We start from the raw sequence: 121,896 nt of genomic DNA on the forward strand, positions 1-121,896 counted from the left end.
ATCAGACATTGATTTGAAATTTTTAAAAATGATTTCATCTGCTATGAACAACACTTGCAAACATTTTTATAAAAATTGCAAGTAAATTCCTGAAAAATTCAAGGAAATATGAGCATTTTTATTAATAGATTTTAACTGTGAGTGCGCGAAATATAGCCTACTTTTCTTTTCATAATTTTAAAGTCAGATATGTTTATTAAAAAATCTATTTGAATACCTTTTACATTCAGAAAGGTAACTGCTTTGCAGTGAGCTGAATTTCAATTGCTAACTAATAGAAACTAAAGAATAGGGGTTCAGTTGAGTTTAGTTATATTAACGTCCCGTTTTAAAGCAACACTAGGGCTATTTTGGGACGGATCTCTTAATTTTGAACCGCGGGCAGATGATGAAGACAACACCTGAGCTGGTGCCCCCTTTCCAAACTTCTACACTAACCCAGCGGGAGGATGCTAAAGCACGGGGAAATCTCCTCAAATTGGAATTCTTTAGACTTGAATCTTCTAATATACTGAATCCTATAAAAGGATAGAAATATAATAATTACCACTTCATATTTATAAATAAAATATATATCATAAATTAGAGTAAATTAGGTACATGTGAATAGAAAAAATTTAATTACATGTTTCATTTCTATTTCTACAAACTTTACACTTAAACTATGATTGTGTGACTTGATTTCTAATATAATTAAAAACATCCGGACACCTTTATGCTTTGCTTATCCTGCAAATGTTAATTTAATATTATGCTCATTAATATGAAGTCAATTATTTAAATAAAGAGATGTCGTCTTTTGATGTAACGACGGCTGCTACTCCATGAGAAAGACTATCCGCTGGTTTTTGAAATGATTTTGTAGTAATTGCATGCCCTTTTTGTAAAATAAAGCTATAAGCATTGTCCTGATGATGTCATTGCTGTCTAGCTGGAAGTTTATGATTCTGTTCATCTCATAAATGTTCTCGGAGATTTGAATCGGAACTCTGAGCTAGCCATTTTAATTTATCAACATTCATCTTAGCAAACTGTCCGAGTTGGTTTAATTAGAATGGAAATAGAGTTGTTAGAAGCGCACTGTTGGCACATATAACATGTTTCTTCTATTTATGATGTCTAATTTATGGAAATTCATATCATGTACTTAATTTATATGTAAGAAATGGAATTTAGTATATTTTGAACCTTTCATAGAATCCCTTATAACTATTCGAAGACACAGGTTTAAGGAAGAGCAATTTGTGGAAAATCTCTTCTCTTTTAGCTTGTCTTAGAGAGCAACTGAAAGGCAGTTCATTGCAATGTCGATATCTTTTTGACGCTATTCAATGAGAATTTTAATATAAATTATTTTACATATCTGATTTTGAAATTAAGAAAAGAAAAGTATTCATTTTTTGCGCATGCACAGTTTAAGTGGGGTTAATGGAATACTTCCATTTCCTTGAATATTTAAAGAATTTACTTTAAATTTTAATAAAATGCCTTAATAATACTTAGCCACGTATTCTGTACGTGTGATTTAGTAATATTTCGGATTTTTTTTTAAACTCTTTATATCTTCGAGAATATACATGTCAATTTGATGAAAATGTATGCAAATAATCGCCACAACAAATAATATCTTTGTTGGAAATTTCTAATCATCATCTGCTTTCTGTAAATTGGAAGAAACCTAAGTCAATTTATTCTTCATCCATTTCTGATTGGTCTCCTAAATGACCCTGTAAGACAATCCAGCCTTTTTGAAGAAATTCTGAAGAATGTGTAATTCCGAAAGTATCCGGATGCTTTCCGAACATAGTGTACGTGAATAATGCAAAACTAGCGGAAAAGTTATAGTTCTGATTGTTATTGACTAACCTTATTCCAAGTAAATTTTCAAAATTAAATGAGCAATAAAATTCTAAAATATTTCTGAAAAGGACAGTTTTTTTTTATTTCTTAGCTTGATTAATCTAAAATTCCTTTTAACAAGTGTAAATGGGTATTGATTACAGTAGTAATATAACGAAATGTATTTCTTTTGAACAAATTATTAGGAAAATGCTCTTGAATTTACAATTAATCCAACTAATACTACAATTTTTTCATATTTTTTTTAATGCTTTTCGCATAATGTAATCTTACATTTTTCTTTTTAATTTCCGAAAAAAAAAAAGATATTTCATATTTTTCCGCAACGGCTCTACCAGCAATTAAAGAAAAAGCATTCGTATCGTCACTTATAAATTTGTTAAGAATGCATTCTTCTTATATTTTTGAATATTAGCAGAAAATAAATCCTTTCTAAAATAGAATGATAAAAAGCGGTCATTGCAATTTACTTTTGAATTATGATTTAAAATAAAATCGAACTATCAAATAATATTTAAATTGGAAATGTTTTGGTTATTGAATTTTAGTTTTAAAATAAGAACGGAAACAGTAAGCGATGATATTTTTTTAAAAAAGTATTTATTGACAAAATTATATTTTGCGTGAGAAAGAGTAAAAATGTTTGAGCCCGCATACCAGAATTACTCTGGTTAAGGAATTTAATGACAAGTTAACAAGAAACAAGTTACGACCCAACCCTACCTCTAGGAGGTACGTCTGGTCATTAGAGTGGGGATAACCCACAACGCAGAAGCAAGTCTGCTTACTTATCCACATGTCTCTGGTAGAAAGCATATTTAAGGTAATGAATACAGATGAATACAGATACTCCGATGTCAGAATCAAATATTTGTTAGTGGATATCAAGAGGAATAAAAATTGTATCGGAAAATGATGTCACAAACGAAGTTATCACCTATAAAAATTGGGAAAATGTAAATTCAAATTTAGAGGAGAAAAAAAAAGATTTACTGACTGGACTTCAAAAACTGACTTACAGATTATTCACGAAGCATTTAAATCGAGTTCCAGCAAACTTGGACAATTAAAGCAAAAGCGTAGGTGAAAACGGCATACCGTCAAAACATGCACTTTTGTTGAGCCAAGGCTTATTCTGCCTAAAAATGCTTGCCAATAGCAAAATAATGTAAGTCGCATCCAGTACTTAAATATAACAAATTAATGAATTGACTGAACAAAATTCTAAAAGTTATTTTTATATTCGGAAATTTAAGACTTAAGACAATAATCCATAATAAGCGGATAGTTTTCTATCTTTTACTTGTGTGGCATGTACTAATTTATTTCTACAATTCTCTATTTTATCACAGATATGCTGCTAGCTACGCGTTGGAAAATCAAAAATCTGCTGTTTTCCAAGAAAACTACGCAGCCTCCCGAAGAGGAAGAAGTGGAGATGACTGCAAATCTGTTTACCAAGTGTGCAATGAAGTCGAGTAAGCTGTCAAGTCTCGATTGGGACAATGAACCATCATACTTGAAATCCGTTAGCTGGTCTAACAACATTGACCTTCATTGCACAATACTTTTCTGATATATGACGTACCTCTTTGGTGTATGAGAAACTCCTTTGACATCGAATTTTTTTATTTATTTATTGCACTTCGTTTTATCATATTTTAAGTTTCACTATGCATTGTAATTCATGTAATGTGTCCTCAGATGATATCAATTTTTTTAAATAAACTATTCTGAAAACCAATCTTGTCCAATATATTCATTTCTCTTATTTTCTCAAATTCATAATCATTTCAAACGTATAGTCAATTTTAGCATTCTCCGCAAGCGCATATTTTGGTTCTTTTACTTTATAGACAAAGGTGAAAATCTGTTACGCATAGTGCAAAGCAACCGAACGTTTGGTAAAGGAATGTAACAGTAAAATTAAACTTGATTTTTAGACTGACGCAATACCCAAACTTTGTAATTTTTAGCTTCTATAAAAAAAGTAAAATTTTTACGCTATTGCAATTAGATTAAATATTTCTAATTCTTGAGGATGGTATATGTAAAAGTAAATCTTAGCAATTAAAAAGATGATTTTACAACTCCAAAAAATGACGGCTGAACCAACTAAAGCAGAGCCTTAGGTCAATTTAAAAAGTGAGCAAGGTTTATGCATTAACAAATACAAAAAGAATGTATGAAAGCACAAAACCAAATACTATATGTAAAAATGAATTTTTGTTTTTTCGTATTTTATGCGCTGCCGTACCGTTCATCCGATCGGGATAAAAATTTGCCAACTTATTGTTTGCACTTGCGCGAAAGTTATAGACAAAGTACAATTATTAGCTTTTATTTTGAACACAATAAAATTCACAAACAAATCGTTTCATATATTTCTGTTATTCAGAATTATTTTTAAATTGACGACAATCGACAAAAGAAAAGCAGTAAACGGTGCATGTCATTCGTAGTTAATTGCACATATTTTAAACAAAATAAAATTATTATCATCGATGCCGGTTAATATGAGTGAAATGAAACTGAAAATATTTAGTGCAAGCAGTAATTTTTTTTTCTTTTCGTTAATGAATAGTCGTCTACACAAGATATTGTCATTCAACGGGTACAATATTTTGGCTTATCATTCTTTTTATCATTTCTAATTAAACAAGACAGCTGTTTCAAATTTCAAACGATATTTCCAAATTATTTCTTCTGTGGCAGCAAGGCGTCAGATACTAGTTAATACTATATAAAAAGGGATATAGACACATTAAATATTGGCTAGATAGTGCAGAGAAATGATCATTAGAAAAAGGCTGCAAAATTCGAAGGAAGTCCAGTTAAGAGAAAATATTCGTAGGACAGTCCAGAAATTAAAAAAAAAGCATTTTTTTTTAAATCTATAAGCATATCTACAAAAGCATTTTTTTTAATCTAAAAGCATATCTACAAAAGCATTTTTTTAAATCTAAAAGCATATCTACAAAAGCATTTTTTTTATAAAAAGCTATTATGATGTGAATATTGTTTTATTAACTTTTAAATTATGAAGGTGTAAGAAACCAAAAAGTTTTTTCAGGAAAGTAAAAAGAATGGCCTGACACAAATATACAATTATGCTTGAACGTAAGAAAACAGGAAAAAATGCTTCATCCAGATTTTAGCTCGTTAATAATGTTATGGTACTCCTGCTACAAACAAGTTTGCCCAGATGAACGCATACAGCACAGCAGATGTAGCAACTTCTGTAAATGGGTTTCATTCAGATCTAGTTCTCTTGTGAAGATTATGAGCTTTTTGCCATCGATTCTGACTACATTCTGAATTGCGACTGTTTTGTTTAAAGTATCGCAATAAAACAGTAAAGAGGACGTTTTGCATAACAATTAAAATATCTTTGCAGATGAAAGTATTTCAGTTGCAAGTTTTTCCATATAAATCTCTAAATCTCAATTCACATTGAGACTAAGTCTCTTTTTTTTTTCAGTTATCTAAAAAAAAATTTTCCAGACTATTCGAAATATGAAGAGCTGCATAACTAATTTTCAATACATTACCTTTCTACCAATTATTTTAATCTAAGCCAAATAAACATATTTAAGATCTGAATTGAGATAATGTTTGTAGTTGCTTTAACTCTATATCCAAATTGTCTTCAAGAAACGATGATATTCTAGAATTCAAATTGGATAATTAGGCTAATGTGGTAAATCAGTACTGAATAAGAAGACACTAATGAAAATATGAAATGAAGCTGGAATATGATATGAAATTGAACTGAAATTAACATATGGTATTGAATTAAAATTCAACTTTTTGTAATTACCTTTTAAAAATATCCAACAATTTTTTTAAAAAAAATAATGAGCGTATGATATGAAATTAGCATTGTTGTTTGAAAGACAAAAGTGTCTAAATCTTAGTGCACAGATTTCTGCTGCTTCTTTCAGGTAAACAGTTTGAGGAAAATGTGGAATATGTGTTTTTCGTGGGCAGAGAGTAAGATGTGCACATCTTGCAAAAGAAAAAATTCTTTTGAAGTAGTGAACTGAAATTTTTGTTTACCTATTTTCACTTTGCTTTTGCTGCATTAAAACTATCTGCCTTTGGCCATCAGCTGATTCATATATTTCATTATTTGAATAAATTTAATGATATCAATCAATTTTAAGTTCTTCAACTTAATTTTTCTTATTATTACAATAGACCACGAAATGAATTAGTTATACATGCATGCAAAGTAAAAACAGATAACAATGGTGTTTGAACTAAATTTATTATACAGAATAAAATGTGCTAAAGGGCATAATATGCCAGGACGATTATTTTTCTTTTGGTCACGTATGAAAGGAATTGCGTCGTTTGTCAGGCGCAAAGTGTGTAAGTGCTTTTTACGGGTCGGAGTGAAGGCGGATCTGATTTGCCCTCAGGTGTCTGAGTCCGCTCGCACTCTGTGTTAGAGATTGTTCTTTAATCTTTTTTCCCGGAGATGACTGTTCGGTAGGTTGACGGCTTTATACTTGATTTGGGTAAGCCGGGAAGTCGTCGGAATTCAGTCTTTGGGTGTGTAGGGTCCTAACTTTTATATGGTTGAAAGTCGCTAATACTGTTTATATTTTAGAAACTCGCTGTTATACGCAAGATAGTGGTTTCTAGTACATAAAGCGAAATATTGTATTTAATTATTCCAAATATTTCCTTAAAATTTTCTTGGGAGAACAAGCCAATCGAAAACAATCAGTGTATCTAATTCAAAATGGGAATAAAACAGCATCCATAAATAATTCTTTTCTACCATTATGAAGCAAAATTTTATACAAAACTAAACTCTGATGACAAGAACTCATTACAAATATCATTTATCTAAAACGTTATATGTTTCATATATTAATTTCATATATTAATATTTTATATATTTCGTTTAAAATAATATATAAAAATATATTTTTTATATATTATTTTTTTCATTTATCATAAATATTAAGAAACGCTCTTTCAATACGAAAGAAACTAAAATTCCTTTAAAAAAATTATCCTGTAATTCTTGGAAAAAGTAAAGATAAAAGTAAAGTTTTCTAAAAACCTGTCTTTTTATAATAGACTAGGTAATACGGCGTTGTACGTGACATTATGTATTTCAATAAAAAGAATTTTTAAAGCCCAAAATAACATAAAATAAAATTAGAATTGAATACAAAATTAGAACAAAAAATATATTTATTTTTTCCTTCTATTTTTCTTCAAGACAATGACATAAACTGAACATATGTTTAAAAAAAAACATCAGTGAAATAAAGTTTGGCTGCAATGCTTCTCTAGATTTGAGTATATAAGATTGAATGAACAAAATTAAAAATTGGGTGTCAATTGTTGTATTTAGTTAAAATTAGATATTTACTTACTTACTTACCGTTGTATTTATCTTTAAGTTCATCACAGTACTCTAGGTGCTTCATTCTTGAATTTTTATGAGGTGTCATTTGCTAATCATTCCTTTTGGCATAGAAACAAAACCTCTTGATTTTTCTACTGAGGCGTGCAACGTATAATTGCCCGTGAGAGAAACTGAGAGATTTTCTAAATTCAATCCACATAGTTGCAATGATTGACCTTGTGATTTATTTAGGATTATTGCAAAAGTCGAATCGAAATTGTAATTGTTTAAATTGGAATGGCCTATCTATTGGCATTTTTGGTATTAGCACATTCTTCCCTTTGAATTCACCAATTAAAATCGCTGTTTCGATGATGACAAGTTTAATGATCGTTTGACTGGTACCATTGCAAGGATGGGGTGGGTAAATGTTTCGAAGAATGATAGGGAAACCGTAGACTATGAATCGTATTTTTTGTTACTATTTCAAATAATTTAGGATCAGAAGGTGAACCAGCACTTTCTTCTGAAAACATGTTATCAATTTTGTCAGGTGTAGTTTGCTTGACCAGCCAAATAAATATGGAATTTCACAACGTTTATTTACTTGATCATTTGAATATACAATAAAATATATTTGCAAAAATTTGTGATCCGCATCCATAAGTGGAGGCAAACAGCCTGCTGTATAATATATTTGTCCTTGAATTTCGTCATACAGTTCTCATTTATATATTCGTTGCACTAACGAAATCATTTGGAAGTTTGTGTTATAATTGTATATGTTATTCAAAAAAAATGCTTCGACTGTGAGGGTACCAGCGACTAATGAAAACAGTAGCCCAGGTGGTGTCATCAATGGTGACAATTTAAATTTACTATTCAAATAATACATCCTAGGTGCTTCATTCTTGAATTTTAATGATTTATAATGTGTACAAACTTTATTCAATACTTTTAACACCTACAATGGGATAGAAGCTATATTGAAATTCCGAATTATATTCAAATGCAATGCTATCAAATTTTAACATTTGATTTATTTGATTCACTTCTCCTGTTCTGATGATTTATTAGCAGGTGATTGTGACAATAATCTGTTTATTTCATTTCGTTGAGCTACTTCTTCTGTTTCATTTTATTTTTCTTCTTGTATTCTCAGTTCTTTTGTGCGACAAACATTTTGTTGTTTTCGCGATATTCTTTAACATTAGCAAAATGCTATTCTAGCAGTAATATAACAACAGCAGAGTCAAATGTAAAATCAGAATAAAAATACTTTACATCATAATGCAGTACAATTTTCAGAATTAATATTGAAAAAGTCATATTTCAACGAACTTATCAAACAAACACGAATTTACTACTAAGCACGGGATTTGGTGAGAAAAACTATTTCAAGGCGCCATCTTTATTTAAATTATAGTACTACTGCAATTGATATTTACTGACCTATCTATTGACATTACTTTGACTCTACTAGTCACATCAAGGATTTCAATAGCTTTAAATGACGTCTGGATATCGAGGATCATTTTTAAAAAATCCCGTAAATCTGTTCGATAGTTTTTTAGTTTTTAACTTACACACAAGGACTATCATTGTATTTTAAATATAGAGATGTCATTCATCATGTATTATAAAAGTTTATATATTTACATGCTTTCATTTTTCTTTTTTGAAATTTATTTTTAATACATTTTCCCGTTATACATGATAGATGTATGGATTAAGTATTTTTTTTCCTTATTTCTTCAATGTTTGTTTGAATTAATAATATTGTTTTTGAAAATAATAATTCCGGTTCAACTTTCATCCGGTATAATAAATGTATAAAAATTACAGATTCAACATATGCATATATCAAAATTGGCTTGAATTGCTTTTATCAATTATATAACTCCAAATAATATCTTGGAAGTATTGAAAGTGACATCTTTTGTTTCCTTTGGTGCGAATATGTTTGCCGATCGGGAGTTTCTTTGTTCATTTAAGACATACAGACCAATGATTCATCCATATCTCATAAATAATCCAGTCGGAGGAAATTCATCAACACTGATTCTGATCCAAAGTCCTGTGAGTCTAAGTGACCATCTACCTCTTCAGTTATATCCCCAGAAAATGTGAGACCCTTACCTAAAGCTTGCAAAGAAAAGAAGGCCGAAAAGTAAATTGAAGTATGTCACAATAAACTCTGGAAAACCAGCCTTGCAAGCCTTGATATCAAACGTTGCCGTTAAATGAAAAAGGCATAGAAACGGGGTCGAAAGAAATCTTGCTATTTTAACAAAAATGTCTAAGCAAAAAACATTCTGAAAAAGATGAATTATGAAAATGATGACTTTTTAAAATATAAGTTGAATAAAGGTTTTTTTCATTTTTTAAATAGAAACTAAAAATATAGTTTTAAAATTATAGATTCTTATAAAAAAACTTGTATCATATGATTAAAAGTCAGTTTCTCTTTTATGTTTGTTTCCATAATAGACCTATGTCAAAGATATAAAGATAGAGCTGTACCTCTGATCATTTCCTGATCAGAGGTACAACTCTATGTTATAACCTTGTCTATCATGTAAGATTCTTCTAAAAAGTAATTAAAAATATTGAAACTGAAAATTTAGGTCATTTAAAATGAATCAAAGTTAAATGAGAAAAAATGTGAGTTAAGATCAGCATTCGTAACAAAATAAGGAAATGAAAAAATAAAGAAATGAAGCCAAAATGAATAAATGAACAAATGAAGCCAATAAAGATTAATATGAAAAACCGAATAAAGGTGCAACACTCACCTCTGATATCTAAATACAAATTAACCTACATATTTCTAAAAATGTAATTGGGATTATTTTTTTCTATAATTTCAAGCTAAAAATCTTATACTTATTGCTTACTGTTTTTATTTATTTATATTTGATAATGCTTTAGAAGATTGTACAACCAAAAGACACATCCAGCAATGTTTATTTTCCCCGAATGTTCTCTTTTTTGCGTCTCTACTGGAATCATAGGCTTTCGTCAACATAGTTTCAATAAAAAAAAGTGTTATTTTCAGCCAACAACAACAAACAAATAAATAAAATAAAATAAACATTTTATTTTGTGATAAGATAGAGAGATTTTATAAACTTCTATAAATATGTTGTGGCGAAAAACAGTCATTGCTATCCGATATTGATTATATCCAGTCCATTTGGTTGTTTACGGAAAGATCAGTCAAGTTAAATAAGATAAACAATTTTCTTCTGATACTTCGTAAGATATCTAAAATATACAATAGAAAAAAAGTTTCGAGTGAATTACGTTGGCTATAAATATTGCAATAAAATGAAAATTATTCAAGCATACGCTAATTAAAAAAAAAAAAAAAAAAAAAAAAAAAACGGTTTTAAAGTAAAGCTACGCATAGTGGGAAAACCTTCAAAAGTTTTTCAATTTAATCGAAGTTAATAGAGTTTCCTAAATTTGTTTCTTGCCTGTTACGACAGGACATTTTTTATGGATTCTAGGACTGCTTAAATAAATAGTTGTTAATATCCTTTTCTGTTCAAAAACTGACTCATGCTGTTATTAGAAATAGTTAAGTAATGAATAACGAGGGATGCAAAATGTTTGAAGCTTTTTTTAGATTTCTTTAAAATAAATCATAGTAAAAAGGGAACATGAAAATATTTGTTGCTCAACCCATTGCACGCATTTGCATTTTCATGTCGCTTCTCTAAATTCCATTCGAACTATTGATTTGGAAATAAAAAGTCACTACTGTGGCTACTCTACGAAACAGTCCATGTTCGAATAAAAACAAATCAGTGGGTGTGGTCTGCTCGAAACTTTCCCACATATTCTCCAATCATTTTTTTATTCCTTCTACATAAAATTGGGGATCTGGAATAAGGCCTCAAATATTTTACATGCCATTGGTGAACGATAGTTATAGATCTTTGGCGCAAGTCTAGTAGTTTTATTGAATTGATCGTGAAAATACGTATTTTGGAAGGATTTGACACCAAAATTTGCTACAAAACTACCTTTGTAGATAACATATCGAATTTCATTGATTCGAATGATTGCGTGAATAGGAATTATGGCGTTTACATGCATGCGAAAGTACAGACCGATAAACGCCCAGACGTTTGACAATTTTTGTTTTCAAAATTTGAAATGAATCAATATTTTAGCTGATAAACCTATATACCAAATTTTAACTACCTAGCTCTTTGCATTTGTATTTTACAATTATCGAGTTCACTTTTACTCGAACAAAGAAACAGACAGATGCCTTTTGAACGGACTTCGTTCAAAATGGAACAGAAATCCACAAATGGGATTGTAAATCCATACACTAAATTTCTTCAGTTTAGCATAGAATATTTCTGAGTTATCGTGTTCATTGACAGGCAGACAGACTGCCATAATGCCAAAATTGTGCTTTGTGACTGAGGGAGATCTAAAACAATTAAATTCATCAAATTCTATATAAGGTCTCAGTTTCGGGATTGGAGGAGGGTCATTCGAGACATCATCCGCTATCTATGTCATCTTAGTGTAAGTGGAATCCGTCATCGTGGGTTAACCCTTTCCGGATCATTAAAAGTTTTGAAAAATGAAAATCAATTAATGTGATTAATAGGTTGTGTAGATATAGATTTCGCAATCGAAAAATTATTTAATATCTCTCCTTCCACAGCGGGGAGTGTCCTCGTTTGAGGACACCGTCTATCTAGAGCAATCTCTATGTAAGAAAATCTTTTGAAATAATTGCCCAAATTTCTTATGATAGTAGCAGTCATTATGAATATTTTAGGTTAATAAACATTTTTTTTTTATGTTTTAGGTAATTAGAAATATTTAAAATATTAAAAATACAAAGCAACAATTTATTATGAAATTTCTAAATTATATCTTATATATATAAATAATAAAAAATATAAACCATTGTAATTTAATACAAAATATCAATTAAGAATAAGAACTATTTAACTAAAATGCTAAAAATATATTTTCGCAATTAAATTAAAATTGATAAATATCAAATAGAAAGCAAAAAAAAAAAAAAAAAAAATAGGAATAACTCATTATTTGGCATGAAATCTTTCGAAACATGTAGGAGTGTCTTTTTGTCTAACACAGAATGGTCCATTGCATGTTTTGTACATTGTTCGTGTTTAATATACATTTTTTTCGAACTGCACACAGCCCATCTTCGAGGGGAACTCTTGATGGCCAGATAAAACTGTGATGGACATTTTTGGATCTAGTTTTTTCTTGTACAAATGGTTTGTTTCTTTTTATTGTTATTGAGAGCCAAGAGGTGCTGCCCCGTTTAGAAACTGACGTTTCCTCCTCCAGCAGCATCTGAAATGAATAGCATTCTAAATCCCTTCAGGTTTTCACTTCTGGGTTTTTACAGGAATTTGGCAGCTGCATAAGTAAAATAAACACATTGATCACACATACATCTAAAAAAGGGGGGGGGAGCCTGTGCCACCACTTCCGACTTTTACGGTCTATTTCGTACAGGCTTTTAAGATGATCAAGATGATCTACAAACCCCACGTTTTTATTATAGTCTACAACAGACTGCTAGCAAGAAACTTCTTTTCTTGATCCCTCTTTTTCTTTTCTTTGAATTTTACATTCATTTATTGAATTTTCCATTGTGGAAAGAATGTGGGCGCACTTCCGATCTTCCCATCTGGAACAAAAGGCAAATCTGAAATGTGAAATGTTTTCTGGTTCTCCGAAGACAATGAACACCCCCCCCCCCTCCCGAACACAAAATCTGCATCGCACCCTTCTCTGAAAATTATCAAGTTATAGCTTTCCCGCGGATACGAGAGGCGGCAAAACAAAAGATAAACGAAAGAAGAAACAGATATCCTAGACGGGCGGTGTCCCCAAATGAGACCACCCAAAAATCAACAACTTTGATTCTTTCTTAAATTAATTAGAAGCTTCGAAAGAATTATGATTTAAAACTTCATGGATATTGTAAGAAAGCGGGTGGCTGATTTTGAAAGAATTTCAATTCTTAAAAACTCAAAAAAATCCCCACATTTCAGGCAAAAAAAAAAAAAAAAAAAAAAAAAAAAATCGAGGCGTCTAAAAAATTAATACCAATATATATATATATATATATATATATATATATATATATATATATATATATATATATATATATAAAGTTGACCGGGTTGGCATCTTTTCATTAGAAAAGAAACCAATTGCACCTTCCCAACATTTTTTTGAGTTTTAAAACCAATATTTTTTTACAGAAATTTTTTAAATTGGTGTCCTCTTTTGCGGCCACTACCTCTGAAAGTATTAAGAAACCTCATGTTGATAACCTAATCCAGTAGCAGTAGAAAATTACAAAATCATCCCATAATAGCCATTGTAAGAATTGTTAAGCAAAGTTAGCAAGTCAATAAGTTAAGCAAAATTTAGCAAATCCATGGTGCTAGATTTCTAGATTTTTAATTTCATTTCATTCAATTTTGATATCAATTCGTGTAATTATATGAATTTATATTTTTAAAAAATATTTTTTCATATCAAAATGTTATATGTCATAAACAAAACACTGTTTATATAAGAAATAGTGCATGTTGCCACCCTTTGTAAATCTTACACCCGATATTTATTTTGTAATGATCAATAATGGTTTTTGTGAGGACAGTCCTAGCAGCAAACTCCTTCTATTGCTTTCAAGCGCGCTTCGACTTTCATTCGATTGGAAACAGGGCCCTTATAAAGTGGGTGGTTTGAATTTTTCTTGCATAAAAAGCAAGAAAAATAATCGTTTTGCTTCTCCGTTAAATTATAAACTACGTTTTTTTTTTTTGGTCGGCATTCCTTCGACTAAACAGATCTTCCTTTTCAATCTCTCAGCATTTTCAGTCACCTGGAAATGTTTTCTTTTCAGAGATTAGATTAACTGTGAGTAATTTATGTTAGGCTGAGTTATGCTTGTTTAAAGCCCTTTCGGGACGGGAGGCCTCTATCGTAGACGAAAGCACGGGACGGAGCGTACGTGAAAGAAATCATCCCACAGGACGGGAGTTTTGCGTCGCTAAGCCTAGATTTGTAAAAAAAAAAAAAAATAATAATAATAAAATCACAAAAAATAAAATTTAAGCCCTAACAACGTCATTTTTTACATTTTTTTAGATTATTAGTTTCATCTAATACGAGCACGAATACCTAGCAAATAATATCATTCATAATACGAGCACATTCTTCCTCTGACAAATCGCGTTTTTTTTGTTATAATAAACCGAAACCAAGGCGTTCCGTAATAAAAAGATAAGTGCCCGAAATGTATTCGAAACCTACGCAAAATACAACAGAACTGAAGGTAAAACTCAAAAAGATTAGTTATGGTTACACAATAATAGCAACAAAAGAAATGAAGAAGAAAGGAATTCAGAGGAAGATCAGAAACGCGAATGATTCCATCAAGTGGAAAATTACAAAACCCAGCTCTGTTTATTTATATTACTATGACCTCCCTCCCCCACAAAAGCTGATGAGAAAAATTCCAAAGGATGAATATGAGCAAACTGAAGAAGAAGGGCAACATACTAAAACTATGTTTATTTCAAAAGTAATGGACACAGGGAGCCATCTTGTGGCGTTTAAAAATTGTTCTAGTTTAAAATGGACATATGCATCTCTGTCCCATGAGTTCGATTTCCAGAAATGCACGGGTGGTACGTCCGGCTGTGAGAGATGTTCTTTGGTGATGCATATATGACACGCCCGTCGCGAAAGGGTTCAAGATTTCTCTTCGCTCTCGATGAAGACTTGAAAGAAATTTAGAGTCGGAAACGTATCAGGGTTCATGGTCAAATCCCAGAGGGGAATCATTTTCTCGTACTATTTTGACAAGCAAAGATTTATTATAAAAAGTTCAGTTATTTCATTTTTTCCAAACCTAAAGCATTCAAAATTCATTACAATTATTTTGAATCTCGAATAATAGCTTAGAGGAATTTGTGTTACGTATTTTTATATAAACAACTTATTAATTTGGCAATTAGCTACTAATTTTTGCTTTCAAATCTTTCGCATGGTAATTACTAGCAATTTCTTCTCGAACTGCAAATTCATGAATTAATTTTGAAGCCTTATTTTTAGTAGATGCGAATAAATATTGTCATTTCTTTATGTTTCATAACTCTGACTTATCAATGACAGTTGCCTGAAAGAATTCCTTGAATGTTATCCATATCCCCATACAAACGCGGCAATTCAAATTTAGGCAATTTTTTAGACACCTGACTTTTAAGATTTGAGCTATTAGCTAGACTTTCTGAATTTTAGTTTTAGCCATCACACCACAATCAAATAACACATCCTGAATTTTCAAATATTTTTCAAGTTTCTCTTTATTATCATTAACATTTTAATTTAAAATTGAATTTTCCAATTTTTGCTCATAAATACTCACTTCCGTTTTAAACATATTGAATAATGCTTCTGAGCTGTCTGTTTTTTTCAATAGTATTTTTAACTCTTTCCTCAATGCTTTACAGACATTGGTGAAATTCTGAATTGCTTTTAAGATTTGCGCTTCGGAATTCATTGTCTATAAGGTTCTGCAGCTAACGACGGATCAATATTATGATTAAGTATATATACGAATTAGATGCAAAATCATGAATAGAGCTACAGATATGAATATTATAAAAAAATAAATGATTCATAACTTCATTCAAATCTCGATATTTATTTAGAGCTGCTATTCATTGTCTTGGACATATGGAATATAAATTGCTTAAAGATTTAAAATTCAAAGTGCAGATTTTGAGCATACGACCCTGAAGTCACATATTAGTAAGCATGTCCACAGTATGTGAATGCTTACATCAAAACACCCAGAATAATAATGTCTCTAAAGGGAGAGGAGAATTCAACTCTAAATCTTTTCAGTGCGCCATCTGTTGATGTTCAGACGAATCATCCCTAACGACATCGATAAGTCTTAATCCAAATGCGGCGAAGTTCATTTATCTAATAAGTTGTAATATATTTTCTCGTGCAACGGTGAGTGGTATTGAGGTAAGACAATAGAAAACCTCAATTCTTTCGACTGAGAGTATTTTTGTTCGAGACTGTTTTGAAAATTTAATAGCAGCCAGGGCTTTATCAGACTCTTCATTTATGATCACTGAGTTCACCGATTTTATTCCGCATTAAAAAGGGGGAAAAATCTCTGTTGCGGTTTGTAGTTTGAATAGTTATAAAATAAATGTGAGTTCAAGAATATGCCTTATAGTTTCAAATAAAAATGATTTTGAGATGCGATTAGAATTTTTATATGTTACTAAAATCTCAAGTATGATTCCTATCAATACCTTGCAAATTCCAAAAGATCTTTACCCTTTGAATGTTAAACTTGTTGATCCGGAAAAATGGATGTGTTATTGGGAACTAAAATGTTTTACAGACACTCAGTCAAGCTGAAATGCCCAGTTCTAAATTAAAGTTGTTTCTCTATGTTTGGCTTTATATCCCACTGATAACAATTCAAATTCATAATATTAAACAATGCAAATTACTCTTTACGGGTTTATTTATGATTGTAGTTATATAGGAATTGACTTAAAATATTTCGAATCAATAGGGATAAAAAAAAAAACAGATTCTGGCTGCAATAAGGTTAATTAATCTTTAGAGGCATTTTTTTAAAAAAAAAGTTCGCTATAAAAATAGAAGTCGAAATATCATGGAAAAAAGATTAGAATGAATTTATGATAATTATAGTGATGCAAAAGATTAGATTCACTTGTTCGGAGATTTCATAAAAACCCTGATCGAAACTTGCAATGTCGACAAACCTTACATGAATATGAGAAGAATGACATAATAGAAAATATATCTTCAACAAGTTCTTAGGGATGAGAATATAACAATAAAAATGCATCCAGGATGAGTTGTCACTCAATACTGGTACATGTATTCTCCTAGAGCTGAAATTTATCACTAGAATGCAGGCATCATGCAATGGAACTGATTACAGGTTCATTGCTTAAAGTGTGAATGAAAATCGCATTTTCTACCGAAGTCCAATTATTCAAACGCTTCAATAAATTTATTTAATAACATTGACCAGTACGAAATTGGAATTTCAGTTGGCATAGTTACTGAACTTATAAAGGATATAAAAAGAGATATAATTGACTACGCAAGCAGTACCTTAAATAGTCTCGCAAGCTAAACAAACCAACTTTAAGCAAATGAAGATTAACCTTCGATCGATCGTTTTAGAAAAACAACTTGGAGAATTCTGTGACAACCAAAACCATGTCACTGTGATAAATTTTTAACAACACAGTTGATCCAGCATTGCTGGAGGTGTCTGTGATGCTTTGAGCTTCCATATGGCTGAATTCGGTATATGGAATGACGACCCAATTTGCAGATTTCTATCAAATTGTGATCCATTCACAGGAAGTCTGTTTGTTCGAGTGCAAGTGATCTCGTTAAATATAAAACTCAAAGTAAATAACATTTGATACACAAAAAACAGTTACTTATCAAATTTTGTACCAAATCCGACAAACGATTGACCATCTGTCTTTTGCATGCATGTAAGCGCAATACTCATAAATGTTGTGACTTAATAAAATTCTGTATGTTATTTTATGATTACAATTGCAATTTTGTGTCAAATTTGGATATCAATCGACCAGCAAAAAGGCTTCCAAAATATATACTCTCGGGGTAGATTTAGTAAAAATGCTAGATGCATGCCGAATATCTATATTTCGTGACTATCGTTCACCATTGCCTTACAGGATATCCACGGCCTTACTCAAGCACCAACATTTTATGCGAAGAAAGGGGGTTCAGACCTTTTATGCGAGAAAATGTCGAGGCGAACACAGACACGGCTTTTTTTTTATATAAAAATTTTCTTTTTCGGTTATTTGTTTAGATTTTTATTTGTACATGATATCATTGCCGCAAAGAAAAACAAACGTGCGAAATCAATACTACTTTTTTTGTTGTCACTTCGTTCTTACTACCATTTCGTAATTTCTGCGAATCTACCTACGTTATTTCTACTATTTTCTGATATTTTGGAAACGATTTCACAAATATTCATCATGTTATGAATAACGCTGTTCGGGTTCTGTAGTATAAAAGTATGATTTAAAAAATTATTTTTAAATAACTTTATTAAATATTATTATTCTATGAAAGTGAAAAAAGGATTCAATATTTGAGAACAATGCCACAAAAATTCTCCAAAAATTACGTGAAACATTTTTAAATAGAAAACTTAAATTTGTTTCGTTGGAAATTAGAAAATTCTACAAAATCCTATTCATCTTTATCATCACTGCTGGAATAAAATGAACCAATATTTTTTTTTCTCTTTTCTGAAATAGTAATAGAAATTTATTATTATAAATCGTGTTGCATTCGTCGTACTCTTGCCTCGGCTGTTTATAGATGTCTCGTCTAAATATAAAATCTAAAAAATGAACCCCAATGGCAGGATTTCAAAATACGGCAAACATTTAGCAATGAATTGCTTTCCCAACAGCAAAAAATGTTAACTCATTTTTTAATCACAAAATTTGAAATAATTTATAATATATTTATCTTGTTCGCTCATTTTCTGTTCTATTTACTTGCCTTGATTTTTTCTTAGCTAATTATTTTATTAACTTCATTTGTTTGATTAAATCTTATTATCTACATTTCTAATATTCAATATATCTATTAATTCTTAGCTAAAAAATCTGGATTTCAAACTTTATTAGCTTTTAAATATTTTTTTTGCTGAATTTTTATTTTCATATATTATCTATGATAATAAAAAATGTAATACATTTATATATATAAGCCAATTGTCTCTCTACAGGACTACCTGTTCGACTTAAAACTACTCAATTGAGCTTAGCTATGTTTCGGATGATCGTAATAACCATTTCGAGTGATTTCTTTCAACTTTTGATTAGGATTATAATTAATTGAAAATTAGAGAAATGATGGCGTTTTTCGGAGATATTTAGTAAATATTATTTTATAAAAGAGATTTTTATCTCACTATTTAAAAAATTCAGAAAATATTCTTTTCAGCAATTTAGATTCTGCGGAATTTCCCCCCCCTAATTCCAAAACTATTTTTAAATGCAACCTGCAATGTATTTGTCTTCAATGAAATAAAACAGTTTTCATTGTATTGACAAATATTTAACTATGCAGCTTCTTTATAATTTAAAAAAACTAAGGAAGGAACATTTTCATAATGTGTTGGTTGCAATGTAAAATATGCTTTCGTTGGGATTTTGTATATTTTTTTCAGTTTTGAAATAAATAAGGTTTGACCACAGAGCTGAGTAATGATTAAGATTTTTATAGCGTGTCCATTTCTAAACACATTTTCCCTTTCTGTCGATATAAATATATTCATAAATTTTATAATGTATACAGATTTAAATTCGTCTATATATATATATATATATATATATATATATATATATATATATATATATATATATATATATATATATATATATATATACATACTATGGTGCATTTCCATTTTATTGTATCTGTAAGTAAATTCCATTTAAAATATTAACTAATTTATGAAACATATTCGACAGTGAACACCTAACTCTAATGTTGAATGATTGTACTTACCTTTCTTAAATTTTTTATTAATATTTTTCATTTCATTTACTTCTGCTTTTATATTAAAGCACCAATTTTAGATCAAATTAAGAAGTGAATCGCTTCATTATGAAATTCATATTAAATGATTATCACATAACGTGCCGGCGTCCTTGCATAGGAGTAGCGCATCTTCTCTGGGCGTCCCGGGTTCGAATCCCGGTTCGGGCATGTTTGTTCTTCATCTGTGTTCTATCTGTGTGAATGTGCCCACTCCCTGTAAAAAAGGGTTGTGCAAGCGAATGTGTGAGTTTCATCTTCAGATGAGCTAGAAGTCAGACTTCTGCCATCGGGTGCTCAGGGGTCTTTAACTTCAGAAACTACTGCACTCCCTTTCCGTGGTAACGCGGACACGACATCATCATCACATAATGTATCAACATGCTAACTGCGTTTCTCCTGTGACTGATATGTCACATAAATTGATTCTATTAAAAATTTTAATAGTTGCAGTTCGTTGAGGAAATCAAACACAATTGATTATAAAATGAAAATAAGCCATCTAAGAATATCAATCCAATTACACTTAAAACGATAGGTAGCTCAAAAGAAGTTTCTTAATAGAAATTAGAAAAAGATTCAAACATTTTTTTGCAGAATCAGAAAAATGTATTTCCCATCTGTATCGAATTTACTCTCTAAGAAGTAATGTTCGAACCCTTTGGACACATTTCAGATAAATCAGGCGAAAGTTCAATGAGATTTCTTATCAAAATGAGTTTCTCGCTTACGATGCTTGTTGCGAATTGGAAAAATATTTTTTCCTTGCACTTAGATAATTTCAAGAAGAAATTCTGCTACTGAAACATTAAAGCAGTAGTATGTGAGTATTTATGGATAAAAAATTCTAATAATATATTTATGAAAAGCAGTAAAAGGAACCACAATTTTCACACCTAGAAATTTTCTATAGTGTCATTAGATAATTTTTGCACTGAATAGCGATACTAAGAATGTTATTACAAAAATTATGAATTTTTAATTAATTTATTATATAAAAATTCTAAAATTTAAAGTCATATGAAATAAGGGAATTTTTTTACTATTTTCATAACTGGAGTTTAAAATATAAGACGCGAGATTTTTCCAGAAGACAAACTTAAATTTTGCCTTTAAAACAAATATTTTTTAAAGAATTGAACCATTAAAAATTATTTAAGAAATATAACAGAATTATTAAGATTTATCATTCAAACTGTAATAGAAGTAAAACCTTTTTATGATAAAAATTTCAAGACATAATTATAAACAATTTTATTTTCTAAAGATCACAAGATACTGACAGGTGGATATATCTTTAAGCTTTAGGTAATTTAAACGGTATTTTACAAGTTTTGGTTTCATTCATTCATTCAACACATGTAAGAAGTTCAACTCTTTGGTTTCAGACCCGACTATACTAGGGTACAGATCGACTTTCTGGAAGGAGAACATTTCAGCCTGAAAGGGGCCAACTGATGCACAGAAATGGAGACCAGTCGAACAAAAGTTGCAGGTGTATTAATTCTCCTTTATTAAAAGTTTCAAAAAGTATTGCAAGGATTACAGCATATTTGTGATAGGATAGGAATGACTTTATAACTTTTAAATTATTGATATTTAAACGTTATTAATTAAAACAATACAAGGCTAGTTATATTACCGTTACGTTTTAAAGCAACACCAGGCGATTTTGAGACGGTTCTCATAATTTTGAACCGTGATCACATGACGAGGACGATGCCTGAGCTGGCACCCCATCTTCAAGCTTGCACGCTATACCAGAGGGAGAAGCGTTTGGCCCCGACATATTTAGCGTGCACCAGACCCACTTACACGGCGGTTCTTCGGTGGAATTGCATCTCGAACCAAAGCTCTTCGGTTCCGAAGCCAAGATCTTACCACCAGGCCACCGCGACTCTGACCATACAAGAGATTGAATTAAAAGAATGATAGCTTCAAGAAAGAAAGAAAGAAAAAACAGAGACGAAACATCAAAAATAAATAAATGAGCTCGATTCATTTTTTCATAACGTCTTCACCATTCTTCACTTCTTTATCCACACCACTAATAGCTACAGGATGTATTTTTCTTTATGATAATGTTGAATTATTTTATTTAAAACGAGTCTAAAGGTCATTTTGTCCATCATTGCATTTAATGAATTTATAGTTTTTAATGGCCTTATTTTTAAAATTAATATTACTTAATCTAATTCTTTATTCATCCTAAAAAATTTGGTTGTTTGCTTCTATAGTTTAAATAGTGTCGATAAAAGTTCGATTTATTATAAAGTTATGAATATTTCTCCATTATCCATGATATTACATGTATCTATTCAATTTTAGTTCATAATCACTTTTCTTCCATATTTATTCTCTACAAGAAAGAGAGATGTACTGTAAAGACAGAATAGCTCTCCTATTTGATAGACAAATATGAAAGCACTCTTCTGTTTATCGGGTCTCTCATATTTACTATATAGGAAGTTAGAATATTAATGCTTGGTATTCAGTCAATGTAAGACACAGTGAGGGGGGTGAAGATGAAAATTTATCAATTGTAACTTGGTAATAGGCATCCTCGGCAAACGGGAAACGTCCCAATGGAATTCAGCCCAATGGTCTGAATTAAGATAAAACCTAATTAGGATTAAATTAAAATACTATAAATTGTTGTATATACCGTAGATTAATAAAGAGAATACAGCATTTTGAAAGTAATAACTCTCAGTAGTTGCACTCAAAGTTTGATATAGATCTACAATTTTAATGTCTAAATCAAACTTCATTTATCTAGCTACTTACGTTAAAAAATTTTCTGTTTTCATATTCACGAAAAGACAAACAAACAGATGGTTTAGTCTTTGACGAGTTTCATTCAAAATTAAACAAAGAGTTACACTTTTGGTAGAAAGTTTAAATATTAAAATTCCCCCAGTAAGTTTGTTACATTTTTTAACTATTGCATTCACACATGTCCAAATAGACAAATTGTCCAAAAGCTGATAGAGATCTACAATTCTAAGAAAAAAATCATATGCCAATTTCATCGATCTAATGGGTTGCCTTTTTGAGTTGTCGAAATAATATCTGCAGGGACAGAAAGATGGATTTCACGTTGACGAATGTGAGACAAATTTAGCATTTTAGTGCAAATTTATTAATCCTTTGGCTCATTGACGTTTTTGAGGTTCAGACCAACACATTTCCAAAAATGAATTTAATGAATGAAGTCTAATTCCTCAAATCACAAATTTAGACAATTACAATATTTTCTTTCTATATTGTTGCAAAAACGAAAGTCTGTATATAGTTAACGTGGCTGAGAGGTAAAGCACGAGTTTGCAAAGCGTGAGGTTCGCAATTCAAATCTCAGCCACGCGACTTTTCATTTAAGGTTAGACTTTAATTTAAATTTATTGTTATTCATTGGTTAATGTAATAGAAGCTTCTATATAATTCCTGATTATTCTGTGAAGATATAAATTTGGCGTTCCACAAGCGGTGGAATCGTTTTTTGTTTTTGTTTTTTTTTCCTTAACCTGCTTGTTAGGAGTAGCTTAAAGCGAATAAACTTGATATTGTGTTACTTTGTGACTTGTTATTTTTTGTATCTTTGTGACAATATACTTAATAGCGCAATGCCTTACATTGTTCTGTATGATATCACGCCATTCTTCTTCTTCCAAGATGTGAAAAGAATTTTGAATTTCATTTTTATGGTGAATTCAACGTGTCAAGAACTGATTTTACTGACAACAAAATAGAAGGATAATCTCCAAGATAGACCGATGTCCATACCTGCAAAAGTCAGCAAACACCATGAAAGAAGAAAGTGTGGAGATCAAAACTTCACCATTCTTTGTAAAGTCTGATGCTTATATATTACACTTCTCCGAGCTGTGTCTTATGTGAGTTTCCAAAATTATAAAACATAATGTACTCTAGCTCTTGATATCTAGCAGATCAAGTATGGAATCTGCGATCCTCCGAAAATAAACTTGAGACTTCTACTGACAAACTTTTTCATAACAGATACTAGGTTATTTTTTAAGGCAGTTTCAACATTTATCGGCACAGCTTTCAAACTATGAAAAAATGATTTCAGAAATCAACTTTAAGCAAAATAAAATTTCGGCTCATTGGACTCTTGAAGAATGCTGTAAATAGTAATTATTTATCCAAAGCAACATTTGTTTAATAAGTATTAAATCAAAATCGTCGAGAAAATTTCACTATGATATAGAAGTATTAAAACTACATTTTGTAGTACTTACTCTCTTCGTAATAACTATCGGAGAATCTTTTTTATTTATTACAAGAAGTTGAAAATATTTTAAATGTAGTGTGAATATTTAATCAATAAATTTTTTACATAAAATAGTTCAGAAGTTTTCTTTCTTAAAACACGGAGGTTATTAAACACTTTTATTTAAATTAATATTTCTAATTTGTAAAGATGGAATTTTCCATTGAATTTTCTTTCCTTTCTTGGTGTTCTATAAAATGGAAATTTTATACACTTATGCGTTCTTGATGATAATACACTATTTTAATATTTTGAGAATTTCATTATAAGTTGATTCTTAATTCAATTAAATTTAGATTCAGTACCAGAGGCGTCACCTGGTAATGAGTGTGGGAAACGTCTGCTTGCCTGCATTGCTCAAGAATATAGACGACGTTTTCATCTTTGACCCGTTCTATCCAAAGCCTAAAGAAAGTGTTGTGTGCCTGTCCTGCAATAAATAGAACTTTCATGTTACTCCATGGGGATCCTCTACAAGAAATGCTGCTGCAGAAACATAGCCAACCATTAAAATCGTCATCACCTCCAACGTCTTCAGGTTGCCATCATAAAGTGCATCCTTCACTTTTGCAACCTGGATGATATTTAAAATCTAAGCTTCGTTTTGCCCAACCATGTTTATTTTTTTATGAATTATATATGCTTCGGTGTTAAGGGATGATTTGGTTCATTTGAGCATTTTTTCTAATACCTTGATAATATTTATTACATTGAGATGTAGTTTACCAAGTTACTAGCATTTAGTTACTTTTTTTAAATACTGCAAAATAGTAGCTAACGTGTAGTTTTGTCTTCGTTATTTAAATTCTGTAATTAATTCAATTCAATTGTGCAACTTTACTAAAATATTCACTAAGCTATGTCGGATGATATTATGTGCCTATTAATAAAATGTTTAGAAAAGGTTATCAGTTACCTAAATTAATTACAGAAATGTTTAGGTATCATAAGGATTCAAGTATAAATTTACATATGAAGGTTTAGCATAGTGACATGTGCTTAGGAATTCCTTTTTTCTCTTTTTTTTCAGTCGTAGAAGTTTAACTTTTGTAGTAACTTAAATGGAAATTTCTAGGGCTGAAAATTGATTAAACGATTAAAATAAAATGAAGTAAAGGATTGATGCTTAGGCATAGTATTATCATGGCACTCGAGATTTTTTTTAAATTTCTAGAATTGAGCTAACTTCAAATTAAAAGGCAAATTCAGTTTGACTTATAGAATTCATGAGAGCCCTTTAATTTGACTAACTGCATGCTGAAAGTTTAGGTATGTAATGCTGTGTTTTGTATGAGTAATGTACTGTAATTTACTCGGTATATGCTTCCTTTTGACATAAATTTTATGTAAACTTGTTTGAATAACTAAAAATAAGAAATTCAAAGAATTTAATTTTTATAATTTACACAAATGTATTTTTCTTAATATAGGGGTAAAGGAGTTAATGTTAAAATTCTGACGGGATGAATTTTTATTTCATAAGGGGTAAATACTTTTTTATATATTAAATTTTATTTGAGATTGTCAAATATAATGTATTTGTTATAGGATCGACCCTAATGGTTTATTTGAAATTTTGCTATTATTTCTGACTTAGTTTATTGAGCCTTTGAGTATCTCGAATATATTGAAAGAATTATGAACTAAATGAGCATATGTCAAATGTGAAAGCAAACTCATTCAGATTGTTATCATTGACATTTCTTATATACATCTTAATAAATATGTTTTATTTGTTTAAAGTTTGATTCTGTCATTTTTCCATAAACTGAGCACGAGTATAAAATATTCAAAAAGAAAATTGATATTCTTTTTACTTGAACACAAAGCAATGTGCTATATCATTTAATTAGTCCTTTTGTATTTATTTTCTGGATGATTCTTTTGTTTGTTTACAACACCACATAGAACAGATTAACGACCGATTTCTAGTCAAATTCTCTCTTTTTTGTAATATTATCTTCTTTCTTGTTATTCACCTTCCACAGAAGTCGTTTCAAATGCAAAATACGTTGAACTTGAATATCCTTATTTTTCTTTGATGCCAGGACACTCTTTTTCTTTTTCCCCTTCTTCTTAAATATAACAAATTTAAGCTTAGACAATAGTATCTCAAAAGGGGTTTAAGATTACTGAAATTATATTCAGAAACTGGATTTGAGAATTGTACTTCAATATTAGATTTGAAACTTTTGATTATCTACTTATTTTACAGCAAGGAATCGGGCCACAGAGGCCTGGTGGTAAGGTCTCAGCTAAAAAACCGGCGGGTTTCAGATTCAAGACCAGACTCCACCGAAGAAAAGAACCGTAGTGAAAGAGGGTCTGGTGCACGCCAAATCCATTGGGGCCGAACGTCCACCTGCTGGTGTGGTGTGGAAGTTTGGAGAGGGGTGCCTGCTGAGGTGTCATCCTCGTCATCTGACCGTGGTTCAAACTAACGAGGACCGTCCTAAATTAGCCCTGTGTTGCTTTAAAAAGGGACGTTTATACAATATAACTAACTAACTACAACAAGAAATCAGTTTGACTCCTATATCAAAATATTTTATGAAAAAAATGTTAATATATTTTAATAAATAATTTATTATGAAAAAAAATTTATCGAAAGCGTTTTTTATTTATAATCCGTCTCTGAAATGTATTTAACTTAGGCATTTTTATTTTATTTAGCATAAATGCTCTTGCATTTTGCAGTATTCTAGCTAGATTCAGTTAATTATCGAGGTAATAAATTTTATGCGCAGCTAATTAAATAACTTCACAAAACTGAGCATGGAGCTTACACCTTGATAGTGTTTAATATTTTTATATGAAAATTTTTATTACACGTCACAAATTTTTTTATGTTTAACAAACATTAAATGAGTTCATTTGACTCATAATAGTAACCAGATTCTAAAACGTGGATTTAAAGAGCCCGAGGCGGGATGAATTTCTAATTTATATCATTTAATACATTTAAAAAACAGTATGTTATAAAAAAATTTTTTAAATTTTTAGGAATATAACAAAGCCATGAATGAATGAAAATCACTCGCTCCGTAAATCAAGTATCGAATAAAAGAAAATCGATTATATCTTCATAGAAATTTATTATAAAATATGTCCTAAACATTGACTGACTTCTTATTTCAGTTCAAACTGAAAATTTCTCGTTGATTAACCCCTTCACTGATTTATTTTCTTTATTATGAAATTAGATGAAGTATTTAATTTTGGGAATGTTTTGTTGTTTTGATTCAATTGAGAATTCATATAGAATTCTTGAGATTTTATTTATTCTATGTCATTTTTGTGTAGCATTATAATAATTATGAACGGCTTAATTGTTGTTTAAAAGAGGCAAAATAAGATAAATCGATGCATGCATGGCGTACGGACAAGCCGGTTAATCTTTTCATTTGTTCTTGAATTCTTTCAACGTGTCAAATCTCTGCAGTTATCTTAACCCGTGCATGCATCAAAAGCAAATAAGTTGGTCGATGCAGAATGATGTGCTGCGCGCAACAGTCCAAAAGCCAGCAAAAGCTAACAACAAATGACAAAAAAAATGCGATAAATAAAAAAGCAGAAAAGTTACATTGATATGCTGTTTATACGTAATGAAATATTAAATTATCCTTCATTTTATGATGTTGAAATATTTTACTATCATTTTGGCCAGAAATTGTGAGTTAGTTTTTATTTTCTCAAAGTGTGGATACAAAATTTTCTTATGGCTTATTATTATGACGAGAGGTCGACAAATGTCTTATGATCAGGATCTGTTATTTTTAAAGTTTATGTCTTGCCACTTATCACTTGATAAACAACGTAAAGTCCAACGTAAGGTCCATTGAAGCAAGGATCATTATCAAGTAAATCCATTAACCATGTACCTCACGCATTAAATATTAATCCAAGAATGGATCATTCTGATTTTCTGTGAAATTTTTCGTCCTACTTCCATCACTGAGGCAGAAAGTAAAACATTTGAAAATACATAGCACAATATTAATGTGATGCCACTTCCCACCACTGAGCGGAGGAAACGATAGTTGCTATCAGTTGACGCTAAGATGTGGAGACGAACTTTTATGTTAGCTCTGCACCTGATTACCGTACTCTCATCCTGTCAATTTGTCATCTTCAACTTGAGCATCTTCATTAACGTAACTATATTGTCATTCATTGAATTCTCAAATATCAACTAATATAAACTGTTGCTTGGCCAACACCCCCACATTAATATTAGAACACTTTATATTAAGTACCTTAAAAGTAACACATTAAAAAATTGTTGGTAATTTTATTCATAATTTGGCACTTTGTAAACAGAAAATGGCACATAAAACCATTAGAGAAATATATTATTACATATATTTTTTTTTCATTTTTTGAAAAATTTTTATAACTAGACATCTACAATTAAATCCACTTTTTCTCTTTAGAAAAATTGTCTAAAATCTTCCCGAGAATTTACGCTTTGATTTATTAATTTTGATGAGAAAATTTATTAAATTGAATATTTTTAGAAGTAAGATAAAAATTTAATAAGAGAAATGAATGTAATAATGTCATAAATTTATTAAAATGATGTAAATTTAAAAAAAAACTTTATACGCATATTCGATTCTCTTCTATGTGTTCTTGGGTTATTCATGTTTTAAAAATTTCCAAATTTACAAAATGTAACTTAAGTCGAATGCCTCATTCGGCGGTATTTAAAAGAAAATGGAAAAAACTATACGTTTATTGATATATAAAGTCTCCTGAAATAAAATAAAAAATTAAAAACTACATTCTTATAGCTGATAGAAAAATGGAATTCTAATTCTTTACCTAGTAGACTGCAGAAATAATGAAATTTCAATCAACCTTCAAATTTAATCGATATCCTACAAAAGAATCTTGCGCAGATTAATACCCACATCATCATCAAATTTAATCAATCATTCAGCAATTTCTGAATCAATTGAGAGATATTAATCAGAATTCATATCGCAAATAATCTAAATCTGTTTTTTTAAAAAATTGTTTACATCTGATTTTATTGGGGCAAATTTTCTTCGGAAGAAAAATCATTAAATTCGGCTGCTAAACGAAATCATACATGTGGGTTGTTGAAGACGGTCTTTTAAAGGGTGATCAGACAATAAATGTGACTTCTAATTCATATTATTCATAAATAGATATTCATCACTTATGTTTCGATGAATAAAACACTTGCTTTTTGTGGCTGAAACTACGCTTGAACCTTGAAATATTTTCTGTTTGTAGGTTAAAGATATTTTAAAATATGTAAAGGAGAAAATGCGTATTTTCAATTAATATTTAAGATATTAAATAATGAAATTTGTTATTTAATATTATGAAGTGATATGTGAATAAGCAACCATATTTATGGCCTTTTAAAAAAGATATATCATTAACAGAAATTAATTTTTGCTATGCCCTGTGATAGAAAAATTCTGCAATCTACATATCGGGGAAACCATACAAAAATGAAATATTTGACTGGTTAATAAAGACCCATGGCCCATTGACTTAGTCTGGGGCCCATTTCTAAGTCTAAATGAACTGGGACCGAATCTCTAACAAATCACAAGGAATACCTCGATTATTTTTTACTTCTGAAAAAGCTGAAAGGTTTCTAAGAAGCTAAACATAATGAAAGAGTCAAACGTAGTGCAAAAATGCATTATTCGGTGACAACGGGCTTACTGTCAATGGCACGAATTCGATTGTAAGATTGCAACAGTCAAAGATTTCCCTTAAGTACTTTCATATTTCATTAAAACGTCAGTACATGAAATGCAGATTTTGTTTTTTGCATTCTCTTTTGCAAAATGATTGATTAATTCGTTTGTTGATTTCGCCTCTCTTTTTGCAGCTAATTAGCAATTAAAATCCCAATTAGCAATCGAGTGTAATAAAATGTATATCTTTGGTCAAGGACAATTATGAAGCATTCAAATAAAACAAAAAATTTTTAAACTATGTTGAATTTATTTACTTTTTAAATTTCCTCATTTTTTCTAAATATAAAATCTAAAAATTTTAATTAGGATTATGTTATTTAAGTTATTATTAGCTTTTCAAAGGCACAAACATACATGCAAGATTTTCTTTAAGTATATTGATGCATTTAAAAAAATTTAACATATTTCTCAATGAAATTACAAGAATTTCTGTCGCAAATATACTTTTATAAATGATAAAAAATGGCATTTCAACTTCCGTATCTTTTCATCGTAATGATCGAACTGTAACTCATTTTCATTTTTACCCCGTCCCCTTATTGAATCTGATATAAGCGCGATTGAAGTTGTCTGAGCACAGTAGCAGTTCTGCTTCCCAAGATGTGGATTCTGAGTATCTTATCCTGTCTTCTGATTCTGTTTATAGGTGAGATCTGTTTGATTTCCTTCATTTTAAGCAAACACTTTCAGATATAATCGATAAAATAACTTCCCAAAAATATCGGTATTACTTTAAAAAGTAAAAATTTATATGAAAGGAAAGGATTTCCGATGAAAAATACCCATTATTTCAAATGAAAATTACTTATTGTGCGTAATTTCTAATCATTCACATCATGTTATAAAATACATAAGGTTCGGCGTCCTGGCATAGGGATAGCGCGTCTTTCCCGTGATCTGGACGTCCTGGGTTTGAGTCCCGGTGCGGGATTGGTTGTTTTTCTTCAGTGTTCTAGCTGTGAGGTGTGTAAATGTGCCGTCCTATAAAAAGGGGTTCTACAAGAGAATGTGACGTATCAAGTAGCTAAGTCGTACTCTTGGCTCTAGTTGGCGCTACTGAAAATAAAGAGACGCTCACTCGGCTTAAATCGCTGACAGGTAACTGTCAACGGACTTAAAAAGTGCAATAAGCCACAACAGCAATTGCATAGGTAAAGAAAAATACGATATTTACCGATTAATTACTATTTATGTTTAAAAAAATTAAGAAACTGTATATTAGCATTCGTTGTAAATAAAAGTCATTCAAACGTAGCAAAAGTTATATAAAAAAAATTCCGCAACAAAGAGTATCTACTAAAAATTATGTAGTTAAATGAACAATTTTGAGCAAATGTTATGCGATTTTAAAATTAAAAAGTTCTGTCCTGAGAGATACCTGAGCGCTAAAATGATTCGCATATGTAAGTATGTTTTTTTGTTTAACTACTTTTAACGGTAATTTTTATGCAACAGTCAAATACTTTTATTTAAAATTTCACTTATACTGGTGGTGAAATTCTTTCTTTTTCATGATTTTTTTTCTATTTAGTAATCTATGCCATACTGTCTTTAAATGATAAGTTAATAAATAAATTTCTGATGTAATTGTTTCAAATTTTTTTTTCTACAATTCGTCTAGGAATTGATAAATATTTGTAGTTAAAAATTTATAAGGACGATTAATTATATTAGATATTTCACCAGATATGCATTTTGCCATCTTGCGTATATTTATATATTAATTAATATTGCTACATTTTATAGCTGTTTCCATTGGATATTGTTTCCTGAAGTAAAAAAATACTTATGACCTTTAGAAAATGTTGAAATATATGAATTTAGAGCATGGCATTATTTTTTTAAACTTTGAATCAAATTATGCTACTTAAATCTATTTAATAATCAAATTTCGTTATTTAAAATGCAAAATTTATTTAAATTCGTTTATTTAAACTACAAAAAGTGACATTATTTTCTTACTCTAGGTAGCCACAAATCTGAAGTATGCCCTCCAACAGATGCAGGTAAGTTTCCACACCATTAGCCTTAACACAAAACTCAAAAGAATATGATCAACTAATGTATAAAATTTTTAACAGAAAAACTTTGTTTTTTAAATATATTCTCAGTTTCGGAATGGATCAAAGCATAGAAGTGACATCTTCTAAGAATCTCGCCAGTATATTACGTAGATACTAGCGAGTATAGTATAATTCGTTAATTACCTTAAAATATATGATTTTTTATTACTGATGTTGAAAGATGGAATATTGACTATTTTGCCAAATTAATTAATTAATTTATAAATATAATGGATATATTTAATTAACTTTTTAACTCCACTTATTAATTCATTAATGCTTCAGTTGTGTACTCACCCTCACTTCCCGAATTCTCCGAGTTATTTCTAATTATTAGAGCGTTGAAATAATGAAATATTTTTATTGAGTAATTATTGTTTAAATGCAAACAAATATAAGAAATAATGCAAAGGAAATATTTTTCAAGAAAATTAGTCTTAAAATGTACAAGGAAAAATTATAATTTAAATTTAATTTAATTTATATTCTAAGTTTATAAATGAATACAAATGTTAGAGAGGAAAATTCATTTTACTGTATTTACTATAAAGAAAATAAACTAAATATGGATTTATTTTATATATTTACGTATCATTACAATGGTATATAAAATTTAACTATAAATTTACTTAAATGATGGATTTTATTTATTATATTTTTTACTATATTGTTGACGTATAGGAAGTAAATTTCTTACAAATTCGAGTGGTAAACTTTGTTCGTATTTTTGATCAAGAAAATTGTTTGAAATATGATCTAAAAAGATTTACTCGTTTGTTCCATTTTGAGAACACATTTTAAATAAAAATGAAGTAACTCTGAAGAATAAATATGTGGTCAGTGAAAGTAATGTGGGACAGTAACCACAATATGCAACAGTGAAATTTTCGCAAACTTTAATATGTGTCTTTTTTAAGGCACTTTAGAAGAAGACAAACAAAACTTTTCTCGCTTTTTTTTCAGTATTATTTTCTAACGTTTGTTCACTTTAGTTGTAACAGTGTTAAAAAAAAGTGAAGCCAAATCTTTAATAAGAATCATTATTCAATCCCTCAATCGATTATTCGCAAGTTCAATTGCAGTTATGTATTTCTTGGATCTGTAGGATAATTATAAGATTCAGTGTTCATTTTTGGAGTTTCTCCTGAGAAACAGGACAGCGTTCTCAATTACTTCTGACAATTTTTATCGTGTGATAGTTAGGAATAAGCCTTTATAGTAATGAAAACCTGCAATTTTCATATATTTATATTAATTTAAAATATGAAAGGAAGTCCTATTAACTGTAGGTACATGGTAAAATCCTGACCTGTAAATAAAGTTCATGTCAAATTAATTGATATTTAAAAAAAATCTACCATGTGATCTACACATACTACACGCATCATTATTAATTATGGTTTGATGCTGATCGACGCTGCATATGGAAGAAAATAGCCTCAAGGAAGGAAAAACGCGATGCCGAAAGAAAAATCTGAAGACGACGATTTTCAGTAAGAAACGAAGATTGTAAAGTTGGAAATTTAGAATGATCCATGGTTGGGTTTTCAAGAAACACGTATATTTTAATAGATTATGCTGAAGGTGCAAAATGGATGACGTTCGTCTAAGGGATTGGTGGAGGTCAGGTGCATGTGATAAATTTGAAAATAAGCAATTTGACGAAATCAGAATTTGTTTTAGTAATGACGACTGCCGAAAGTTAGATAGAAGTTTTACTACTAGATCCAGTCGTTGAGTAGATTTTTTCAAACAGCATAAATGCCAGAGAAAAATGAGTTGAATGAGAGATTGAGCGTTCTACTTGAAATGGGGCCATTTTTTTTTTCTACTGCTAAAATGACCTAGTAGTACTCATTCATTTTAAAGTAAGTTTCTAAATATTATATATTTCTTTCTCATAATGTTCCATCATTTCTGTTTTTATAAAGGTCCCCTTTCCAACAAAAAGATCGCGGTGACCTTGTGGTACGATCTCGGCTTCGGAACTGTAAAGTTTCAAGTTCGAGACCCAAATCCGCCGTGTAAGCGGGTCTGGTGCACGCTGAATCCGTCGGGGCCAAACGTACTCCAGCTGGTGTAGTGTAGAAGTTTGGGGAGGGAGAGTGCCAGCTCAGGTGTTGTCCTCGTCCGCTGACCGCGGCTCAAAATGACGAGTTCCGTTCCAAGAATAGTCCTTGTATTGCTTTAAAATGGGACGTTTAATATAACTAAACTTCCGACAAAATTGGACATAGTGATTACAAATTACTCCAAATTAAAGATATTAAATAGTTATGACATTTTATAAGTGATATTCCATGAAATAAAATATATTTTTATTGTAAAACTGTATGAAAAGAGAATTTTTTGGGTACTTGGAAGCGATTAGTAAAGAAATTCAGAGACAATAAGCAGTAACTTCGTAACATTACATATAAACTCTCTTCAAATCAGTTCGCTACTGCGACCATAAGTGTTCTCATTTCCCTCGTGTTTTCAGGGGTAATTATAAACATTTTTATAACTAAGACTGGTTAAGTCAATTTGAGAAAAAAAGCCTTCCAGACTTACTTTCCTTCTCTTAAGAATATTTTAAATTGAAGAACAGGGTAACTTCTGCAAAATCCCTACTAATTATCCCAAGTAACCAAGTTACAAACATAATATTAAATGGAGTAAATTTTTCACTACATGATTTAGTTAAAGTGAGCTGTAACAATTTAAGTTTGCAATCTCCTGTGACAGAAAAAAAAAAAAAATCAAGTGAGGTGGGTGGGCATTTTTCAGCGCAAGGTATAAGATTACATATTCAGAAATTTTTGTCATATGATAGGTAGGTCCAGTGTTTAGTTTAGTTTAGTTATATTAACGCCCCGTTTGAAGCAACACTAGGGCTATTTTGGGCCTGACCTCGTAATTTTAAACCCTGGTCAGATCACGAGGACGACACCTGAGCTGGCACCCCCCCTCTCCACACCACACAACACCAACGGGAGGACGTTTAGTCATGACGGATTTAACGTGCAACACACCTCCTTACACGACGGTTCTTCGGTGGAATCGGGTCTCGAACCTGAAACCCTCCGGTTCCTAAGCCGAGACCTTACCACCAGGCCACCGCGGCTGGGAGGCCCAGTGAATTGGCTCCATGTGCATATACAGTATAAATTTATTTTCCATTCTCAGACAAACTAGGTAATGGAAAAATAATACTTTTATTAATATCGACTTTAGTAAAAAAAAAAAAAAAATCCTTTCATCGAATCGTCAATTCAAGTGTATTCAAGCAAAATAATAATTCTGTTAGATTTCAATGCAACATTTGAGTTGATATTTTGCTCTTTGCTTTAATTTTATTCAAATACATATAATCGTACCAGCCATTTTGAAAAAAGGACCATGTCCACTTTTACAAATTTTACAACAAAAGCAAAAAAAAAAAAAAAAAAAAAAAAAATCCTTTCCTGATATTTTGAGAAAATTTTAAATACGTAATTTTCTATCATTAAAGGAGACCAGCCATGATGCAAAAATGCCTACAATATGCTCCTACAGGATGCCCAGGTAAAAATAAATTCCCTGTGCCGAAAATTGTTCAAATGAATCTAGGCTTGGGAAACTCACTCCGTCTTTAACTTACAAAGACATGAACGTTTTAAGAAATATACAATGAACAAAATATATCACTACAAAACCTTACTGAATTTACTTATTATAAGCTAAACAGTCAGTATTAGTATTCCACTCAGTTATTATTCCATTACTGAAATCCTTGTTAGCTCGCACTGGTAGAATTTCTTGATATCATGTATTTTCCAAATATTCCTAGAATGTTTTTTAAGCGGAATTATTTTCTGGATTGGGTATGAGTTGCGGAGAGCCATCTTAATATTGTTTCTTTAGTAACAGAAACCTTTCCTCAAGACGGAGGATATAAAGCTTAACGATCATGTCTTCTGATTCTTATTGAAAAAATTGGGGGCCGCGGTGGGCTGGTGGTAAGGTCTCGGCTTCGGAACTGGAGGGCTTCAAGTTCGGGATCCGATTCCATCGAAGAACCGCCATGTAAGCGGCTCTCATGCACGCCAAATCCGTCGGGGTCAAACACCCTCCAGCTGATGCGGTGCGGAAGCTTGGAGAGGGGGAGCCAGCTCAGGTAACGTCCTCGCCATCTGAACGCAGTCCAAAATTACATGGTCCGTTCCAAAATAGCCCTAGTGTTGCTTTTAAGCAGGACGTTAACCTAACTAAACCAAACTTAATTATAAAAATGGAATTCTCAATAATCGTTTATTGCCAGCAACATTTTTGCTCTTAAGAAACAGATCTTCCATAACTTTGAATGGAGAGAATTTCTTTCTTTTTTTTTTCAAGAAGGCTAACCACCAAGTTTTAAAATCAGTATATTTTAATGAGCGACATTTTTTACTCTGAATTTCTTTTTTAGAAGATTTGATCAAATTAGTCAGTGCATCAGTGATGCAATAGATGAGGGCCGCTCTCAAGACGACGCCTGTTCAAATGAACTGCAATGAGATCTATCTTAGTGTTTTAACAAATGAAATATCTTCTGTTTTCATATGAAATACAGGGGTCGAGCTAAAGGATTGTGAAAACATCTAAGGATAGAATTGGAAAAATAGGAAAAAACTCCTTATCAAACCGGCAAATTCTCTTTATTTTCTAATTTATGACAATTTGAGAATTCCATTTTTGCCAGTATACAACCACAGAGCCAAGAAATTTTGTTCAAAATGTTTCTATCCAAACTTTTGCAAACAAAATGGAAATTTTTCCCCTGATGTAAGCTGGCTTCGAAATAGAAACTGCGTCATTAGATTCATTTTAATCTTAACAGATAAACAGTAAATTAAACAATGCAGTAACAGTAAATTAAACATGTAACTAAATTAGTACAATGCAGTGAAATAGCTGTTATGTGCTAAAATATGTTGATAAAAACAGCCAAACTTTATTATACAAAAGAAGGCATTCAAAGGAAATTTCGTGCAATTCTAGAAAATTCAATGTAATGGAAACCTAAAATCGCCACGAATGTTTCCAGTCCATATTCCCAACTGGCGACAAAACAATTCTTCAAGCCAGGACGAAAATAAACTCAATTTTCTATCGAAAGTAGAAAAGTGAAATGAAAGTGCATTCTGTAGTGATGCACTTTCAGTTACTGCAGATCTCTTCTTTCCTGAGAGTAACGGCTAGAAGATTGAGTAAAGTACGGAATAGGAAAAAAATCAAATAGAAATAAAAAATCAAGTAGATAAATACTGTTCAATATTATATCACATTCTACAGTATTCGCAATATCATGTAATATTGAACACTATTATACATCATGTTATCCTACTTAAAAAATCAAACTTCTCGATATGCTAATAGATATTCAAATTGTAAGTGGCAAACTAATTGCTGGTAACTCCAGGGTTGTCATATTTTATGTTTCATATTATTATTACAATTTTATTTATGCGAGTATAGACTATGCATTTTAAAATGAAATGTATCACGAACTCACAAGGTGCTTTTCATAATCATTTTGATGTTTTTCAGAGAGTGTACTGCATTCAGGATACGAATATAACTACAAATTTTCAAGTGAGGCGATAGCAGAGGCTCCTGGTACTACAAATGATAAAAGCAAGATTTTAATTCATTGTGCCGTTTTTTTGTCACATACAACAGATTGTTACTACACCTTAAATCTTAATGACTGCAAATTGAATGCCATTGGAGGCCCAACTGGTATTGAGGTTGCTTGGATTGCAGATCAGTCTCTTCACGAACTTTCCAAGTAATCAAAGTTACAAATGCTGCTATGTTTTATTTTAGCGTCTAACATATTTATTTCACAAAACACATCAATGAATATGACAAAATATTTATAAATTAGAGAGCTGCGAAATAATATATATATATATATATATATATATATATATATATATATATATATATATATGTATAATATGAAAATGTACAATTCAAAGGCAGACTATGTGGTGCTGTTACACCACTGAGGTGACAAGGTGACAAAAGTCATGGAATACCTCCTAATAACGTGTCGGTCCCCTATTTGCCCGCCGAAGGCAATATCTCTTCATGATATGGACTCAACCAAACGTTGAGCCGTTCTGCCTCTATTGACGTCCATAATTGCGAAAGTGTTGCTGGTACAAGATATTGTGCACGAAATGATCTCTCAAATACATCCTGTAAATGTTCGAGCGATATAGGTGGCCAAATCATTCGTTGGAATTTCTCAGAATATTCAAACCAAGGCCAAACAGTTGTAGCCCGGTGATGACATTGTGAATTGCCATCCATAAAAAAGCTTAAAGTGGCCCCGGATAGCTAAATATAACCATGTCCAGTCAGTGATGGGTTCAGTTGGACCAGAGGATCCACTACATTCCATGTAAAAACAACGCACACCATTATGGAGCCACCATAATTTTTCACGGGTCCATGACTTTGTGGGGTCTGTGGCACATTCGAATCTTCCCATCAGCTCTTACCAACTGAAATTGTGTTTCATCTGACCAAGCCAATGTTTTTCAAACGTCTAGGTTTCAACCGATGTACTCATGAGTCCAGGAGAAGAGCTGCAGGGAAAGTCGTGTAGTTAGTACAAGCATTCAAATCAGTCTTTTGCTGCCGTAGCCATTAAAGCCAAATTTCTCAGCACTGACCTAACAGATACGTTCGTCGCAGTGTTGCTTGTATGTTAACATTGATAATTCTAAGCATACAGCGCTGATCTCGGTCATTAAGAACAGGCTGTTGGCCACTGCGTTGTCAACGAATGGAGGCAATACATGAAATTTAATATTATCGGCATACTTTTGAGACTGTGGATCTCAGAATGTTGAATTCCCTAACGATTTCCGAAATTAAATGTTCCATGCGTCTAGCTGTAACTACCATTCCACGTTCAAAGTCTATTAATTCATGTTATGCTTCTGTACGTTCAAAGTCTATTAATTCATGTTATGCTTCTGTACGTTCAAAGTCTATTAATTCATGTTATGCTTCTGTAATCATATCAGAAACCTTTTCCCGCGAATCGAATACAAATGAAGGATCTGCCAATGCACTGCCCATTTATACATTTTGTATGCGATACTACGGCTATCTGTATATTTGCATATTGCTATCCCATGATTTTTGTCACCTCAGTGTATAAACATTTTTCAGTAAATCGAAATGATAATCGTAATAATTCGTAACATATTTTAATTTCAATTATTATTTTAGAATTTTTCTTTCGATATTAATTACAGTTTTATTTTCTTATAGTATTGTATTTAGTTCCTTAAATTTTTCGAATTTTTCCCTTCATTTTCAGATTTTGCAATATTTTAGTACGCTACTAAAAATGTACTTCTGAAGAACAATTCTTCACGTTTTATTATTTTCTATTTCGTAGTTTTAAATAATTTTCATAATTTATTATATGAATAATATTGATTTTAAGAAGATGTTATGAAATTTTGTAATCAGTTTCTCTCTTAAATTTTAACTCATTACTCGTCGATAGCATCTCTCGCAGTGAATTAATACTAAATAAAAACAACCAATTTAAGAAATTTGAAAGTATTATTAAAATATTTTATTGTCCTCGGACATACAAATCCTTAAAGAATTTAAAAGTGCTAGACCATCAGTGAGAGTAAAAAATAGATTCCTAATTCTATCTCAACGAACATGAAATAAATCAAATTAAATAAAATATGTAATAAAAATGTATAAACTTTTTCTTTCTGTGTATTAAAGAGTAAAAATTTTTTTTTTCCATAAAAAGTCATTTAATGCACACAGAAATACTTGATGCACATTTGAATTGTAATCACTTTCAATTTCTTTTTTTTTTTTTAATTTCTAATTATGAATGTTTGGAATTTTTTTATTTTCACATCAAAATTTTTGACAAAACCTTATTTTTCTTTAAGGTTCCTTTTCTACTTAAAATTCTTTTTCTTTTTCAATTCTTTTTCTTTTTAAATAAAAAAGGTCTTATGTCCATTATTTTCAATTTTTAGTTTTTATTTCTTACGAAATTCGTAATGACCTACACCTTCTCAGAAAACAGACACGGTGTCGCTGGAGTCTAAGTAAATCTTTATATAGACTCTGGTCCGTTTTCTTTAAATTTACATCCATTTTCTAAAAAGTCATATAAAATGTCACCGAGAAGAAAATTACTTTTCAGTGTTCTAAATTTCTGAGAGTAAATATTCAATTTTGTACATCATCTATTTATTTAATATTCGATATATATAGCGAATATTCTATTTTGCACTTCTGGTACTTAATTTTTGATAAAATGTAATATTTCCGATAATGTGATATTATACTGCACTAATGAAACGATATTTAAAGATTGTTTTATTTTTTATTCTTTTCTACTTCTTAGTCTAATTTATTTTAAAGCTCATGATTACCAATGTTATGGAAATCTAAAAATTAATATTATTTAAATTTGTGATAGTTTCACATCTGTAAAATCCTTTTTTTAGCTAAATTAATATATTAATTAAAAATTTAGAGCTCTAAAATGATTAAAATATTTCATGTTCAACTAGAATAAAGAACTTTACAAAATTTCAGAGCTTTAAAATGACAGGAAATTGACCACAAAACGCCATCCTTAAAACATCGGTAAAAAAAGGCATCCATCAAATATGCTAAAATGTATGAATGAAACGTATATAATTGCATGAATTTTTTAGTGTCACATTTTTAGGTCAAAGGGGTCATTTGTAAGGGCACAAGGTAATTTGTGCATTACTTAATTCCCTTCAGAATTCACTCATATTAATTCAACTCAATTTTTCTACTACATATTAATAAATTGTTTGATTGTTTGAATTTGATTTTTGATTTTATTTAATTTCGAGCTGTTGGATTTTAAATTCTTATTTCTAAATTTTTCTGCCGAATTTTTTATATTGCAAAATTGTGCAGAGTTCTGGTATTTTTTAACAATAAATCATGATTATTTATTTGAAGAAACAAATGTTTTTAGGTATCCGGTGTTATTCTCTCTTGTTAATGGCGAAGTCTCTGAAATGTATACAGACGAAAATGACCCCATACACTTAGTGAATATTAAAAGGGGAGCTTTATCAGCATTCGTGTTTAAGCTGTCTTATACTACAAGCGCTAAAGAAGAGGTATTGTGTTTGCATTTTCTTTACTATATGGAATGACACAAATAAAAAAAAATGAATGATTCAAACTCATATTCATACTCATACTCATGTGTGTGAGAAAACACTTTCACACTCACAAATTCATTAACTCAACTTTTTAGAAGTGCACCTAGAAAGCCTTCAAAAAATCCTAAATGTTTTTTTTTTATTATTATACTATAATCATATATTTGATGGAGCTCAAAAAGAAGTTGAAGAAATCTCAAAAAAGCTCCTTTCATTAAATAAACAAAACCAATATATGATGTAAAGATGAAGGAGATTTTGAAGAAAATATTCTAATTTAAAACTTAAAGCACATAGTCAAAGTCGGCAAAATAAATACTCCAATAGATTATAAAAACTAGACAGAGAAGGATTTTGAAAATATGGCAATAAGCATCAGAATTTTATTCCCACTCTCTGTTTTTATGGAGAGTTCGAAAAGCTGTTTCTCCAAATAAAAATGAAGAGCTATATAGATCGATCATGTTCTAACAATAGCTTCCAATTATTTCATCTGAGCAAAAAATTCTGAATTCAATTGGTCACAAAATCTTTAACTGATTACAAAAAAATTATTTCTATAGAATCAATGAATATAATACAGTAAAGTATTCAAGGATTCTTTAGGAATAATTTTTTATAAAGCATTTTTAGTATTGAATAATTATGTTCTTAATTTTTTTTTATCCAAGAATTAGCGCAACTAAAGCAAAAAAAAAAAGGATTTTATATGCGATTGTTATAGAATGATGTCAACAAAATCATCACGAAATAGTGTCAAAGGTGACCATGCTCAGTTATGGTATATTACCTCACCTGATATTACACCATTACATTTTTTCTGTTGCGGTTATGTAAAGGACAAAGAGCTTACAGTATCAAATGAAGATAGTGATACACTCAGTTAGTATAACAGATGCTGTTTCAGTGTGGCAGACGAACTATTGGGCAACAAGTGGCGAGAAATGGAACATTCTTCGAGCTACTAGCGGTGTTCACATTGAAATTAAATGACACAAATGATTCATTAAAATACTTCATAATCTTCTTTACAACATATCGGAAAAACCATATTAAACCCATAACCAGATTAGAATAGTTTTTTCCAATACTTTTTGAATACAATTTCTTTTACAATTGATTTTTTATAATAACTTTGTAACCAACCATGACTGATACGTTTTCCTCACTAGAAGACAGATGGATTGCAAATACACATTTAATATTAATTTTTGTTCAGAACATTTTTTTAAATGTTGTATTATTTTTTGTATCATCTTTATTATTTTATTATTACATTTATTGACAATACATATTTTGTATAAAACTATTTTCTTGGTAAACGTTTTCTTGATATTTTCCATAAATATTGTTGGTATTAAAAATCTAAGTTACCAGTTTGCATCATAAATATGTTTTATTGTTCTTTATCAGAAGATTTAATATTGCTTTACTGTTCTCTGCAACATTTTTTTATTTCAAATTTTTCATTTGTGTATTTTTATAGTAACCTATATCTTCCAATATAAAAGGAGGTCAAAACATTTTGTTTAATTGCAATCTCTTTAACGCACTGTCTTTTTGAGGAGCGAGAACTTTTGCTATTCAGAGGAAACAGAAGTTTTCTAAAAGTATCAAAATTTCTTGAGCCAGATTTGTAACTCACCTCAATAGGAAGAATAATCTGTAATTATATGACACACTAGACATACCTCCTACAATCTTGACACAATAGCCTTTAATATTGTAAATTTCCCATTATCATTTACATTGCAGACATTGTTTATTGCATCACGGAAATATATGTATTCCTTAGAACGTAGTTTTTTGTACATTCAGGCCAGTATATAGCAAATATTCAGATTCAGTCTTTTTCATATATGTCAACAATGTATTAATGAACGGCAATTGAAAATGTAATTTTGTTCATTCTCCCAAATCATCAGTCTATATGAATAGTAATTCATAGGAGTGCATTTTTTGTTTCTTTCTTCACCATTTGCCGGCTTGATCAATTTAATGTTAAAATGATGCCTATCTTCTCTTTGCTTGAACAATATGTTTGCGGTAATGCGTCGTAAGAGCGGTGAATTTCTGCAACATGTTGAACACGACACTTTCGACGATGAAGTAAGCTGTAACGTGATTCAAATTGTTCTGCAACAATGACGATTGTCACTTCATCGATAGTTGAGGAATTAAATCTTCCTGCGTGTTCTCCAACCGGTGTTTTGTCAACTCGGTACACAACTTTATGGTCATCAGATGGTATTAATTCGTTGATCGTTCTGAACGATTTAGCCAATTGGTTGTGCTCCTGAAATAATTGTCGCAAAGATGTAACAACTTTCTCTTTATTAGTTTTGTTAATTTCACAAAGTTTATTTACTAGATCACTTGAATTTCCAATGAAATGTATTTGCAAAAATTTATTTCCATCATCTATGAATGGAAATACAGAGCATGCTGTATGATCTATATGTTTTTGAATCTTGAGCGTTGGCTAATAATTCTCATTCATTATATTCGTTTCACCATACGAATTCATTTGAAAGCATGCGTTATAATTTCTCTTATTATTCAAAAAATTCCTCCGTTGTGTTGCAGTACCAGCGACTAATGAGAGAAATGGCGCAGGTGGTGCCATTAGTGTCGTCAGTTTAACTTTACCATCCAAACAACACATCCTAGATGCTTCATTCTTAAATTTGAATGTTTTGCAATGTGTGCAAACTTTATTCATTCTTCCAATAACCATAGCTGTATGCAAACTATGTTGAATTTCAGAATTATAGTGAAATGCAATGCGACCAAGTTTTAGCACTTCATTTAATCGATTCGTTTCTTTCTGCTTTTGTGATGATTCATCAGCGTATAATTGAGACGAATGTATTCTGTTTCTTTCACTTCTTTGTGCTGTTACGTTTTCTGTTTCATTTTTTTCTTTTACTCGCTTTATCTTGGCTGTATTTGTGCGACGACCAATATTTGATCATTCTCGTGGCATTTTTAAAGCCAGCAAAATGCAATTCCAACAGCAATTCAACAACAGCAGAGTTGAAGAGCCAGAATGTAAAATCAAAATCAAAATACTTGCAAAAGTTTGTAATAATGCTGAAAAATCCTCACCATTAATATTGAACAATGAGCGTATCAAACAACCACACGCGAACTTGCATCTATGCATTGGCGACAAGATTTTGTGAGAGGTACTGTCTATTTGTGTCATCTACATTTGAATAACAAGATTACTGCTACTGATATTAATTGAAGTAACTAATGCCACAAGTTTGATTTTATTGGTGAGATTACTTTTCAATAGCGTGTAATAATCTCGAGACATCACGGATCATTCTGCAAAAAGCCACGCTTAAATCAGTCCAGTATTTTTTTTTTTTTCAATTTTTAACCGACACACACATTGATTAACATTGCCTTTTACAGGGATAATCTATCTTAAAATTTTCCTCAGGGTGAAAAAAATGAATTATTTTCTAATACAGATGCATACGGATATTCATGGCACATGTCCTTTGGTATCTACACCCCTCGAGGCTTCTAATGGATCAGTGAGAACAACAAAAAACATGCAGCTATGTGCTTTCCCAAGGCGAAAAGATTGGAATTTCAGCCCCTACTCTCTTTTTTGGAATATGGTAAACTTTCGAAATATCTGTGCTCAGAAATTTGAATGCATGTATACAAAAGTAGAGATACAAAGGAATCATTTTTGAACACTTTTCCTGTTTCTAATCATTATGCCTTTTAGTAAGATTGAAATTTTAAATGTATTTTATAAAACCATTTTGTAAAAGGTAAAAGAAGAAGGGACCACAGTTCTGCAAAATTTGGAAATCGAATTTCTGCCTGAAAAATCTTTTTAAATGCAACACAATTAATACAAAAAAATCCTAGTTTTTTTTTTATTAATGATTTTTCAACTATTTCAGTTATGTTTTATCAAATGCATTTAATTCCTTTTCGTAGTTATGACTTTAATATAATGACATTTTAATTTATGTACAGTCTAAAATATTCTAGATGAAAAAGTAATATAATAGAGATATAAAGTAATTACTTAAATCTAAACTGGTGATAGTTTACCTTTCTTTTCATTTTGAGAGTTTATTTCATAAGAAACTAGCTGGTACTCGGCGCGTTGCTGCTGCAGAAGAAATAGTTTTGAAAATATCGTTTGAAATTAGAAATAGCTATCTTGTTTAATTAGGAATGATAGAAAGAATGATATTTATTTTCTTATCGTCAATGAATACATTCACTGAAATTGAATGACATATAAAGGAGAAGTGTAAATAATATTGATTCTATTTCATTTTCTTTATTATTTAAGGGTTTATGGTGGACAATATTATTTTGTTTTTTAATGCCATTTATTCTAAAATAATTTTGTATAAAGCATTAAACAATTTTTTATAAAAAAAATTATGTATCGTCACGTAGACGATGTATTGTGAAGTGAATTCTCAAACGTAATACAGATTTTTTTCCAAAACTCATGTAACAAATAATTGGTATTCTTATCCGTTAAATTTAAACATATTTGGCATTTGTAGAGTTACTTTACGATCCAGAATGGGGCAGAATCTTTTCTTAAGAAAAATTTATGTTTCGACAAACTTTAATTACGTATTTTACTATAAATGCTCTCAGCATTACTATATTTAATCTTTCTTAATATCTAATGTTTTAAAAGAATACATAAAGATATCACGTACTTTATAATCATTTTCGAAACAAAATAAATTAGTAAATTTTATTATAAAAATATTTCAACATGAATCAGTACATCAATGAAGTTTTAACTGTTAAATAGAAATGAAAATGAAAAGGATATTGGAATATATGTTAAAAAATTAAAATCCAAGAATTTCAACTGCGGAATTTTCGAAGAAGGAGTTTGCTATAAGTAGATTGTTTTACAGCTTCCAAAATGCAAATTTATCTCAAATGAATTTCTCTGAAGAATAAGCTAATAATCATTTGTCTTCTCTATTTTGAAAATGAGCTTCATATATTTATTGTTTCCAGAGTTTCATTCAGCACTTCATTAACTCCACTGCTGATTGTAATTATGATATTGACATCAATGAAAAGAGATTGAACAAAGTTTATTGTAAAGAACGACATGCTATAATGTTGGAATCTGAAGTCTTTGTTCAGTCAAATATTCAGTAAGTTTCTTCGACAAATATTTCCACATAGAATTTAAAAATCTGAATCTAATTCATAATAATTTACAAAAGAATAAGAGGACATGGAAATGCAAATTAATAGCATTTTAACATTTTATATTATTGTTTCCAACAGACAATTATGGCTGCCATATATCCATCCAAAATTTCAAATAAGCTGATTTCTTTATTTATAAGCTTTTCTCGTGCATTTTCTTATAGCTTATACGATAATTTAGAAAATATGGTTAAATGTTAAAGTCATACTATCTCGCATTCTTAATTTTTTCCTTAGTACATCTGGTGATTTCCCGAACGATCGAGTCCATTAAGTCTTTTCAGTGCTAAAATGTCTTAATCCTAAAAATTAATTTAATGCATTGAAGCAAATTTTATTTAGAATGATGTAAACAATTTTAGTCTCAGCTGATTCGGGAATCAAATCAGTGTACATTGATGTATTTAGTTCAGTATCTTCATTATCTTGATAGGACAAGAAGAAGATTATCTTTACAACTATTTACTGAACAGTTAATAATTATAAATTCACAGTAAATAGTTGCCTATAATTTTGGTTGGGCTTTATGGGGAAGGTGGATTTAGTTTCAACTGTCTTATTTTCAATTGATTTAACTTTACTTATACAAATCCTCATTTAAATACAAGCTGTACCTTTATCGTGAGGATTACTAACTTCATCAAAAGATTTTAAAACTTAAGTCAATCTATTTGCATTTGTCCAACAAATTGATATTTCTCAGAATAAAATCATATGATTAAAAGGGGAACAACATGTCATAATACTCACCAATTTGGTTTAGGAGAAAAACAGAATATTCCGAAAAATCAATTTATTCATTTGTTTTGTTGTTTATTGTAACTGTCTTTGTCTTTTCTCTACAATACGGTAGTAATAATATTTAGAAAAGTGACTTGCTTGAATTGGTGAAAGTGAATTTCGCTCTTTGAGCACAGTTTTTAACTAGTTGGCTTAAGCATATTCAAGATTACTGAAGAGTATATTTTAAAATACAATAAGAAAAAAAACTTATTCTTTTCTCTTACAGTTACACCATGGAATATCTGAATGCAAGTCCTGTGACTGGAAGGAAAGATTTATCATCTCTCACCCGCAAAATAGATATTTTGTACGAATACGAACGTACTCCGGATCCAACATCAAATCCAGAAAATTTCTTGCCTGTTGCCAAAAAAATGTTTGCGGAACTTGTCGAACATTCCTTAGATGAAATAAGACTTTTTACCATCTCTCAATTCACAGACTTTGTCGCCTGGATAAGATTAGCGAAGAGTTTAATTCCTTTATTAGATACTGTGAAATCGTGCTCATATTTGCAAGAAAGAGAATGCACGCCTCTTGTCAAAGTTTGTACCCAAAGTATATTGTATTGTAGCTTTTGTATTATAACGCAGGCTTTCAAATGACTTCGTTTGGTGCAACTAATATTTCCCAGCTCCCAGGTATAGACGGTTGAGTAATAAGCATCATAGGATAACAAAGTCTACTTTAATAAGTTAGGAGAATGATTACCACTTTTATTTCTCAACGACTTACTCACCGTTTGTTACCCCCTGCCCCCTTAACAAATTCTCTAGTCTGTCTGAAGCCGCGTTCCAACGCCTGTGCGCACCTTGAATCCCTGTTCCGACGACCTGTGCGCGCTTTGAAGCCCTGTTCTGGCGACCCGTGCCGTACTTGAATCTGGCACACTTTTCCTTCTTACTTGTGTTTTTTTGGGCGGTTCTTTGATGTCTGTTCAATTTACCGAAAATTTGTGGGAAGCTCCGGACCTATGCCCACAGGCGGGGGTGGTCTAATAATGGGTCAGTTGATGGATTTACGACCAAATCCGTAAAGGCCACAAGCCGTCGGAACGCGGCTTGAGGTTGAAGGTCAGGCGCCATCTCCAGAGAGTCGGGAAATAATTCATATAAGTATATTTTGAACATTTATTGGTTCCTCGTGAAATTTTACTTAACATAAAAATGTATTGATTTATATGGTTTTCAACTTATGTTTTGAGATTACCTTAATGGTCGTATCCATAAACATTTGTGCGATTTCTTAAAATTTGTTTGATATTTTGTAATATTTATTCCTGTAAAATGTGATGTATATTTAAGTGTGTGGTGCTACTAAATGTTGACTTATAATTCAGAAAGTCATCTGGAGTTCTTGCAGAAAAAAATAGCAACGTTAAAATCTTTCAAATATATGGGATACAAAAAGACCTCCAGTATCTCAGCATATAAAAAGCCTTCCATGTAATTAAAACATGTGCCGCGTATAAGGTAACGTTATTCACTTTCATTTCTTACTTTTAAATTTGTTCTCATAATGATATCTATTTTGTAAAAGCATTAATTGTCTCATTTATTTCTTATTCCCACAATATTATTTAAAACGCAATGCCAAATGGCAACCAGTACAATAAAAGATAATATATTGAAAAAACAATTTCGGCAATCTTGTTTATAACCGATTTTATTTTGTTCGACGGCAAATTGTTTGACTCATATGTAAGCTGTTTTCATGATCACCACCAACAAGATTTTCCAAAACTAATTATATATATATATAAAAAAAATATATCTAAGCAATCAGTTTATTTTCAAGTTGTTCGGATATATTAAATATTGTAAAAATATTAAAAGTTTCTATATAACTAAAATTCTATAAACTAAAAAATAAACTTCAAACCATACTTAGCCTCCCTGTTTATAAAAGTCATCCTTGAAATGTAATTTAAGTTAAAACTTCTGTCCTTTCAATTCTTTTCAATAGAATAAATTAGATGAATATTCTTCTGATTTCTTAATATTGTTTGTTGCTCAGCTGATTGTATTTGTCAATATTTGTATTACTGAAAGATTATTTGTCTCTTTCCATACTGATTTCTAAAGTGTAAATTGTTTTTCAGGGTCTTGGTATGTCATATCTTAAGGATGCTTTGATTCAGTGCAACAGCATTGCTTGTTTTGAAGCCTTATCGCATCTAGTAAAAACTAAAGACATTTCAGGAGAATACCTCAATTACTATGCTTGGGGAAACATGCATTTTTCTAAACCAACAATAATAAAATATATCATGGTATGTAAATCACGATACGGTTATCGTATTACGGGTTTGTATGTGCATATATACATTGTACCCACTCTAATTAGTTGATAATTTCTAAACCGCTAAAGATAGTACACATTCCCGGGTGGAAAAAAAAAACGCTTTAAACGAGGGGAATAATTATATTTTATGTTCCTTGAGGCCTTAAATTTGTTGCTGAAATAATTACGAAGTGAAATTTTTTATAAAGCTCTCTGGCCCTATCAGCCATGTTTAGTAAATAACAATTTAAACAAAAGATGCCTCATTTTTCTGCGAATAGTTTAGTTTAGTTATATTAACATCCCGTTTTAAAGCTACATTAGGGCTATTTTGGAACGAGTCTCACAATTTTGAACCGTGGTCAGATGGCGAGGATGACACCTGAGCTGGTACCCCCCTTTCCGAGCTTCCGCACTACGCTAGAGAGGGGGCGTTTGACCCCGATGGATTTAAGGTGCACCAATCTCGCTTACACGACGGTTTTTCGGTTGAATCGGATCTCGAACCTAGAAGACTCCGGTTTAGGGTTTGACGGTTTTCAAACCCTAAACGGTTTTAAGAATTCATATTATTATGGTTTTTAAGAATTCATATTATTATGTAAAAATTAATTTTGAACTTATTTGATTTGCTATTCATTCTATGCAACGGGCAGCAAACACATTTTTTCAATGTTGCAAGTTGCGTTGGCCAGTGCTTGTGCACTGCACAGTTGTGCCTCGAATTCGTCAATTTATGTTTTTTTATGAACATCCCTTTTCACTTTTTTTCCTAGGTGAAACAAAAGTTTGATAAAGTTTATCTCTTGCTTCTCGTCGGATGTTTTGTCTATCGGTATGAAGTCGGTGCTAATAGAAACGTCAGCAATTTGACTGGCTCGTTTCGAAGAACGTGTGAAAGGAATAAATAATTCCCCGTTTCCTGCTTCCTGATCACAGTATTTAATGATATCATATAAAATTTTCTTCGTACCACTCCTGAAAGCTTTTTTACACCACTTGAACTAGCCATATCAATACGAAATATTCAGTTAAAATAAAATGCTGTCAGAAATCACATAACACTCGCATACACGTGAAAAAAAATAGAACTAAAAAAGTATCTAATGCGAGAAATCCAAGGTCAAATGTGCTCATCGTTCCGCGTCTCACCCCCTAATGAAATGGAATTGTCGAAATGTGGTCTCAGAATCCGATCCGTTTTGAGTCACGACAGGTTTGCTTAATATTGTGAAGGTGAAAACTGGAAACACAAATATAAAGTTGTTATATTTGGTAAAAATAACGTAAGTATTAAGTACGTTTAGTTTTTATGTTTATATTTTCTATTTTACATTTTAAAATTTAAATTTTATTATATAAATTTCTTCTATCAAAAAGTAGCGTAAAATAAGAAGTTCTGGCCTCTGTTTAATGGAATTTTAAATAAAACACAGGGTGTTAAAATATTCCATATTTTCTTTCGCAACGTTTTAACAAATTATGTCTTTAGCAAGCATCGGAATTAGATTAAGAAGTGTTTTTTTTTTTTTTCAAAATTCTTAGAAAATGTGTAGATTAGATTATTTTAAATTCCATTAATATGACTAGGTAAAATAATAAAATTGTAAAATAAACGTCAAAAATATTTATTCAATAACTTTAATTTCATTTTTAGATAAAAATGAGTAAGTCGGAAGTTTGGGATAGTTTCAAAAAGTTCGGGATAGACAAGGCAATCTGAAATCATTGTAATAAAATGTTGAGCTGCAAAGGATCATCTACGAGCAATCTACATAATCATTTGAAAGCAGTTCATAAATTAATTGTCGGAAAAAAATATAATCATTTAGTTTTTTGAAGACCCTGATAAAAAAACTTACAAATCCAAAGACACTGAAAGCTGAATTTTCATTATTTGAACAAACGAATAAAAGAACAAAAAACTTAGATTTGTAATTTGATGCCAAACTCAGTAATTAGTGAACAAGTATTTTCAATTTCAGGCAATATTGTGTCCAAAATAAGAACGAGACTTGGCCACCGTTCAGCAGATATTTTATGTTTTTTAAAATCCTATTTTCTAAGGAGAAATTAAAATTAGTAAAAATAATATAAATATTATTTGAAATTTTTGTTTGAGTTTTCGTTATTTTGTGTAAGTAATATGTATATGTAATCTTTAATTTTGTTTTTTATATTTTGACTTTGATATTGATTTCGTTTTTTGTTATTTTGTGTAAGTAATATGTATATGTAATCTTTAATTTTGTTTTTTATATTTTGACTTTGATATTGATTTCGTTTTTTGTTATTTTATATAAATTAAAATAAAATAAAAAAATAAAATAGGGAAAAATTGAATAGGGAAAAATATTTTATTTTTCCCTATTCAATTTTTTTGACCAAAATTCGAAAACCGGCTAAAACCGGTTTTTTTGGAAATATTAAATTCGAAAACCGGTTTTTCAAAAAGTCGGTTTTTGTATAAACCCTACTCCGGTTCCAAAGCCGAGATCTTTCCACCAGACCACCGCGGCCCCCTGCAAATAGTGAACCTAACTGATTAATAAAACTTTGAATATAACTAATGTAGACAATTTCATTGACTTTCACAAGGAAGATGCGCCAATTTGTGAATAACATTCCTCCATCCATTTTCCTATAATAACGAAATTCGAACTTCGTAATTCGATCAGAGTGAATGATAAAATTAATATATTGTTAAAAATATTATTAAATCATGAAAATTTTATCTAAAATTTTAGCTTTTATAACTTTTTAGCAATCAATTTATTGTTTCAAACAATATGAATTATACTATTTTTTTTATAACTTAGATAATTTTTTTCCAAATGGAATTTTATGCCTACCTCAAATGGTTTTGAAGTTAAAATGTACATTGTGTATGCAATGTCTTAAAAATGCAATTGGGCTTGCTTTTTCATATTTGAAATAAGATAAATTTTCTGCCTTTTTTACAGAGTATTTGTCATGACACTGATTCTGATTTGTGCTGGACATCAATGGGAAACATAATCAGAAGAATCTATTTGACTCATCCAGATCTGACAGATATGGTACTTTATTTAATATTTATAAAAACATTTGTCAATCACTTTCATTTAGAAATCTTATTACTCTGTAAAAAGTGTTGCGTGTTTTCATTCTGCAAAATGGTTAATTTTATATTGTAGATGAGTTTTAAACTAACTCCTTCTTATTTTTGAAGTGTATATACTCAAAACTACAATTTGCGCTCTTCATGCTGTTTCAACGTACAGTCAACAGATGGAGATTTTTTATCATATTCATTTTAAGTTGCTTCTGTGACGTTTCTCCCTTTTCCTCACATGGTAATTGGCATTCCAACCAGCTATAGTGTCATTCGTTTCCCCACACATAGTTAAGTGCATACGGACCGTCAGATGTGTATCCTTTTCATTAGTAGAGCCATTGTGTCTGGTCATTTGTTATATTCAGGAGAGGGACACAGATGAGTGTCTCGACGTTTCAAATAGATCTATCATGTCTTCAGGGGAAAAGAACGTCAAGACATCCAGATGCTAAACTTTTTTCATTTAGGAAGAGACTCCTCAAATCATCAAGAAACGATCAATCGCCAGCAACAATTGCCATTAAGTGTCAAATTCAGGTGCCAGTGTTAGCTGTGAACTGTAATCAACATGTGTTTGATAGGGGTCAGCTATAAAGATGGATCTTTAACAAACACTCCCGATCGAATGGAGGCCATTCAGGAAGCCTTACTGAGCAACTATTGGGTGACAGGGAACTCAAAGTTCACCAATGTGAAAAGCGAAGGCTGATATCTGACGGAAATAAAATGCGGTACTTTTTTTGTTTTGAGAGAAAGAAAAAAGAGGGAGCAGTGAGAGGCTTCGAATTGGAATTTGGAGAGACGTCGTTGTCCGAAGAATTTCTCGCTGGATTTCTGGAGCGGCCCCTGAAAGGCCGTTTAGAACTAACAGCCTGTTAGCGGTTTTTTTTTTGGTGACTTATTCTCCGATTTGATCAAGGAACTATTTCGTGATTGAATTGTTATTTGATATTTGTAAATAATATTAACTTATAGGAGAATAAGTTGTTTTTTGTACATATATAAGGCTGTAAATAAAAGAATTATTTTGTTACGCTGCTCACTTATTTGATTGTTTGGAGCAAGGTATCATACTTCATAGAAATTATTTAATAATTTAATCTAATTATCTAATTTAATCTAGACTTCATGTAAGTTTCGAAATTTTAAATTTGCAGGCTGTTAACACGCTTCTATCAAATTAAGTAGTCCCTTATCTACTATTTCGTGAATCTAATTAGATAGAAATCTAATTAGGTAGAAAGTGTAAATCACGGGCGAGAGTCAAATGGCCCCCAACATGTTAATTATCAGTGAAGAAGTGTGGCTCAGATATTACAGCATGAATTACCTTCTATTAAAAAAAATAGAGAAATTCAAATATCCATAAATAAAATTTTGAAATTATTTGCCTTTTTTAAAATTAGAATATTTGCTGTACCACACATTATTTTCATTATAAAGATATTTATGTCTTTGCATTTAAATCCCAAATATCCTTCTTGTAATAAATGCTGTAATCCACATATAACTGTCAAAAGGCAATATCTGTCATCAAGCTCCATACCTTTCTATTTTTATGTGGTTTATCAGTTTATTTTTCAAAATCAGAATGTGTTTAAATTAAGATTTTTATTTCAAATCTACGTAAACCATCCATTGGTTTCAATCAGGAACTAATTTTTTTTAAATTTATATTTAGGATTATAAGCTCTTGAAAGACGTTGTACAGAATTTCCATGATAACATTGGACGCTTCTGTGCATCAACTGACCCAAATCCGAAGACATATTCTTTACTACTGAGGAATCTGAAAGTAAGCTTGCGAAATCATATTGATCGAATTTTCGCATTCTTAACAGGTTTTTCTAAATTGACTGAGTGTTTTTTTTGGAGGGGGGGGGGAGGATTATGGCAATATGTAAAGAATGTGGTTTTATATTGTTGTCTCGTGAATGCTTAAAGATATTAAATATGTATTTAACATTTTATTGCAAGCAAAATCTCAAATAAATAAAATAAAGGCGTACGCTTCAGAATGTGAAAATTATAAAAAATTGAATGTATGATGACGTATTTTTTAAACTTTAAAACTATCTTATTTTTCAACAGAAATTTCGATTTCAAACAACTATTTCGGCATTTAGCATTTTTAATATAGAAAAAAGAGACATGACACTTCATGATACTTTTTAAACAGGGTATATTTCCTTCTATTACGTTTTAAAATTTGAAATGGCACAAAAATTCCAATAGAATCTAAAAAGGACCCGTAATTTTGATTTGTTATTGTTCATAAGGAAACATTTAAGTAAGTAATGATTAAAGTTTATATTTATGCCATCAGAAGCTTTAAAATATAGAAATAAAATAATAAAAAGAAAATTAAAAAGCAACACTCGAGAAATTTTAAGGAAATTTAAATCCAGAAAAATAAATAGCTTTTTATTTTACGGTGCCATTACATTATGGGATGTAACTAGATCCTTATCAAACGAATCTTTTGTTAACCAAGCTAGTATCAGGAAATCGAACTGTTTTGTCATATTTTTTTATTAAAGTCAATGAATTTTTCAAAAAGTGTCAAAGTTATTTAGAGTTCAATTTCACGATGCGAAAGCTTTTAAAATGTTTCCCTCGGATGGGATCTCTTATAATTCAAGAAATTATTTTTTAAAAAAGAATGAAAAATTCAGTTCTATTCTTAAACACTTCATTTATGACATCAGTAAATTCCATACAATTTTTTCAAGGAAAAAAAATGGCATCGAAAATGCGTCAGAAGGTTTCACGTTATTGATCTTGAGAAAATATTCTTATAAAAAGATATTTAAAAATTCTTGGGGCAAATTCATAGAAAACAATAAAAATCAATAAAATTCGAGCATCTTCTTGGAACGTTTGATAGCCAATAAGAGTTTATTAAAATATAAAAACATTGTAGTACTAGTTGTATTATTTCAATAATTTTAATTTTGGAAAACTGAAAGAAAAATGCTTTCAATGTAGGCTCTTTAAGCTATGTTCTCGATTATTAGAGGTATTAACTGAAATAATAGAGGTTTTATGCTTGCGATGACTCATGAGGGTAACACATGACACTTGACAAATACAGAGATTAAAGAAGAAACCGTGACAAAGTGTGCCACTTTTTTTAATATTTCATCAACCTCGAATACCTCAGGTTAGGACATGCTCAAGAATATGATTTATCTCAGAAGAAATAAATCATTGAAAACTGAAAAGTTTTTATGAATTTCTCAATAGAACAATACAAAATGAATTTTAAATATCGATATTTTTTGGTTAAACAAGATATCACACTGCTTTATATAGATAGTTTATTCCAAATATTCTGAATGATTTTTCGCTTAATTTATTATTCTTTTAAAGGAATAAAGATGACAAAAGGTATGAACTTGTACTTTCCAGAGGACATGTTTTCGGATTTCAGTGAAATTGGATTTTAAATATTGAATCCATGCAAATCTCCAATAGAAATATTTAATTAACTCCAACTTACAGAATAGACAGTTTGACATAGTTGTATTTTTAAAATGCATATAAAGATATATACCTGTTCTATATGGGACAGAATTATTGAAAATATGAAGAACTCAAGGTAAACGATTGAATTAACAAACAGTAAAAATCAGACAAATGGCAATTCTTTAAGAAAAATTTCCTGAAATATTTCATAGAAGAAAGAAAGTTGATCAATATAAAATTAATGAAAACGCTTCATTGAAGAAAATTCAAGGTTGTGTATTCAGTTATTATTTATAACACATATAAATAAGTATAGCAAGAAAGTGTTTATTTTTAACGATATTTATAAAGGTGGTAAACTGAGTTTTTGGTCATCCATCATATATTTGAGAAAAGGCTTTCTTATATATTAGATCCATTATATATTTGAGAAAAAGCTTCTTTATTTTCTAGACTGTAAGAAATATGGGTGAAACTTACCTATTTCTTATCCCCGATGGCGATCAGCAATTAACTAAATGTGTTTTTAAATCCCATGTTCCTGATTACGTCAGAACATTTGCTCTAGAGGTAGTAGTTTTTGAAATATTTTTCTTACCATATACATTCAGTTATGGTTATAAAAATTATAATCAGTTTAATTTTAGAAATTTTAATTTTTTCAGACTCTTCAGACCGTCAATACCTGCCGTGATGATGAATCTTGTGACAAAATATATCATACACTTTTGTCTATTTTACTAAGCACAGCTGAATCCACTTCTTTGAGAGCTTTGTCTTATGAGCATCTCGTACAACTTCCTCAAAAATATGGCTTTGAAGAAGAGGTTTTTGCAATTTTGAAAAGAGACGGAAATTTACAACTGAAATCTTATATTGCAAGCAATTTAAAATCTTTGTTCAAAGATCCGCATTATTTGAAAAAAGCAGATAAGTAAGAAAGTCATTTAATTATTATACAATCTCCAAATTTTATAAGGTTTTGAACGCAAAGAAAATTGAAATATGAGAGAAATCTTTTACAAATAAAGAGTTTTACCCCAGATTTTAATCGTTAACAACAATTCGATATCATATTCAGCTGGTTACAATTTAACATTTTTACTTCCTATGTTTTGCTTAAAGTTCAGTATGATTTTCATGTTAGTTTGAAATTGAAACTTTAATGATATTGGGAATGATGAAAATTCTTTATTCCAAGATTCGTTCATTTTTAAGAAAGAAGGTTTTATTTTTATCTTTAATATCAACAAATTAACACAATTCGATATTTAATTCAAATTTTCTTCCATAAACTGTATGTGATTCACAGTAGTCTTTCTCACTTTTCAGGTTCGTCAAATCGATGAATCAATTGTTAGACGATAATGACCTGTCTTTAAATTCCCTTATACATCACCCAGACGTGAAGTCGATCTCAAAAATGAACTCCATGTCAGTTAACATCCCTTTCGTTCCGGAACAAATGAAAACGTTTGGTTTAAGAACGATCAGTTCTCAAATTTACGAATCTTCTGATGTGATTCCACGCTACTTCAACTACGAAATGATTTTTGAAGCGTTTGGTAAGCTTATCCACGCTTTCCAATTAGAGGGATATTCTGAAGGTAAGCCGATAAAGAGTAATAATAAAATATATTTATTACGTGAGATGAAAAAATATGATTCCTTAACATTTAGAAAAGGTCTTTAAGTGGATACTGCAAATTTTATTAAATTGAGATGTGAAAATATATTGTTACTAACATATTATTAATACACTAACAAAAGCTACAGAAATGTAAGACTTAAGAATTATTGACATTACCACATAGATGATACAAGAGGAAAGTTCTCCTCGAAGAAATTATTTTATTATGTCATCTGATTTGATTTATTTCGTATTTGTAGCTATATAATTACTAAATTCTTCATGTAAGAATATTCTGAAATTTTCTAAGCAGATTGGGAAGAGTCAATTCTTGAATCAACGCTATTGTGCTTCTATTCGCAAACTAAGAGTCATTCTCGATTTGTACAGAAGTGGATTTCTGACATGGATTTTTAGTGATTGCACTGGCCTTATCATATCTCAATCCCACACCTGTGGAAAGAATTGGAACATAAAATTCGAACCAGACCACAATTCTCCACATTAGTGACAAAGCTTATCATTTCTTTTTATTATTATTATTTGTAAGAGTGACGTGCAATTTCTGCAGAAACATTACAAACACTATCGGATAGACTCCAGAGTAGACGAATAACAGCCGTCACTGTACCAAAAAATGGTCATTTCATATTAGCAATCGACCCATTTGAGGATAAGTAAAACATAAAAAAAGTCCGGATGTTTTTAGTTATTTAGAGCATATCGTTAAGTAATATTACAGTTCTAAAATTTGTGCAAATTATGCGAATAATGTAATAGAATTTATTGCTATTCATTTACTGAAATTTAAATTATGTGCTTAATTTATAAATATTCAGTGTTATTTAATATGTTTCTAACTTTTAAACAATTCAATATAAGTACTCGAAGATTCAAGATTTAAAAAAAAATCTATTTATGAAAAACCCTCAACAGTAAATTTTTCTTTGAGACCAAATGGTAAATAGACTTCATATTATAAAAAAGAAAAAAATGTGTTCTGTTTCTTTCATGCTTCGATAAAATTTATTTATTACAAATGCTCATATTTTCTTGAATAATCAAACGATTTATTTTGAGTTTTTAACTAATGTTCGCTGGCATATTATCATGTATTCTTTTGGTTGTGCGTCATTTGTTGGAAAACTATGTATATTGTAGGCAAAGGGCATACAAAAAAAAAAGGAATTATAACGAAGCAACCTTTATATCACCATGGATATGTTATTTTTACTTAAATACATGGAAGTATCACGAACAATTATTAAAAATATGGATGAATGTTTCAGATCATTGTTTCATTTCTGTAAAAAGCGGCAATTTTCTCCGTCAGTTCCTAATTAGTTCCCCAATTGTTCTGGTGATGATACTTTCGAAGTAAAATTGGAGCTCAAGCAAATTTTTTAACTGCTGGAAATTCAAGGGTTGTATGTCAAGCCTTTTTCGAGAAATTTGAAAGAAAAAAACATTGTAAATTCCAAATTCTGATACTATCGATCCTATAAAATGAATAGTTGATTGAAATAGAATGAATAGTCATTGCAAACATCTTGTTCACTACTAGTTGTCTTGTATTACATAATTTTTTTTCTGATTTTCTGCTAAGCTATCATATTTATTTTAATTTTCAGGTTTTGAAAAAGTAGCTATTGTGTTTCAAAGACTTGTGAAAGATTTTAACTCAGAAATGCCTTCGTATGAGAAATTTTTTTCGGCTTTATTAGAATCTGTGAAGGAATTTAAATTAGAAGGCATGGATTCACCCGAAGAATACAATTTTAATGAAACAGTCTTGAAAAATATATGGAAATTAGAGCAAATGTACAGGACATTCAAGCCAAAATCAAAACCATTTCTTTCTTTCTTTTCTGACGTCTTTGGTAAGTACTACAAAATTTATCCCACTATTAATCGCATTTATATTATAACACATTAGAATGAGTCAAGTGTATTAAACGAAAGAGCGTACACAGACAGTGTACAAAGTTAAAATGTACTGGATGTTATTTGTTATTTGTCATCAAAATGTAATATAATTTTTATGTGTATCAAATTGTATTGTTTTTAAAATTTTCGATTGACTCTTTATTAGCAGAATAATGTAAGAAATGACTAATAAATGGATTTCGAGTTGTATTTTATTAATATTTTATTCAATGCTAATATTTCTTTGAAACCCGAAATAATTTATTTGTGAAACCTTGGAATAAAAAATAGGATTTCCGATTCTATCTCGGGTCGTTCATTAAGATGTAGTGGATTGAGTCAAACCCCTTACTTTTTGGTTGTATTATTATTTGTTTATTAGGAGCTCTGCCACTCAAGATGAAATGATTGTAGCCAAACCTGTCTGTTCAATATGAGTTATTTCTCCGTACTGTAACAAGAGCTCTTCCAAAATATATTATATCAAAATCCTTTTGTCAGGGCATTGAAGGAAGAGGGGAAGGTGAAATGGACTTTTCAGCTCATTTCTATTAACCAAAACGGTTTGGTACAAAGAGAATATTGTGTCAAATCTTTCTTTTATAGAACATCTGACTGCATAAAAATGTCACCGATAAGGGATGGCAAAAACTGTCTGATTTCTCGAATTGTTTCACAACAGTAATCCTATTTTGATGTACTCAAAATTTGTCAGAAGTATCATAAGCACAAGAGATAACAATAGCGTCAACAGTAGAAGTAAAGAATGTATCCAACATGTTAACAAAGTGCAGAACAGTACTATATCCTGTCACCTTAAAATCACCCATGAAAACAAGAACATATTGAGAGCAAAAGTAAGCTGCGTTGAAAAATGACAGCAGAAATAGAATATTTGTCAAATGAAGCTAGAGACTAATAAAATGAATGAATGAAAACTAAAGCTGCCAGTTTCTGCAACCAAAGGATCGTCAAAGTTTGTTTCCAGAATGAAAGATTGTTCTTTTGATAAATAAACGAGCATTGGATAGATAAGTACCGTTCAGCCCAAAAAAGGATACTTTTCAAAAGATAGCTATTTAGAGACATTCATTTAAAATATTGGTTTACAAATAGGTATCTGATTTCATTTTAAGGGGAATTGATATAAGATCTGCAAAAAACTAACGAGAGCAGAGATATTAAACTATTAATAAAATTAACTATTATTAAAACGAGAACAGAATGTTAAACAGGTTAAAGCTTACGCAATGTCGAGTCACAAACATGTAACAAACCATTGCCAATACGAGATGTGATAACTCTTTGATATACTCGGAGTAAAGAAATTTGATTCATTTCCCAAGAAGTGTTGGATTGAGATATTTAAATGTTTCATACGATTCTTCCGAGAGAGGTAAAGGAAAATTATTTAAAATATCTTCTAATCTTATATCTCACAGACTACAGGGATCGACATAAAGGAGTTGGGTCAGGAATGGAAGCCTCGCTTTCTATAGGGTGCAAAGCAGCTACTTTTATTAGCTGAGATAGTTAAATCATTCTATTCATTCCAAAGAACAAGATCGTTTGTTACAGATTGGACCTATTATTCAATCAAATATATCTGAAAACGGGCATGATACCATCAAATTATTGATCTAAAGAGTACGATTCATTGTTAAAGTAGTATAAAACAGACGGTTGCAATAGGAGGGCAATTATTACACTTCCTGAAGAATTTTCTTTAGAATGAATAAAAGGATTAAAAAGGAAGATCTTCCGATAACCTGAAAACTGCAATAAAATAGAACTACTGCATAAAAACTAGCCATTATACATCGCATATTGCATTATCAGTTTGAACAGTTGCTTAACCTTATCGAAAATTTATACTTAAATATAATATCTTCGTAATAAAAAGCTTTAAAAAGCTGGAGAGTTCAAAGAAAGATTTATAGCTTTGGTTGCAAAGATTAAAATGAATTTTTCTGCTTGATATTGCTCATTACAAATATATATCTATAAAGCAATGCTTTGAATATCAAATCTCAGTTAAAATGAAGACTTCCATTGAAAAAGAAACCTAGATTCTAATACTTAATTTGGTCTTGATTCACGGTTGTAAAGTTTCAAGCTTTCACCTCGTCACCAATCTAATAAGGCTTCAAAGGTTCCATTGAACTGAAAATCATTTGACATAAAAGAAAATCCAGCAAAAGGAAAGAAAATTTTACGCAGTTTTATTCATATCTGATATTTCTACATTATCTGTAAATGAAAGTTATAATAAAGTAGTAAGACTGACTGAATTCGAAATAGCAATTGAAATATCTAAACGCCTTGAACGATTCTTATGCTATTATTTCGAAATAAAAAAAAATATCCATGAGCATATTATTTAAAAAAACCAAAATTATTTTAAATATATTAACTGATTTGAGCAAAATTCTTATTGATTTTTTACGACAGTTGATTTATTCCTTGATCTTTTTGTATTCGTTTTTTAATTTTAAAATAACCTTCTTTTAGCATCTTTCAGAGTTTATTATGTCAAAAAGGTTCATTCTCTCTACAGGCAATACAATAAGTTATTTTTCTTCTGGAAATCCAGCATCATTTTCCAAAATGCTAGAAATTCACACTCTACTGGATGATGTGGAACGGGGTTTAGTGTACAATTCAACAAGAATAGTACGGATAATCGAGGCTTCTCATCAAGTGCCTACTATGATGGGGTTGCCTTTGAACTGGACAACTAATGCAACTCTAGGGTTTTCTTGGAGAAATGGATTTAAGCTGAATTTACATCCAAAAGATTTTGAAATTCATAGTGAAGCATTTACACAACCAAGGTTCGTAGAAATATCATTTACTGAAATGTATCAGATTTTTAATCTCATATTTGTGTACACTTTTACATGTAAAATATTTATAAAATGGGTTTATGCATGTGTATTATCTTAACAGTGTCGCTTTGACGTTCTTGAATCGGATGGTAATTGATTTTCCAACAGTTACACAGATTGGCGTTCAAGCAAATAGTTCTGGGTATTCATCAACGCAATGGAAAGCGAAGTTAGATTATTCAAAGAGCAAAAAGATTTTCAGTTTTATAAAACCTACAAAATTGCAAAAGGTTTTAGAGATTTTGTAAGTATTCTTATTTTGTACAAAATGCTCTACTCCAAAATCCTTTATTACTATTTTTCAAAAGTTTTATTATCTTTATTAATACATTCTTTTTGAAGGAAATGTCCACTTTACAATAAAAGAAGAATTGAAAACTTTCATTAGTTTGCTAATGTTAATTGCAAATAAATGACTTATTACTTTTTAATAAAATTTAGCTTAATTAAGATTTCTTTATTTATTCCATTTATTGTTAACTCCATTCATTTATTACGTAAATGAATCTTCTGAATTGGATCCCAGATTATTCACAGAAATTAGGATTCTGTTCATTAACATAAATACAGGCCTTCATACATATTTTACTGAAATCCAAATGACTTCGATTGTGCAAATATGTTTAGGCATCATTATTTTATAAAGCCTATTACACTTATTATGTAACAATTTTTTGAAAAAACATTAAAGTTGGAAGCTTGCTGTAACATATATCTCTACGAAACTGTAAATTAAAAAAAAATATATGTACGAAATACTTGTTAAGAAATATTAAATGTTGTTTCTTGAACTTTTTATAATTTTATTTGTTATTTTTAGATAAATCCTTTTAAACTTCTGGCAATCCGAAATTTACTTGCATAAAGATTATTCGCTCTATACACTTTACAGATTTGTAAATTTTAAAACTTTATACCGATTAAATATCCTACAGTTAATAAACGAAAGTCTATGCTTTTACTTTACGTAATTTTATCTAATTCTACTAATCTAATTATCTAATCCTACTAATTTTAAAACCTTACAATAGGAGAAAAACAATTAAAAGAATTTTTTTCTTATTACATTTTATTTAAATTACGCATCAAATGAATTGCAGTGCTTAAAATGTCTTACCTTGCAGCCGAACGAATCAATTAATAAAACATGATGTCTATGAAGAAATAGAAGACAGGGGAGTAGAAAGAACATCTTCATCATCTTGTACAGATGACCATGTGAGTTCACTGTTGGGATTTCAAACATGTTTATCGAAATCTTATCCTGTGGTAACTGCACGTATTAAGCCTTGGACTTTGATAGCTGGAGGGTGCAAGTGGCAACTTCTTATAAATCCTTTTGATGAGTATGATTCTCTCTTTTATAACTGAAAAACCCTACAATGTATGAAATGACACATTTCATCATTCTAACCGAAATGTGCATCCCGATGAATGAAAAATTCTTGTACTAAAAACAGGATGTATGCATACATGAGTGTGTGGAATAAATTTTTAGTTTCTCTTCGCTAGTAAAATTTCCCCGCTTAAATTCAAAGATATAACACTTCTCATGTTTCTTGAAATCCATTTACGGTCATTTTAACTATTTGGCATTAAACTGCTGTCTCAAAATACTGCTAAATCAGGTCTTTTTCAGAGAAAAACCTGTTTTGAATGTATAAAACCTTGACCACGTTGCGAATGGCTCCTTTTTAATTTCTTCACCGGCGAAATTCGCTCCTTAATAATCGATGATGGAATGAGTAACTTAAATTAACATCTCATAAATTAAAATGAATTTTGTGGCTGTTTCATGAAATATGTTTGATCTTCCGATAAACCAAATTTTGTATTTTGCTGCAGTTTCCACAGTTTCTTCAAAATGTTTCTTAGTTCCATCATCGCTCGCTTCATTTCATATATGTCTTTTATTCTTATTATTTTTTAGATGAGTGTTTCAATGAAAATATAAATTTATAACAAAAATAACTCGTTCAGAAATTTTATTCTAAAATAGTTATTAATCATGTAATGTCAATCAGAAGAAAATATTGAAAACTGATTTACTATTTAATCCTTAGATTATCAATGGAGTACATGTCTGTCATAAATGCCATGAAAGATAACAACAAAACAAACAGTTTTCCAAACGAAGTCCCCATTCCTCATGAAATGTGATCACAAATGGGGAACCTCTTTTGAGATGATTTTACCAGTGCACAAGGCTGAAGTCACAATTAAAATATTTGATTGAGGATTAAAATCATATTCATTTTACATACAGAATGTAGAAGCAAAAAGAACAAATTCGGAAACTTCTTGTTCTTCACATTTTAACTTTGCTTAAAGTGTTTCTTTTTTTTAATTTAACTAAGACTGTATGCTTATTTTACAACTTCCTCAAATAAATTGTTTATTTTGATTCCAACAGGAAACTGGAGGCATACAGCGTAGAAATGGTAGAATCATCTAATAAAAAGTCTAAGGAGGTCATTTTAAAATTCAGCACAAGTGGTAAGTTTCTCTCTATTTTTTCGTATATTATAAAATCCACTCACTTTGAAAGTTTTTGAGAAACAAAATTATTTATTTTAAAAATCCTCTTTTATCCAATTACGCTGAGATGAAAAATAATTACAGATAAATGGATGCGGAAATGCTAATAATGAGAAACATGCATGAATCCGCAACTGGAGATTTCAGAGTAAGGTACACAGCAAAATTTACTTCAGCTTCAATAACAATTAAGTAACTGGTTATGATTTCATAGACTAAGTCGGACCTCTGATAATATAATAATCTGGAAAAATATGCTTAATAAGAACATTAAAATGTTTTATAAAATGAAATAGGAAGCAAACATTTAAACATATCCACTGAAATTTCAGAGAAAATGAATGAAGGCGTAGCATTTTAAGTTAAAAATGGATGACTCATAAACTTCTATCTTTAACAACATGATGTTGAAAAGAATTTTTAAATTTAAATCTTTTTTCATTTAATAATGAAGAAGCTTGAAAATCTGAGCTTCGTATTTTGTTATGAAATCAAAAGTTTCTTTCATTTCACTACTTCATTTTCATGCCAATGCTTATTTTCATGGACGTCATTCGGCTCAAAATGACGAGGTGTGCCCCAAAATACCCCTTTTATAAATTAAACTTCATTAATCTACATGAAATAAACTTGAACATCATTCATCTTTAGTGAGTGTAGATCATTTAAATCTGGTAGAAAATAAAGTTCATTACCTGTTTTAGAAAACTTATAATCCATACTCATAAAAATATTTCAGGAAATATTTAGAATTTAGTACATATTTAGCTGAGGGTTCCCTATAACTGATGAGAAGGTGATTGAGAAACTAAGCATTTATATGACATCAGAATTGTCTATTTTGATACGTTAAGAAACGTCAAGACAATCAGATTAATTATAACCATGTTATTTTGCTGCGACTTGTTCTTGTATTTATCTCCCTCTCAACAAATGCACTCGTCAGTATGAAATGGAAGGTCAGCCACTAACTCGTCAAAGCTAGCGGAATACATGATTTGGCTAGATGAAAATGTATGTGGTTCTGAAGATATTCGAAACTTGTATTTCTTCCGGAAAGAGCAGGAATTAAAATACACGTTCTTGGGAAGAGCAATGTTTTCCTCCCTAGGCAGTAAATAAATAATAGAGACTTCCAAAAAGAACTTTCTTCCCACTAAACAAAATTTTTCAAGAAAATCCTTTGCAAGATAAAATACGCAATTTTAAATATTATCAGTATTTTAATTATTCATTTATGCCTTCACAATAATTTCTCTTGACAGGTAGCGAAAATAAACGAGAAATTTTTCTAAAAACTGATGTGGATGAATCTGGAGATAAAACAAAGTTATTAGTAGAAATTCCAGCATTACCAGACTTTGGCATTTCCTATACACAAAACTCCCCTGAAGAAGATAATGAAAACAGACACAGCACAATAATGATCTTGCAATTACACAAAGGGCACGAATATCGCTTCATTTATAATGTAAGTATCATTCACTCTCAAAAGCATTTGAAAATGAGTCGGTATTATTAATCAACGTTACGAACACGCTGGTGTCCATAAATGAAGAGACAATATACTAATATTTGTACACAAAAATCAATTGTGATGGATTGAAAAAAAGCTGTCCTAGGTGTCAAGTATGGGAAAAGGGTGCTAATGATTGGTGAATGAATATGCCAATATTTTGAACTATGAGAAAGGTACACAAATCAAATAAAAGAATAAGGCGAATGAAAAAAAAACTTATAAAAAAAGATATCTGCGTCATTCAGCTTATATTATTTGATTTGAGACATTAAGTCAGATGTCGTTTCTTCAGTTTATAATATGCTCTGCTTTAGACACTATAAGGTGGCTGGTGAATAAGATATCGCATTTTGCAGACAATTATTGATCGGTAGACTAAGAAATCAGTATGATGAATGTCGACGACGTTAAGTCCGCGTATTTTCAGACATGTCATTCAAATGTCGTTCATTCAGACTATCATTTCCACTATATTTAGCATAATAATCAACTAACTTGTAAGTGATTGATTGTCTTTCGGCCAAGAAGGTACCATGGTTTATGAAAAAAAAAATGTTTTCAATCACTATTTCGATCACTTGTCGGTGGAATTACTAGGGAAATTGAAGCTTTTATGCTATACATAAATAGGGTAATGAATAGTTCGGAAAAGAATCGTCATTTTATTCATCTGGTTGTTACTTCCTCAGAAATGAATTTGGAGCTCATTTCACTATTCTATTATGAGAATTCCCCGACTAAAATCTGATAAAAGGTTAAACTACATTTAATAAAACACTCTTTTCTCTCGACACTTTAATGCAATATGCTTGTTAAGAAGTTTTACTTTGATGTATCTAAATTATGTGAATTCACAATAAATCAGTGAAACAAATAAACTGTATAATTGTCAAGTTTATTTAACAGTAAAATATCTGGGTTTTTTTTGCAATTTAATTTCTTAGGCTATAATTATTTCACTAATAAAATACTACCGATTGCAATTGACGACAAAAATTAAATATATATGATATGGCAGCTTTTTAGCTGCACTAAAAGAGCTTATGAAATGTGCACTAAAATTGCTAAATAAATGAATACCTAAAAGTACTTAACAATAAGAGTGCATGCCAAAAAGTCAAGATAAGAGAGTTCAAATTCATAATTTAATTGTTTTTGACATTGATTTTTAAATTTAAATATACATATATATGTATATATTTAGATTTAACATGGAGAATTTAATGTTTAATTTGTATGTTTTTCATAATTTAATAAGCATTACATAAAAAAAAGTGTGTGCATATATTTACGAAATATTTTCTCTAGCCTTCTTAAGAAACTATAATATCATCGTATCATTTCCGCATTCTATATTGTTCGTGTTCAAATTATAGTAAATTTTCGTTTCTGCACACAAACTTATTCACCTCAGACTCGGAAACACTCCTCAATTCCTGCTCGTTATAACAATCTTTATTTAAAAAAAAAAATTTCAGTTTGTGACTACGCTAAAAAAATCAATATTTTTTTACTAGAATAACGAATATTTTCTTATTGATTATTATGTATTTCTAAAATGCTTTAGTTCTAAAACCGTCTGAATTTAGCTTCCACGTTCATTTATATAGCGTTCTTTATAAGAGCATGCATTCGTTTATTTAGCATTACACATCATCCAAGCATAATCCATGCAAAGTTGAATGCGTTTTTTTTCAAAAATTCTTTGAAATGACTGCATATGACAATCGAGTGTGTAGCATCCCGAATGAGTACAACAAAATGAGGTAGCTCCGTTCACAGAAGTGGGAATGAAGAAAAGGAAGAATACTTGAGAAATTATTTCAATTATTTAAAAGTTTCAGCTTGAAATGAAGAGAACTCTAAAATTCTCCAAGTTATCGTTGTCAAAAATGAATGAGTTTCCCCCTTTTTCTCTGAATTGGAAGGTGTTTAAAAAATAAACATTGGATTTATTATGTTTTAGAATTTTTTCATGCGTCGGTAGTGTCTTATACATTCATTCTTTTCATATAATTATATATTATAGAATAATTTTTCTTTTTCAAGACAATTAACTAATCAAGAAAACGCTTAATGAGTTTTTAGATTTTGTTATTTCATTTTATAAAGTATTATTTTGTTTGCGTTATCACTATCCAATAGAAGGCATTTAAAAATGATTGTAGTCCAATTTTATTGATTCATTTTTGTTGTTACTGAAATATTTTATAAGTTTTCAAAAAGATCCAGAATACTAAAATCTGTATTGAATTCCGACCCAATTCAAAGTAGTTAAAAACGTATTCCTCGTTAAACTTTGATTAAATAGTTCATGATATGACAAATTTGATCGTTTAGTATTTCCACCTGTGTTTTTATCTATGTATTACAAACAGGAGTTAAATATTACCGTATTCTTTTAGAATTAAATCTAAATGCAATGAAATCTCAAAAGTCTCATAAAAATGGGCTCAAACATTAAAAAAAACTCAGAACAGTTTTGTTTTGTTTTTCAAATATCTTAGCAAATTTTTTAACAATGGGAGAAATGTCAGTATTTGAATAGAAAAAAGCTGAATAGTTTTATTTAATTAAATATAAAATTAATTATTATGAGTTATTTTGAAACTAAATCAGAGAAATTTTGCTTGACCGTCGAAGAACCCCTGTCGCCGCTTCCTTCCGCAGCGTTTCCTTAGAAAATTTGCTAAAAAATAAACTACACATTTTCCACCACCCATCTATGTATTTAACAACTTTTCTCTTTTAGAAATGTGGTTTCAAACAGTTCAGTATATTTAGAAAGAAATTTTTAAACTATTTTAATCCAATTATATAAAATCTTGATGACTTTTAATGGATAATTAGAATTATGGTTATTATTTATCACTATCAAAGTGGCTTACATAATTATTTAACTCATTTAAAATCGAATTTTAACAATAATTCATTAATTGTGATAATGAAAAATTATTTTAGGGATAATAATTATTAAATTTTAATAAAAAATTTAATTTTTTTTTATCTATTTCAAGTTTTTTTTCCCCAAACAAAATAAAGAATGTTTTTAATGAATGAATATAATCGAACTGTGACCAACTGTCTGGTAAATGGGTACATTGCCAATCAAGTTTCTTCACCGCTCACTAACAGCCAAATTTAGTTGCCTAGAAGCTATGCTGAGAATTCGATTGTTATTTTCTCAGTGCTGTTTGTCTATTGAACTTTAATATTTTAATAAATGAATTTCCTAAAAGTATACTACTAATATAACAAGCCAAATCCGGAACTAAATGTTCTCATTTGTGCTATCCTTTTGCAAAAAAAATTCAATAATGCTGGTTTGTTTACCTGTAAAATAGTTAGATGCATTCCAGTGTGAATGTATAACAAAAAGAAAAAATATGAACAGTATGGGGAGCACGCCAATTGGACGGATAATGTTAGGGAAGTTCAGTGATGCATTATATTTCTTATACAAAACTTTTTCTTCTTTATTTTTCAATTAAGCGCGAATCTGGAGAAGTTATCCTTCCTCCAACATCTTCGAAGCTGATCACTACAGAGGGAGTGGTGTACTAGAGTAGTGTTAAAAGAGCATAAACAACTTTACTTCAGAGGAAGGGGAACTAAAAATGCCCAAATATATTTGTAGGATAATATAAATCACATGTTCATCATTTTCGTACCGTTGGAAATAATTTCATTTTCATAAATATTAAGGCCCTTTATCATTCTGAAGCGTATATTGGCAATCTCCTTGAAAATGAAGTGATTTATCAAGTGATATAGACAACATATTCACGAACCCTCACTTCACAGAACATACATGGAATGTACTTTGGAGGCCATGGCAGAGCTCAATCAGCCACCGTTTGTAAAAAATATTTTTAAAAATACTGCGTTTATTTAACGTTTTGTATTTAAAATATTCATTCGCACTCGGAGAAGCAGATCCATTCACTTCGTTTTAATGAATTTCATTCAAAATTTGATGGAAATCTACAAATTGGTTGTGAAGACCAAATTTCATTTGTTATGCTCGAAACACTTAGACAGACAGACAAATTTTCAAAAATGTTTTTTCGGACAGAGGGAGGTCTAAAATATTGAGATTTGTCAAATTCTTTGAAATTTGATAAATTTTCTGAAGATTACAATACTTTCTCTTTGTGTCCTTCATATGCAAGAAAGTAAAAATTATAATTAAATTCTTTCGAGTCTTTAATATATTTCTCTAAAAACCATAAAAAAAACCATTTCTTGCCCTGTATTTCCTGAATATTCCCATAAATTTGTTATTTTTCTATTATATTTTTTCGACGTTTGATGCTACACATACCTTTATTAACATAAAACTACCACATAATTCTTTTCTTACAAATGTCCTTTTCCATAGAATGCTGCTGTTCCTTCATTTATAGGATAGTTTATCGTTTTACATAATCCCTCAAAGTGCAAAATATCGTACGGCGTAAAGAACTAACATATGACTACGATCTTTTGCACTTTGAGTGACGATATACATTTTGATAGCTTTTTATATGGTCTATCCAATAAGCGTCGTTTTTATTTGTGGCTATTTTGGAAACAGGAAGAAAAAAGATTGGATCAAACAGAAGGGAAACGTAAAACTTCGAATCAATCAGTACAAGATGAAAAAGCTATAATGAATGAATATCTTCTGTTTTTGGACACTCCCTACAACAGCTACAGATTCTCAAGAGAAAATCATAAAAATGGAGATGATGAAAAAATAGTAGGACTGCTTTCATATGAAAAGTAAGATTTTTCATATTGCTAGTATATATATATATAGATAGAGAGATATTAAATGACAAAAGAATTTTAATCCCTGCAATAGCTGAAGTAATCCATATGTTTTGATTAATGTCATTTATCGCTAATTATTAATATAGACCATGGTTGTTATTCATAATAACTGATTAATGATATGATATTTACCGTCACATATATACTAATCATTTTCTAATTCAAGAAAATAAATAATATTTGTACAAAAAAAATTTAATAGCTCCAACATTTAGAGATAATAGGTATACATAAATCATTTGTATTAGGCAGAATTATCCATTTCACTTAAGCATTTTGAATTTCATTTTGTGTGATAGTTGTACCAATGTAATTAAATATAAACCAAGCCTATAATACAAATGCTGTTCTTCATAGAGGAAGATCTTTCGGTATTGTTTCAATATTTCAAAATATGAACTTGAATTCATTACCCAATTAAAATTATAAACTATTCTGAATTTGAAGATCACAGAAATAGCATACACCTGATTATATATTCTTGATATATAACTTTCTGGATAACTATTGTTTCAGTAATTAAAAATATTTCAAATAATGTTTAATGCATCCGTCCATATGCTAAATATTTTATTGAAATATTCCCCGTTAAAGCAAACAAGATTAATTAACTCAGTAAATGAAAGCGTTTTGTTTCTGAAAACAGAAGAAAGAAAGGGAGTGCAGCGTGGTTTAGGCCTTGAAAAACTGCTATATGGGAGAAAACAAAAGACAGTTAATATAAACATTTATTGAAAATTATTTGATAGTTTTTATGAAGTTCTTGATTGAATCAATGCTTTAATATTATTTTGCGTAAAAAATGATGTCAAACTATGCACCTACAAAAGATTAAAAAAAAACTTATTTTATAAATTTGATTTTTTTCATATTTATATGTATTTTATCATAAAATATGCATCATAATTTTTTCTTATTATAAAGAAAATAAGAATCAATGTATTTGATTCATAAAAATTAAATATTTTTTGTGTTCCTTATTAAAAATATTCAGTTTATTCAGCAGTTACTTGTTGCCCGTTAGCAACTCCGGAACTTCGTATATTCATACGAAATTCTAAAGGTAAAAAAAAAAAAAAAAAAAAAAAAAAACACCAATATATATTTCATAAATGGCGTTGGTAATAACATCTCTAATCTTGCACAATCAATGCACAAGATGAAAATTCTAATCAATAATCCTCTTCTTCCAGTCTGAACTCATCTAGGAAGTGGCTTCACACTATTTTACCTGCATCATTTTGGGAAAATGAGACAAAGGCCTGGATTCAGTTTCAAATTAGTTGGAAAGGAGAAAAAAACCTTATCGAGACTGACAACTGGCGTACAGTTTGCTTCCTAAAAGATCCTCACACTGTTATTAATTTGAACGCAAGCTCATTTGAAGTAAACGAAAGAGAACAAATTAATATTAATTTAACTAAAACTGAGATTTCAACAGGAAAGTTGTTGGTAAGTATATGTACATGCATCGGTTACTTCCCTTTCAGCAGATTTATAATTTTATCATTTTTGACAGGCCATGAATGTACAATTATACACATCAAATATTTCAAATTAAAATATTGAGAGCGTTAAATCCTTCTGAATCGAATCTGGTCGATTCACGTGGTTCTCGATTTAATATCTTTCAATGACACCATCATTCTGATTATAATTCAAAATCACCACTTTCAAATTACCAGTTCCGAAAAGAGACGTTAATCTAAAAAGAAACGGTGATAAAATAAGGAGTTACCAAAAGGAGTACCCAAATGTGGTTCTTGAAAAATGATTTAATGTCTTTCTACAAATATATACCTTATTGAAATCATATTCAATTCGAATAATATGCATTCACTATTTATTACTTATCTTTAAATTTTCATAGAAAAAGAAATGAAACAAATTTACAATTACCATCACATAAGTTAATTACCATCATAAGTACTATTTATAATACCATTTGGCTGAATAATGAATTGATGGATGAATATATATGGTTCAGTTCATTTAACTTGCCGATAAAGGGACGTACTGCCAATCTTTATAGTTATTGCATGATATTGTGATATTTTACAAATTTATTTAATGCACAATTTACTAAATCAGTCACGAATACTGGAATACGGTGTACGAAGCTTGAATATAAATAGCTCAACGGGCAAACACATATTAATAACTTGCTCTCGTTCTTTTACTAATTTCATATAGAAAGAATGCAAATCATTGCAATTCACATTTGGAAAATTTGTTCTTTAACGCAACAAACGAATCGAACATTCTAACATTTTTGTTAAACATTCGTAACTAAACATTATAAAAGGAAAATGTTGTTGCCTATGGCACTTGTCATAGACAGGCCCGCAGACGTAGTCGGCAATTTTAAGCCAAGTTTTAGCGTCTCTTGTTTCAGTAGCGCCATCTAGGACCAAGAGTACGTCTTTGCCACTCATGCGTCACAGCCCTTATTACGGACGGACTTCATTCATTCATGCACAGATCATAATTTAGACCTAATCATAGAACTATCACCTCTTATTCAGTACCCCCAGTTGTATTGTCTAAACTTGGAGGACTTTGTGGCTACGACAGATTTATGCGTGCACCAACCACCATGAACGCGGAGAATCTTCGTCCAGTGATGTTCAAACTCACTCCCCAAGGGATGCGAATCCAACGCCCTACCAACCAGGCTATCCCGGCTCAAAAGGAAAATAATACTTCACTATGTTTGATATTTAAATTCAGATCGCTAAATAATTGTTCTGAAGAAAATGTATCAGTTATCTAATCTATCAATACTAATTTCAGAATAAAGTTCTCATTTCTTCATTTTCTATATAACTGCATTTAAAATTGGATTTAAAATTCAAAAAATGTTTAATTGGGGTGAATGAATAATAAAGGTGAATAAGTCAAAATGAAACATACTTCGCCTTTTTATTCCTATAAATCACATATACTGTCTTATTTTAGGGTTTTGCTCATTACACTTATGAATTGTGGAGAAGCCCAAGAAATAATCCTGATGACAAGGAGATGAAAACTTATAATCTAACAATTGCTCGAAATTCATGGGCATTTCAAATCAAAAGAATTTTGAATGACGAACAATTGGAATATGAAGTAACACTGAAAAAAGCTGTAATGACACCAGAAATCGAAGGCATAGATAACAGCGTAAGTACTGTTAGAAAATTTTCTTTTTTGGACTTAAGGGGTTTGGAACTTAATTGTATCTTGTTGATTCAGGTTATGCATGCAAATATTTTATTCCAAATATTGTCACTGTTATCGCAAAAGGGAAAAAGACGAATTTTTGATGTGACATTTGTGAAATATTAAAAACATGGGTTTTTGTGACAACATACGACATTCAATTATTATTTGCAACCATTTCAGAGGAAATATGCCTAGTTAATATAAATGTTTTGCAATAAAATATTTCATTAGATTTGATATAAGACACTTTGATATAGAAATGATGATATTATTTTTAATTATTTATATTTAATTTCTTTTCTTGGGCAAATTGCAATTTTGCTCCTTTTACACATGCTTCCATTTTCAAAACAATTTCAATTTCAGTTGGACCATTTCTTAATTTTTTTTTTCATTAGTTTGACATTCCATAAAAGTAACTGCGAGAAAAAGTATTATGTTAAATAACAATCGACATTTTTGTCGATTCTCCTTCTGTGTTGACAATCACGATAACTTAAGCAATAGAATATCCGATCGAAATTGAATCCAATCAAATCGGGAAAACATTCGATTCGGAATTCGTTTTTAGTTGAAAACTCGATTTTACAAATCGATAACTGAAAACGCAACTCGATAGCTACAAAATTCAAAGAACTAGGTAGATAAAATTTGGCGCATAGGTTTAGCATTTAAAATAGAGATAATTTTCAAATTTTGAAACATATGTACCAAACGTTGACCGTCTGTTGGCCTGCACTTTCACAAGCGTAATAATTCAGAAATGCAACTCGAAACTTGGTATGTCATCCTGTGGTTAAAACGATACTTTTGGGCCAAATTTTCGTGTCAAAAAAAAAATGGCTTCCTAAATATTCATTCCCACGATAGGTTCATAAAATAGTGAATAATTTACTAGAGATTCGTATTGTTTCTTGAATTAAATATGCAAACGAAAACAATTATTCTATACATCTACACTTTGTGTCCTCAGTTATTGTGAATAAATACATTTTTAAGGCAATTCATTCGTTCGAGAACTTAACTGCTGCACGATGTATTGAATCAAAACAGCAATTTTTAGGTATTTTTCAAATTTTGGATACATCGAGTTCTTGTCGTAATCCCGTCTGCTTCCAAGTAATAAATTTCTATTGCTTTTCAATGCTTTTTGGCATTTATAAATGAAGCTAATAAAAAATGATTTGTTTTAAATAAATATAAGAAGGTTTAAATAAATATAAAAAGTATTTTTAAATTTCCAGAAGAAAAATAAGAATATTGTTTCTGCTTGAGTATTACACCCTTCGAAATGATATTACATACCACGGTACAATACTCATGTATATCAATCACTTTAAAAAATACTTATTTTGTTAGTAAGCGAAACTCATTATTAAAGTCAGCAATTCTAGTATCTCATACACATGCCCCTCCCCCCCCCCCTCCCCAGATGTAAGACGCTTTCCATTTCTTGAAAACAGCACGCTGAATGCAAATAGCTAATGCATACACTTAATGTTTATATAGTTCCGAGGAAAATGTAAATGTTACAAGGAAATTTACTGAAAATCCCGTTTGTGTCTTTCATGAAGTATATTTTACATGATTTGCCAAGAAGTTAAAGATACATGTATACGCGTTATAAGAAACTGCAGTAAAGCCTTATTTACCATAGGCTCCTGTGAAGATATATTTCCTGTAATGCGAAATTTTCAATGATACATATTCATACAACATCCGATTTTTTTATCTACGTGGTATTTGAATTTACTTTATTGATTTTAAAGTTTTTTTTTTCCTTTCTGCTTACATCTAGGCGGGACGGTGGAACAATGAAGGAAATCAATGGTATCAAGCTAATGAACAAGAATTAAAACTAATCGTAAAATTTGCAAGAGGACTACGAAGCGCTGACGAACTGACTGGCAAATATACTGTTTTAAAAAACGAAAATCTCGGTGATTTTGATAACGAATTAATTGATGCAACCATAAGATTCTATTACCCTATAGCTTCCAGACAAGAATCTTTAACCTTGGATGGATTCATAATAATTTCAAGTGGATCTTTTATGTTCAGGTATTTAGAAGTTTATGCTATAAAACCTACTTAAGCACAGTGTTGAAAATTTTAATGTGTTTTCTAAAAATCGCTACAATTTTAATTTTATGAGGTGAGAAAAGTCATTATTTTGTTGTATTTTCAAAACTGCAATCGTCTTTCTTATTGTGTCTTTTATTTGAAAATGTGAAATGGGACCATGTTAACTTTAACGTGTTAACTAATGTTAACAGCCATGTTAAACTTTATACAAAACTAATAATACATTGTGTTACTACAGAAGTTCTTAAAATATGCGCCATGATTTTAAATTTTTTTATTTTTTATTTATTCAAAAATATATAATACATAGTTTTTAATGCTAAATTAATGTTTTAATTCTTTCAGATTTAGATATTTATGACCGTAATCTGTTTACCCATTAGTTTATTATGAGTGATAATTTTAAAAGGAGATAAATGTTAGGGCGGGGAAAAATATCCCAAAATTCTCGGCTCTTTAAAATTAACAAATTAAAACGATCTGAGAAAGCCATTTTGTTCGAAATATTTCAATAAAATTTGAAAAGTAATAAACGATGTAATTATTGAAATATTCAAACAACATTTTTCACATTCAAATACAAAATGAGCAGTACTCCAGAATGTGATCAACATGAAAACCCTTTAGTAGCCCTTTAAGGAGTTCAGAAGATCTTGTAATGAAGTTACTAGTATGACTTCTTTATGAATCGAGTGAACAGTTTCTTGGGTGGTCTCAACATTTTCAGTATGGGAGCTCCATATTTTGTCCTCATTTTATTTAATAAACATTAAATAATAATTCTTTTTATCTACCTTAAATTATTTTTTATTTTCCTATTTCATTTCTCAATTTCGATGCGCATTTGGAGAAAAACGTTTTCTGAAAAATTTGCAAATACAAGATTTAACTTGTTTAATTGAAGATTAGGACTGGAACTGATTGCAAATAAGCTTTTCTTTCAGAGATCTGCAATAATTTGAAATATAAAAAGTTTGAAATTTCTCTGCAGTATAAGTTTTATTAGAAATTTTAAGCTGAAGACCATCTATGTGCTTGTGCATACGTTTAACTTCATCCATGCTACTTCTAAATAACAAATACAGTATTCGTATTCTTATACATACTTGATTTTGATTTGGTATTTTGCAATATTTGGCATATTTCGATTCTTCCTGTTTTATTTGAGTTTGTTTCTTTGGAGAGAGTTTATTTCCCTCCCAAGTGTAATTGAGTTGGAATGAAACACATCAATTTTAATTATGAATAATTTTGAAAAATAATTAGTACAAACAAGCGAAAAAGAAACATGATCTATAAAGAAAGGAATGTCCCAATTGATTAAAACTGTTCATTAATATTTGGATAAAGTGAAAATGTATATATTATCTTTAAGTGAATGTATAGCTTAAAATTTATAGCATTTTAATTATATTGCCAAAATTATTTATGTTTGTATTGTAATGTCTTAAATATATTTCCTCAGAAAAAAGTTGTTTTAGTTTGTTTAATTGAACGTATTGCATGGATATAATAAAAAAAATTATATCAGTTTTGTTAAATTCAATCATGGAACGTGATCATTTTGATTCTATGTATTTTTTAGGATTCAGAATGATTTTGTTGCTAAAAGTAGCTATAATGAATTCGAATTCATTTCCCACGGCTTATTCAAAATGCATGAAGAATCAACATCATTGTATTACAAGTCCTATTTTAAGCATGTTCCAACTGAAGCCGAAGTAGATCAAGTTCTGGAAGCCTCATTAATCTCGAATGATTGCTTGGGAGCTCAGCTCAAGCACAAGATCGATTCACAATTCTTCGATTTGTCATCTAACATAACTTATAGCTGCAACTTTAACGGGGAAGGAACTCATACTTTTTTGCTCCATTTGCTATCGAACTCATCATACTGGAATATGCTGAATCTTGAAATAAATCGTAAGTTTAACTATTCTTTTAACTCTTTCAATCCCAAGATTTTATAACTAGTTCTAAAACTCTAAAATTTGCAAAATGAGTTAATTTTTGGCCTAAGATATAAGTTCAAAAAGAAAAACTATTTTTATTATTTGAAATAAAATTTAAATTTATTCAACACAATAAACGCTTTCACAGAGATTGGCATTTATTAAATATAGTAACTAAATATTCATTTATTGATAGTAGTATACATTTCCTTTCGGAAGCAAAACACTCGATAATGATTAGACTAATTTTATTTTATATGATTGTCTTTAAAACAGTTATTTTTGTTATTCAGACATAATGACATTTCACCTTTTTCTCACATTACTCTTGAATAGGATTGAATACATAATCTGCATCTGTGTGAAGAGGCCAATGGACATACCTGATATCTGAAACTCCTTTTGGGAGAATGGTTTTTAATTTTTGAAGGTCGTCTTATAGGACAGAGTGTTTTCGATAGAGAAAATCTGAAAGAGAAAATCTTGTTTGCTTGGCAGTCAATAAAAATAGACGTTCACGTGGAGTGTGAGCGATCAGTAGCTCGCAAGGAAAAGTAGAGAAAATTTATTTGTACCTTGATATGGAATTGCTTATCGGAAATTGTATACAAATAAGGTGTGGGTCGATGTGAATAAATGAGTCACTAGTCAAGTAAACTATTTTCTGATTTTTCTTGCTTAGAATCTTCTACTTTTTGCAAACAGGAGCACAATGTATGTGCTCACTAACAGTGCAGAAATACTTCGTTAGGGAAATATCCCCTATATTCGATATTATGCAAATATCTAAAACGTGAAAAGCGAAAGTAATACGTGTATTACTTTCGCTTTTCACGTTTAACATTAACATGATAGAATTTAACACACATTAACATGATAGAATTTAACACACATTAACATGATAGAATGTAACAAGCATGCCAACACTTCCTTTATTCAAAATTTCAATAACGTTATGGCATCAAATTTCCCTCTTTAATAAAATCACGCGTTTGATATGTAGCTTTAAATATTATTTTGAAATTTCATTGATATTTAGTTTTAAATATTATTTTAAAGTTGCAAAATATAATAGGAAAAATCAATATGAGCTTCATTCGATAAACACAAACGCAACACGTACAGTCATCAAGACAAAATGAGCTACATTCATCTAGACCCGTTGATATCAACTAAAGGCATAATATTTAAGGAAACATAAAAACCCGAATTTTAAAATAGATATTCATCAAAGACAACTCGAATAAAAATTTTAACATATTTAAAAATAATACGACTGAAAATGTGCCTGTAATTTCATTGAAATTATGCAGAAATTGATTTTTATTTTGACATCTTTTGCCGACTGAAGAGAAGTTCAAACGGGTCTTTTTTCAATAAATAAAATCGTTAGTTTCAGCCATCTATTAATGAGAATAAAAATATTTTTGAAAGAGTTAAATGTTAATGACATTCAATGAATTTAATGACATTCATTTATTATCGTAGTCATGTTAAGATTCTGAATAAAAAAGTAATGAATGCGATGATCCCAAACGATATTAGGGCGACTGAAAAGCTTAATACATCTTACTTATTTGTTCATAATGCCCTACTAATGATACTATTTTGCTTTTTTTAACCAAAACCTTGCATTTGAATATTTGATTGGATTTTTCTGGATAATCGTTGTTATATTTAAGACATAGTTTAAAATTCTGGCGAAATTTCTCCAAATCCAATTTGGAGATTTATTTCAATAAATATAATATAGTAAAGTTTTGTTTATCTTAACTATTTTAAATACAGAACTTTCCAATATAGTTTAGATAAATGAGAAAAATCCAAAACTCTTTCCGTTACGCAGCACCATTGGTTACAGATAATGTATTTGGTCAAAAAGGAATAGTTTTCAAAGACGCTTTTACACAAAAGCGCTTCGATTCCATAAAATAAGGGGGAAATGAAAGATGCAGAACAGAACGCCGTCTCACACCCCCGTATCCGTGACCATTCTGGTCACTGAACGGTTTGGTGGGCATGTTACGGGAATTTTATATAATTAACAAAATATTTACAGTAGGAAAACGAAACAAAAATAACTTTTTACAGAATTTACAATTGTATAAGAAATTATATTGAGATGAGACCGTTTACATAATTTTTCAACTTAAGAGATATAATTTGTAGTAATAAACTTAGAAATATAATGCTGAGAGATAAAATGTGTAAAAATATACATATAATCTGTGTTCACTTATTTTTTATGATATAGTAGATCATAATGCAGTTAAAAAAATCAGATGGAAAATAATTTGAGAAATGGAAATGAAGAGAATCTCTGTTTGATTGAAATGTGTGACAGGAGACTGCTGTGCTTGTTTTTTCCCTTAGTCTTTTTTGGTGTGAGACTTGATGTTGAGAGCTATGGAGGCAAGAATAGGTCTCTATTTTCACTAATAAATTTGATTATACTGCGGATTTTTTGCCTGGAAAGGAAGTTGCCGGCGATTTTTTTCAGCCATTCCTGTTCATGGCTTGGTGATGGTTTTTTCATATGCCAGGAGATTGTAAGAATGCATTCCGTAGCATAATGAAGTGCGGTGCCTATCCCACCACAACTGCACTGGTCACTCTCAGACAGATTGAACCTTTTGAGGTAGGCAGGAAAAGGGCCGTGTTCTGAGAAGAAAATAATATCCTCTTTGATCCAGTTAGTGGGATTGAGGTTGACTGAAGGCAGGATATTAAAAAATTTTCTGCCTGTGACACCATTGCTCCAATATCCTTGCCATTCCTCAAGCATGTCTTTCCGGAGGAGGGCTTTTATGTGTGGTTTAGGAAGCTTTGTTTGCATATAAAATTGCCTATTTTACGTTGCGTCCTTTGCCAGTTGATCTGCTTTTTCGTTGCCTATATTGCCCGCATGTGCTTTAACCGATGAAAGTTTTATTGTTGGTTTTGAAAGCAGGACACCAAAAATTTCTCTTGTTGTTTGGTTTGTGCTCTTTGGATTTGAAGATGCCATGATACTAGCTCTATTGTCAACATGAATTTTAAAAGTATTGTTGTTTGAAAACTGAGATGTATATTTTACTGCTTCATGAAGTGCGGTGAGTTCAGCTTGGAAAACCGTATTGTTGTCATTCAATTTGGCAGACCAGTGGTAGGACCAGGAATCATTAAACAGAACACAAAACGCAGCTCCAACTCCATGTTCTGTTTTTGAGCCATCTCTGAAGATATTGATATTGTTTATTTGAGATAAATTTATTCCTTCATCTTCCAATGAGATTTGGTTGGGATTGAGATGTTGTGAAGGGTGAGTAGACTAACCAGTTGTTTTCTTCTCAAGCACTTCTGGTTGTATCTCTGTTACATTATGAGGAAGAGGGATTCTTAGGCGATATATTGTCATTAGTCTGGCTTCAAACTGTAATTGCATGTGCAGGGGTGTAATGCCGAGAATGGTTTGTAGCGCTGCTGTTGGAGTTGTGCGGTAAGCACCTGAAATATAGAGAAGAAATGGTCTCTGAATGGTGGAGAGCTTCCTCTTCATTCTATATGTTGGGTTTAGACACCACGCTGATGAACCATGGGCGAGCATTCTCTCAACTACTGTCTTGTAAAGAACTCTTTTGTGTTTCTGAGAGATTCCCCATGTGCTGCCAGCGATTCTTTTGAGGTTTTGGTGCATTTTAATGGCCTTTTCTCCTTGTTTTTCTATGTGTTCTAGCCAGTTTAATTGGTCATCGACGTGGACTCCTAGATATTTAATAGATTTGTTTCTCTTAATGATGTCTCCATTCCATATGATTCTGGGGCCTCTCGCCATTTGCTGAATAAAATATGGGTTGTTTTTTCCGTGGAGATGGAAAGTTGATTATTTGAGCACCAGGAGTTAAATTTAGCTATTGCAAGTTCAGTTTCTCTTTCCAGGCTATTTTTTGTATCCGCTCGGTAATCAGTACAAAATTATCTGCAAAGGCTTGGATGTGTACATTTTCTGGCCAGACCTGCTTGAGAATTTCGTTGGCTACGAGATTCCATAGAGAGGGACCACTGTATGATCCTTGAGGACAGCCTTGTTTCTGATCTTTCATGGCCCTACCTTCTGGAGTCATTAGGGTCACTTTCCTGTTTTGGAGGAGACTGTGAAAGAGACGATTGATGTTTAAAGGACAGGGACTTTCATCCAGACTCTTGAGAATTTCTTTGTGTTGCAAGTTGTCAAAGGCTCCTTTTATATCAATAGAGAGCACTAAGACATGCTTGCCCTCTCTTCTTGCAGCTTGAATTTTATTTATCAGCTCATGGATGGCTGTGTCTACTGATTTACCTTCCCTAAACCCATGTTGACGCTCTCTGAGGCTATTAGTGGTCTCAAGATGATAAGTTAATCTTTGGGACATCAATTTCTCTAGCACCTTTCCGATTGTTGGCAGGAGAGAAATGGGTCGATATGAAGATGCCAGTCTCTGATTTTTTCCTTGTTTCTGGAATAAAATAATATTTCCTATTTTCAAGGAATCTGGGAAGCAACTTAATTCTAGGCACTTATTAAAAAGAGTTGGGAAGATATTATGAAAGCGCTTGTGTATAATTTTAAGAAAGAGGTTGTCAATTCCATAAATACCGGGAGCTTTACCTGACGGAAGGTTGTCTATAATCATTGAAATTTCTTGTAGGGAAAATGGAGGGTCAAGTGGCTGCGTTGAAGTGTTTAAATTATAGTTAGTTGAAATAGCAGGAGATGGGAAAATCTGGTCCAATATGGTTTGCGCTGCTTCTTTCAGACTTCCTTTTGGGTCACTGTTCATCAGATATGGAATTTGTGATGGGAAAACAGATTTCCGGAAGGCGGCTTTGTAATGCTTTCCATATGGGTTGGAGGCTGAACTGCAGAAATTTCTCCAGCCCGTATTTTTTGCTTGTTTAATATGTTTTTTGTACTCTGTTTTCTCTTTCTTGAAGATCTGGTATCTCCACTGCTTTTCAATTTCTGGTGCCCTCTGTGCTCTCTTTCTTAGTGCTCTAACTTTCTTTTTATGAGTTTCTAGTTTCTTTGTCCACCAATTTGGTTTCGTTAACAAAAGCTGTTTTTTGATCTTAAAAGTTTTGTTGCAGGCATTACTAATAGAGTTTTGAAGAACTATTGTAGCGTCATTTAGCTCTCTGGAATTTCTTGCTGTTGCTATTTTATTTTCTAGATAATAAATATCTTTTCCAAATATATTGAGAAATCTAGGATGATTCCCATGGCGTGTCTTGTATCTTTTGTAGAACTGGTTAGTTATAGTGGATGCTATTGTTGTTTGTATATATCTATGGCCACTTAAGGAAATGTCATCCAGAACCTTCCAGTTAATGGAAGAGTCTATAATTGATTGGGAACATAAGGTCAGATCTGGCCAGCCAATGCTGTTATTTCTCTGGAAAGTTGGTGGGGCATCTGATTTATTTAAGATGTATAAATGAAAGATGCAGGAGGAGCTGTTTACTTTTTATTAAACAATATATAGAACCATTTTCTTTCCATACGTTGATTTGTTGTAGATTTGTGAATTTTCAAAAATATTTAAAAAATACTTTTTTTTATGTAAGGGCACTTAAGTTTGGATATTTAAGAAGCTCTTTTTACTGATGACATATCACTCCTTTGAAGAGAAAAATTGTCTAAAAATGATACGCAATACGAATAAATTTTAGGTTACAGTGAGAGTCACGTAGTTAGAATTGGAAGTTACCTTACATGTATGAAAAATACAGATTTTAACTGAATGCAATAAATTCGTTTTATTCAGAATTTTCAAAAGACATTTATTGAAATTTTACTCTCTCACTTTGGTCATCTTTTTACTGATGAGCGTCGTAAGTCTACAAAACAACATATCTGCAATTTCTGTTGCATTTCTAATCAAGGATATTTCACCATTCCGTATCGAAAAGTTCCACCACTGTTTTCATTCTTCTGAAATTTTATTTTTACAAAAGATACATTCAACTGTAAGCGCAGCATTCAAACTGGCCATGGGTTACAATCCCCTAAAATATAAAATAAAAATATTAACTTAATCATCAAAATCACCGTCTATTATTTCATTAACTTATATATTTAAAAAAAACATGTGACAATCCATATAATAAAAGATTTTTAAAGCTTTTTGAAAGCACTACAACGCCCTTGTTACTGGATTTTTACTTTACTTGTATATTCAGAAAATTTTTCTTTTATTTTTTTAAATCTAAAACTAAGAAGCATTGTACTAAACCATCCAGTCCTCTGGGATGAAATGCTTTAGAAACGAGTTAGTTTACAGTTTTGTTTTATTATTTTACCAATAATTTCTTCAATTTCTACTTCGTTTGAAGCGAATTTTTGAATTAATTTATTGGAATAAACGAAGCTATTGAATAATTTAAATTTTTCCACATAATTTCAGAATGCAAATTCAAATCATGTTCATATTTTTAAGTCAATTTCTATCAAGAAATACGTAGTAATTGCTTTTATAAAATAAGTTTAATAATCCTCCTAACTCCACATAAAAAACTGCAATTTTTAAAATAACATTAATAGAAATTCGACTTTCTATAAAGTAAAACGTGTTTTGCTACAACTAAAAAAAAATCATCGTTGCTCTCACAATCGTAATTAAAATAATTGTTACCTTATTTTTGCTTGGTTTTAAATTCACTGAAGGATATCATAAATGAGGAACTATTGTAAAGGAACATTTCCTTTCTAGAAAGTATTGAAGACCTCAGTTCCGATTACACGTATGAAACATGCAATTTCATTCATCCTTTATTGTTGATAAATGTGACTGCTGACTGGACAGGAACACCCCGTAATCACAAAAAAAGAATCCTTTTCACCTGCAGAGTAAGTATGCAAATGCAATTCATAAATGTGCAATCAAGTCATAATCAGATATGTAAAAGAAATTCATGAAGAAAATGCGTAAATAATTTACAATATCAATCTGTAAACTTTATATTCTATAAAAACAATCAAAGACTATGCGCATTAACGTTTCTCTTCTAAATGTGGAGAAAATTCAGCTTGGGAATATTTACACTAAGCCTATGGTAATGAATCAAATTCCAATGGCAGTTTCAATATATAGGGTGATTATAATTAAAGTTACGATTTCAAAAATCGATAATTTTAAAACAACTGATCAGAAGGACTTGATATTTTAGCAGAACAATCGTGAGGCAATGGAATTTTGTTTGGCAAAGAAAAAAAGATAATTCCAAAATGTGCTGATAGATGGCGCTGTCAGGGGAAAGACCAAAAATGAATTTGTTAAATACAGGAATATTGCTAGCCAAAAGGAAACAATAGAGTTCAGGGGTTTACTCAAAATTTATTAGCGATAAGACAAGAATACATGTTTATAACGATAACAGTGATAATGACAAAAAAAAGAGAGAGATTTATGGAACAAACACCTTACTGATGGATGGTTAAGGCATAAGTTGTTCGATGTGCCCTCCGCCTTATTCCACTACAAACTGAAATCTCAAAACTGCATGTTCCACAACAGATCGGAGGGTATCTGTACTGATACAACGGATGTGGTGTGTGATGCTTGCCTTCAAGTCTGCTAGATTCTCAATCCACCCGCTGTAAACAGCATTCTTCAGGTACCCCCAAATTCAGAAACCACACGGGTTTAAGTCAGGGGAACGTGACGGCCACGTTGTTGGGAAATGGTGGCTTATGATCCTATCATCTCCGAAATGAGCACTCAGCAACTGCTTCACAGGAGTAACAATGTGTGGAGGAGGGCCATCTTGCGTGAATATTGGGCTATCCACACACTGACGCTGCTAATGCCCCGGTACTACATAGTTAAGCAAAAGTGCTTGATACCGCTTGCCAGTAACGGTGCAGGTAAAGGGATCCCCAGATGTGATCTTCTCGAAGAAAAACAGACCGACGCCATTATTCCACATCACAGAGTGACCTTTTCAGACTGAAGAGGTGATGGATGTAGCTAGAATGGATTCTCGGTCACCCATACCCTGCAATTTTGCGTATTTACAGAACCGTGCAAATGGAGTGCCTTGGCCTCCCTTTGCAATGGATTCCTCCATTCTTTGGCCTCCATTCCTTGTCCAACTGTTGTCCACTTCCATGCGGGCAAGAAATCGTAGTGCAAAAGATTCACGTGCTTCCAGGTTAACAGGTAACAATACATGCTGCTGTACATGAGTTATCTTGTACGGATAACAGCGCAAGATGTTCCGTAGAACTTTACGCACCTTGCTGATCAGCATATCCAGCATTTGGCCAACTCCCCGTGCACTGCTGATTCCAGCATCACTGTTAGTCTGTTCTTGTAATGTTGTAGCCCCATCTTCCACTGCCGCAGCCGAAACTGGTTTCCTTCCTCTACCCCGTTTCAGGTCAAATGAACCGGTCTCTTCTAATTAAGCAATTATTTTTAGCTGACCGTTTGCGGTTATTGAACCCCGATTTTAATAGATTTTAATGTCCGAAATTTCCTGATAGCTATAAGTGCATAGTCATCGTTCTTATAAAAAAGCTTCAAGAGCAGAACGCGATCCTTCATAGTCAGAGACATGATGAAGCATTCAGGCAAAGAGCTGGTGCTTTAAATTTTTATGGCAGCTATGTCTGCGTTGCGCATGTCACGTATAATTAACGCGCATATCTCCAGATAATTTGAACCTGACAGCGCTATCTATTGGCTCATTTTGGAACCCTTTTTTCCTTTGCCAAACAAAATTTCATTGCCTCACGATTGTTCCGCTAAAATATCAAATCATTCTGACCAGTAGTTTTAAAATTATCGATTTTTGAAATCGTAACTTTAATTATAATCACCCTTATATAGTGAAATATTAATAAAATTAAGGTTAATCATAGACTCAACAACAAATTATTTCATTATTCTTTACAAATTTTTATTCTCCATTTATGTTATTAATCCGTTTTTCACTCTAAAAAAAATGTACAGCGTGTTTTTTTTTTGTCATTTATTTTGTCGTATTTCGATTAAGCGCATCAAAGTTTTAAGTTAAAAATGAAACATTTTTTATGTATTTCAAAATTTAAAGACTATAATAGGAAGCAATTTTGAATTGAATGCAAAACAATAGAATTTGCTTAACCAAAATGAAACAATTTTTTGGTTTAATTTATGCTCATTATTGAAAATGTTTTAACATTTAAATCTGAAATTAAATTACGTTAATGATAATTTGCAATATTATTAATGAATGAAGGTGCGAAAATTTTTTAAATGGTGTGAAAATCAGTTATTTCTTTTATTTTTATTTTAGAAAGAGGACTGCCAAAGCACTGAACTTCTCTTGAAGTTTCTAAAAAATTCCTACAAAATTGCAAAACTAACCATGCCCGCTGATCCAAACAAATTTTTGGTTGAAAAAACCGTTTCGCCCAGTGGCAAGAAAGTGAAGTTCAGAATAAATTACTCAGATGATGAGGTACATTTTTAGATCTGTGTTTTATTTCATTCTATCAATTGATATGAAATTATTGACTTTTTCTGTAGATTTTTTATTTTTTTAATACTTTAAGTCCATAAGAATTTTCTGATTCGCATTGAAACGTAACCGTTATCTGCAAGTGACTTACATTTACATTGTTTACGTTTTATCTAATGAAATTAATTGAAAATAATTAACTAGATAATATACTTACTATATTTTCGACTTGAAGTAAGAGGGTTTCTCATCAACGAAATCTATTTATTTAAGAAAACAATTATTTTAAAATTAATTGTTTTTAATTGGTGATTTTGCTTCACAGTTAATTTTGTAATCATATTCTTGTATTTCTAATTTAATTTATATAGATTTTTCCAACTTATTTTTACTTATAAAAAAAATTGCAGAATGAGATTAGAAACTTAATTTACCAAATTTCAATTAATTAACATAAATTTTCTCGATAGTGAGATCATTTATATTTTACTGTTGTTTTAAAATCATTTATTGAGAGTTCTACTGCAAAAAAGGGAAGGCGGAAGGATTGAACATTAACAATAATGATGTCAAGAATTTTAAATGGGCAGTATTACAAGAAGCATAAACTAGGAATTGCAAAGGAATGAAAATTCCTGTACGATGTAGAAGATCATTAAATACTTTAACCATCATTTAACTATTCGTTAAATGTTTGTATTACAGAAAATATAAAGACATATCGTTAACCTCAAAAGCAATCACTGGGACGTAGGAAGAAATGATAAATGCAACATAAAAAATATTTTTCCAACAAACAATAAATTTGCCTTTCTGTATCTTAAGAATATACACGATCTATCAATAAGTATTTGGACACCCATGAAAGTGAGGATGTCTGTTGTTGTTGTCACGCCTTCTGTACTTAAATATCGGGTAGGAAACAGCATTGGCATCGCATGCAAGATGTCACGAAATTCAGGCTGACTTTGAGAAAGGCATAATTGTAGGATATCATAGAAATGGTCGATTCTTAAAGGACATATCTGGTAAGTTAAACATTCCACAATCGACCATGGCTATTGTGATTAAGAAGTGGAAGGTGAGTGGTGATTGTCAGAATGTCCTTCAACCTGGTAGACCCACGAAACTAAGAGATAAAGACAAAGAGTGTTGTCCACAGAAATTCGAAAAAACCGTATCAAATCAATAGTTCTGCATACTCCAGGAGTTCCAACAAGCATCCGGGACTGTTGTTTCGATAAATACCGTCCGTAAGGAAGCACATTTGCCTGGTTTTCATGATCGTGCAACCACCCACAAGCTTTTTATTACAAAATCCAACCTGGCTGATCGGTTGAGGAAGTGCAAGGTTCATCGTAGATGGTTGGAAACAGATTCTCTGGAGTGATGAATCAAGGATCAATCTCTGCCTGTAGGATGGCAGAATCTGGGTTTGTCATATGCATGAAGAACACCTTTTACCAGAAAGCATTGTGCCTACATTAAAGTTTGGCGGAGGTGAAATTATGGTCTGGAAATATTTCTTATGGTACCTTTGTATGGACTGGGACCCTTCACCCAATTCTTCGTAAGCTCAACGCCGAGTCGTACTCCACTATTCTAGACAACCATTGTATGTGCTTCCTACGCTGTGGCAATTTTACGGGTTGGATCATTATTATTTCTAGGATGGCAACGCCACTTGTCATGTTGCGAGGTCTACCATGGATTAATATGGTGACAATGGCGTGAACCGACTGGACTGGCCTGCCCAGAGTTCAGACTTGAATCCTATAGAAAATCTCTGGGATGAGTTGGATCGCCGAATTAAGGGGTTGCAACAACCATCCAAAATCCGTGAAAGTACTTACATATCTTCTCCAAGCCGAGTGGAAGAAAATACTACTGTCTATCATTCAAACACTTGTGGAAAGAATTCCCGGGAGGGTTAAGGCTGTATCTCAGGTGGAAGCTCTGCCAACTATTTAATATGAATAAATTGTGTTTACCTCTTTTACTACAGATGTCCAATTACTTATTGGTAGATAGTGTATATATGAAACTATTGCATTGATGGCTTGTAAAATATACTTAATAGGGGTATTTAGTATTGTTAGAAATTTGAAATTATGGTACAGAAAATAGTTAAAGGATCTTCAGAAAAGGCTATTAACATTAAAAATGATCGTAACAAAGTCAGATAATCAAGCATAGGAAATAATGTAATGATGTTATTTAATGTGCTGCTAATGTAGCTGTCTGGATCTGTTCGTGTTAATTTTATATTTAATGTGAGAAAGAATATTTAATCAACAAAACTGTGTTTTTTCCCAGTGCTATGTAAGCTTCTGTCCTTGTTTAAGTAGCATCTTGTTTATATGTTATTACTTTTTCAGGACGACGTATCAAAAGATTTGCAGCTTCATGGTGAAATATTGGATGAAAATCATCATATATGGAACATAAAATTTAACGTAGATACGTATAAAAGAGTTAAGTCTTTATTTAAAAAAGCATATGGGAGTGTCAAAGACAGCATCATTAGGATGGCTATGGATACTTATCACCCTGTAAACAAACTGATGAAACCTAGCCTTAAAGTGCCATTGTATGAGTATGTAAAAAATTTACAAAAGCAGGTAAATATGTCTAATATAATGCATCTTTCATTCAGATAATTTTTTCTCCATTCCCATCCTTAAACCCATTATATTTAATTTTATTTTTGATCTATAAAAAGATCGCAAATATCGATTGAAAATGTTATAAGGAAACATTTTAAATTAGTTATGCATTAAATATTACAGCATTATTTGAATAAAAAAATCACTTTAATTATTAATTTATAAATTATTCTTGATTCTCAATGAAGAATAATGGTTAATCATCTGGAGTTGCTTATTTGGGCTTTTAATGTGGCCACTATCAACTTTTTAGACATGTGTGATTTTTATACACTTACAATACAACGGATAATTTTATATAAAATTATCATTATTACAATCTACAATAATTAGTAGTATGAGTTACTAAGGTTCTGTGATGCCATATGGATGGGTAATATTATCGTTATTGCTATACTTGCGGAGGGAAAATCTAATCGGTCTATCAACAGCATACTAAAAAAATTCATTTGAAAAAAATTCTGTTGTTAAAATCACAGTTTAATACTTTCTATTTCTGATCTGTTCAAGGCCGTGAACATGACACCCTTCGGATATAGTTTCGGACGCTTCGGATAACGAATTAATTCCACCAAAAAATCATAAAATACAAAAATCGTTTTAGGATTTATAATGGAGAACAGAAATTTGGCGTTGTTTTGATCTAAAAGCTAATATATTCTTCTTAAAAGAGGGACTTACAGAGTATTTCAAAACTCTCAGCATAAAGTTCAAAAGATGATAACACACACAGACACTAGAAAAATCGTCATAAAATGAATTATTGTACCTCAAGAGGTGAAGCAGTGAGAGTTATAATTTCTATGTCTGAAAAGATGAAAAACTTCGATGTCAGAGAAATAATGAAAGAAAATCGACAAATGTAAGGAAAATGAGTTATTATAAAAATCATTCACAAGTAGTAAGTTTGCTAAATGTGACTACACAATGTTCGAGACCGGATTCTACAGAAGAACCGCCGTGTAAGTGGGTCTGCTACTCATTAAATCCATCGAGGCCAAATGTCCTCCTACTGGTGTGGTATTGAAGTTTGGAGAGGGTAATGCAAACTCGGGTGTCGTCCTTGTCATCTGACCACGGTTCAAAATCACAAAGTCTGTCCTAAAATAACCCTATGTTGATCTGAAATGGAACGTTAATATAACTAAACTAAACTAAATCGCCAGCACTGCCGCTATTCTCGACGACATCGAAGGCATGTGATAGGTACATCTTGCCCGATTGACCAGAATCTGGTGTACATCTTGCCGGAAAGCAGTCATGGTACATTCTTTAGATGCTTCCTATGTCTTGTATTCCAATCAGCAGCTCCTTTAAAATAATACTTATTCGTCTTATTCTAGATAATGCTTCATAATTTGTGACAATATCTAGCTTTTTGGTAATCTCTAGTAGTGAAGGCAGCAATGTTTTTATTATGTTTAGTGGGAAATGCCCGCTTTGTTTCCCTGTTTGATTAACCATGCTTTCACCATAAGAGAGTCTGTGCAAATTTATGTCTCTCATGTTACTTCTTTAAATATGCACTAATAGCTTTGAAACACCTTGTATACTTGGAATAGAAATAACAATGCAATTTAGTGTTTCTACTCATCGTGTCTCCGTTTTAATCTACAATCTAATCCTAGGAACACTGTTGATAATTTTTGACTTGAAATAAAATAGTTGGAGCAAAATCAGGAATACTTTCATCACATCTGAGAGTGCGTGAAGCCTTAAATAATTTTCAATAAATAGATTATTCCGAAGCAAAAGCCTGAATATTGATGATATTTTCTTATAGAATTATAGCACTCATTTGTATGTTACAAAAATTATTACACAGAAGTCGAATTCATTTTAAAGGCTTAATGTCCTTAACATTTTTATCGATAATATCGAAATTTGGTAGAGTAGTTAATCGAGACTCACAAGTTTTTTTCAACACTCTGCAAAATTCCGTCACTTTTTCAAGAATTCTGTCATAACGAGAGTTATGAAGCATACGGTTTCATCGTTCCAAATTTTTTTAATTAACTCTAATGATTCAGAAGATTATATAAACTTTGTAATAAGCAATAAATAGCATTTCACTTAGACAAAATAAAGTTTCAACAAATTAAAATAAATCTTAACAATCTTTAGTGACACCGAAAACTATCCAGCAATGCCCACCTTTTCCAGCATAACATTTATAATGCCTACATTTTTCACATTTTACAATAACTAACACAATTTTATGTCAACTTCTTAATAACACGAATTTCAAGTATCAATGAGGACTATACCTTGCACTAAAGATTATAATTATTTCCTTAGGAAAACCAAATGGCAACTTTTCTGATAGAAATTTTATTTTTAAATTCCAGGTGCAAGAGTTTATGCTCGGTTCATTGCAAAATATGGAAGAAACGCTTAGAAGCCTAAGACCGTTTTACGAAGCACCGCTCATTCTGGTGACAAACATTGCTTTTACTGGGAAAGAAATTACATGGCAAGCCTATAATTCCATTAAACGTAAATCGATTATAAGTAAGCTATTCTTAGATTTAATTGTGACTTATAATTTAAGTAAAACTGTGCAGTAAAATAAAGCGGGATAACAGTCCTATTAACAGTTATACGATTTGTCCTGTTAAAATTAGTTTAAAAAAACATACAGTATTCTGTATAATTATAGGAAAAGGCTTGTAAAATTTTATTTCTTGTTCATATAATTTTAAATGCTTGATATGTTGCGTTTTTTGTTATGATTTTCCAGTGCTTATGAGTTTTAATTATGAATAATTCGCAAAATACCACCAGCTCTTTTTTACAGTTCATGGACAACAAAGAAAAAAGAATGAGATGCCCCCTTTAAACTTTTCTTCTGGTGTTCTTACAGAATTCTGTTAGTAGTTCTTCGATTGTATTCTTATTCGAGTTGTTTTTTAGACTTCGTATGTATATGTCAATTAAATAAAAAGTTGTTTTTTGTGAACAAGTGAGGCTTATCGAATCCAGTTAAAAATATCATCGACTATTTGAAAATATCAGAAATGACATTTTCCTTCAAGAACAAGAACTAAAATTTCTCAAGAAATAATTTTTCTTATGAAAATTACAATACTCATGAGCGAGCAAAAAAGGGGCTGGGGAAGTATATCAGAGAACAGTAGAATTATGATTTATTTCGTTTATTTATTTTCTTACTCATATGCATTGAGTCTTGAAATCAATTATAATTTCACCCAAAATGGCTCCAGCTCTTTCCTCCATCAGTAATCCAGTTGGAAAACGGAAGAACCTTTTCTGATTCATTATCTTAACATTTCAATTACCATTCAATGTGTTGGCTGACGCACTGGAGAACTCATTTTTCCATGTTGCAACCGGTCGTCGAATCGTCTTTTTGCAATTATTTATAAAAGTGCTCAAGCTATTTATTTTAGCAAGTGTAAATATGTAGGCGGGAGAAACACTTGTCTAGTGGTTAGGGCGAAATCACCAGGAATATATATAACAATCTGTAGGTCATTATTTGAATTTTTGACAAAAATCCCCATCAATTATAGAGCTAAATCTAAATGCTGATACCTTACAGTATCGTTGTTTTATTCAGACTCATAGCTTCTGTCATGAACTATTCAAAATTCTCGTATATCTGAACATAAACTTGCAATTTTATTAATAAATAATTTACTTTCGATAATTTTTTCATTTAACTTTACCATTGTTTTAAGCAAAGATAATGCATTTAATGTGAACAAATTTTCTGAGTATTAGAATAAAACAGGGTTTCTCAAACTATGCTACATGTACCACTAATGGTACATCAAATAACTTTGAATGGCAAAATTTATGGTCAGAAAATAACTTAAATATTTAAATTAATGTAAAAATTAGCGTCGGTTTTAATATTTTGTTCTTCAGCTCATATGTTTTTGTTGCACATGATGGCACATATATTTTTGCTTCTTCTTTTACCTGTAAAACATTTTGAAATTTCGAGAACTCTGAAATATAATATGAGCATGACTGACTTAACGTCTTTACAAAGTTTAACGTTTCTATGTATTTAGTGTATTTCTGAATTATATATTTTTGTTTTATCTGCAAAAGCGGGGAATATATATCTTAAATCGTCAAGTTTCTAATTAATTTGTATAAATTTGATACGAATAGAAAAGAAACACATTTCTGTAAAATAATAATTTTTTTTTCAGTTTGGGCCTTCCATTATTTCGAGTTACCAAAGTATTTCAACGATACCATCGCATACTTTAAATACAACATTCCAGAATTTTTAGAAATTCTCGTGCATGATGATCGAATTATACGATGGGAATTCGTGACAGGAAGAATCATAAAAATGAGAAACTTCTATAAGGTAATTTGTCTTCCTGTCGGTGAGTTAAAACTTTCTAAATAATTTACTTTTTATTAACAGATTTTTCACTGCCAGAGGATTTTTTTAAAATCAATTATGCCAATTTTATTTGAATAAATGCACTTTTTAAAAGTTTTTAATTATTTTTTAAATTAGTTTTCAATGCTTTTTGAACCAATGATTTTTATTATGATAAAATTCAAAACAGTCGTATTATTTTACCACTCTGAATGTTGTGATTAAAAAAAAAGGGGGAGTCCTTTTTTTGAACAGAAAAACCTTTAAAGCAGTTCATTGGATAAGTTCTTCGCTTGCTGAGTGTTGTTAAATTTTAATGCAATGCAATATATTATCTCGCTCTTGCTTCAATAAATACTTTTTGAAAACTACAGGACAATCAACATCTTTTCATTTTCAATTGAGGCCGCGGTGGCCTGGTGGTAAAGTCTCTGCTTCGTAACCGGAAGACTTCAGGTCTGAGACCCGGTTACACCGAAGAACCGCTATGTAAGTGGACCTAATGCACTTAAAATTCGTCTGGGCCAAACGATCTCCCACTGGTGTGGTGTGGAAGTTTTAAGAGGGTTGCCAGCTCTGGTGTTGTCCTCGCCATCTAACTGCGGTTCAAAATAGCCCTAGTGTTGCTTTACAAAAGGGACGTTAATGTAACTAACTAATCCACGTGCTAACGACTAAAAACAGCTTCGAAATGATTTTTGCATTAACTTATGATGAAAGTTGGAAATTATTTATCAATTTTTTTTAAATGGAGATGATTCTATTATATTCTTTGAGCTTGTCTCATGGAGATGAATTTTATAAAATTAGGTTCAGATGTAAATGGATATGATCTCACGTCTGGAGCTGCATCAAACTTACTGCAATATTTAGTATAAATACACGTATTAAAAAATGAGTGTGTCCTCAGTGCGATATTTACTATAAATATGCACATACATCTCTCTACAAGTTCTGTGTTTGTGGATTATGTTAAATGCTTTATTACTTTATCTGGATTTGTTGGTACACTTCATTCACTGCTGCCCAGTACGATTAAATCTGGCGAAGCTTTTGAGGAACAAACTCCTTCCCTTTTCTTTTCTTTTTTTTTTTTTTTTCATTTTAAACTCTTGTGTTTGCCAGGGGTAAACATAACCCAGGTTGCTCTGAACGACAGGTTTCATTTACTGTCCCACTTTCCCTCAGTTGACTATTTCCAATGAAAATGTTATGTTTAAATCAAATGGCAAACCATAAAGTTAAACTGTCACATATTAATGCAACAAGAAATTAGCACATGAGAACAACCATTTATTTTCATGTCCATTATTTTAGTAAAGAAAATTTCGTTTGAGAAAAAAATTTATTTCATCTAAAAATGATTCAATTCTTAGTGTTCGAAAAGTAAAATATGTAGAATATTTCTTAGAAATCATAGAGTTCCAGAGTGAGAATCATAGAGTTTCACAAAATTTGTGAATCAAATCTCCCGTAGAATGTGCACTGAGTTAGGACTGTGTCATAGACAGTAGTTTCTATGATGAACACGCATATTAGTTCTACAAAAATTTGTCTATTCAGGTAATAAAGCATTAACATATCGCCTATAAGATGCTAATTGTTCAAGTCGAAAGGCATGAAAATAAGATACAGTACTCACATCATAAAGTCGCTTGACTTTTTGTATTGCGATGACATAATCCATGACAATGTCTAGCATCATAGCTGAAATCAGCATACCTTCGTATCTTCTTCTGATTTCGAGACATATTCATTAAGCTAGGTTCAGAATAGAAGACATGGTAATGTAGACTGAAACTTCAATGGAAAAGTAATTCGTGCCCCAATTTTTGAATGCCACAATTATTTTACACTAAAAATTTATGATTTTTTTACACTTAAAATATCTTCCAGTTTTTTACAGCGAGGATTAATTTTCTATGGAAAGAGTAAGTCTTACCACTTAAAAAATTTCGAAATTTTGTCACGAGAACAATAAGTATGTGTGTTGAACTAGTGTGTTACACCTCATTCTCGAGTACATATCATATACATTCAAAATTTTACGCCTTTCCCTCGAAAAGTATGCTCCTTAAGGTGGTCATATCAGCAAAGGGATTTTATGAATATTCCTATAATACTGAGAATAAATAAGCGAACTTCAAATGGATGCGTTCAATGTTTATTTATGGGTAATAAAATGAAAATAAAGCGCTTTTGTTAATTCTTTCTTGAAAATGCGTATTTTAGGTTCATTTTTTGACTAATGCTTTCGGTTATAGACTTTGCTGTACATCTTTTTAATAAAAGATAAAGAGCCCAGTGTCAGATGGTCGAATCAGATATTAAAATGCTAAAACGGAAAAATTAAAAGATATTTATTTTCTACATTTGTGTACATTGAGATATCCCACTAGATTTTTTCTTTTGCACGCCTTTAATTGTTTTGCTTTAAATTTCAAGAAAATAAATATTTTTAAGGTTCTCAATGTGAGAAATTGTTTAAAAGAATACAAACCAAGGACTGATGTCGGAAAAAGATAAGAAAATAAATATGAAGATGCTCTCTTGATGGAAGGTGATTTCTGTCCATTTAAAGAGTACAAATGGATGAATCAAATGAAATATTTTGTTTTATTTTAATTTTTGTAGATTGCGAATAATAATAAGCGATCGAATAAGACTTTTCAGACAGATTGTATCGATGGGGGCAAAACTAGACAATTTATCAATATCGGAAATACGGTGTTTAATCATGATAAATTAAAAAAAATAACTAACTTAATTTTTATACTTTCCTTAAAAATTTAAAATTAATTTTATTTCTTTTCATTTCAGTGGCCATCCTTTTCATTGAAAGGATTCAAGCTTATTTTATTTCCTTCAGAAGATGAAGAAATTCAATCTCAATATCAGGCATCGAAGTCAAACAATATTGCTATGATATTTGGCCCTCGTCATATTTATACATTTGACGGACATTTGTACGATTCAGCCGACTATTCACACGATTGCACTTTCTTACTGGCTCACGATCTTCAAAAAAGTACGTTTACTGTGCTGAGTGACAAGAATGCGATTCATATTCTTTTTCCGGAAATGGTTGTCAGTGTCAATGAAGAAAACGAAGTCTTTGTGAATGGTAGTGACGTTCCCAGTACACTTCCATTAGAAGCTCACAATGGGTGAGGAATTATTTCATCTTCTACAGTTTGGAAAATGGAACATTTTTAGTGTTATTTACATTGCGAAGTGCAGGCGCGGGAACCACCCAGGCTTTATTACGCTATCGATCATGTATATAAAAATGTATTTTGAAGATAATAATATATATTAAAAGCAGCTGTACCGAAAATGTTCATAAGATATTGCCTGAATATTTAAAATGGTGAAGCTTCTTATCGCATGACTCTTTTATGTTGTCATGAATAGTCTCCTTAACGAAAAAGTATCACCAATTTTGATTCATATCTGATATCATTACATCGGGAGATGTTTGACATTTTCTTTTAAGGGGTCTTTTGTGCCGGTAGAAGAAGTGAAAGACGCGGTTAATTATCCAACAGAATTTTTGAATTCACTCGATAACCGACATGCCAATAAGCATGCTGCGAAATATCAACAAGCCAAAGCTTTGCAGCGGCATGCGGCTTGCAGTAAAAAAAAAAAATAATAATAATAATAATGAAGCATGTTTAAAAGCAACAATCTTGACAGGACCTCTCAAGGTCGAAGCTGTCTGCATTCCTATAATTCCAAAGAACATGTCATGTCAATTTAAGAGATTGCAATTTTCAGTTCTATCGGTGTTTACAATCCCCATCAACAAAGCTCAGGGCCAATATTTAGAAGTGTGCTGTTAGGATCTAGATATAAATTTCGTTTTATATATTGCATGTTTTAAAGTCAGCAAACCGGATAATCTGCAAAGACAATGGAATGGTAGGCAATAAATAGTGTATATTCACAAGCATTGTGAAATGAAACTTGCTGGAAATGTGCGCTTTATCTTTTCTTCCTTCTCCATTTAACCACTTTGAGCCATAGCAACGAGTGGACGGGTAGAGCTGATCAATGTGCCTCAGTTATCTTCCATTTTGTATCGGCAATTTTGTATTTGTTGTTCTACTCAAAGGCTTTTTTCATTTTTTCTAGATATCTTTAATTTCCGTTATTGCAGTATTTTTAAGCTATTATTCATCATATATTTAGCTACTTCTGATATGAATAGAAATTTGATAGCAGGTATAGTTATAATACATATAATTATGAGAATAATTACTTCAGTAGATGTCTTTAAGAAGTAACCAGCTTCAAAATCAAAATTTTGTATTATGACTTGTTTGATTAAAAAAAATAAGATGAATTGAAATTGACATAGAAAAAATAGAAAAAAAAAACATAGCATTTATCAACCAAATATATTTATAATCTGTTCATTTAATAAGTAAACAGATTCTAACACATAGTGAGTGATTTTCAAATCATTTGCATATCATGCAGATGTGAATAGTGGCTATCTTAACTGCCGGTTTCGAAGGACATATAATGATATCACATGCAGTATCTCGGGTACCAGTCTGTGATGAACGCGTTTTAGAAGGGAATCCTTATTTCTGAATGAAAAAAACTTTGACCGAATAAAGCTGTCGTACGAGATTCCGAAGGATTTGAGAAGTTCGTGTGAGATTGTGTCACTGGTCAAGATTATGAGGCCAGAAGATTACAGAACGCAGTCTCATACCCGCGTATCCGTAACCATTCTGGTCACTGAACGGTTTGGTGGCCATGCTAAGTGGAATTTTATTTAAATACCAAAATGTTTACAGTAGAAAAAAATAACTATGTACAGAATTTACAAGCACATAAGAAATGAGATGAAACCGTTAGTGAGATATATAAATATTGAGATGAAACCGTTTACAAAGATTTTCAACTTTGAAAAATTATTTGGAATAATAATATGCAGAAAGATAAAATGTATGAAAATATGCATGAATTCTGTGTTCATTTATTAGAACTATCGAAGAGCTTGTGGTGGATTGGTATGAGCGAGAATTGCACCTGGAACCTTGTGGTTCGCAGCTCAGTAACATGACGCAATTGCTCGGGTAGCGTAGCTGTTAACTAGCTTATAAGTTATTCACTACAGACTCTCCCTCCAGTGAGTCGGAGATGAGGCGAGCGATATGGCTGTTAAGTGGTGATGTATTTAGCTGCTGATTCTAATGCGTCTGTACCCATTTGAGTAGCGCCAAGCGTTATGGCGAACGAGTGTGGGTGAGTGGTTGCTGTTGCTGCGTCATGTGAGTCTGACGGCTTTGGTTTGCTGCGTCAAGTGAATCTGACGACTTGTGTTTGCTGTGGGTAGATGCTGTGGTTTGCTGTGGGTACCACAACAGCTGTACAAAGGTTGGAGGTTCATCGTCCGAGGTCACCATTGTAGCGAATTGGAATAAGCGAGAATAGAACCTGGGACCTTGTGGTTCTTATCCCAGTAACATGACCACAATACAAAAGCAATTACCCGGGTAGCGTAGCTGTTAACTGGCTTATAAGCTATTCACTACAAGCTCATGGAGCTGCATTCTGGGTCACGCTAAAATGATGCTGATGAGGTTTGGTCAGGAAAGGAGGAGATAACAACCTCAATAAGGGAGATGCTAAAAGCATGGGCAATTATTGCATTGAATGCTGCTAAGCATCACGCTAATTAAACAGTAGCATGCGTTCCATAAATTCATTTAACGATAATGTTGTCTTTTTTTCGAAAAATATTGAAACGTAACCAAAGGCAAAAAATCCTATAATATAAATAATAATTTACATAATTAAAATTTTAAATATTTTTTCGAATTTTGATGGAATTTTTTTCTCTGAACTAGTGTTTCGCATTACGAGTAAAATTCGGACACTAGTTATGATAGTTAAGCAAGGCTTCACTTTATATTAAATGGAGTAATAAAAGAAAAGAAAAAAAGTTTAAATCGTAATAATGCATCTAAATGTAATTTATATTTAAAAAAATATATGATTTTATTAAAAGATTTGAGAACAGATATAGGTTTAATTTATAAATTTGTTTTTAAAGGTTTAAAATTATTTTCAAAAGGATATAAGAACAGCACTTTCATTCGCTTAAACGGAATTTTGACAAATCATGATTGTTTATATAACTGATTCAAATAAAAAAAAATAACCCCAGTAATTTTAAAATGCCTTTATAAACTCTCGCCATCTCTGTAAATCTTAATATATATAAATTACGTGTCACGTTGTTTGTCCGCGATGGACTCCTAAACTACTTAACCGATTTTAATCAAATTTGCACACCGTGTGCAGTTTGATCTAACTTAAAAGATAGGATAGCCCTTTTTTTGAATTTTTAATTAGAATTTTAATTATTAATTAAAAACTAACTTTCCCGCCAAAAAAATCTTTTCATTTTTCCCATCGCCAAATAAGTACGGCTTCAGTTTTTTCCCCCAACAGTCATGAAGCTAGGCTTAAGATTTTTCGGCTGATTATTTGAAACGATTCTATTTATTTTCTTAATGTTTGATGCATTTAAAATGAAACATTGTTAATGAATCGATCTTTCAGATTCATTCTGAAGTACTTTCGAATTAAAATAAAACAAAATAAAGGAAATTAAAAATTTCTAATCTGCATAGCGTTACCCAAACTGGAGTAGAAAATTCGCGCATTTGCTTTAGCATAATTGGCGTTGAAAATTCACGCATGCGCATTGTTTTCTTATTGTTGACAAATATTTTCAACGGATGCGGATTTGGTTTTGATGGTTTAATATGTTTCCGACAGATTATTTCAAACGATTCTGTTTATTTTTTTAGTGTTTGATGCATTTGAAACTAAACATTGTTAATTAAACTATCTGTTTATGATGAATCTGAGAAAATTTTGTTGAAAACTTCTTGAGATATTATATAAATTAAGAAAAATATTCTTTAGTGGCCATAAGGTTTAAATACTCAGCGACTCTGTTTTCAGTACTCATATTTAAAAAAAATGCTTTGTTTCAGTAAAAAAAATATTATTATATTTATTGCAGTTAATCATTTCCACTTTAATTTAAAGCATAAATTCTACGGGAGCTAACAGAAAATGAGAGAGATACATATTACGTTATGGCTGAAGGCCTTTATAATAATATGAGTGAATTATATGACTATTAAAATTTGAAGTTTTAAAATATTTTAATGAAGAAGCAATTAAAATGGGAGTTCCATAAAATATTTAATTATTATAATTTTAACGTGCATTAAGATTGGCGAACCAGCTGGTCGCCAAAGGCGGCTAGTATTATATAGTAATAAAATATATTTGCTAATCAAAAGAAATTTTTTCAAAAAAAATTAATTAAACAAAAATTATTTTCGAAGAAATGTATTCATTTCTACATTCAACCAGCTAGAAATCTATTTAAAAATTTTATTTGATCCCCTTCTTTCCTTCATTTAAATGTAAAATAAAAAAAATGCGCCATTTTATACTGACAAAAATAGTGGTAATCTAAAATATTAATAAATAGTTCGTGAATCATTCAAATGATTGAAACTGCTCATTTTCGCATGTGCGTGAAATAAATGTAATTTTCATCCAAAAATGAATACTAAATGCGTTTTATAACAATATTTTGAATTCTTAAGTTTTTTTATTCCGTTTATGATTATGCAAAACATTACAACAATTAAATTGCAACAGATTCATTTTATGAAATTTGAAAACTTTTATAAGAAATATTGAGTGCATAAAATGTATACCAATAAGTTTAAACAAACCAAAATGCCTTTTTCTTATTATAAAATATGAAGTTCATCATGCATTCATAGGAAAGAGAAACAATTTGTCCAGTATATTTGTAAAATTAAATAGTTAGTATTCTACAAAATATTTTTTAAGAAATAAAATCCCTTTTTATCATTCATTTCTTATATTCTATAATGATATTATATGAGGCGACAGATAAAATTTCTAGCTGCTACAAGGACACATGAGGCCAGGCACCACCAGATTTAAGAATAACGATTCATAATAAAATATAGAAAGCATTTTTATTTTATTTCGATTTCATCTATTTTCTTTTGCTATTGAATTTTTTTTAATATATACTTAAATTACAATAACGTGGAAAGGACTATTTCATTCAATGAAGCCTTTGAGTGCCGAGTCAAAAAAGTTTGAAATTTGTGACTGCGTCCCTGAATACATCATTTTAAAGAAGGCAGATTGTAACAGAAACACTGCTCGTAGGAATGAGATAAAATTTGGCATATCCTAACAAAATAGATTGTTATGCTATTCATTGATTTATGTCGACATTCAAGTTGTTGCTATTTAAGAATGCTTATTGAAAAATGACATCATCTGTTCAAAATTACTTTGAAATGATAGAAAAAGGTATGGCAAATGTGCATAACGCCTTATATTTCCATAATAAAAAATAAACATTATTCTTTTTCAAGATATCAATAAAAATCCAAAATTTTATTTTAATATTTGAAGATCAAAATTTTAACAGTTCATCATTTCGAAACGACTTCTAAAATTGGGTACCCTAGAATAACGTTTGATGTAGTTTTGAAATTTGATTAAAAAAACGAATGTAACAATGGGAAGTTTGATTCTGATTTCCAAATATTATGAAATTTTGAAATAAAAATATAAGAATACGTTCAGTCTTTTCGAATGAACGAATGCTTTTTTTATGACACCTTATTGGAATAAACAGGGGGTCTCGAGGAAATTCATTTTTTAAGTGGTGAACTGCATCGCCTGTTTGTAAGCATTGTTAGAAAAATGCCACTTTGTATAGCTGTCGAATTTGCTCATTTTGAAAAAACCTATTAGTGAACATTTGTTGAAATGGAATGCGAGCTAATAAATACATATTTAGTGATTCCCTCTATCTTATAACTATATGATATGTGCATTACCCTCGAAGCTTGTTCAAATACAGTCTCAGGATGAAAGTAGTCTAGATCAATATATTTGCCTCTTGATATCTCAACAAATATTGCATGAAACTTCGTTGCTTATAGGAAAGTATAAGAAAAATATTTTATTCATAACACTTTTTTAATATAAGAATCGAATAAAAATTTCGCTTTTGTATTTTTCATTTGCCAAAGTGTTTTTATGTAATTGTCTACCTTATTTAAGAAAAATTTGTAATTGGAAATGCATGCATAATTATAATATTTAAATAATACTTTTTCCACTTTTTTTACGTATATTAAACCTATAATCAAGGTTTTACAGCGAGACAAATATAACATATGATAAGCACAATCATAATAACACATAACATACAAAGATAACATGAATGGTAAAAGTAATACCACATATTCAAAACAACTGTAGAAAATTTAACTTACGTTTTATCATCAGTCCTTTCTTTGTCGACTTTTCATTGCAATATATAAAATAAAACGAAATAATCATTGAATAATATTTTTTAAACAAAAGGCCATAGAAGAGACTTCTATCAATTGCATTGAAAGCATCATATATTTAATTGAAAAAGAATTATCTTCGCATTTTCTAAAGAGAAAGTAAAACGAAACAATTCTTGTATATTCACCCATTTTTTATAATATTTTTAATCTAAGTAGTTTCAACTATAGTTTGTTCTCTCTCACAGGAAAGTAGTTGTGAGAAAAAGTGAAATTGTGGAAATATGGTCCCCTTCTCTGAGAGTTGCATGTAGTTCGAAAGATTTTCTTTGTATTCTGGAACTCGATGCTTTACACAGCGGCGCGACATTTGGTTTATTAGGCAATGCGGATGGATCTTCACTCAATGACTTTTCGGTAATTATATCAATTCTTGCTTCTATTATTTGTCATAATAGTTAAGTTGCTAAACTGTGCTTTGTGTCGTTGTCAGCAAAAGTGTAGTGACTAAGTAAACGTTTCATAAAAATGTTGAATCCCTTCTTTTAATGAAGAGGATATCTATATTATATTCTCCGCTCATACAAGAAAAATTCATTATTTTTTTTTTATCAAGCCAGTTTTAAAGTACTCCAGTGAAAAAATTTTTATATTGTTAGAATGAAGATTTTATTATTGTAGTTGCTATAAAAAGTTTTTGCCTAACATCATAATATAACTCAAGAGAAGCAGGTTAGAGAACAGCGAAAAACTATTTTCCAAATACACTAATTGGTAATTATTATTTAACCTCAGATGGGTTTTTTTTTTTCGCTTTTTAAAATTTAAACAAATGCACTCATTTGAAACTTTTCATTAAAATAAACGTTATCGTAAAATTCAGAGTAAGTAATTGAAAAAAAAAATGCATCTATTTAGTTCTAAAAAACAAAAAAAGTTTATTTCATAAGCATTCAAAGTACTGTATAAAATTCCCATCTTATTATTTCTTAATATAAGAGCATTTTACTGAAAGAGTATATTATTGTAAGCATAATGCATCGGAATATTTTAATGGCATCAAAAACATGCAATGTATAAAAATTATCTCATGATAGAAAAAAAGAGATTTATTCATAAATACTGAAAAAATTCGGAGGAAAGTTTTATTATATATTTATCACACAAAATTTTGTTTATTTTTAGCAATTTATTACTCTGCTGGATGCGAATTTAGAACGCAATCAGATGTTGAGGATGCCACCACCATCATGTCTCGAATAAATGTTCAATAAGTTAATAAATACAAATATATTATAATATACATACAATAATAAGTTAATAAATACTAACACGCGATAAGAATTTTTTTTAAATCTATGCAAAACACAAAATACTATATTGAGTAGGAACTGTCGCCCAATTGCTGGATTCATTCCATTGCTTCTGATCTCAAAATTAACTGGCCTTTCATGTCATAAATCCTGGATACAAGGCATTCCCACTTTTAATCAGTAACTTCCCACATTTTGGAGGTCCTATCTCTTGGCGTCCTAATTCTTGGCTCAAATCAGGACAACAAGGATTAGATGGCACTGTATGGGCAATTATAGTTTCTATATGAAGTTCGCATTCACCGTCCAAATAAGAGATGATTTTAATCTGTCCAATCGAATACGAATAAAGTTTTAACAAGTTGTGAAATTATATTCAGAGATGCTGATTTTCTTGACATTTCAAGTGCTCATCGGCTTTGATTAGGAATTGAAACTGCTATTTTGGCAAAACCACTTTCAATTGATTGATCAATTAATTTTATAAATGTATCACTTTCTATAAGGATTTTTATTTATATATTTCAAATAATTGGCAAAACCAAAGAACAAGTCCTCCAGCCATTATGCCGATTTTGTCAGATTTTAATTCATATAAAATCTAATGGTTCATAGATAAGTCAACAATGACATTCTCTACTTTCGACAGAAATTGTGGGATCAAACTTTAATAGAATGCCCAACAGCCTTAATAACTGAACCGATATCGAAAACTCCTCACGCCACTTGGCAAACACAGCTTTTTATTTGTATGTATAATTTAAAATTTGACTTTTTTTTTTGTTGTAAATGATGTAGCTCATCAAAGTTTGTTGACGTGACTAAATAAATACAATTAAAAGATGAATGAACAGCTAGTCACTGAAGGCGGCTAATATATTATTGTTTTAACAGTATAGCAACCAATGATTAGCTTTACAGAATAAAATAGTAAGTTTTAGTTATTACCTGAAGATATATTAACACAAACAAATAACTTTTTAAACATTAATTGAGATAAATTTTTACAAAATATTTGGAAACATGTTTTTAAAGTTTCTGCTAATGTGTGATTTTTCGCTTCTGAGTTGTAAATAAATATCGCAATACTGACATCTTTATTCTAAGTTTACAAGCCTTTATTTGAGGTCCATTATCGGAGTAAAATTTCCAGGAGAATTAATTATTTATATAAGATTAGTCACCATTTAATCTGGAATAGTAACTTTTTGTTTCCCTTTTTTTAATTTAAAAGTTTTGGCATAATTTAAAAAAATAACTAAACTTGAAAACAATTTAGATGTTTATTACGATAACTTCTTAACGAAAATTTTACCGATTTTTTTATATTATTTTTAGCTACCAGAAGGCAAAATGATCACCAATTCTCTGCAGTTCATATCTAGTTTCGAAGTTTCTGGAAAAACGGAATGCAAGAATTTAAAACTTCACCCGATACAATCTTTTTCGTATGAAACCATATCAAACTGCGCAAGCCAGTTCAGCGGACTCTGTCGGTTCAATGAAAATAGTTTCAAATCATTCCAAGATATCTGTAAGTCGGATTTGGAAGAAAACAAGCATGCATGTTACGCAGCTGCAGGATATTCTGCTTTGTGCTTTTATAAGAAATTAAAAGGCACAACAAATTGCAATGGTATGATATATTATTTCTTTGAAATCATCTTTTATAAAAGCAACTTAAGACGTAGTATAGTAGCATTTATGGAATACAAATTTATAATAGCACAAGTAGACAGTTGAGCAAATAATTTGCGAAATTTCCCTTTAAATCCTACTCTAAAAAGTTTCTTAAAATTGTTTCCGTCATGCTCTGTATGATTTGATATTATGCTAGTGTGAATTTTTATGCCACTTTATCTGGTTTATCATTTATTACAAAAGAGTCCATTATAGCTATGCATTTTATTATAAATAGGACTGGTTTCTCTATGCCCGACCTACTCCTAAAGTTTTGGAGCGCTTCGTATACAAAATAAAAGTATTGGAATCATCAAAATACTCCCCAAAATGTGACAAGTCTTAACGATTTAGATCATGTTCGAAACAAAAAAAAGTCTATATTTTTCGAATCATGTTTTATCTTATCGTTTATATATGAATATAACAACTCAAAAACGCAATGATAGAGATAAAATAGAATTCGGGAAATGGTTATTATACCAAAATTGAAGAATACTGTCAAATACTGATCCAATTCTTTCAAATACAGACTGTCTGTTTCTGTATTCATGTGTAAAGGAATAAAAATAATCCAAAAACAGAACGAACTAGATGAGTGAAATTTAGTATATAACCTTTAAACCAAAATTTTTAATTTGATATGCAGTTTGTTCCAAATTTTGTGGAACATTCTTCAATACTAATGTGCACTCGCTATATGACGAAGCTAATTTCCAAACTCACTACATGGTGGAAATGTAGAGTCCATGAAAAAAAAATATTTTAATATTTCTTATTGTTCATTATCTTAAAAGCAAACAAAATGGATCATTTGACTAATGAATGCACCTTCTTTATATCTATGAAATTCACTTCTGCCTGAGTTAGTTTAGTTTAGTTATATTAACGTCCCGTTTCTAAAGCAACATTAGGGCTATTTTGGGACGGACTTCGTAATTTTGAGTCGTAGTCAGATGACGAGGACGACACCTGAGTTGACACCCCCCTCTCCAAGCTTCTGCACCACAAATAAAAAATAACATTAATAAAAGCTCTTTAGTTTCATTTCTGCATTGCAATAAATAAAATTAAAATGCAGAGATATAATACTTGCTTTGTAATTCTACTAATGAAATCGATTGCTTAACACAAGCTCAAATGGGATTAAGTAAGACATTTCTAATCAGATTCCTATACTCATTTAAGCCACTCACCATCATAAAAAGTCACATGTCTCTATAAATAAAATTAAAAATTAGTGTATTTGAATGATATCTTCTTCCAACCCCTTGACAAATTCGAACAAAAATTAATTTGAAAGATTCTACGCATTAAAAAGTTACCACTGTTCCAAAAATTGGGAAGAACTCAAAAACCTTTCAAGTAGAAACTTGTTCCTTGCCTGAAAATCCTTCGTTTTAATTTATTAACCTCATTGGGCATACAGTTGGTTTGGTTGGTTTAGTTGTATTAACGTCGCCCGTTTTTAAAGCAACACTAGGGCAATTTTGGGACTTACCTCGTAATTTTGTACCGCTGTCAAATGACGAGGGCGACACCTGAGATCATTAAACATACAGCAGAACTCTCTTATAACAGAGTAAAAGAGTTTTATACCAGATTAACTTGAAAACATTTGAAATTTGGTATGCTTATTCCACAGATCTTAGACTAATAAATAATATTTTTAAAAAAAAGAACTTTGAAAGAGAAATGAAAACGAGGGAATTTTACCTTTTATGAAAACGAACTAGAAACTTGAAATGTCGTTCCAATACATTAGAAATGGCTTTTTTAGCTTTTCGGTCAGATGCGCATAAATAATTGAAGAAATGAAATAACCGAGTTGCAAATGCAGCAAAGTTCATTGGAATTTAATTTATCTTGAAATTAGAACTCGATAGCGTGCTGCATTTTTATGAAAAGTAGAGATACATTCTAACTGAATCACCGGTACATTTGATAGATCTCAATAAATCTCAATAGAAAACATACTCGTGGGCCTAGGCTTATGTATCTAGAAAAATAAAATATTTTTTGAAGTTAAAATTTCTTCTATTAAGGTCTGAACATCTGTGTTCGAAAGCTAAACATTTGTAACAAAAGGAAATAAAAGTAGTCGTGTGGACAAACGTATTTTTCAAATCAGTTATTGTGAAAATGCTGATTGGAAATGTTAATTGTATCATGGTATAAGAAGATTAAAAAAACATACGTTCTCGTGCTTTTACATGCTCGTTTCTTTTAATATTTTCTAGGAAAGCAACACGAAAGCAAAAAAATAGGGCAAGAATTGGAGGTTGTTTTCATTGTACAAGAACATCACTCCTTTGTTGTAGCTGGGGAAAAAAATTCGCCATATAAAGGAATAGAAAGATTACTCACGGCTCTTAACGAGAAATTTCAAACGAATGGTTATTTGAAGATCACCTTTAGCATAGTTGGTTTTGGGGGAAAAGGCGCTCGTTATCAACCAACAGTCCATTCAAGAAAAAGGTAAGTATAAACCCTTTTCAAATCAAATACTAATATATCAATATTTTAGCAAAGAATTTTAGTTTTTTTTTCACGAGACAGCGTATATATATATATATATATATATATATATATATATATATATATATATATATATATATATATATATATATATATATATATACACACACAGGGTGTTTATAAAGTCCTGGACCCATTTTGATGTTTAATAACTCATAAAATAATAAAGATAGATTAAAATTAATAACATAAATGGTTAAATAGACTCAAAAAGTTTCCTGACCCTTGTCAATGAACTTCCACGTGTACCCACTTCGTCGCACGGAGAATATCAAGTCGATAGTCAATTTCACGCCAGGTAGCGACAAGCATGTCGGCATCCACAGAGCCATTTGCGCACATTATGGCGATTAACAATGCCAGAAACATGAAAGGATGCTTCATCGGAGAACATTATGCTCTTCAGAAAATCAGCAGCATCTTCTATCCTTCTTAGCATATTTGTTGCAAAGGCCATCCTCCTAGGCCTATCGTTCGGTTCCAAAACTTGAACAATTTGAACTTTGTATGCATGCAGTCTTAATTTTTTCTTAATAACCTTGTACACCGTCGAAATTGGCATATCCAATTCTGTTGCCGCTGATCTCACAGATATTCTAGGATTGTGTAAAAATGTCTCTCTGACACGCTCAACATCAAAATCACTTGTGCAAGGACGTCTGGAACGTTTCTTATCTTCGATACTTCCAATTTCTAGAAAATTCTTTTTCCATCGCAAGATGCTGTTTTTGGATGGAGGATCTTTTTGGTAAATTCTTCTGAAATTTCTCTGTGCTTGCACTATCGATTTCATTTCTATGAACCACCATAAAATCTGTGCTTTCTCTTGTGGTGTATGCATTCTCCTTAATATCCGCTCGAATAAAATATCACATACAAAAGTACTACATAGAACAAACACATCAAAAGTAAACATAACATTGCAATAGTTGCCAAAAACAAAAGAGAGAAAAATGCAATTAATAAGCAGACAATATTTAGAAAAGTACAGATATTTAGACTGGAAAATGAAATTATCTGAAATTAACCACACGCGCAGACGATATTTACAAAAGTAAAAATATTCAAACCTGAAAAGGAAAATATATGAGTTATTCCATCAATAAATGCCATAAGTTTGTTTATATCTTTATTATTTTATGAGTTATTAAACATCAAAATGGGTCCGGGACTTTATAAACACCCTGTATATTTGAAGGACTCAAAAATCACTACTAGTTTAGAACGCACATTTAATTACATTTAGGACGATTAGGACATTTAGGATATATATACATTAACATAAAAGAATTGAACATTCAGTAGATTTCGTCAAATACGTCTCGTCTCGTCTCGTCTTTACTTTCGTCCAGATCCGTCTGATCTGACACGTCTTTACTCTCGTCCAGATCCGTCTGATCTGCTCTCCGTCTAACCAGCGTCAACTCCGTCTAACAACCAGCAGATGGCGCTCGCCAAGAGGCGCTCGTCACTATATATATATATATATATATATATATATATATATATATATATATATATATATATATATATATATATATATATATATATATATATATATATATACAGGGAGAGAGAGAGAGAGAGAATTAGTAATAAAAACCAAGTTAATAGCAAAAAAGAATCAAAATTAAATAAAATAAAATAAGAATCCTGCCTGAAGACTTTCTCAAGGGTCACTCCCAGGCAGGGATTCAAAATAAGGGATTTTTTCTGTGAGGAATCCAGACTTTTGTCCAACAGTATTGACCCCTCGTGACCCGAAAATCCCCTGAAATTAAGCCTAAAAGATACCCCATCTTTACAGAAAAGAAACAAAACAATAAATTAAAAGAATACGGCCACTAATAAGCAAAACTACAATAACATAAAATAACCATATAATAACTCTCATAAACAATTATGAAAACAAAAAGTAAAGCACATACCAGCAGCAGGCAAAAAAATTTTTTTACATAAGGTGTCTCATTCTTGTTTCCCACGCCCGAAACTGTTTTTGCTGACGCCATTCAAGGTAAAAATAATTGGAGGGTCTCAGCGCCATCTATTGAGTTAGTTAATATACAACGGAAAGTCTATTTTTATTTTAGGCAAATGATTAATCCAAAATCATCTCTTTTTTTTATTAAAATATTAATATTGCAGTAATTTCTGGGAAATTCATTATTAGTTAAATTTTTAATGAGATTATTTGTTGCTTCAATATAGGAAATTTTGTTATTACAAACTCTATTATTCCTGTTAAATTGTGAGAAAATTAAATTTTTTGAAATTTTAGAGTTTAGATTAGAATGATAATTACAAGGTTTCGTTATTTTAAAGTTGAATTCATCCCTTTTATCGTAAATACCAACTATTGCTTTATCATTAGCTATTTTTATTTTTAAATCCAGAAAGGTAGCCTCAAGTTGATTTTTATTTGTTTCTGTTAGAATTAAATCTTTTGGATTGCAACTAGTCACAATATTGGTATTATCTAAGTTTATTAAAAGTAAGTCATCAATATATCTCCAACCGTTAATTAAATTATATTTAATTATTTTTTTCTCATAATAATGTACGAAAATATTAGCTAAAGCACTTGAGAAAGCTGTTCCCATTGGAATGCCCTTTACTTGTTTATAAAAATTAATTCCATTAAAAACTTAATTTTCAGTAATATTAAAATTACAAAATTCTAGCCAGTTATTTTTAGGAATAACACCTTAATTTAAATATTCGTCATATATAAAAGCACAGACATTTATTAATTTTTCATGAGGCAAATTGGTCTATAAATTTTCGAAATCAAAAGTATTGAGTTTATTAATGCTGTTATCTTTAAGAAAATCTAAAACTTCTTTGTTACTTTTAATTATAAAGTTATCTTCAAATTTATCAAAGAAGTTTTAGATTTTCTTAATTTCAGAGGATTTTCGGGTCAAGAAGGTCAATACTGTTGAACAAAAGTCTAGATTCCTCACAAAAAAAAAAAAAAAAAAAACTTATTTTGAATTCCTGCCTGGGGGTGACCCTTGAGAAAGTCTTCAGGCTGGATTCTTATTTTATTTGGTTTAATTTTGATTATTTTTTTCCTATTAACTTGGTTTTTAATACTAATCGTCTAGATTGATCTGTGTTTTGGTAGTAGCTGCATTTGCGCTCTCTAAATACAATGGTGCTTTTTCTGTTTTTTACTTTTTTTACTTTTTAGTTTGATTCCGAAATATTTTTTTTAGTTTCGATTCCGTAATAATTTAGTTTCGTTTCTGAAATAATTTTAATTTTAGATTGTTGCAATAATAGGTTTTAATTTCATAATACTTATATATATATATATATATATATATATATATATATATATATATATCGGGTTGTGATAATTAAAGTTCGCCTATTCATAAGTCTCTAGACCCGGTTCTATGGCTTTAAACGAAACAAGATTTCCCTAGTGTGTAGTACAAGTGATGCGTTCTGCGAAAATCAAGAGAAAAAAGGTTCAAATTTTCATCAATAGGTGAACACTACTCCAACATCTAAGGCAATATTTGCTTTTTGTGTGTGTGCGTGCGTAACAAAATGAAATAAATGAAACTTTATTATACAGTAGATAAAAGTAATTTTTTACAGATTTATTCTATCAATTTCGGTCAATCCACATAAAGCACTCAAAATTACAAAATTTCGACAAATGCATAAAGAAGATCACTTTTTATTCAAATCTTCGATGAACTACGTAGAAATGGCAGGCATGTCACAACTTCGAAATTCTGAAATACGATTCAAATCAAATGACGATTTAAAACAAGCTAATAAGGTTTGTGTCTGCGATTCCTTTGATATTGAAGGAGTTTATTCTTTTTGAAAAGCATTAGAATTTACATTTTGTGAAAAATGGTAACTCTGAAAGAAAAAGCTCTTCTCGTAAAGTTATTTTATAAAACTTGCAACAACGCAGCGGCAGCTCTTCGAGAATTCCGGAAACAGAAATATGTTAGATGTGGAATGTTACCAGTGTCGAAATGTGGCATTCACAAAATGATTAAAAAATACGAGGCAACAGGAAAACTCGATATTCTTCCTAGCAGAGGATGAAAACATGAGGATATTTCTAACGTTGAAAATATTGCTACTGCTGACATAGATTTAGCAAACCACTCGCCGTGTGGTAATGTAAATGTGCCAGCTATTACAAATGAAATCTATGCATCGATTTCCAAGGTGAGAAAAGTGGTGCGTCAAATTTTGCGCTAGTATCCACACAACATTCAGAGGGTGAAGCAGCTGATACAGCACGATGCAGAAAGTCGGCTAGCATTTTCATTACATTTTATTGCACGAAAGAGTGTGGATGACTCTTGGGCCCTGGAATTTTCTGTAGAGTGATTAAGCACATTTTTATTTAAAAGGAACAAGTGAACACACACAACAATCAGATTCAGGCGAAAGAAAAACCTAATGTAGTTTAAGAAATTCCATTGCACACAGCTAAAATGACAGTGTGGTGCGGTTTTACAGCTAAGGTTTAAGATAGGGCTATATTTCTTGAGGACTCAATCCCCTGGACCCATTATAAATGTAATGGGTTCAGTAAATGAAAAAATTGGAGTATATATCACAATAAGGTGTAAAGTTTTGTTATTCCCTAGTTGCAACAGTAAGGCTGCCTTCAAAATACCCTTTTTATGCAAGATGGTGCACTACATCATATTGCACGAACTGTTCAGATCTTCCCACTACGCCATTTCACACAAGACCGTATGATAAGTCGTTATTTTCAAACAATCTGGCCACCACCATTGCCTTATCTTACTCGATGCGAATTTTGGTAGGCGGGATTTTTAAAAGACTCTATATCTAAAGACAAATGTTAGACGATCTGAATGTACTGATCTGAAGAACAGCATTAGACTTCACATCCGCTCAATCTTATAGGTCACTGTCGGCTATGCAGTTGAAAACACAGTTAAGAGAATGGAATACGTGATTGCAAATAATGGAGGGTTCATTGAGCATGCGTAAAGCTATTTTTCTTTATTTCATCTCTGCCGATCAACAAGCCTTACTTTTGTTGTTGCAGTCTGCATCACATGAAATTATCTCCTTTTTTCTGCATTGTTTGGAGACATAGGTCCTGTTCTAGAGCTTTCAGTATTAGCGAAATTTAATTTTACCAACTCTGAAATTAATGTATCTTTATTTTGTTTTCTACAATAAATTGGTAAAAATCGCCTTAGATATTAGTACACTTTCACCTATAGATGAAAATTTTCGCTTTTTTTTTTTTTTTTCGATTTTTACAGAGCGCATTACTTGTACTACATATTGGTGAAACTTTGTTTCATTTGAACCGGCTCTAGAGACATTTCAATAGGCGAACTTTCATAACCCTTTATATATATATATACAATATAAGTCAACTCTGCATTGGTATTGAATGTCTTGAAGACAATCAATAACAATATTGAGAAGGTTGGTAGCACTATCAGCCTGAAATATCAAAGCAAATGTCTTGCATATTGTATATAAACAATGCTTATATTTTATACATTTAACATTATTTGTTCTTCTGTGAGTGCTTATTAAACAAAAACAAAAAAAATGCATAACAGCTCTGGCTTTGTATAACATTAATAACTTGTTTGTATTTCAGTAATTATTTTGTTACTAATTGCATAAGACAAATTTTGAGATTCTCAAGTTACAAACAGCCATTTATCAATAATGGTAATGAATGCTTGGTTGTTATATAAACAAGATTGCTCATCTTATATTACAAATACTATGAGATAATATACTTTATTAGAAATTTAACCTGATATTGTATCTTGTTTATATCAGGAGTACAAGAGAATCAATAAGAAGAGATAACATTTTGTTTCACAGATAAACAATTAGAAGAACAAAGAAAAAGAAGATCAATTTTCAGGATTTAAAAAAAAAAAAAAAAAAAAAAAAAAAAAAAAAAAAACGCGAAAAACTAATGTAAGTTGAGGTAGCAAATTGGCAATTTTTTGAGGGGGGGGGCAAGAAAGCATACTACAAAAAACTATGATGTAAAAAAAATTCCAAAAATGAAATACTCCAGATATAACTTACAATGTTTAATGTCAAGTAAAAAACTGTTTAATGGATTTTCACGTTTAAGCGTTCATGCACAGAAGTGCAAACATTGTAAACTGTCATAACTTTAAAGTTACAAAGTGAATTCATTGTAATAAAATTGTTAAAAGTGGTTAAAAAAATCTTTGTATATATAAGTTAATCTCTCTATATAAGTTTTACGTTTATATTTGATTTTAGGTTGGGTCATTTTTTTATATTTAGGAAAAAATTCAGCCCATAGGAAGTTAAATACTTCGAACATTATTTCAATGATGCTATTATCTTTCTGGAAATAATAAAATTTCTATTTCTTAAATACATGATGGGCACAAATTAGCTGGATAAAAGAAGGGTCTATTATGCATAACTGTATAGCCAAAGAGAAGGATTTTACGATGGAGAAACAAATTTTATCTTTTCATAAATGTCTACCTTTTTTTTTTTTTTTAGTTACCAGTTCCAAACTGGTAAATTAACTCTTGTGATATATTTGTGAGCGTTTTCGTATCGATCTATCCAAGTACAACTGCAGTTATCTAGAAATCTCGACTTCATTGCATTGTTGAATGATTCACAACATTAGTTTCGCTTCTTGTGCTTCTCGTCGCTATAAAAATACAGAATGATCAAAAATCAATTTCACTCAGATGAAACAAATACGACAAGGTTCCTATATAGCCAATCTGCTATTAAGCTGCTACATTACAATTTTATTTTACAAATTATTTTATAAAATGATCCGAATCATTTGGGTCCAAGCTGTAGAAGTCGTAATGGAAGTCTTAGAAACCGTTTTATATATAAAAAGAATCATATAGTAGCTCCACTTCCACTAAAATGATACTTTCGTTAATTTACTGAAAAAAATCCTTCAGAAAAATTTTACTAAAACATTTCTTTCATAAGTTTAAAATGTCATTATTGAATTTTAAATGCAATGCAAGAATATTCCAGGCAAAAAAAAATTTCAGCCTTTCACCAAAATCAGTTTATAAGCGAGGGACTACATACATTTATGTTCATACATAGGGAGAGAGGATAAATGTGGATGCAAAAATTCAAATATAAATCTATACATAATGTAAAAATAAATTACTAAGTCTCGCATGAGATAATAGAGGGACAGTTTTTATTTGTTAAATTTAGAATCAGTAGAGCAAGAAATGGATTTGGTCACATACAGGATGGCGGCTCTAATTGTGGCCCAACAGCTAACTTCTAAACCGTTAAGGGATAATCAAATACTACTAGTTGAAGAAATGCTTTAAATGACGTAAAGAATTATATTTGATGTTTTTTGAATCCGTAAATGTACTGCTGATAGACTATGAAGTTCTAATTTTTGTTCAGAATACTGTCTGGTTAAACATATTTTGTAAAATATCCCTCTAAATTTTAAATAAAAAATGTTCTACTCTTCTGCAATCAGAATTGTCATGTGATGATTGATATATCTTCCTCGAGACACCCACTGAAACGTTCTAAATTAGAAATAATTTTTTTTTCATCAGGGCATTTATTGACTCAAAGAAAATAAAATTTAATACCATTTTTCCAATTGCCAGTATACGTCTATTTCTCACAATTTAGAAATTAGCTATTGGGCCATGATTATACTAGTTACCCTGTATAATACTTACCGCTAGAGCATAACTAAGTGTTAATGCATTAACGTAAAATGTAAATCCATACAAAATTCTCACAGAGTTTAAATATTTAATCACAATTCAATCACTTTTTTGTACAGGTTTATGTATGAGGAAAAAGGCATTCTATTCGGAAAAGCATGACAGAAATAAAGATGTCAAGAATAAGTTACTGAAATTTTTTCTCGGATCAAAACCATTGACTGAAATTATTTCATGGATGGTTTGTCTAATACTTCGACTTTTTGTGTCTGATAGCTTACATTTTTTTTTTTTTTTTTTTTTGTGTGTGTGTGTGTGTGTGTGTGTGTGTGTGTGTAATACATTTGATTTGATCCTATTTAGTCAGATTCCAATTATTTCCACAATAAAATATTTTCCCAAATCTACGATAGAATTTTGTCAACAAATTAACATTTGTATTTTCAATATTTTTTAATCATTGCAGTTCGTGGGTACCTCTCAAGATTGTATTGGATGATTTATTGAAAACATTGCTGTTTGAAGGAGATAAAGATGCTGATACTTTAGAAGCATTGGAATATGCATTAGAAGTCTTGGGCTATGATACTTTTCATTCCAAAATTTTCATCGTTTTGACACCAAAAGACAAACAGGTAAGAAAATTCTAATAGATAATAAAAACAGTTCAAATTATTTTCTTTCCACTTAATTTTTTATACATCTCCAAAATTTAAAATTTAAATATTTTCCGAAAATTGAATCGGTATCATTTGTCATCCATAGAAGAAAAGCTGATATAATTTTTCATAGCAGCAGCTCAAAATAAAGAGAGAGAGAGAGAAACGGGTAGATGTAAAAAATTATAAATAAAACTTTAAAATTTTCATAAAATATGAGGATTTTTTAAGATAATAATCATCAAAATATTCTCAGAGTTGTGTTAGAAATAAATAAAAAATATGAATCAATATTATTGAGCATTCAGATATAAAATACTAAATATTTCGAAATTTATTAATTAAACAATTTTCAGCCCATTAAGAAAAAGAGAATAATTTAAACTCTTTATTGCTGCTTCATAATCCATAATTTAATTATTTTTTCAATTCCATTTCATTTTAAATTAAAGTTTGTGTGGAAAATAAATACTTCTAATATGATACTAAATACTTCTTGCATGAAGATTTGAAACAAAATGTCGAAAACATCAAAACATTTTACGAGCATTTGAAAGAGTTTTGGAACAGTAGCTTATAGTAAGAGGACACGAGGTAGTTTGATGAGTGGGTGAACCTTCGTGGCTGCATGAACAATTTTTTGACTCAGCCACTCAAATTTTTCGAAATATCTCGGAAACGGACCCTATTCAGTTATAAATAAAACCTCGTACCTAGAGCCTTACAAAAAATTCGGGGCTACATTGTGTAAGTGGTATTAGTAAATGTTTTTAGTTTTTTGTGTATCAAAACTGTAAACAGTTAGTTGTTCCTTCTTCTCATTCTCTCTGTCAGGATTGCATAGACAAATTTATTAAAGATTTCTTCAAATAATTTATTGGTTTTTGTAGACCAGTGGCAGTTCCTTCAATCGCAACGCTTCTAGCTAGGTGGTCAGCTTTTTCGTTTCCGAGAGGCCATCATCAGCTTTTATCCAGTTTAAAGTTATGTTTCTATGTTGAGAGAGCAAAGTTTGAATTGTTTTAGTTAATTTGAGAATAGTTTTGAGAGATTAAATGGTTGAGACTGGAGAGGTTAGTACTCCAGACTGCAGTATGTCAAGATGTATGTATGTTTGACAAAACCTCTACTTGAAACACATTATTCTCTTATTGCTGTTTGACTATTCAAACTTTATACTATCCTACAAAGCCACGAAGGCATTTGGAGCCATCTGTATAAATATTAAGTCCTTCAGAAACTATTATAGTGGGAGACAGGTTACTTTTATCGTCGAGATCATATTTAGCAAGATGTGATCTGAGAAAGGTATCTTTGGCTTCGAGCTCTTCAGAAAGAAATGATTCTTCAAGGAATATCCTCTTCTTTTCAAACTTCCCACTCGAACATAATAGCTTCTTGTTCCGTTTAATGAGAAGAGGCAATATTCTGGTTATTGTTTGAATGCTTTTGTTGAGGTGGTATAATACACACCTGTGATAAATAACAGGTTTTTTTTTTTTTGATGGCCAAGAGTAATTTCTTTAGTCGAGAAGTAATATTCGAAACCCAAGCAGTGGTTATTTGGAGAATCATCCTCTCTGATTCAGTGAAATATAATATCCTACGATGTTCTTGTGTGAACCTCAGGTTTTCTTGCTATTCTTGCAATTCTTTGGTGAGTGAGTGTGGTCTTAATGCCTTGGTGTTTAATGTGTGCAGCCCAGTTAAACTTTTCATCAAGAATGATTCTAGATATTTAATAGTGAGACTTCGTTTTATCGATTTTTTCCGGCATTTTGGTAGAACCTCGAATCAGAAGTTAAGAAAACTTTCCCCATTAGAAGTTAAGTTTCTTTGCGCAACCACATAGAGAATGGAAATATAGAGGTTAAATCACAATTTTAATTAGTCTACTTTTATTATTACAAGAACAAAAAAATCCGTTGCTTCTTGTTCTTAAAATTAAAAAAAAAAATTCCAGTTTTTCTAAATTTACCGCATTTTGTAATTTTTTTTTGCAGAGTAGGAACAAAAAGGCAATTCGTGATCTACAGCAGAATATGGAAAAAAACGGAATCTCCGTTTACACGTTGTCAAGCTATTCTTCTATTGAAAAAGGTTCGAAAGTGTTTGGAGTAAGAGAAGATGGCCACATTATACCTTCATCAACAAAAAACGGAACTGCATTTTTAGATTATCCCAAAGGGGATTTGGCAAAATTAGCTTTGGCTACAAGAGGATCAGTCTTCTTGACAAAATTCGTTCTATCCAATAGTCCAGCTTCATTCTTCAGAAAGTTTGCTGATGAAGTATGGGCCAAGGTTCAAAAAGAAGCTGAAGCATGCAGAGAATGCTCGTCTGTAAAGAGCAGTTGGTGGTGGCAAGTGAATGAGTGCAATATAGTACACTGTTAAAACTCGTTATCAAGCAATGTTTGCAATTTTCTATTGTATGTTTGAAAAATGAAATAAAAAATTGAAACATAATATATCTTAAAACTGTTGTATTTTACTTTATGAAAATGTAGCTTTCATTTTAATGCATAAAAGTACCAAATGTTTCGTTTAATTCTCTTCTCCTCAAAATTAGTAGTTTTAAAAAACAGCATTGGTTATTTAAGGTAAGGTTAAATCAAGTATCGAAATATATCTGTTATATATATAAGCGACCCCATCTCTCTTATCTTAAAAACTAAAATAGCTAGAGTCTTGTTGTCAAGGTATAATAAAGTAGCTATAAATTACACAATGAAACCACTTACAACGCCAGCTAGTGACAAAATTCGAAGTTAGGAAAAAAGGAAACAAAGCTCTAAACAATAATCAATTTATTACAAAAAAAGTATCTTGAACACATTAATATTAAAAATGAAATCCCTTAATCGCATTTATTTTCCCTCGTCATTTCCAAAAGTGTAATGTAACGAATAGATTGGATCTCAGAAAACCGAGTTCTGAAATTCGTGATCGAATTAACTGCTCATTTTTACCAGCCAACACTTTTTCAAGCTAGCAGGGCATGCTGAGAAATGTTGCCGGTTTATCATGGATCACTTATGATCTAGTCAACATTCCTTACAAATAGGATAAGAATATGTTTCGTATGTTTTTATATGATGATCAGTATAACAAGCAGAAAAATCATTAGAAGGCGATTGAAAATCCCTTCGCAAACACAGCAGGTACACATTACCAAATTGGTTCTAGAAGCGAAGCCACTATTGTACTATTTAACTTCAGTCCTTCCTTTCACCCTATAATACAAAGCTCTGAACTTCCAAGTTCTGTATTACATAAATGAGAACAAAGATATGTGCACTGTCATAAAAGCATGCACTAATTAAAAATCAAGACATGCTAAATGGAGTGAATATAATCAAAAAACAAAACAAAAAAAAGCATTTAAACTTATATTATTCAAGTATGAAACTTTTATATCTGAATAAAATATGAATATACTGTATATT

At 30.7% G+C, this 121,896-nt stretch overlaps 2 protein-coding genes across 3 annotated transcripts in view; both read left to right on the top strand.

Moving 5' to 3' along the window:
• LOC129959559 (uncharacterized) overlaps window positions 1–3,604 on the top strand; it is a 16,934-nt gene extending 13,330 nt beyond the window's left edge. The window contains exon 3 of the mRNA XM_056072469.1: window positions 3,213–3,604. Within this exon, the coding sequence (XP_055928444.1) occupies window positions 3,213–3,342 (130 nt within the window). The 3' untranslated portion in view covers window positions 3,343–3,604. The remainder of the gene's footprint in view (window positions 1–3,212) is intronic.
• A 26,936-nt stretch (window positions 3,605–30,540) lies between these two features.
• Window positions 30,541–120,852, top strand: LOC129958641 (uncharacterized). Of its 2 annotated transcripts, none has more exons than XM_056071241.1 (35): window positions 30,541–30,605; window positions 31,927–31,965; window positions 37,573–37,813; window positions 41,045–41,192; window positions 44,720–44,872; window positions 46,266–46,408; window positions 47,476–47,794; window positions 49,351–49,521; window positions 52,496–52,591; window positions 54,311–54,424; window positions 56,551–56,667; window positions 56,763–57,031; window positions 57,430–57,704; window positions 59,359–59,607; window positions 62,175–62,487; window positions 62,603–62,785; window positions 63,666–63,887; window positions 64,955–65,037; window positions 66,345–66,550; window positions 71,175–71,362; window positions 72,607–72,865; window positions 74,372–74,575; window positions 76,416–76,678; window positions 78,288–78,625; window positions 85,383–85,519; window positions 87,952–88,116; window positions 90,495–90,737; window positions 93,131–93,293; window positions 94,967–95,130; window positions 97,969–98,315; window positions 104,795–104,963; window positions 107,198–107,495; window positions 109,780–110,017; window positions 118,256–118,424; window positions 120,452–120,852. In XM_056071241.1, the coding sequence occupies exons 1-35, from the start codon at window positions 30,560–30,562 to the stop codon at window positions 120,842–120,844; spliced, it is 7,125 nt and encodes a 2,374-aa protein (XP_055927216.1). In that variant the 5' UTR covers window positions 30,541–30,559; the 3' UTR covers window positions 120,845–120,852. The 2 variants fall into 2 exon arrangements, with proteins under 2 accessions (XP_055927216.1, XP_055927217.1); XM_056071242.1 differs by having other exon boundaries at window positions 62,211–62,487.
• The last annotated feature ends 1,044 nt before the right edge of the window (window positions 120,853–121,896 follow it).

This window comes from Argiope bruennichi, chromosome X1 (genome assembly GCF_947563725.1).
Source record: "Argiope bruennichi chromosome X1, qqArgBrue1.1, whole genome shotgun sequence".
Taxonomy (NCBI): domain Eukaryota; kingdom Metazoa; phylum Arthropoda; class Arachnida; order Araneae; family Araneidae; genus Argiope; species Argiope bruennichi.

Bases quoted from the DNA above. Each gene is read 5' to 3' on its own strand.
- LOC129958641 (XM_056071241.1), top strand. From the start codon at position 30,560: ATGTGGATTCTGAGTATCTTATCCTGTCTTCTGATTCTGTTTATAG. The intron at 49,522-52,495 runs GTATGTAAATCA...CCTTTTTTACAG, and splicing joins CAATAATAAAATATATCATG to AGTATTTGTCATGACACTGA. The intron at 110,018-118,255 runs GTAAGTATAAAC...TAATCATTGCAG, and splicing joins ACAGTCCATTCAAGAAAAAG to TTCGTGGGTACCTCTCAAGA.